We start from the raw sequence: 144179 nt of genomic DNA, 5'->3' as shown, positions 1-144179 counted from the left end.
TGGCCCCCCTCTCTTTCATCCTTTCATTCTTTGTTCCTACCTCCGTCGTCGTCATCATCATCCTTCCTATCTCCATCATCATCATCATCATCATCATCTTTCACACCTCCATCATCATCATCATCATCATCATCATCTCTCCTGTCTCCATGATCATCTTTCCTACCTACATCATCATCATACTCCTCCCATCATCTTCCACATACCCTTTTAGCATCCCCTCATTCTTCTTTCTCTTCATCATATCCTCTCTTCTCTCTTTTCCCTACTCCCCCCTCCTCCTCCTCTTCTCTCCATCATCCTCGCCTCACGCCTCTCCAGTACGCGTCTTCCACACCCACCTCCCTGGGCAGACTGATGGCAAACTCGTGTGTGTAATTTACTGGTGGGTGTGCAGGCTGTGAACGCTAAACGGGGAGATTGAAGCCTTTTGTTGACTTGATCAAGTGGTGTGGTCTCTCCTCTCTCTCTCTCTCTCTCTCTCTCTCTCTCTCTCTCTCTCTCTCTCTCTCTCTCTCGATGCATAGGCCAGAATGATGGGATATTCGTGTGTGTAATTTTCCGCTGTGTGTGTAGTCCGGGAACAATTTTAAGACGGAAATTGAGGACTGTTCACTTTTCCTTTTTTTTCTGCGTTTTCATTTTATTGTTTCCCAGTATCTTTATTTTTTCACTTTTCCCCCTTGTACCTGTTCTACGTTTTGTTCATGTTTTTCCCATTGCATTTTTCCATTTTGTTATGGTTTCCCTTTTTGCATTTTTCTGTATATTTCTTTTTCCCCTTCTGATTTTTCGCTTCCCTGTATACTCTCTTCTTCGTTCTTTTTTGTTTTGTATTTTTTTGTGTACTTTGTTCGTATTCTCATCGCTTGCCTCGAAGGTCAGTGATGGTTAACTCGTGTGTGTAATATACCAAAGAAATATACCTGTGAGTGTGCAGTCCTTGATCTCATTTGCACACCTGGCTCGAGTTGAAGCCTCGTTATTGGCATGGATCACCTGGGATATATCTTTTTCCCTGCCTCCGCCTACCCTCTTTCTGTCCCCGGGGCTTCTTTATATTTTGCGTTTGATCATTTGGGGTCTAGCTCTGTTTTTCTGTGTCTCCTCTTGCACTTTCATTGTCTCCAGATTCTTTGTACTGGTTAGGTTTGATTATCTGGTGTCTATGTCGTTTTCTCTTTATCCTACTGCCCCTTTGTCTCGTTCTTCGTTCTGTTTGGGTTTCATTATTTGAGGTCTGTGTCTTTTTCTGTGCCTTCTCCTCCCCCTTTTCTTTGTCTCTGAATCGTTGTACTCTCTGACCTATTCTGTGTTTGCTGCTCTGCTCTGTGTCATTATATTTCTTGCTTGTATCTGCCATCTTCCTGTGAATAACCTTTCTACATCTATCTGTCTCTATCTGTTTGTCTATAGCCCGACACCTTAATCCCGCAAAGGATGGCCGCAGACAAATCGCCTCCAAGTCGCTCTGTCACGCACCCTTTGACTGCCCTCCCTCAACTCACTCCCCCCCCCTCCCTCATATACATCTGCCTTATATATTTTTGCTTTTAATGTCCTTTCCTTGTTTTCTTGGTAATACTTATTTGTTTGATTGTTTTCCTTTTTTTTTTTTTTTTTTTTTCTCCTGCTGTCTTAGAGTCTCTGCTTCCTGCTTAATTTCCATCTTATTCTCTAGTTCCTCTTCCCTGCCTCTCTAAATTTTCTACATCCTGTCTTCCCTCATTCCCCGTTTCCTGTTCTTTTTACTTCATATTTGTCACCTGTCACAGTCACCCCCTCCGTCCATTGGCAGTTTCTTCACCTCAGTTCTCTCCTCTCCAGTGTTCTCCTCTCCTCTCCTCTCCTTTCCTCTCCTCTCCTTTCCTCTCCTCTCCTCTCGCATAAAGTCTCCTGTTCTCTTCCTTCATATTTTCTTCCTTCTCTCCCTTCATTTTTTTCTCCTCGTCCTCTCTCTCTATACACACACACACACACACACACACACACACACACACACACACACACACACACACACACACACACACACAATCTCCAAGTTTCTCTCTCTCTCTCTCTCTCTCCATCCTTCACTTACCATGCTTGAACTCGCCTCTCTTTTCTCTCCCTCTTTCTTTCTTTCTTTTTTTTTTTTTTTTATTATCCTATCCTTCCCACAGAAAAAAATCTACATATTTCTCTTCTTTTTTCTCCTCTCCCCTCATCTTCTCTCCTTCCCCCAGTAAGCTTTCTCATCTCTCTCCGCCTTTCTCTTCTCCTCTCCTCCCTCCCCTCCCCTCCCCCTCCAGACCACCCCAGCACTCCTATCACACACAAACAAACAAGCCTGGAGATTGAGGGGAGGGGGAGGTGTCGAGGCTCATTCACTCACCCCCACTTGAGAGAGAAGAGGTAAGGGGTCTCTCTCTCTCTCTCTCTCTCTCTCTCTCTCTCTCTCTCTCACACACACACACACACACACACACACACACACACACACACACACACACACACACACACGCTCTCTCTCTCTCTCACACACACACACACACACACACACACACACACACACACACACACACACACACACACACACACACACACACACACACACACACACACCGTCTGTACGTCCAAAACTGTTATATCATCCCTGTCTTCCGTCCACCACGTTGACGGAATTTCAACCACAAGTTCTCTTCCATCCTCTTCCCTGATACATAAGACCGCCATGAGAGAGAGAGAGAGAGAGAAGGGGAGGGATAAGTAGCATTGACGGCATGAAAATCTGAGTGTCTGTTAGTTTAAGTAGGAGGTATGCTGACAAAGAAACATACCTGGAGAGGGTGCATGTCGGGCCAGAACTGTTATATCGTTTTAATCAGTTGCATCTCCACAAGGGGCGACATGGAGGCGATTTATTTGTGGCACCCCCTTACGGGATTAAGGCGTTTGGCAATAGATAGATAGATCTTCACAAGTGTCATTCTTCCAGTTAAGATTTAGCGGTGGAATGTTGCAGGGAAAATGAAAAGGAAAAATAGGGAAATATATAAAGTAGACAGGTAAAGATAAAGGTAATAACTCACCAAGAGGATATTAAATAGACCCAAAGATTAATCCAGACAGACGGGGAGGTATGAGTGGGAGGGTATGTAATGTAGAGGTAATGGCTTGGAGACTGGAGCTCACCCCTTCAGCCTGAGAACGTATTTTTATATTCTTGCTTCCACCATACAAATTTATTAAGCTTAGAAAAATCCCCCATAAGTGGAGAATTTAATGGAGGCTATATATAACCCTCCTTGAACGAGAATTGAATCCAACACTAAAAAAAAAAAAAATTATAAGAAACATGTTATCGTGTGGGAGGGAGTTGAAAGGTGTAAATAATGTTGGGTGTAATTGAGGGTGGAGGTGTTGGGTGTACCTGGAGGGGTGATTTATGAGAGTGAGGTGTGGTCGTGATTTACTGCCCAGGTGTGGGGGTGTGAAGATGGAGGTGAGGAGTGAGTGTGAAGCTGGGGGGGTGATGGGGAGGCGAGGTGGGAGGAGAGACTGGGAGGTGTATGGAATATGAGATTTATTTTTATTATTGCAACTTACCATCTTCTCTTCTCTCATACCATTCAAATACCACCATACTCAGCTTAACATACAAACTGATATTAACCAGCCGTATCCAGAGATAAATCGCTAAGGGAGAGGTGCTAGGGAGCTTCCTTAGTCGGCAAAATACGGACCTTTATCAATTTGAGGTGTTAAAAGTGATAGATAATTGTGTGGTTGTAGCAAGAGAGGTGATAAATTAGCCTGGAAGTGGAGCTGTGATAATTGTTAAATGGGTGCTATGTAACGTGTGTGTAAATATGAGGAGGGGCAGCTAGCGAAGTAATATATAACGTAGCGGGGTAATAAATGGCTGAGAGAGAGAGAGAGAGAGAGAGTTGAAACGGCATTATCTGACAGCAAGCAGCATGACGCCCCTAGATATGATACACTTCCCCCCCCCCCACACACACACACAATGTATAGTCAGTTTTTCTGTCTATCTGTCTGTCTGTATCTGTCTTTATTAATATCTTTGTGTCTTTGTCAGTCTCTGTACATCTTTCTTTCTCTTATTCCATTCTCCATCATCTCTCTCTGCCCCTCCATCTTTCATCTCGTCATCCATTCCTCTACCTTCTCCATTCCTCCTCCCCATTCTCTCCCCTTCTCTCTCTCTCTTCTCCACTCTCCCTGCTCACCTTTCCTCTCCCTCTCCTCAATTACAGTCTCTTTTGTTCGCTTTATTTTTTTGGCCTATGTCTGTTTCTCGTGTATTCTCGTTACCTCACGCCCCCCTTCCCTTCTCTTTTATTTTCGTCCTCTCTCTCTCTCCAAAAAAAAAAAAAAAAAAATGTAAGCTATATTTTTGTCAGTCTCGATGATTTTAGCCTTGTATTTGTCAGCATCTGTCTGTCTATCTATCAATCAATCAATCTATCTATCTATCTATCTATATCTACGTCTATCTAGTTATCTATCTTTTACCCATTCTGTCTATCCCTCTTCACTCCACCTCCCCTCCCTCTCCTACTCCACTGAGACATCCACTTTGTGTGTGTGTGTGTGTGTGTGTGTGTGTGTGTGTGTGTGTGTGTGTGTGTGTGTGTGTGTGTGACCCCCTTGTGTTTATCTTCCTTTGACAGGGAGAAGGACGGAAAAAAACTGGCCGCGTATATTTTCTCAGTCTCCTTTTTCCATTTTTTTTATATCCCATCTTTTTTTCTCCCTCCTTTATGGGGTTGGGTCGTTTGATTTTTTCTTTTCTTTTTCTTTTTCTTTTTCCGGGAGTTTTTTGTGGGTGGTTGCCGTTTATATTTCTCACGTACAAACATATACTGGTTCACACACACACACACAATCTCTCTCTCTCTCTCTCAATAACACTAAAAACACTGCATTTTTACCTGTCGCCCCGTCCATTTAATCCAGCCACATATTCCATTAATAATCACGCCAGCAGGTTGCACGGTAATGAAATCTACGGAACGCACACTCCCATTTTCATTTAACATTTATACTACTGTACACTTTTTTCATGATTGAGTTTTTAATGTGTGTGAGGGGTGGTGTGTGTGTGTATTTGCTCCAGTATGTATGTGTGCTTCTGTGTGCATCCTCTTGTGTACGTGTGTGATCAGTGTACAGCAAGCCCCTCCCCCACCCCACCCCCGTCTTTCAAAGCCAGGCAAGCCACCAAGCCTGCCAGCCTCAGCACACACACCATTGACCCCCACTTCACCCTGTTGACGCTGATATAACTCCACACTCCACCTCCAGGGCCACGGGGGAGGGAGGGAGGGGGGGGGCACTGGAGAGGGACGTGACCTTATGGGTTGAGGAGGGAGAGGGGAATGGTGGGGAGGGGAAAGTGGGATGGGTAGGGGTAGGGAGGAAGAGAGAGTCTATGTTGGAGATTTAGAAAAAAAAAAAAAGTCCTCATTAATCAATAGGGATGATGATGATGATAAAACATAAAATAAGGTGTGTGTGTGTGTGTGTGTGTGTGTGTGTGTGTGTGTGTGTGTGTGTGTGTGTGTGCTTGTGGGATGACTGTTAATTTATGTATATGTATTAATTTTTGAGGGACAGGAAGGTATGGTTCTTAGACTGACTGACTATGGTATCCGATTTATGAGATAAAAGTGGGGGGGGGGAAACTGACGTGACAATCTGAAAGGTAATTAGAGTAATGGAGGGGATGTGATCATTTGAGAGGGGCGAGAGTGGGAACAGATTAGCAGTAATGGAAGTGTGTGTGTGTGTGTGTGTGTGTGTGTGAGAGAGAGAGAGAGAGAGAGAGAGAGAGAGAGGCATTAACTGGAGACTGACTTAAATTCGTAGGTAATTCAGTTTTAAATGTACAATCAGATTCCTAACGCTGGACACTTATCGTCAGCTAGAAGATTGGACCGTTTGTACGTGAGGGCCACTAACTACAGGCCTAATTGGTGTCATGCACGAGAGGCCTGGTATGCGTGTACGTGAGAAGAATGTTATGCACGTGAGAAGAGTTTGTTGTGCTTTATACGTGCACTTGAGAGCTGTAATATGTTTTGCGTGCACGTGAGAAGGTTGTGTTATGTTCACGTGAATAAGCAGTACTGTGTGCACGTGAGAAGGATGTATTATGTGCCCGTGAAGACTGTATTGCGTGCACGAGAAGACTGTATTGCGTGCACGTGAGGAGGCTGTGTTGGTTGCGCTTGAGAAGACTAGTGTGCACGTGAGGAGGCTGTGTTGGGTGCACGTGCCCCTGGATAGTCCGTCATAATTGCAAAGGGGCGTGCAGGGTTTAGAGCCGTGCCATTGACAGTTATACCGACTGTGATGGATTTAACGACCAGGTGTAAATTGCTCCCTTACCTGCCTGGATGGGAGCTGACTGAAGAGAGGGAAGGAGGGAGGGAGGAAGGTAGAGAAGAGAGAGAAAAAAAAATGGGGTAGGAGGGACAGGTATAGAGGGGTGGATTGAGAGAGGAAATAAGGGAGGAGAAATAGATGGAGGTAGAGGTAGAAAAGAGGGAGAAAAAAGTGGGATCATAGGGGAATATTTAGGTTTGTGGACAGAATGATGGAGAGAGAGGAAGGAAGGATGGGTGGATAGACTGATGAATGGATGGAAGTAGAGGCAAGGAAGAGGAGGAAAAATGAAGGGAGCACAGGAGGGAGATTAGAGGAAGAGGGGGGTAGACAAGAAGGAAGGCGGGGAAAGAGAGAGGAGGGAGAGATGGATGGAGGAGAGGGAAGGATGGATTTTAAGAGGAGGTGTGAATTGGTCCCTGAGGTTGTTGCTTCGGCCCTTCCCCTCTCTCACCCTTGCTCTCACGGGACATGTGTAAATAGAGGGAGGGAGAGAGGCGGAGGAAGATGAAGGGAGAGAGTGGAGAGTGAGAGAGGCGGAGGGAGATGGAAGAGAGACATGGAGGGAGGGAAAAAGAAGGGGGAAAGTGAGAGAGGCGGACGGAGGTAGGGAGGGAGTTAGGGCATATGGAGTATGGAAGGGAGGGCAGTGAGGGAGAGCTAGAGGTGAAGGAGGGAGAGAGATAGAAAGGGAGAAAGGCGGAGACTGAAGAGAATGAATGAGGAAAGGGCTGATGAATATATTGAGATAATGTAGAGATACGAGATCACTGAGAAGAAGGAAGACGTGAAATGAGACGGGGGGGAGGGGGAGTCTAACCTAAGCCCATCTAATCTAATGAAATCTAACCTAACTGAGGCTAACATAGAGAAGGATTTGAAAAGAAGGACGATCAGGTATGAGTGAAAGGCGAAGAAAAAAAAAAGAGAAATGTGGAGGGATTTCGAGAAAGATAGGGGGTTAAAGGAAAGAATGAATACGAGAATGAGGGGGGCGAGAAGCTGAGAGAGAGAGAGAGATTGAATGGGAGAGGCAGACGAAGGGAAAGATTCACAATACGAGGGAAGGGTATGAGAGAGAGATTTATGAAGGCAGGAGGGATGTGGGGATTGTGTGTGTGTGAGAGAGAGAGAGAGAGAAAGAGAGAGAGAGGACATACTTCGTGTAATGTAGCACTCCCCAGAGGCTGAAGGGGTAACTCATATAAAAGAGGCTCCCCCGTGTAGTTATTTGATCAGTTCTATAGGGTCTCGTGTGGCCCCAACCAGATGGCCATTAACATACACTGACTTGCTGACGAAATGCCGATAGGAAATACTCAGCGTCGGAAATAGTGTTAAGAAATAGTCGGGCAGGTTGTCAGAAGGATATTGTAATCGGAATGTTTGATTGTACATGAAGTGGATAGTGTCATGTGTCTGAATCTTGCCCACCGTGTTTGTTATAGTGGGGGACAGCTTGACGACAATAATTATGATGATGATAATGATTTATGAAGAAAGATTACAGGAAGGAAGTTAAAATCGGTGAGTTTAGGAGGAAGAAGTTTATATGTGAAGTTTTAGACATGGAATAAACGCAGGTGTGTAATTAGGAAACAGATTTCTATAAGAGGAAGCCAGAGTGTGTATCCATTTCAGCGAGAGGTCTGGGAGATGGCGGTGTGATGAAATGTACCGTATGTGTTATGGAGCCCCTGGGTAGTATTGCGTGTTCAGAAAGAGGCCATTATAAGGATAGGGTGTAGGGTGTAAGAGGACATAATACCCGGACAGCCCATGGTCACGACCCTCATTGTTAGGTGATGGACTGTTAACCCTTCGAGAGAGAGAGAGAGAGAGAGAGAGAGAATGGGTGAAATAATATCTTGTGTCAGTGGAGAGAGTGTAATGTAAAAATATTGTAGTCCTGCTAAAAAGACTGAGAAGATTCGTTGAGTATTTGGTGGTGTGAGAGAGAGAGAGAGAGAGAGAGAGAGAGAGAGAGAGAGACGTGTGTATCAGTGAGTGATTGAATGCACCCTGTGAGTTCAGGTGTGTGTGGGTGTGTGTGTGTGTGTGTTTTACCCCAGTCTTGTCGTAGCTTGGCTGAAGGACGGCTCGTTTTTTGTGGTACCAGGGTTCTTTATGTGTTACTCTAGCGCACACACACACACACACACACACACACACACACACCGACATGAAAACTACTGAAATTACGGGCAAACTCTCGTAAATTTTGGCCAATGGTAGTGATTCGTATACGCTTCTACACTGGGGATTGAGTGTGTGTGTGTGTGTGTGTGTGTGTGTGTGTGTGTGAAGCCCAGTAGCCAGGGAGGTCGACGATAAAAAGTGCAGGGGTCCCAACACACACACACACGTACATACTGCTGCCCCCTCCCTGTGTGTGTGTGTGTGTGTGTAGTTGACCGTGTGAGTAATGGCCCTGGTCCTCGTTTTTTGTGGGTAATTGTTTTTTTTTTTTTTTTTTTTTTTTTTTTTTTTTTTTTTAAAGCTTCTGGGACCCTGTCAGTGAGCCATCTGAAAATGTCCCTTATGTACGAGGCCCACCTTTATTTATTTATTTATTCATTTTTTGTTGGTACGTCTGCTGTCTAATTTTCACTTTATTTTTTGCTACTTCTCCATTACATTTTTTTTATTTTTTATTCTGTTCAGGGAAGCCTTTTCGTATAGATTTTCTTTTATAATTCCATTTTACAGTTTCTTTAAAGTCTGTTTGTGCTTCAGACTTCTTTTTATGCTCATGAGGTCCTGTTGTAATGTGCTGTTTTATTATCTTCATTAGCCCTTATCTATATTATTAAATCTTGTTATTACTGTGTGTGTGTGTGTGTCCAAACGATATCATTCTGCTCTGTAAAACCCTCTCGTAATGAAAGGGTTAAGCCCATGAGCGTCTTGAGTTGCAACAGCAGACTCGAGAGATGCAATTGACTCATTCCGCAGCTTGTGTGTTGAGTGGAGTGGCGGTGGGTTGTTAAAATGATGATCCCCTATCTTGGTCTGGGTTTTTGTTGCACCCCCTGATTGTGTGTGCTGTTTTACGGGCCTGGGTTTATGAGAGAGAGAGAGAGAGAGAGAGAGAGAGAGAGCACTGTACGTCAAGGTTCTGAGTCAGCACTATTCTTCAGCGTTTCGAGTCCCATAGTTAGGTTAAGTGTGTGTGTGTGTGATTGTCGGCCATTCGTCGTGTTTAATTTGAAGAGGGTGGTGGTGGGGTTGGATGGGGTGGAGTGAGATAGGGTGGAAATAAAAGGGGCCATCAGTCAGTCAGTCAAAGGGGGTGGGGTGGGACAGGATGGGGTGGGACTGGGCGGGACGGGGTAGGATGGTTGTCGGATCCTGCAACGTGATATATGCAACCCGTGGGGACATCTGCCGTCCACATGTCCAGCCCGCCCACACACACGCACACGTACACATGGTTACGCATACACATGGTAACATCTGGATGCTTGATGTGCACTGTTATACCCTACACACGCATACACTCAGCTACACACACGCAGTCATTTACATACTTGCTGTACTCTCTGTATGCCTACACATACACACAGCCGGTCCCACATCCACGCGCACACGTTATACATACAGCACGTTTACACACACACACACACACACACACACACACACAGGACGTTCCGCAGTGGATTTATTGCCGTTTTTCATTTGCCTCACCGACTGACAGGGCCGGGGAGGAGGTGATTACTACCGAGAGAGAGAGAGAGAGAGACTGCCTCCTTATCATCTGTAAATTCTCTCCTTACTTTCTCTCCTCCAAAATAGAGTCTTAGTCTCTCCATCTTTGTCGCTCTGTCTTCCCTCTATCACACCTTCTTAACCTCCCCCTTCCACTCTCTTCTCTCCCTCCCTCCTTTCTTCTGTGGTATATTTCCCTCCCTTCTCTACAATCTCTTCCTCCATCTCTCACCCCTTTCCTTCCCTCCACCTCCCAATCCACCCTTTCGTTCCAGCCTTCTCAGTCCCAAATAGCAGCGTCGTAAGAGTGATGATTTCCACACTGTAATGATCCTTTTCGTATGTTGCGTTTTAGTTCGGTTCATCTGAGGTTGTAATTTTGTACATGTGAGTAATTAGTGTGCTCTCATCTAGGTGCTCATTTAGTGTTCCATTTCATATATTTTAATTTTTTTTTTTCCTGTCTACCCCTTTTCGTTTTTTATTTTTTTTTACTTCGTCTGTTTTCATTATTATCAGTTTTCGTTTTGTGGTTGTCTTTTCGTAGATTTTTTCTGTAACCTTTTTTTTTTTTCCTTTCATTTCTTTACATTAAAATTTCACTCTTTTCCTTCTGTTCTTGTGTCTGGTATTCTTCGTTCTTATTTCCTTTCTTTTTAACCTTTCTTTCACCCTTTCTTGTCTAACTTCTTTCACGTTTCCTGTTTTCATGTCTGGCTTTCTTCGTTGTGTTTTGGTTCCTTTTATAATTCTTCGTGTTTTTTCTTTCCCTGATTTTTCCCCGTCCTTGCCAGGTCACTTTTGTCCTCATTCCCCTCGTCTTTTCTAAATTCTGGGTTAGGAATATAAGGACCGTATGACTAAAAGATTTATGTATTCGTGTATGTGTGTGTGTGTGAATAAACCAATCATGTATACAAACGTATGTATGTATTTAGGTGTGTGTGAAGAAAACAGTACAGTATAGTTTCATCTTTCTTGTTGAGTGTATATATTTTCCACCATGTACACAGTTATGTATGTGTATGTATCCTTGTATGTGTGTGTGTGTGTGTGTGTGTGTGTGTGTGTGTATACATGTGCGTGCCGGTGTGCGTTAACCATCAGTACCCCGGGGCCTCACTCCGGCTAATGGTAGGGTAGCGGTGGCCTGGTGGTGGGGTGGGGGCTCTGGCATGACCCCTAATTGTAGGTTGTAATTCTGTTAATTTGTCAGTGGGCCGTTTTTATCCTGGAGTTACAATGCTGATGGTATCACGCCTTCCTCTCCCCTCCACTCCCTCCCCCTCGCCCTCCCCTTCCCTTCTCTCCCTCCCCCTCTCCTCCTTCCATTACCTTGCTACTCTTGCCCTCACCCTCCTCTGTCCTTCCATTCTCTTCTTCTCCTCTTGCCCATGCCTTCCCCTCTTCGTGTTCTCATCCTGCCCTTACCCTAACCTCTCTCTTGCCTTCATCTTTCCCTCTCCTTCATCCTTACATTGCCCCTACCTTCCCCCGTTTCTCTTCTCCTCTTCCCCTGCCCTTTGCGTCTCTTCTCTCCCCAAAACTTGCTTCTTGTCTTCTTTTAATTTTGCTTTTTCGTTGTCCCTCTTGCCCTCACTTCTTTTCTTTATTCTGCTCCTCTCTCCTGCCCTGTCATTGCCTACCTCTCTTGCCTTGTTCTCACCTGCTCCCACCTGCCATCACCCTCTTGCCCTTACCTCCCCATTCCCTGACCCTTTCCGTGATGCTTCCTACTGCCGCCACACCATGCATATCACCACCACCCCACCACACATACCCTCATCATGGGCACAATAATCCCACCTCCATCATTGCCCCCACTCTTGTGTTTTTCTCAGCAGCACCTCCAACCTCGCCATCTGTTCCTCTTATTTTTACCACCTCGACTCCAACATCTTTATTACCATCTTAACCACCACCATTGTACCCTCACTTATTCTTACGCCGCCATTCTTAACCCCGGGAACCTCAGCGCGAAATTTTGTGTTATATTTTCTTGCTGCGCCTTGGACCTGGAGAGGGACGCCTTCATGCAGTGGCACCGATATAACCAGGCGGCTCCACTGCTTGGGTATACAAACGTCCCTCAGCTCCCTCCCCTTTGGGAGGATGGTGGACTGCAGGAGGAGGGCAACTTCAGCCTGCAGTCCACCGGGTTCACGTTTCATCCTACTACTACGTACTGCCTTTTGTTGTTATTATTACCTCCGCCAACGAAGTGCGAGAGGCTGTGTATTCACATATGTTTGTCTGTTTGTCCAGACGATGTCTTCAAAAGTTCTCAATGAATTTCAATGAAATTTTGTGGAAGGATGGGCCAAGAAAGAATTGATTAAATTTGGGGGTGGATCCGGATCTTTTTTAATGGCATTGGCAGAGGTTGCACTCTGTTTTGTAATTATTATTATTATTATCCATGTCTGCAAAACTCCTAGAAGGGATGATGATAAAGGATGTACGAGTACTGTAACTTTGACCTTCAGAACTTAAATTCTGCCTTAAGCTGAATAAAATCGTCTGGTGGCAGCGAGAATAATTATGCTGGTGGCAGTGACGTCTTTGAAGGGGTTAACCAGCACAATTTTTGTCCACAACTATTGCACCCTTTCCCTTTCTTCCACCATTATCCTCTCTTTCACCACTGTTGCACCGCTGCTTTATCTTTCACCACTTCATTCTTCTGCGCCACTGCTGTCTTTCACCACAGGGCTCTCTCTCTCACTGCTCTCTTTTACCACTGCTATCTTTCACCACTGCTCCCTTTAAGCACTGTCATCCACCACTGCTCTCCTTTCCATTTTCTCTCAGTTCACGTGTTAACCTTCTCACGGTCAGAAAAACTCTAGTATTCCATTCCACTTCAGACGATTTTATTCAGAGGAAAGGGAGTCAAAGGAGTTAACGGGAATTCCACTGTACCACCATCAGCACTACACCTCTTCTACTGATCTGGCGCCATCATCATCATCATCATCATCATCATCATCATCACCTCCGCACATTCTTAGCCACCTTCACCATCCCATCACCCGTACGTGCACCACCATCTCCATCATCATCATCATCATCATCTTCCTCACCATCCCATCACCACCACCGCTAATACTACAATGTCCACCACCACCACCACCATCATCATCTACCCTTACCATCCCATCACCACTACCATTTCAACTACCACCATCGCCACTACCTCCACCACGTCTCACCATCCCAAGCCTACTCCTTCAACTCCCCCCCCCCCTTTTTTTTTTTCCCCGGTTCTCTTCATACGGGTAATGATTTTTTTTTTTTTTTTTTTTCACTCAGTAGTTCATGGATTTTTTTGTACATTTTTCCTTAACTTTTTTTTTTTTTTTTTTTTTTCTGTGGTTGGGCTTTTTTTTTTTTTTTTTTTTTAAAGTTATTTTCCATTTTTTGTTAGTCTATTTATATTTATTTTTAAAGTTAGTCTGCTTTTTTTAAAACTCCCTTTTCGCAGTCAGAGATCTTTTTCTAACCTTTATAATTTCGTGTGGAAGTAGAAAGACCATCATGAAAAGGGAGGCAGGTAGGTAGGAAGAGGACAGGTAACCCGTCCTTCCCTTTTTCTGTCTCACGTTTTGCCCTTTGGACCTGTATCTAGGGTGTCACATTCTCTCTCTCTCTCTCTCTCTCTCTCTCTCTCTCTCTCTCTCTCTCTCGTGTCTTTCCCCGTCTTTCATCCTTCTTTCTATTTTTCCTTTTTTTTTTTTTTTCCCCCGCCACCCCCAAGGCAGGCTGGCGTCCGTATATCCCTTTCTCCCCCTGCCATTTTTTACGAGGGCGCACTTAGGTCATTTGTATGATAATGGTGTGGGGAGCGGACGGCCGTGCTGTTTAGTGTGGGGGGAGGGGAGGAGGCAAGTTGAGGGGTGGGGAGGGGAAGGGGAACTTGGTAGGGAAGATGAGGGGATGTGGGGACGGGAAGGGAAGCTAATGGGGGAAGAGGAAGGGAGGAGAGGAGGTGGGGAGGGGTGAGGAAGGGGAACTGGGGAGAGAGATTGAGGAGAGAGGATGTGGATAGGTGGGGAGGGGAACGGGAACAAGGGAGAGAAGTTGAGGGGAGGGGAGAGAAAGGGAAGGGTGGGGAAGGTGAAGGAATAGAGGAAGGGAGAGGGCTTGAAACTACAGGATAGAGAGGGGGTTGGATGGGAGTGGGGAGAGGAGTTGAGGGAAGGAGAGGAGACAGAGGGGAAAGGTGAAAAGGAGAGGGCATGGAGGGATGGGGAGGGGACTATAAGCAACCGGATGGGGACATTTTGGGGAGACATAGATGGGGATTAAGTTGCCTTCCCTCCCTTGAGTTTTCTTACTTCCCCTTCCCCTCCCTAAATCGCCTTTCTTCCCTTCCTCCTCCCCTCTCGAATCGTCCTCTTTCCCTCCTTGAATAGCCCTTTTACCCTCTCCTTTCCCCTCTTTAATCTTCTTTTCCCCTCATCCTCGTCTAGAATATTTCCTTAATTTGCGTTTTCTCTCCTTCGGTCTTCCTCTTTCCCATCTTTTCCCCTCCTTGAATCTTCCTCCTCCTTCTCCTTCTCCTCCTCTTCCTCTTAAATCTTGTCCCTCACCTCACATCAGCCTCTTTCCCTTTTCAGTCTTCTTAATAATGTAATGGGGATTTTGATACTCCTTGCGTCTTCCTCTTCCCTCTTCATTCCTTGAGTCCTCCTCCTCTTCTTGAACTTTCCTTAATATTTCTTCCCGTCTTCAAATCCTCTCTCTTCCTCATCTTCAACCAGAATCTGCCTCTTCGTTTCACATCTTCCTCTTCCGCTCCTTGTATCTCCCTCCCCTTCGTCTTCCTCTTAAATCCTCCTCCTCCTCCCTTTCCCTCTTCCAGTCGATCTCCTTCCGTCTCTCGTCACCTCTCTCCCCTCGTGCATCTCAGGTTTTCTCTGTTCATTTCTCTTTGGGGAGAGCAAATGTTGGCGATCAGCCACAGGTTCTTTCTTTTAGCGAAAAAATACGTTTATCCATTCATCCCTCTTTGCTGTCATCCATCCATCCACTCACCTATTCATCCACTCACCCACCTACCCACTAACCCACCCACCATCCACCCTCTCCTCTCTTAACAAGCCCTCCTCCTCCTCTGTTCATCCACCCACCCACTCATCCATTCACCCCCCCACCCACTCACTCCTCTCCTCACCTCTCCTCTCCTCTCCTCTCAGCCACAAACCCTCCTCCTCCACCGCCACCGCTGCTGCTCCTGGCCCACCCCATTTTAGCTGCACATAATTTTCTTGTAATCGATTTTGACTCGCCGTGTGGCCGGGTTATCGGATATCAGTTTCTCTCGGTTATGCGCTATCGGTTATTTCCCCCTCCCCCCTCCCGATACAGAGTTATGGCCCGCTGCACTCGATCGGGGGGTAATTTTTTTTTTTTTTTTTTTTTTTCTGAGGGATTCTTTTTTACGTTTTTCTTTTCCCCCAGCATTTTCTTTTCCTTCCATCCTTCCTTCTTTCCTTCCTTCGTTGGTGCCTTTCAGTTCCTTGGCCTCAGTACTTTTATTTATGTATATATTGGTGTGTATTTGTTGATTTCTTTCCTTCGTTATTTTCCTGTTTTCTTACGTATTCTTTTTCCCTCGTTCCTTCCTTCCCTCCTTCCCATCTTAGTAACCTACTTTGTTTTTTCCTTATTTCCGTCCTTCTTTCCACCTTTCCCTCAATTTTTAATGTCTAGCTTCTTCATTTCCTTCCATCCTCCCTTCTTTCTCTCCATCCTTCTCGTCTACATAACCATCACTATCTTTTTCGCTGTCTACGCATCATTCCTTCCTTTTCACCCTTCCTTCCTTCCATCCTCCCTTCCTCCCTCCCTTCCTTCCATCCTATCCTTTATACTTTCTTTCCTTCCTTCCCTCCCTCCCCCCCTCCCTCCTCTATCTTCCTCATCTTCCACGCTTCACCATTCTTCTCTTTGCATTATCTCGCCAAAGTTATGTTCCTTTTAGCCGTATTAAACCAAAATTTCTCTTGGTTTTTCTTCTGTTTTCTTAAGTTTCATATTTTTTTCCACTTCTTAGGATTAGTATTGGCATTTTTTGAGAGAGAGAGAGAGAGAGAGAGAGAGAGAGAGAGAGAGAGAGAGAGAGAGAGAGTAAATGTTTTTGTGTGCGTGCATCGTGTGTGTGTGAGGGGGGGAGAGCAAATGTTTGTGTGTGTGTGTGTGAGAGAGAGAGGAAAAAAAAAAGATGTGTGTGTGTGTTTGTGTTGAACCTATAAGTGCTGACCAACCAACATCTTCACTCGTAGATAAAGGCAGTCGAGGTTATCCGCCTTATCATTCCTATCTCATCGCTTATCAACAGGTTACCTCATCTTTAAGGGGAGATAAACAAACTAGATTGCACTTGATAGAATGTAAGTGGGTAAGTTTGGCTCAGCTCGCGGGGAGAGAGAGAGAGAGAGAGAGAGAGAGAGAGAGAGGGGGGGGGACAAACATCACACACAAATCGCAAACACCACACTTCATCCATCCATCAAGTGACTTGCAACTTGAGCTAGTGATAATATTTTTGCATAGTGTTGTCTGAAGAAATTATGACTCTCTCTCTCTCTCTCTCTCTCTCTCTCAAGTCATCTTTCTTTATATCATTTTTTTTTTTTTTTCCGTCTGCATCTTGTCTTTCGCGTCAGTAGTGTTCGTTCATCATGTCAGCAGTTTTCGTCCTTGTCAGCTTTCTTTCCTGCCAACAGTGTTCTTTATTTGCCAACAGTTTTCTTTCCTTTCTAGTTTTCTTTTGTTTCAGTATTCTTTCGTGTCGCTATTCGTGCCAACACTTTTCCTTTTCGTGTCAGTCGTATTATGTCTCGGTGTCAACAGTCTCGTATCTTCGTGTCAACAAAATACCGTCTCGTCACGCTCCTTGGTTCCCTATCACGGTCCCCCTCTCCACGTCGCCTCTTATCTCGCTCACAATCACGCTGCTTCTCGTCTTAATGGCCGTGTTTTTGTGGGTGGGTCTGTGGAGTGGGGGCTATGAGTGGGATGGGGTGATGAGGATGCTTGGGAGATGATGGGAGAGGGGTGAGAGTGTGGGAAGTGAGGGCTGTGGAAAAGACGCGTATATGGATGATTTGAGAGTGTAAGTTTGGGATGAGAGGGGATTGAGTGAGATGTGTGGGAAGTGAGAGGCCTGGGATGATGAGGACGTTGGGAAATGAAGGGAGAGGGGTGAGAGTGGGAAATGAGGGAAGTGGAAAGTATTGGGATGGTTCGCGTCTGTAAGTTTGGGATAAAAAGGGATTGAGTGGGATGTGAAGTGGCTCGGAAATGAATGATTGAGGGGTGAGAGGAAACGCGAGATAAAGGGTGGGTGTGGAAATTGAGAGAGACAGACAGACAGACAGACAGACAGAGCAGAACAACTGAAGGGTGAGATGAGTCATGGTTTAGTGATTTGTGGGAAATGAAGTATGAAAGATGCGAGACTTCAGTGGACGAGTGTGGGAAAGAGGGAAGTGGGACGGTGTGAGATGAGTTGCTTTAGTGAGTGAAGGAGAGATGAAAGTGAGAGGAGAGGAGTGTGAGGGTGAGTGCGGTAAGTGAGGAGTGACTTGCAAGACGGTTGAGTGGGTGGTTGTATGTTGTTAGAAAGGTTGTAAGGCATTGTATTACCAGTTTTTGATGTCTGGGCATGTTGGTGATGTTGGTGACAATTGAATACTGTGACTTGATGATGTTAGTGATGGTGGTGATGACGACAGTATTTTAACGTGATGATGCTGGTGGTGGTTACTGAATATTGTAAAGATGATGATGATAACGTCAATGATAATACCAGTAACAAAACACGGAGGTGACGGTGGTGGTGATAATTGATGATGATGATGAATGGTGGTGGTGAATGATGAACGAAAATAATGATAACTGATGGTTAATGATGGTTCTGAGGAATGAAAATAATAATGATGATGATAACTGATGATGGTTAATGATGACTAATAGCAGTGATGACTAACCCATTCCTTGTCACAGTGTCCTCAGAAATAAGAGTGTGTAATCTCCAAAGACAAGGACTCCACGATATCTTAAGTAGGGCCGAGATTGTGTCACTTCTTGAGTGGTGTGTGAGAATCGGAGTATCTTGAGTTGTTTTGATGAGTAGTTAACCTTTTGACGCTGCTAGTTGACCTTGGGGGGGCTGAGTGACCTGGGGATGAGGGTGGGCTTGTGTGTGCATTTGGGGGTTGGGGTTGTGTGGTACGTTTATGTTGGGAGTGGATTGTGTGTGTTTGTGGAGGAGGTTTGTGTGTGCATGTGTGTGGAGGGGGTTTGTGTGTGCATGTTTGTGGAGGGGGTTTGTGTGTGCATGTGCGTGGAGGGGGTTTGTGTGTGCATGTGTGTGGAGGGGGTTTGTATGTGTGTGTGTGAGAGAGAAAGAGAGAGAGAGAGAGAGAGAGACTGACTAAGAAAAAAATAAGCCTTACCTGTCCCACGCTTACTCCTAAATACACCTTTTCCTACTACTGCCTCTTCACCTCCTATGAATATAAATGTACGAATAGGTTTTTCCAGCTCCTTCCTCTTCCACAATACTACATACAGGCGGCCATCTACCCCTCGCCACAGAAAAAAATATATAAAAAAATGGGGAGTAAAAAAGGGCCCGATTTCCACTTTACATAAATATAAAGAGTTCATATATAACTTTTTTTTCTCTCTCTGTTTTTGTTGGGCATTTCCGTCTGTGGTTTGACTTTTTTTTTTTTTTTTTTAGCACTTCCTTCCACGATGTGACTCTCTCTCTCTCTCTCTCTCTCTCTCTCTCTCTCTCTCTCTCTCTCTCTCTCTCTCATTCCATTCACGATTAGCATTTTTTTTTTTTTACATATTTTTTACTAACCTCTTTTCTCGGTGCAGCATTATCTCTCCTACTCAGTCTCTCCCTGTCTCAGTTTTTTCCTTTGCTCTACTGTTCTTTTTCTTTTTCTTTTCTTTTTTTTTCCCCTAGTCGTATCTTAGGTGGCATAAGTACCCCGATCTTTCCCCTCCCTTTGTAGCCTTTTCTTCCCCTAAAGGTTATCAGATTTAGGAAGATGGGGGATAGGCAACACTTCCCCCGTCCCTCTGCCTTTCACCCCTTTCCCCCTCTCCGTTCCCCCCTCCCCCCTTCTTTCTCCCCTTCCTTTTCACTCCCTCTTCTTCCCTTCCCTTTCTTTTGTTTCCTCTCAGCCCTCCCTCTCCTTTTTCTATGTCGTCACTCACCCTTCCCCTCCCCTCCCCTCCCCTCCCCTCCCCTCCCCTCCCCCAGCTTAGTGGATGTATAGTAGATAAAATTACATCTTCCTTTTACCCACCTCACCCCTCCCTCTCCCTGTCACTCCCCTCCCCTCTTCCTCCTCCTCCCCCCCGTCCCTCGCCATCCCCATCCTCTTGCCCCACCTCCCTATGAACTCGCGTGTTTACCTACGATAAGTCCTGGCGTAAAGGAGGTAGATCAGAGCTTTGATACGCAGTGGTGGAGAGAGAGAGAGAGAGAGAAATTTGAGTGTATCCGTGTTGATAGAGAGAGGGGGGTATTTAGTATGTTAGGGAGAGAACACAACAAAAGACCATATGAGCAAGTAAGACCACAAAAAATCTAACAAAGACCACAGCAGAAGGACAAACAGGAAGACCACAAAATAAAAACTCAAACATCAAGACCACAAAATAAAAACACAGACATCAAGACCACAAATAAAAAACACAGACATCAAGACCACAAAATAAAAACACTAACAAGAAGACCACAAAACAAGAATACTAACACCAAGACCACAAAAGCACAGACCAACAAGACCATATGAACAAGAAAGGACACAGACCAGCGAGACCCCATGAACAGTAACAGCACGAGAACAAATGAACAGCTCAGCCTTGGCCTCCCTCACGTGCCTCTCCCCATATAGCCAACACACCGGCCACAAATGAACGTGTCATCACCCCATTAGCAAGACCTACTGTTTTTTCCACGAGTCACCCCTCATCATTTTCGTTTTCTGTTTTCTCCCTCCCTCACCTTTTTTCTCAATTATTTTTTTTCCTTGTGTGTTTTATTTTTCTTTCCCCTCCCTCTTTTGCTTCCCTCCCCCCATTTACTCTTCTTAACACATTATTATTTTTCTCTTTTTTCTCTTCCTTCCTCCCCCTTTCGCTATCATTCCTTGTCCATTTTTTTTTTCACCTCCCCGCCCCCCTTTTTCTCATTCTTCTCTCCTCCTCCTCCTCTTCCTCCTCCTCTGTGTTCGTATTATTTTTATTTCGTCCCTCAAAGGTCCATACACTCTGCCTCCCTTTTTCCCCTCCTCCCCTCACCTCTCTTTCATCTCACCTATCTCTCTTCCCCTCCTCTTTCTCTCTTCCCCTCCTCTTTCTCTCTTCCCTTTCTCTGTCTCTCTTCCCCTCCTCTTTCTCTCTTCCCTTTCTCTGTCTCTCTTCCCCTCCTCTTTCTCTCTTCTTTTTTTTCTCTTCCTCTTTCTCCCTTTGCCCCGCCTCTTTCTCGTCCCCTCTCTCTCTCCCCCTCCTCTTTCTCTTCCGTCCTCTTCCTCTTTTTCTTTCTCCTTTCTCTTCCTCTTTTTCTCCTTTCTCTTCCTCTTTCTCTCTTCCCTTCCTCTTTCTCTCTTCTCTTCCTCTTTCTCTTCCCTCCTCTTTCTCTTCCCTTCCTCTTTCTCTCTTCCCATCCTCTTTTTCTTCTCTTCCTCTTTCTCTCTTCCTTTCCTCTTCCTCTCTTCCCTTCCCTTCCTCTTTTCCTCTTCCTTTTTTTCTTCCTTCCTCTTCCTTTCTCTTTTCCCTTCCTCTTTCTATTTCCTTCCTCTTCCTCTCTCCCTCTTTTTCTATCCCTCCCTCTGGCCCTGTCTACCATTAGGGAGCCCCCAATACCCTGCTGATCTAATTACCAGGCCGGGACACGCTTGGGTTACCTCACTATCTCACTGTTTTTACTCTCACTCACCTTTTTACTCCCTCTTTTCTCGCTCCCCCCCCCCCTTTTCTCACTCCCAGCTCCTCCCCATTAGCACACTAACTCTTTTTCTTGCCTCCCTCCTCTCCTCTTCATTCTTCGCCCCAGTTCTTCGTCTCTTCATTCTTCCTTCCTCCCTTTCGCTTCATTCCCCTTATCTCTCATCCTTTTTTCTCCCTTCCCTCTCTTTTTCTCTTCCCTTTGTATTTCTTTCCTCTCTCTCTCTCTTTCTCGCTTCCTTTTTTGTCCCCCCCTCCCGCTTTCTCCTCTCTCTCTCTCATCCCTCCCCCTATCTTCTGTACGTGTTTTTTCTCCCCGTCATTTTATTCTTTCCCTCTGGCATTCTTTCCTCTCTCCTTGTCTTTCCCCCTGCTCAGTTTTTCTTTCATTTTCCTGTTCTCCGTCTTTCTCCTTTTCTGTCTTTCTTCTCTCCCTCTTTCTCTTCCCCTCTTTCATTTTCCGCTTTTCCCTCTCCCTCTTGCCTTTTCCACTTCTCTCCCTTCTTTCATTATCCTCTTTACCCTCTTTCTCTCCCCTCCCTCATTCTCTCTTCCCTTCCTTTTCTCTCCCTCCTCTCTTTCATTTTCCTCTTTTCCCACCCGCTCCCCCTCTTTCCCTCTTCCCTCCCTCTTTCCCTCTCCCCCACAACCCTTCTGATATAATTACCGGGTTGGAACACTCTTGAGCTCTACTGCCCTAATGTTTTTTGTCGCGTCCACCTTTTGTGTGTGTGTGTGTGTGTGTGTGTGTGTGCTGTAGTTGTGTATGTGTTCGTCTTATGTGTGTGTACCGGGTAGTGTCGGTGTATCTCCTGTGTGTGTATGTGTGTGTTTGTGTTTCCCTAGAGATTAAACTGACATTCTCCCGTCCACTATTTTACCATCGGCCCTGCTGTTGTACACGTCGTTAGCTCTCGCCCCTCTTTTATTGAGAGAGAGAGAGAGAGAGAGAGCGAGCGAGAGAGAGAGAGAGAGATGTTGGTAGAGTGTTTGAAAAGTGTTTTGTGATGAGAGACTGTATGTGTGTGTGTATGGTTTAGATAAAATGAGAGAGTGAGTTGATTGGTTTAGCGTTTGGAAAGGGTGTTGTGATCAGAGACATACATACAGACAGAGTGTATTCGTGGAGAGAGAGAGAGAGAGAGAGAGAGTTGTAGTGCTTCTCCTGTTGCTATGATCCAGAGTTAATCCTCATTCTTATCACATTCTCTGCTTCGTGTTATTTGTATAGCTGTCATTGCGAGTTACTCTGTAGTACCTGTTTATTGCTCCATGGGTGCAGGAGAGGGGCGCCTTCACGTGGTGGCACCGTTTTAACCGGCTGGCTCCACTGCCCGGTAATACAAACGTCCCTCAGTTCCCTTTCCATCCCCTAAAAAGGAAATTGGTTGATTGCAGGAAGAGGACAGCTTCAGCCTGCAGTCCACCGGGTTCACGTTTCAGATCTTGGTGGCTCCTGCTGCATCGTTCAGTATTCTGCACCACTATCATTCTTAATAATTCATGGGATCAACCAAAATTACTCTTTCGTTTTCGTTCTTAGCCCTTGCAAGATGTTTGGTGTCTGGGATTAGTGTGTCTTTTGTTTTTTATTTTTATTTTTATTTTATTGTATTTTTTTGCTCCTTGTTCTTGGAGAAAACTTTGACAAAATTTCACCACGCCCAACCTACAAAAATATATTAATTATTTTTGCAAGCTTACCTGTTCTGCAATCATATTCTCCAGCTGTGTAAACTTTATATGTTTGTTTACTCTGTGGTTGTTTGTTTTTCTTGCACTTCTGTTTGTTTTCATCATCCTCCGTTTTACCGAATTGAGTTTCCATCCTTCACTCGCTTCATTTTCTCGCGTGTGTGTGTGTGTGTGTGTGTGTGTGTGTGTGTGTGTGTGTGTGTGTGTGTGTACCCCGTTCCACCATCACTCTTAAATCTTCGTGTAAAAAAATCCCTTTATCTTTCATCTCAGTGCCTCACCCTCGCTGCCGTTCCATCTCACTCCCATTTTTCCCTTACACACCATCTCATTAACTCACGCCCCTCTCTCTCGCTCTCTATTTTTTCTCTCCTCCCCCCCCCTCTCTCTCTCTCTCTCTCTCTCTCTCATATCCTTCCACTCCTCCTCCTCCTCCTTGCCCATCATCATTTCCATTTTCCTTCCCAAAATTACACCCAAATTCCTCTCATCTTCTCTCCCTCTCATGGTTTCAGCCGTTCTCTCTCGCCTTTACACTTGCAACACTCACTTTCCCCACTCTCTCACCCACATAGTCTCTCTCTCTCTCTCTCTCTCTCTCTCTCTCTCTCTCTCTTTTTTTTTTTTTTTTTTTACACCCTCACTCTCACTATCATCATGCACCAAACCAGTCTCATATCCTGCTTTCCTCTCTCATTTCTGTGCTCTCACTCTTTACGATCCTTCTCCTCATTCTTGTATCTCTCTCACCCTTACTGCACTGTCTTTTCCTTGCACTCTTCTCCTTTCTTCACTCCCACACTCACCCTCTCTCACTTTTATCACCCTAACTTTCCTTGCCCTTTTACTCTCCTTCTCCTTTTTTCACTTATCGTCTCTCTCATCCTCACTGCCTTTTAACCAACCTTCCTCACTTTCCCCCTCACCCTCATTCACCATCACCTCCCTCCACCGAATCACTGTCATTTCCCCTCACTCACAAACATCACATCGCCCCCTTCCCCCCCCTCTCACTTTCATTTGCTCTCACTATCGTCTGCCTCCACCAAACCCTCTCTCATTCCCAACCACTTTTGACCCCCCACCTCCGCCCATTTCCCCTCTCCCTACACAATCTTCCACCTCTCTCTCTCTCTCTCTCTCTCTCTCTCTCTCTCTCTCTCTCTCTCTCTCTCCCTCCCTCCCCTTCCTTTCCCTTCCTTCTCCCTCCACACTTAACCTCCATCCCTTCTCTTCTCTCTAGCTCTCCCCTCTCCCTTTCCCCTCCCCATCTTTTCCCTTCCTTCGTCCCCCACACTTACCTCCACCCCTTCTCTTCCTCCTACCTCTTCCTTCTCCCTTTCCCCCGCCCATCCCCCTTCCTCTATCCTTCCTTCCCCCCCCCCCCTCCTCTTCTTCCAAGTGTGATGGTCTTCGAATTGAGCGGAATGGCCCCAGCTTTTTATGGGGTGTAAAATCCCTTGAATGGGACGAGATTAAGGAAAATATATGTAGTTTGATCCTGGCGAAATTCTGTTAAGTAGTAGTTTGGTTTTATGGCGAGGAAAATGGAGGGATGTGAGAGGAATTACGCAGGATTTATTGCCTGTGTTGAGGGATGGAGGAAGGAGGGAAAAAAGAGACTGGGAGATGGTGGGATGGATGGAGGGGGGGAGTGAAGAAGGGAAATGGGTAAAGAAGAGAGAGGGGAAGGAAAAACAGTGAACGAGAGGGGGAGGGGGAATAAAGGAGGAAGGGGAGGGGAATGAAAGAGGAAAATCAGAGAGGGGGAAGGGAGGAGAGAAAACAGAAGAGAGACGAGGAAAGGGAGGGGAAGTAAAGAGGTAAAGAGTGGGAGGGGAAGAGAGAGAAGAGAAGAGAGACGAGAAGATACGACACACACAGAATCAAAACAAAGTCGAGTCCAGAGAGAGAGAGAGGAGGGAGGGGGAGAAGAGAAGAGGGGAGAATAAGTGAGGAAGGGGAGGGGAAGTAAAGAGGAAAAGAGTGGGAGGGGAAGAGAGAAAAGAGAAGATACGACACACAATCAAAACAAAGTCGAGTCCAGAGAGAGTGGGGAGGGAGGGGGAGAAGAGAAGAGGGGAGAATAAGTGTTTACCTGCTGGTGTTGTCTTTGGGGAGAGCTTCACAAGTTTGTTTAATTTTCACCCTCATTAGAATTATTTTATTTGCCCCGGGAACTCGTGGACGCATTTTAATTCCGAGTCTGGGAAGAGTGTAGCCCTGTGGAGAAAATCTGGTGTTTGTGTTGTACCGAGTGTGTGTGTGGAGGGGGTGTATTGTTTTAGGAGAGTGTCTTTTGGGGGGGTGTTTGTTTCTATGTAGCGTCTTTGTGTTTATGTGTGTGTGTGTTTATTCTAAGTGCGTGTATGATTCTTTTATTTCATTTTATTTCATTTTTTTTTTTTTTTTTTTTTTTACCATTTCAGTTAAGTAGCGTCTTTTATTTTTATTTATTTTGCTTAGGCACGATACTAATTCACTTAAGAACCATGTAGTAAGATTATTATTATTATTATTATTATTATTATTATTATTATTTGTATCATGCTTTGCAACATCTAGATTATTTTATTCAGCCCCGAAAAGCCCTCGTTAAAGTGAAGGAAATTACGACACACACACACACACACACACACACACACACACACACACACACACACACACACACACACACACACACACAGTACATAAAAATAAACAAAGGGGGGAATGAAAAGAAAAAGAAAAAGTAATCACAGGAGAGAGAGAGAGAGGGAGAGAGAGAGAGAAAGAAAGAGAGAGAGAGAGAGAGAGAGAGAGTTAGCTCATTTGATATTTACAAGCCAATCTCCAGAGAAATTGGCCATCAGTAAAGCAATCTTACTTAGTGTGTTTACATCTTGCATTTACCTCCATTCAGGTGTTCAATTACCCTTTACACAGGTAGGGTTGGAAGTATTCTGTCTAAATAAGGGGTTTCCTGACGTTTTTTCCTTAGCGATTTATTTTACCTGTTGATTTTGTGACTCCTTTTTCTCAGCGATATATTTTTACTGTTTTCGTGACGCCTTCTCCTTAGCGATTTATTTTTACCTGTTGATTTTGTAACACCTTTTCCTCAGCGATATATTTTGCGTGTCGTGCTCAGTGTTAGTAGATTAAGGTATACCAGTGTTCGGAAGACAGCATACTCATAGACGATCGTATGGTGAAATATGGGTGATTTATCGTGAGTGAAGATACGAAGCGAAATCTCATGCTAGTGAGAGTATGATCTATAGCGTTTTTCAAGTCATTATTATTATTATTATTATTATTATTATTGCACTATGTCTGTATGATATCTTGGTACAGGAGGGAGCCCTCATTGTGAAGGCGTTAAATACAATCTTCCCTTAACTCTTTGTCAGTTGTTAAATAAAATCGTCTGTCCAGAATGACATAATTAAATGACCACCTTGTTTACAAAGGATTAATTCATTCACTACGCTATTTATTACTGATACTCTTGCTCCCGTCAGACTGTTTTACTACTACTACTACTACCACTACTGTTACTTGAACTACTACTGCTGCTACTACAATATTATGATTGTTATTGTTACTATTATTTTTATTTTTATTTAATAATAGCCTAACTACCGCTCAAAGATCCATTCAGCATTACCGGAAGTGTTAAAAGCGGGTGGAGAGAGAGAGGGGAGGGGGGGAGGATTTTAGCCGAGGCCACACATGTATTATACAGGAATGCACTCACACACTAAAAGGTTTCTCCCTCTTGACTTTTCGAACTCGCCTGGGATCGACGTTTGGTCTTCTGAAACTGTTATTGCGCTACAGGGTGGGTCAGAAATTCGCACCGTAGTTCGTACAGTTGTGCACGGAAGGTTCGCTTAATATTTCACTTCCTTTACTTCACCTCTTCCACTTGTCACTTCCACAGGGACAGAGAGTTTTATTATTTCTTATATTCTTATGTTTCACCTAGTCTACTTTTCACTGTCCTTTCCTGGCTAGTATTTTGGAGGTGATGGAGGTTTGGTATGGTTCTCTAGTATTTTCCTCTGCTGGCTAATATTCCTAAGGTCAGAGAGCCTCCGTATGTTTCTCTAGTCTTACTCTCCTCTTCTAGTTAATACTCCTAAGCTGAGAGAGGCTTGCTGTGTTTCTCTGCTTATAGATAACTTTGCGGTGCGTCAGGGAGGAAAGTGACGGACATGAACAAAACGTAAAGAACACGCGGTAGATTAGTAGACGATTTTTTGCTTCTGAATCTACTTAGACGGCAATTGTAGCGGTAGCCCTTTCTTGCATCTCAAAAGACGAAATTGAGCGTGTGTCGGACAGCTGAATAGAAGTGTATTGACAATTGCTACACAATTTCCTACCACTCTTGACAAATACAAATCGTTTCCCCGTAATACGATTTGACATAACCCCAACACAAAATACCTCCCTTTCGTCGAACACTGAATACCCGACACCATTTTCTCGTCCTGTTTGTATTCGCGTCAGGTTTTGTAATGTCCCTTCAGCTCGAGGACGCCATCTTTGTATTCTTGTTATTACTAGTCGATTGTATTTACTTTTTAGAGAGACCATTCACGATGTCCTCTAGTGAGAAAAGTTCCCCATGTGCTGTGTAAAATGGCCATATTGTAGTAAAAGTTCAGAAAAAAAATAATGGGTGATTTTCTTGAAGATCGACATCACAACGGTATGATGATGATTGTGTGTGTGTGTGTGTGTGTGTGAGTGATATGCATGACTACACCTGTGCTTGTCGATTACATACACACTGACCTATATCTCTCATTACGAATCACATAAAGTCATAATACACACCTGTGGCTGCACGTGTTCTGACTGCATACAGATAAGTAAATAAAATAAATAAAACATTTAATGATCACGTGCATGCATCACCTACACGTGCAGCAGGTGACTCCACATGCATCACCCACACGTGCAACAACAAACCCTACTTGCAACTTGCTCCACATTGCAGCTTAGTGTACGTGCAACTGGCTATCCTTGCAACAGACTCTGCGTGCATGACCCACACGTGCTATATATAAGCACGTGCATTCATATCAGCTTGCATTCACAGGCCACTTTACGATAATGGAGTGCACGTGCTTGATTGTTTACATGCATTAGTCTCGTGCATGTCCATTTACTGATTGCATGGTGGAAATGTAGTGACCCCCCCCCCCACACAGTCCTGGTAAAATGCATGAATATAGCGTCATGTAGTAATGGAGTGCTGGTCGGTACATGTGCCTGATTTTATGTGCCAGACTCTTTTTACTTGGTCTAAAATTGCCGTCTCTCTTTTTGCTTGGTCTAAAATTGCCGTCTCTTCATCGCGAAAAGTGAGCTGTAACAGTGGATTGTCGCGACTATGATGCTAGTCACGAAGAAGTGCTGTGGAATGGACGTGGAACCATACTACCATTTTCTGCCACTCACATTAAACTCGGAAAGGGACGAAAATAACTGGAATAGGATGCTAGTCACGAAGAAGTGCTAAGGAAAGGACGTTGAACCATAACACTACCTTTTTCCGCTACTGAGTCACATGATAAAAAGCTGCAAATGGACGAAAATCCGGGCCAGGTTAAGGTGAAAAGAGTATCGCTGACTTTAAATTTGTTTTACCTTTAAGTTTATTACAAGTGCTCTATAAATTTTGAAATGCACCACGGTATAAATTTTGGAATACGGCTTCATGCAGATATTAAACATGCACAATATGTCTTTTATGAAGTGCATGATTTTGTGTACGCTGTTGCCATTTTTGTCGCGGGCACATGATATACCGGGTTATGGGGTCATGCAGTAATGAAACAAGGCAATTGCTGGGTATTTGCTAGATTGGTATATGCGTGTGTGTGACTGTATGTTTCTTTTATGGTTTAGTTAAATAAGTGTTTAGGGCGTTCATGCGGAGAAAGACGTGTTTTATAAATGTGTATGAATTTGGGAAGGTAGCTGGAGGGGCAGGGGAAACAGAAGGGAAGGGGGAGGAAGGGGAACACGAGGGGAGGGGAAGAGAAGGTAGGAGACGAGAAGAGAAGGGGGGAGGGGAGAGAAGGGAGGGGGAGATATTAAGGGAGGGGGGGAGAGGTGCTATTGAAAGTGGCATGAAGGTGGGGTGGGGAGGGGGGACTGTCGAGGGATTTGCGAGAGGCGGTGAATATAAAAACGAGTATTAAGAGCAGGGTGTGGAGTGGATAAAAGTGAAGCTGGAGTGGATGGAAGTGGAGTTGGAGTGGACCAGAGTGGGCTGACAGAGGCTTTACCCTTTTTTACCTGCCCTCCTTTTACGTGCACGTGGTTGATGCCTTGCTTAGTTTACGTGCTCCCGTGCTTACGTGCCTTCTCGTGTGCTTTCCAATTGATTTCCGGTTTATATGTAGCGGTGCGGGTTTTGCGTTTTCAGTTTAAGTACGTTAACTGTGTCTCAGTCTGTCTACCCACCTATCCGTCTATGTCTTGTGTCTTTTTGTGTCTGTCTGTAGATGTGTCTGTCTGTCTGCCTGTATTTATCTGTCTTTCTAGCTATCTTCTGTCTGTCTAATTCCACAGTTACATCTAAGTTACGTACCTTTGCCTTTAATGTTGTGCTTCTGGCTTACGTGCCCCCCAGGATTCCGTACGCCCAGTATCGCACGGCCCATCTCTAGCCCCCTCTGTAATCCGGAGGGGGGGGGGTCACACCTGCACTATAAGGGGAACACCTGCACCCTCACCCCCCCTTACCCCTCTCACCTTACACGCTCCCGCCGCTGTCCTGTCTCTCACACACTTCCATAATTTTCTCACAGTCATCGGTACACCACACCTCTCCATTCCTACCCTTCACCCCTCCATCCTTTCCCCTCACCCCTCCATCCCTACACTTCACCCTTCCTTCCTTACTGTTTACCTATCCATTCCTACCCTTCACCCCTCCATCCCTACCCTTCATCTCTCCATCCTTTCCCCTCACCTCTCCATTCCTGCTCTTCACCCATCCATCCCTACTCTTCACCCTTCCATCCCTACTATTCACCCCTCCATCCCTACCCCTCACCCCTCCATCCCTACCCCTCACCCCTCCATCCCTACCCTTCACCCCTCCATCCTTTCCCCACACCCCTCCATCCCTACCGCACACCCCTCTAGTCCTACCCCCCTATCCCTACCGCACACCCCTCTAGTCCTACCCCTCTATCCCTACCCCCTCGATCCCAACCGCTAACCCCTCCATTCCTACCCCATCACCCTTATCTAAATCCCCCTCACTCCCCCCTCCATACAACGCCATAAATACGCCCCACTTGATCCCTCTTCCCCCCTAATACCCCTCTTCTTCAGCCGGCTCATCCCCTCACTTGTCCCCTCTTGCCATACCTCAAGGCTTAATCTCTCTCTCTCCCTGCCTTTTCTCCCCTCTCCACCCTTACGTCTCTTCCCCTCTCTTTATGTTTCTGATTTTTCTCTTCTCCTTTTCTTCTTTTTCCTTTCTGCGTTTCCATTGTCTGTTGTCTTCCATCCCATTTTCCTCTCTCTCTCTCTCAAATCCCCTTTGCCTTCCCCTCGTCTAATCTTCTCACACTCTTCACCTCCCCTCCTTCCTAATTTCACGTTTCCTTCCTCTTGCTAAGATTAATTCTCCCTCCTCCCTCCCTCCCTTCCTCCTTCCTTCCCTCCCTCCCTCCCTCCCTCCCTCTCACACAGCTCATCTCTCTACCGTCATTTCTTTTCCTACTCTCATGTTACTTTTCCTTCGTTTCTTTTCTGTTTCATTTCTACCTCTCATTTCTATTCGCCACTTTTTTTTTCGATTTTTTCCTTTGCATCTCACATCCTCCATCCTCCTCTCTTATCTCATTTTTACTCCATTACTTCTTTCACTTACCTCTCCATACCCTCCCCCCTTCTCCCATTTCTGCTCTATACTCTCCACCCATTTCTCTTCCCGTCCCTGTCTTCTCACTCTTTAATTCACTTCTCTCCCACTTCTCTCATTTCTCTCCTCCATTTTTCTTGTACTTTTTTTTTTCCTTCCCTCATTCTCTCTCTCTCTCTCTGCCATTCATTCACGTTAACATCACATCTCAGTCAAAAGCCACCCCCCCCCACCCCCCCGCCGTTCACTTAGCCGTATTACCAGCTCCCCCCCTCTCCCTCTCTCTCTCTCTCTCTCTCTCTCTCTCTCTCTCTCTCTCTTTTCTCATTTCCTTCCTCTTTTTCCATTTCCCTTTCCCCTCGTCATCCCCTTTCCTTTCTTCTCATTCCTCCCTCTTTTCGCCTCTCTCTTTCGTCCCTCACTTTCCTCCCCTCTCTCGTTCCACCCCTGCGTCTCTCCCCTCCCCCGCAGATGGCTTCCTCCCCTTAATCCCACCCCAGTAATGATTAGGGTCGAGGGTATACTAGGATTGGCACACGGAGGGGAAATGTGATAAGGGGAGGGCTTCTTGCAGTGTTGATTAGTTTATTTGTCTGTCTGTCTGTTTACTGGTCTAGTCTATGTTCGTAAGCTATCTGTCTATATGTTTGTCTCATCCGTATCGATCCAGTTTTTCTGTCTACGTAAGCTGTCTGTCTATCTGTGTCTCATCTGTAGCTTCAGTATATCCGTCTAAAGGTTGTCTGTGTCTGTCTCTGTCTGTCTGCAGGTAGTCTATGTCTGCTTGTCCATGTATCTAAAGGTAGTGTATGTCTGTCTGTCTGTCTGTTTAAAGGTAGTCTGTCTGTATCTCTATCTGTCTAAAGGTAGTCTGTGTCTGTGTATCTAAAGGTAGTCTATGTCTGTCTGTCTGTTTAAAGGTTTGTCTGTCTGTCTATATAAGAGTGAAAGTTACTAACTGTAATGTTATTTTTGCCCACAATGGACTGCTGATTGCGGGTTTGCCTTTTGATGGAAAGTTTGTCTTCAGAGGTTGAGTGTCCAAAATAGATCACGACTAAGACGCATTCTGCCTGGACGCTTCGCTTTATCATCATCATCATCATCATCATCACAACTACCACCATTATCATCATCATCACCACCACCACCACAACAACAACTACAACAGCCACCACCTTTCTCATCATCATCGTTACAGCCACCACAACCATTATCATCATCATCATCATCATCACACTCACCACCACCAACCTGTCCCCCCTAAAAATAATCAGTAAATGCACATAAGCAGGTAAATAAAATGAAAATATCCTAAACAATTTTTATTTTCATTTTCAGGTACGGTTTCCATCTTGCTATCAGTCGTCAGCATCCGTGAGTGTTGCCTGTGATTTATTTATTTATTTGGTTTTATTAATCTCCATCCCCTCATTTTATCCGGAACAAATTCGCGTCATGTCTGTAGGTCATTGCTTCGACACAGTAAAATTTTTAAACCGTGAAATATAAGGCGTTTTTTTTGGTATTTATCATTAGCAACTTTGGTCTGCTTAGCTCAGAATGATGGTGGGTGTGTGTGAGAGAGGGAGAGAGAGAGAGAGAAAGGAGCGGCCTAAGACGGTAAAATGACACCCTATTGTGAGAGAACAGGAGGGTAGATCAAGAGTTAATACCGTGAAGAAGACGGCATCAAGAACCCCCTCTATCGTACACTATCCCCCTTCCGGGCTACGCTTAATTGGGTGTTTGTATGCGGCGGAGTTGTTTAGAAGACGGGAGGGTTGGCATACGGAACGAGATGAGGGGAGGTAAGGTTGGGTGCTGGTCTTGAAGAGGCTAGAGGAAGATGTAAGGATGGAAGAGGGAGTGTCAGGAACGTGGAGGGTTAGAATAGGAACATTGGCAAGAAGGAGGAATGGAAGAAGAGGAATGTTGACAAGAAGGGGGGATGGAAGCATTGGAATGTAGGCGAGATGGAGGGTTGGAAGAAGAAGAGTGATAGGAAGGTGGAGGGTTAGGAAAGGAATGTTTGCAAGGTAGAGGGATGGAAGAAGTGGAATGTAGGCAAGATGGAGGGATGGTGGGGACAAGATTGAGTGGAGGTTGATCTCGTGGAAAGTATCAACCTAGAGCGAGCTGGAGAGATAGAAGAGGAAGAGGAAGGTAGACGGATTCAAGAGGAGGTGTATTGAGAAAGAGGAATGTAGGAAAAACAAGATGATGGAGGACAAGGTTGAGTGGATAATGCTGATCTCAGGTGGAGGGATAAAAGAGGATTATTATTGAAGAAGAGGATTATAGAGAACAAATACGGGATTATGCTAAGAGGATTGTGGACAGAGCAAGATAGAGATTACGAGTATGTTGAGTGGATGTTGGTCTGTAGAGGGATATCGAGCTAAACCAAGATGTGGAGCCAGGAGAGAAGGAATTTAGATGGAGGACAAGATGGGGGAACTAGGGGATGTATCGACCTAGAGCAAGATTGAGGGATACAAGTTGGTGGAATGTAAGAGTTGGAAGTGGGGGGATAGGTAAGATGGTGGATTATTTATTTGTGTTTATTTTTTGAAAGCTAGATCCAGTGGCCAGCTCTCACAGGATGAGGCGTTAGGCAGTAGATGGCTTGATAGAATGGCAGAGAGGGGACGAAAGGATGGAAGGAAGGATGGAGTGTAGGGTAGTAGCAGATAAGACAGACAAGCGTGTATACAGCATCAGAGAAGGGGTGCATAAAAAAAAGAAGGAAAAATGACGCGTTGGGCAAGAGATGGACAAATAGATAGGCATGTTTTTTATAGGATAGGAGAGTATATAAAGGGTTAGTGGAAGACATCTGTATGCAAATCAGTCCCCGCCTCCCGCAGATACGCTGGTGGTGGTGGTGGGGGAGGGTAGCACGGTAGGCCTATAGCGTGGTCTCACCCCCTCCCTCCCCCCTGGGTATAACAATCACCGTAGCCCACACGTGGATAAAGGTGGGCAAATATATCATAACGAATACTCTTTTATACCAGTTTGTTATATCACACAACGTATATTTGGTTATCCGTTTGCAATAATACTCCATGACCAGTTTGCGATATATCTTGCAACGCATATTCAGTGTAAATGGTGTCTCGACTCGATTCATCTTGTTTGGTGTTGGAAAAGAGAAAATTATCACCGCATTGAAAGGGGTTGAGTTTTTTTCTTGCTTTTTTTTCGTGTGTGTGTGTGTGTGTGTGTGTGTGTGACGATGGCATTTAACTCTAGGGGATCTCTGTTGTAACTTATGAAAAATGGAGTAGTTAAGTCTACGTAAATGTAAAGGTAGGTATATCTTACGAAAATTCTTACGTGAAATTTGCCATACCAGTTTCAATGTGCCCAGAAGATTGTAATGTGCTGTATGGAGGGGCAGGGAGAAGGGGACGGAGGGTTGGGCGGCTGGCGCGGGAAAGGGTGGCAGTGTGAGGCCAGACGTGAGAGGGTGAGGGTGTGTGCGTCGCGGCTCTTGGCTCAACCCCGCTTCTTCCTTCAACCCCCTGCTGGATATATAAAACCCCTTCAGAATACCATCCCGGTGTGCCAACCCCTTAGTGTGTCTCTCTACCCTTTCAGTACGTGGAAGTTTTCAAAAATTTAAACAAAACCGTGTGGAAGTAACCGAAAATAACCGCCACTGGAGAGCGGTTAGTTGGTACCCTACTCTTTCACATTCAATACGAGATCTTTCTGAAAATAAATATAATCGCCTGGAGTTAGCAGGAATAAAATAAGAGAAAACCCCCTCTACTTCCTCCTGAACACGTGTGCTCCTCCTCCTTCATCTTTCCTCTCGTACAGCAGGAGTGAAGGAGATAATGTGTTTCCCTTCGTGCAGTGGATCTCCATAATTACTAAGCCTTATCTTGAAACCAGAAGTGGAAAGTGTGATTAAGACGTTTTGGACAAGTGTATCCGTTGGTGAATAGGCTGTTGAGAGGTGAAGTAGTGTGTGTGTGTGTGTGTGTGTGTGTGTGTGTGTGTGTGTGTGTGTGTCCCGTCACGTCCGTCATCCCCAAAATTAAACATGAAATACTGAAAGGCTGCATCGTAAAATAAAGTTGTAACCTAATGACCATCTGTACCGTGGCTGGGGAAACACGTGGGGTGGGATGTGCTTGTGTGTGTGTGTCCCGTTACGTAGTGGTTTCCTTAAATTGAGCATAATAATAATGATGATGATAATAATAATAATGTCATCATATTGTTCACGTGGGCATGGGTATAATAATAATAAAAATAATAATAATGTCATCATATTATTGTTCACATGGACATGGGTTTAATAATAATAATTAATAATAATAATAATAATGCTGTATTGTATATTTGTGGTCACGTGCATAGACTTATAAAGTGTTATGTAAAGTCAGTTTTAATGTGTGAGTGCGTGTGTGCGCGCATGAGCCACGAGAATAAATTAACTGAAGTCTCTTATAACTGACCTTGGTGAATTTATCCAGTGTTGTGCCATGAGGAGTGATCTTCATTTTATTATTATTATTATTATTATTATTATTATCAGTCACTCATCATTAATCTTGAAATAGAGTTGGACAAGAAAAGTACCATCTTACATTCACCTGCCTTGTGCATTGGTATATGTATAATTTTTTAGGCTGTACAAAGTCGCATGGAGGGGAGTATATATATATATTTTTTTTTTCACGTAATTCGGTATATATTAAACTGGATTACAAAAGGAGAAGGTGAAAAAAGTAATAGAAAGATACATATTGGGTGCAGTGTAATTTTTTTTTACGTAATTCGATATATATTAAACTGACTTACAAAAGGAGGTGAAAAAAACAGTTACAATCTCACCTACTCAGCGTGTATCCTCGCGTGTAAAGCCTCAAACCCAAAATTACGCCTCGAATTCAAGAGAGGAAAAAAACAAAAAACATATTAACTAAAATGTGAAAAAGGAAGTCGAAAAGGGAGAAAAAACTCTCATAAAATAGTAACAAAAAAAAAAAAATGCATTTGGAAGAAGTAAAATGAATGAAAAGAAAAACTGACTACCACCCGACATAATGAAGCTGTAAACCCACGTGTGCTGGCGAGAGTCATGCACCCTGATCACACATTGAGGTGAATTAATGTCGGGGTGTGTCACTACTCTTGCCCTTACCTGTTGATTGGATGCCAGGTGTAGCGCGAGGGGGGGGGGAGACAGGGAGGGAGAACAGAGAGGAGGAGGGAGGTGGAGGAGTGTTGGGAAGGGGTGGGGGAGAGAGAGGGGGAGTGCGCCAGGGGGGGTGGATGAGAGGGAGGGAGAAGAGAGAGGGGAGGAGCGAGGTGGAGGAGATAAGGGAAGGGGAGGGGGAGACATTGTTAATAGTGGTGGAAGTTAGGGAGACAAGATATGTGGCGTGTTGAGAATGGTATTATTATTATTATTTATTTATTTTTTTATTTTTTTACTTCCGACAAGCGTTGTATTACAGTGAAAGAAGATTTTCCTGTGCATTTAGAAGTCATGAAGAAAATGCGTGTAATGATGAAAAATGTTTCTTAAATTAACAGTACTGTGAATTGATTAGATGGAAAAATTAGACAAACGTAATGACATGCGAAGTAGTGATTATTGATGAGACTTAAAAAATATATATATACAAACATAAGGAAATAGTGTTGAATTAGTGACTATTGTGATGTAAGTTTGTGTTGATTTGGCTGTTGATGATTTGCAAGATTATTCTGTTTAAAATTGTGCTGTGGAGAGCATTACAATTGTACTCAGGAACACTACAGTACAAATTACAAATGGCTTTGAATACTGGTGGAGCCCGTAAGAATGTGTACACAGATTTACGCGTAGTCAGAGATTCATGTGCACACAGATTTACATGTGTACTCAAAGATTACAAGTGTACTTCCAGATTGACATGTGTACTCAGTTTACATGTGCATTTAGAATATTTACATGTGTACTCAAAGATTTACATGTGTACTCGGAAAGGCAACGTGTACTCAAAGAATTACTTGTGTACTCAAAGATTTACATGTGTTCTCATAAGATTTACATGTGTACTCAAAGATTGACATGTGTACTCAGATTTACATGTGTACGCAAAAGACTTAAATGTGTACTCAAAAGCGTACAGTGCATATTCCGTGTCCAGTGCTCAATGGGAATGATAGTGTAGCCTGTAATCATTTCGTTTTGAGGGAGACTACAGGATTTTTAACTTTACATTTATTTTTGCCTCTGAAAATATTACAGCTGTATCCAGAGAACGTATTTATTCACAAAGCTTTTTATATTTACTTAAAACTTTAAATATTTCGTCAAAGCTTTCTACTGTATATTTATTCAGAGAGCTTCATTTTGTAGCTACTCAGAAATGTGCAGTACAGATTACAGGTGTAGTGTGTAACAGTGTTGTGCTTGTAAGTACTACGCCATCCATTCACTTCCTGTTACTGGGAGTATTACACATTTGCTCTATAAAGGTTACCGAACAGGCCCCACCACCCACCAAGAGAGAGAGAGATGTGAAAAAATAAAATGGCATCTGAAAACCATGTGAGCTGAAAATTTACCAGTGGAATCTGGGGTAGAAACGTGTTGTGATGAGGAATTGATTGATACAGTCCTGCCAATCAAAGGGAGTGGAGAGAGAAGAGAGAGGAGAATACTGAAGTTTATTATCGTATAAAATATAAGGTGTCATAATTATCTCCGTACTCGAAACATAAAAAAGGAAAGTACTAAAATGTGTGACCTTACTGAGAGAGAGAGAGAGAGAGAGAGAGAGAGAGAGAGAGAGAGAGAGAGAGAGAGAGAGAGAGAGAGAAAAATATTAATCGTATCATATAGCGATGTAAATCCTGTAAACTGTAAACCAATAGAGAATATTTATCTTTCAGTATAGCTGTGTAAACCCCGTAAAACGTAAACCAATATATAAAACGGGATACGAATATATGTTGTTCAAAGAAATTGCAAGCGCTGACAGGTGTAAAAAAGGGACATAAATCGTGCTGAGGCAGAATAATGTCTTGGCAAGCGTGTCAAATTCTCGCAGTATTGCAAAGCGTCCCTTGCAACTTGTAAATCTTTGCATAGCTGTTGCAGGAACGGCTTATTGAACGGCGTTGATGGAGTGAGTTTAAGCTTAGAGGGGGAGATGGGAAGGAAAGGAAAGGAAGAGTAATTGAAAGGGGTAGAGAAGGAGAGAGAGAGGGGGGGGGATAGGAAGGAAAGGAGGTAAAAATAAAAAATATTGGAGAGAGGGTGGGAGGATAGGATAGGAAGGAAAGGAAAAATATTGAAAAAAATAGTAAGGAGTGAGACGGGGAAGGGGAGAAAGAAATGGAGGAAGAGAGAGAATAAGAAAAAAAAAATAGGGGAGGGAGAGAAAGAATACAGAAATAAAAAAGGAGGGAGGGAGCCTTCTGTCGTCTCAGTCACACCTAAGAATTTGACGTCATAAAAGTGATCCAGACGTAGAGGCACCAAAATTGCTGCTCAGTATTTCCTAGTATTCAGTATTCTCAGTATTTCCTAGTATTCAGTATTCTCAGTATTCAGTATTTCTCGGTATTCTCCTTCAGCAGGCACCTGGTCTTGGCTTTGATCCCTGACATTTCTCCAACTCTTATGACTCACCCGGATGAAAGAAATCGTCTGGTTTGAATAGAGTACCGAGTTATTTTCATTTATTTATTTTCTTGAGATTTCATGGTGCCACTATTATCCCCAGCGGTGTTAGGACAGTCATTTTTTTTTTTTTTTTTTTTTTTTTTTTTTTTTAAAGGCCATGAGAGTAAAAATTAATATGGTAAGGGTTATGACACTACTAATGGTTGTGGAGGCGAGAGATTGGTGTGTGTGTGTGTGTGTGTGTGTGTGTGTGTGTGTGTGTGTGTGTGTGTGTGTGTGTAAGCTAGCCCGTCCACTGTTGTTGGTGGCGGTGATGATGATGATGATGTGATGGTGGTGGTAGTGATGGTGGTGGTGCTAGTATTGTTAGTGGTGGTGGTGGTGGTGTTAAATATAAAACCAGGCTTAAATACACAATTACATGTAGGTTTTCCTCAGTAGAGCTTATAAGGGTCCCAGTATACTAGGGAAGAAAAAGAAAAAAAAAGTGTAGTTCTTAAAAATGAAAAAAAATAAAATAAAATGGATTAATGCTTTTACCCATGAAAATTTACGAGACCATCATTTCAGCTCACTCATAATTCAAGGAGCTTATTTGGCAGGTGAAATCATGGAAGCCTCAGAATACGTAGCCCTTAAAAGAGAGAGAGAAAAGAGAAAGTAAAAGAAATATAACTTGCCAAAGAGGTTAGCGAGGATTTAACGTAAAGATGCAGTAATAATTTGCCCATATAAATCTGAAGAAAGTAATTTGCCAGAGAAGTTAGTGATGTATATTATTTTCTGTATATAGTCAATAAAAAAATAACTTGGCAAAGAGGTGAGTGAGGATATGGGATGTATTAGTTTCTCATTATTATTATTATTATTGTTGTTATTATTATTATTATTATTATTAGTTCCACTATAATCAGTAAAAAAATAGCGTGGCAAAGAGGTTAGCGAGGATATGCCATGATAAGTGGTATTAATTTTTCATTTATTATTATTATTATTATTACTATGGATTTTTAAAACCTTTGACAATGGGAGGGTAAATATCAGTTTTAACCCCTTCAGCCCGTGGATTTTTTTTTTCTCCAGCGTTTGGGCAGTGTTATTTAGCTGAGGCTTTTTGTATTCGAGAGAGGTTAGATAAAGTCTTCATTAACCTCCTGACGGGAAGTAATCTCCTCTAAACTGAATTAAGTAATCTAGTACTAAGTGAAAAAAAAATATAGTAGTAGTAATAGTAATAACAACAATAATAATAATAATAATAATAGTAGGAGTAGTAGTAGCAGTAGTGGTTGTAATAATAATATTAATAGTAATAATAATAATAATAATAGGAATAGTAATAATAATAATATCAACAATAAAAAAACGGTCTCAGACTGTAGTGAAAAATTAGGGAGGCTTGGCACAAAAATCAGAATATGTAGGCATTACGGTTAATATTTTCTGATTTTATTGGTCCATGTGTAAAACACACACACACACACACACACACACACACACACACACACACACACACGTAAACCTCTCACGTAAAACCGAGACGGGAGTAGTAAGAAGATACATTCACAGATCAGTATTGGGAAATTTGAGGCGTAACATTTGGAAGCTTTGACAGTGATGGTTGAATTTGAGTTGTGGTTTACGGGGGGGGGGGGGAATATGAAAAGCTTTGATTGCAAAAAATATATATATACGTAAGATTACTCCATATACTTTTTATCTTTTTATTTGAGGTGAATGGAATTATTTTCAGTTAGTATGGATGGATAAAATACCAGGATATTGAAGAGATGAATGTACCCAGTTAATCTCTCTCTCTCTCTCTCTCTCTCTCAATTTCCCACACACCCTTTACGACTTTCTCAGAACCAATCAAACTCACATCCCCAAATTGAAAACCCATAAACAGTGGCGAAGTTTTCCGTGTGATAAATTAACTCAGAATCCACAAAAGCACACGCAATCACCCACGCACTCACTCACGCAATCAATCCCCGGCACTCAGGTTCGCACGAAGGCACCGCAGTTCATCAAGCCAGACTGCGGTGCTGTCTCTCTCTCTCTCTCTCTCTCTTACACACACACACACACACACACACACACACACACACACACACACACGCACACACACACACACACACACACACACACGCACACACACACACACAGGCAAACCCAACCTAGACAACCCTGCACTGCATCGGTGCCGCATACGCCACCACCTTTATAACTTTTGCAGTCGTACTCGTGACTGAGAGAGAGAGAGAGAATTGTTGTCACTGCATCTAACTGGGCTCTAGAAATGACCTCTGAACGCGCTTAGAGTTAGACTACTGTAGAGCATACACTGATAATAAATGTGTGAGTGCGTCTTTGGTGTGCGTGGCCATCCTTCAGTATGTGTCAGGTGTGCAACAGGTGTGTGGGTGTAGTGCAGTGACTGAATTTATGGGTCGCCACGCTGCCTACCACGTTTGATGTCTTGGTACAAGGGGAGTGCTGGGCAGACGGGGAGGAGGTGGGGCAGGGATACTCAAATGAAGCCTGTCTGGGGAAGAATAGATAGGTTTTGTACTGTGCCAAACCAAGAACAGTTACAGGAGGATTGTGAATGATCGCAGTAAAATTGATGCATATTGTGGTGGTGGTGATAATGATGGTGGAAAACCTGTAATACAGTTTAGTTATTCCGTGAGTGTGAAGGAAACTGTGGGCGGCAGGTAGAAGGTAAATTAATGCATGTGATGATAGTGATGATGATGAGGAGGATAGCGATGATGATAATGATGATGACAACGCTCCTTCATTTCTTCAGTTTAGGCTTAACTCCTTTATTACGTGCGTTCTCTCTCAAAAATAAATAAATTCGCCTTCCGCCAACAGGGATAAAATAAATGGGGATACCACCTACCTGGCGAGATTACCTGAGGAACATCAAACCCATGTAATTTAAGTTTCCAACCCCTTCCCAATACAGACGATCTCGGGAGGAAATAATTGAGTGGCGGCGGGTGTGAACTAAATAAAAAAGAAAAAACATCTAGTCAAATTCAAGAATCCATTGGAGACAACATACAAAAGTAAAATAATTCGTAAGGAAGAGGTTACTGAAGACAGCTCACAAGACAAACGAAAAAAAAAAAAAAAGTGATAGTTGTGGTGTGAAGGAAAAGAAAGAAGGATTGAAAGAATAAGGTAGTGGAAGTGAGGTGTGAAGGAAAAAATAAGAAGAGAAAAGTGTAGATAGAAAAATAAAAAGCGAAGGTGTGAAGGAAAGAAAAGAGGGAAAGAAAAAAAACGAAAAAGGAGAGATACAAAAAAAAAAAAATGATGCTTGTAAAGTGAGAAAAAGGAAGGAAAGAAAAAGAGAGGTGAAGATATTAAGGTGTGAAATGAATTAGTGATTGGATAGGAAACTTCCAGGACAATCAGGCTGAGCGTCATGAATCAATGGGTGTGAAACAGGTAAGGTACAGGTGTGCTAATTAAGGGGATTTACCTGTATTTAAGATTGTGGATCTGGCCTTTAGATATTGCAGTTTTTCAGGTCATTGATATTTCTCTCTCTCTCTCTCTCTCTCTCTCTCTCTCTCTCTCTCTTAGCCTTAGTGATTTTCCTCATTAGCCTCAGACGATTTTACTCAGCTTAGGTGTATTGGTCTTGAACTGAATATTTTGGAAACATTGCTTCTGGTGTTTTTTTTTTTTTTTTTTTTTTTTTTTCCCCACATTTGAGCTGACGTCCCCTGTTGAAGGAAAATGAACATGAAAATTCTGTGTCTTTTTGGTAGATTTTTTATTTGTGTGTAAATTTTCATCTATGTGTGTGCAGTTTTCATGAATGTTTATTTTCTGCTGTATTGGCTAGAATTTCAGGTAGAGTCAGCTTTGTCTTTGTGTAAACAGGTGCGACGTTTCAAAATCTTAGTTAACTAGTATTTTCCACCTCCCCTCCCCCGCCACAGGTGTTCCGTCTGGTATTCATATCAAGATGTATAGATACACCTGTGTAATTACTAGTCCCACACGTGTCGCAGATGTACGTGTGTGTGTGTGTGTGTGTGTGTGTGTGTGTGTGTGTGTGTGTGTGTGTGTGTGTGTGTGTGTGTGTGTGTGTGTGTGTGTGTGTGTGTGTGTTTACCATTACAGCCATACACTCCCCAAACCGATGTCAAAAACTCTATGTCTCTTTAATATCTCGTGCAAAGCTAATCACCTGTAATCAGTTGGTGTCGGTTTCGCATCACCACCACCCTTGCACCTTTTTGTACCCACGTGAGAGACTGTGGAGATATTAATAGTCAGTCGTAATTGTTAGATGGCTTGGTATGTCTGAGTGTGGAAACGCGTATGTGGAGGGAATTCTTGAGGGGACGACTTTTGTGTGTGTGTGTGAGAGAGAGAGATACATGCGTCAGTGTCCATAAGTGAAATAATTTATAATGTTGCTCTTTCCAGGTAACAAAATTTTTAAAAGCTAGTATGAACAAGATAATAGTGAGAGGTGGATTCTGGTCTCCTTTCCTTGTCCTCCCTACAAAGAAAAAAAAAAATCTTTAACTTACGTGTGTAAAATTGTTCGTAAGCTCACTAATCTTGCGTCCAGGCGTGGGTTTAGATGTGCATGAGTATGTATATATAATCAGAATTCTCCTCTCTATGGATGTCTATAATTAGGCTCTCAGTGTAATAGATGATGGTAGGGAAAGGCAGTGGTGGCGGTGGTAGGAAGGGGAGGTGTGTATTTATTGTATCTTTTTATCTATCCGTCTGTATCTATCTGTTTGTATCTGTCCATTTCTCTAATCATCTCTGCATCGAACTGCCTACCTATATATCTATCTGTCAGCCCCTTGCTAATATTTCAGTCCATCTATTTATCTATCTGTATCTACCTGTCTATCTATCTAGTTTGCAGTGTCGCGAAAATGGTGTCAGAAGTCGGCATTATTGTGAGTTTTTGATAGTGGTGTGGGAAGGAGAGGTGTGTTTTAGTCCGTGTAGCTGTCTGTTTGTATCTGTCTGTGTCGATATTACCACATCACCCTTCTGTTGTCATACTACCGCAGCCAGAATCTCACTACAGCAACACCATCAAAGCAACACCACCACACAACACCACGACTACCAGAAGCACATAACACATCACCACACCACACCACACCATCACCATTATCACAGTCCACAGCATACCACACTACACACCACTACCATAGCCACTACCAGAAGCACATAACACATCACCACACCACACCATCACCATTATCACACTCCAAGGCATACCACACAACACACCACTACCACAACCAAACCAACACGCTGCCTGCACCACTCCACCTCACGAACACCAACACAACCAGCCTATCATACCACACCACTACAACCATCACCATACCTCTACAACCATATAACCCCTACCATAACAGTACGTATGGTGCTATATGAATAACGCCACACCAGACTACACCACCACCACCACATCACACCACACCACACCACACCACACCACACCACACCACACCACACACAGACTATCAGCAGCCCCATCGCAGCCCCCCAGTGGGCCTGTACACGCTCGCATGAACATCCATTAACGTCTACAAACGGGATCCCAAGGTGTGCACATAAAATACAGCCCTACACACACACACACACACACACACACACACACACACACACACACACACACACACACACACACACACACACACACACACACACACACACACACACACACACACACACACACACACACACACACACACACACACACACACACACACACACACACACACACACACACACACACACACACACACACACACACACTACACACACACACACACACACACACACACACACACACACACACACACACACACACACACACACACACACACACACATCACACACACACACACTACACACACATCACACACACACACTACACACACACACACACACACACACACACACACACACACACACACACACACACACACACACACACACACTACACACACACACACACACACACACATCACACACACACACACACACACACACACACACACACACACACACACACACACACACACACACACACACACACACACACACACACACACACACACACACACACACACACACACACACACACACACACACACACACACACACACACACACGTTTCTCCTCGGCAGCTTGTTTTTCTGTTGAGTGATGATTTGAAGGTTATATATACAGGTATTTGCGTTTAGGTTATTGTTATTTTGTGGACGTCATATATTTTTTTTTTCCTGCTTACTATGATTTTAACCTACCTACGAGATCCCTCTGGCAGTAAAGTAATTATCTGAGGCTATTTAATTACTCCGGTTTAAATCCCAAGATAAATAAAACCCACAAATGACGATAATAAAGTGGAAATAATCTCAAGAATAAATGAGGTAAAATGAAGGAAGGAAAGATTATTGTTTCTCATAAAATTCTTGTGTCAGGTTTAAGCAGTGTAAACATTTGCCACGTACCATTACCTTCTGTACCTCACTCCTCCAACTCTCCATCACCCTCTCACCTCTCCAACACCCCCTCCCACACCTCTCCAACACACTGCCCAATTCCAGACTCTCCCTCTGTCCCCCTCATACCGCCCCTGCTCTCACACTGTACCACTTTTCCCTTCTAGCTCGCCATCCCTCCTCCCTTACAGTCTCTAACACTCCCTTCCTTTCTCTTTCACTTTCTCCAGCTCTCCCTTTCTTCACCTTTAAGACTCCTTCGTTTCTCATTCCCTCACTTCCAACACTCCTTCCTTCCTCCCTCTCCTTCTCCAACGTTCCCTTTCTCCACCTTCTGCCTCCCCCGCCTCTCCCCTGGGCCTCGTTGGTATCAGGGTCGCAGTAAATCAACTTGTGGTGTGGCCTGACGGTATCCAGCCTCTTGTAATTGCCCCGCCCCGTCCCACCCTATCCCGCCCCGCCTTACCCCACCTCACATCTGTACATCACATCCCTACCTCACCAGACGATTTTATGTATCCTAGGAGAGGGATTTCTGGTGTTGGAGGGGTTGATTTTGGATGTAGATTAATGCTTAGTTGGATATTTCTCTCTCTCTCTCTCTCTCTCTCTCTCTCTCTCTATCTATCTATCTATCTATCTCTATCTATCTATCTATCTATCTATCTATCTCTCAGAAAATTATTTGGGTAGTAATGGTGGTGATGCGGATTATTTTAGTGATGGTTGTGTTTCTGTTGTAGTTGTGATGCTGGAGGGTTGATTGTGATGTTGTGATGATGATTGTGGTGATGGTGAAGTGGTAAGGGTGATGGTAATGAGGGTAGTGTTAATGATGAGTGTACATGGTGTGTCATGATTGTAGTGGTGATTAAGGGATGATTGCGGTGTTTATGATGATGATAGTGGTGATTGTAATGAGGATGGTGTTAATGAGGTTTGTGGGATGGTGGAGGTAGTGGTGGTTTTTAGGAATGTTTGTGGTGTTGATGGGGGTGATGGTAATGGTGTTGGTGATGGAGATGATGGTGATAATGGTAGTAATGTTATGATGGGGATAATGGTGGTGTTGATGGAGAGGATGGTGTTAATGAGGTTTGTGGGATGGTGGAGGTAGTGGTGGTTTTTAGGAATGTTTGTGGTGTTGATGGGGGTGATGGTAATGGTGTTGGTGATGGAGATGATGGTGATAATGGTAGTAATGTTATGATGGGGATAATGGTGGTGTTGATGGAGATGATGGTGATAGTGGTAGTGTTGATGATGGTGATGGTAATAATGATGGTGTTGGTGGAGGTGATGATGATGATGATGGTACTCGTGGCTCTGGTGGTGCTGATGAGGATGCTGTTAATGATGGCTGTGGATTGCAATAATGGGATGGTTTCGAGGTGATTGCGGTGTTGATTGTTATGATAGCGGTAGTGATTATAGGAATGAAATAGGTGGCTGTCATGACTAATTGGTGGTTATCATGGCGTTAATTGGGGTAAGAGAGACACCCGTACCTCTGATTACCCAAGCAGATTACAGACACTGCATGCCTTGTTTAGCTGCAGTTAATAGCTTTACTGATTGCCGTTAGCTGTGTAATTAGCTGCGTTAATTGCCGGTAGTGTGATGGGGATAGCAGTGTTGTCGTGGCTGTAGTGATGTTGATTATAATTTCTTGATGACTGTTAGTGTTGAGGACGTGGTAATTTATTGTCATTGGCGCCTGTTCTGGTGGTAAAGGAGAGTTGTCATGGTAAATAATTTGGTCAAACGCCAGATAGTTAAATGGTGGCGGTGGTGGTAGTTGGTACTGTTGACGTGGTGATTCATCTCCCTTAGCATGTGTTCCGGTGGTAGCGTTGTTTACAGATTGACATTGAATTGCCGATGATTGAGTGGTGCTAGAAGAATCGTGATTGTTAGTGGATTTAATTGACAGTTGACGGTGGTAGTTGGCTTTAATTGATAGTTGACGGTGGTAGGAAGTCAGGTGATAATTCGTCTCTGCCGTCAGTTATAGTTGTGATTAAAGAGCTGTCCTGATACTAAAGGTTTCAGGTGCACATAATTTTTTGGTTTTAGGTAGTTGTTATAGTGTAAGTAGTGGTATTAAAGAGTGTTGTCCTAGTATTAGTAGTGGTATTCGTTATGTTGATAGTGGTATTAGAGTTATCATGGTATTGGTAGTGGTATTAAAGAGTGCTGTCGTAGTGTTAGTAGTGATATTAAAGAAAGTTGTTTGTGTGTGGTAATTGCAGGTCATATAGTGGCGATGTTGGAGACCTAAATAAGCTCCCTAGTATCTATCCCAGTGGTAATTAGGGGGTGGTATAATTAGCGGTGTTAATTGCCGGTGGATTAGTGGTGGTAGATGTGGTTGGCTGTGGTGATGTGGTAGCTAAACTGGGCGCTATCAGACCCTCAGGTAATTGGAGGTGTGTTTTGGTATTTGCGGTGTTAATAGCGGTGGCAGGTGTGGTTGATGTGGTGATTAAGGCAGGTAACACGTGCAGCGATCATAATGAAGACTCGGTGATCGCACTTCAAACCAGTAATGAGAGATAAATACAGCTTCCATATCTATAAAATATCTCCTTTAATTACACGTCCCTTATCTTTACCATCACTCCCCTGAATACAGTCAGACGGTTCCCTCGTCTTTATCATCGTTCGTTTTAAGTCATACTCTTTCTCTTATCTTTACCATCATTCCTTTTAACATACTCTCTCTTATTTGTACTATCATTCGGTTTAATAATCATACTGTGTCTTATCTTTACCATCATTCCTTTTAACATACTCTCGATTATCTTTCCCATCATTCGGTTTAATAGTCATACTCTCGCTTATCTTTACCATCATTCGTTTTGCTAGTCATACTCTCTTTTATCTTAACCATCACTCGTTTCAATGGCCATAACCATTCTCGTATCGTCATCATCGCTCGTAATTGGTTTATAATGGTATGGATTTGTGTGCATTTACGTAAAAGATGCGACTAATCGCTTCCTACGCCTTTCCCAGTGTAGGGCTCCAAGGTTAGGCTGTGTGTGTGTGTGTGTGTGTGTGTGTGAGAGAGAGAGAGAGAGAGGATATATATACCTTAAAGGGGGAACTGACTTAACTTACGCAGAATATAAGGATAAGAGAGTGACCAGTGAACCTGATAGCATTAAGTAATGGAAAAATAGCCAGTCACCGAAGAGCTTTCAATCTACTTGCTTCTCAGACTGTCACTCTCATTGGTGTCTTCTAACCACTATGCCCCGTACCATCTAGGAAAATGAGTTCTTAATAATGGGAACAGAGATGATGGTGGTGATGGTGATTTACAAGAACATGATTAGGGATATGATGATGGTGATAAAGATTTACAGGAATATAAAGGATGTTAATGATGGTGATTGAGGAAAATGATTTACAAGAGCGTAATAAAGGATGATGATTTACAACGTCACAGTGTGGGTAGGAATATGGTTACAGTGATGATGATGACTTACAGGAACATAATGGTTTGGAAAGGAATATGGTTACGATGATGATGATGATTGACAGAAATGTAACGGTGTGGATGGTAATAAGGTTATGCTTCTGCTGTTGTTGATGATGCTGATGATGATTTAGATGGTTGGGATTGGGAATAAGGTGATGACGAAGATGTTTCAAGTAGAGGTGGATGTGGATATGTTACTCTGTCGTGTGGGTGTGATATGAATGGCTGGCGAATCGTTAAGGAGTAAGGGAGAAAGAAGTATACCTTACATATTTCGGTTTGGGGGCGGGGGGGTGTTCGTGTGCGTGTCTGTACAAGTGTTTTTGCTTTCTTGTGCGTGTTCCCCTGTGCGTTTTTTACATCTTCGTGTGTACCGTAATTAGATGTATGATTTTTTTTTTTGCATGTGTGTGTGGGAGGTATGTTTTCATGAAAGTATAAATGAGTTAAGCTGCGTGTGTACGAGGTTCTGTTCATGTACCAATGTGTGTGTGTCGTTTCCCTCACACACACACACACACACACACACACACACCTGAGTCAGGTGTGTATAGGTTCGTGTTAGCACAGGTGGACTAACACTTGCTCTGTATCCTTCACGTGCCCCATATATGTATACCAGTATATACTGTATATTTATAAACAAACGACCTCATCCCTCTCGGATTCTCTTACCTTGTCAATTCGTCGTGTTCTTGTTTCACCTTATTTTGTACCACCCACTCGTCCTCTGTCTCTCTCTCTCTCTCTCTCTCTCTCTCTCTCTCTCTCTCTCTCTCTCTCTCTCTCTCTCTCTCTCTCTCTCTCTCTCTCACACACACACACACACACACACACACACACACACACACACACACCAAAATTGGGCTAATGATGCTCTCAGTCTCTCATCATCCATCATTAAGCCAAGCACCTGTTAGCCTGTCTTCCAAAGGGGAGGTGAGAATGATGGTGGTTACGATAATAATGGTTTTGAGGCTGGGTGGCTTGCAAAGATCAACGGTGCAATATGATGCTAAGGAAAATAAATTATCCTGTACATCATCTTGCAACCTTGGCGCCTGCAATCTACCGAGCATATAATAAATTGTGATGACGACCCTCTTTTTATTATTATTATTATTTTTTTTAAACATGTAGCCACCTGTTGCATATCTTCAACATTTTGCAACTTATGGTCTTTGCTATCCACCCAACAGTTTTATCAGTATCAACAAACACAAACCGCTGCCTCTGTTTGCACGCTGTTGGCCTAATGCTGCAGTGTTGGCAGTAAACTCAGCTCCACGAGAAACTTGCCTGATTCCGTCTGTTAGTCTCTTCGATCTGTAAAATTCTTAATCTTCCTCCACCTCCTTATCATCATCATCACTTAGTCTTTTCGATCAGTAATATTTGTAATCTTCCTCCTCCTCTTCATCTTCATCGTCCCTATATATTCACATCGATTAATGATATACTTAGTCTTCCTTATCACCCTCTTTTGCAAACAACGTAGCATCTTAACCATCATCCGCTGCATATTTATCCGTTGTCTCTGTCGTTACATTTTTGGGTATGTAAGATAATCGTCAACATCATCTTTACTTCCTCTTCCTCCTCCTGAATATACTCCCTCCCCCACCCTCTTTCTCTCCTCCTCCTCCTCCGTTGCTCATTCATCATTCACAAGCCCGTATTTAACTTATCCCTTTTCCCTTCCCTCCTCGTCACGTCATTCATCACTCACAAGCTTCCTGTCGCCTGCCTTCCTCCCACCCCCACCCACCCTCCCACCCACCTCTACTCTCTCCCCCTCCCTCCAGCTCCCTCTTTCCCTACTGCCCTCGCTCACCCAGCCCCCCCACCTCTCTCTCTCTCTCTCTCCCCCCCCAACAATCCGCACATGGCCACCCCACCCCCCTCCCTCTCCCTCACCCTCGACCTCTCTCTTCTCACCACAACATGACACCCTTTCTTTTTTCACCCTCCATTAACTTCTCCCTCTCTCCCTTCTTCCCCTCCCTTTCCCTCTCAGCCAGTAGGATTTTTTTTTTTTTTTTTTTTTTTCAGTCATGTTCTTCCTCTCCTCCTCCAACATCTTACTCCTTTTGCGATTTTTTCTCTTCTTTATCCAATTTTTCCTTGTGTGTGTTTTTTTTTCTTCCCTTCAGCCATGTTGTTGTATCTTTCCTCTTCCCAAATTAGCTTCTCTTCCTCCTCCCAGCTCATATAAAGTTTTCTCTTGCTGTAGTCTTTATCTCTTCTCTTTCCCCTTGCTCCCCTGTCCTCTCGCCTTTCCCCACTCCCCACCCCATTCCCACTTCGTAAATACTTTCTTCCTTCCCCATCCGTAAAGCATCGTCTCCCTTTTTATTCAGTTTTTTTCTCCCCATTCTTCATTCCTCTCCCCTTCTCTGAGCAGCTCGTCTTTTTGTGTGCTTTTTTTTTTTTTCCCCCCTCCCCCTCTGTCGTGTCATCTTTCCCCAGCTTCCCTCAGTATTCATGTCCCGAGCTGTTTCACCGCCATTATTGCTCGCTCTCCATCTCTCTCCCTTCTCCAGCCCCTCCTCTTCCTGTTCCTCCTTCACATTCCTCAGACTTCTTCATCTTCTCTTCCTCCTTCAAGGTCTTCCTCCTCCTTTTCTTCTTCGGCGTCATCATTTTCATTTCCCAACTTCTTCCTTTTCCTCCTCCTCCTCCTCCTCCAACTCCGGGTCTGGATGAGATTAAACAAACGAGCCTCCATTAGCTACATTGCCCGATGAAGTGAAATTTGTTCCTCCAAGTTAATCTCGTTAAGTCTCCCCTCCTCTCTCTCTCTCTCTCTCTCTCTCTCTCTCTCTCTCTCTCAGATGGTAAGGGGAACAGTGGCAATAAGTGCAGTTAGATGAGTAGAAAAAGCCTTAATAACCAAATGTGTGTGTGTGTGTGAGAGAGAGAGAGAGAGAGAGAGATTTTCCCAGTAAGGACAGATGACAGGGTGACTTGTAACAAAAGAGGGTTGGAGAGAGAGAGAGAATGTTTCCTTACGTCTGGAGATTCCTATTCACAAACAGTCTTAAGTTGTATCTGAAATTGCGTGCTGATATCCGCGTAGGAATTCTTAAAGTCAACATAGACAGTGAAATTTACGAGGGAGCAAAGTGACTTCCCGTAATAAATTCATCTTTATGGAGATAAGTTCATGGTAAATACTTGTCGTGAATCTTTGTTAATACTTCCCCTGAGCAGACTTGGGGTGAGGGGTTGAGCGAGGGAAAAGTGGTGTTTTTATGGGCGTGTGTAATACAGAGGGGGAAAATTAATAGGGTGACTGTGTGTGTTTATTATGCTGCTGCTGTGTTTGTGTGTGTGTGTTTGTTCAGAGAAATGAGTAATGTGAGCGACTATGCTTCTTTTTATGTTGGCCTGCTAATGTGATTGTGTTGGGGAAATAAGTGTGTGTGTGTGTGTGTGAGAGAGAGAGAGAGAGAGAGAGAGAGAGAATGTATTTTATGCTTCTTTTGCGCCTGCTAATGTGATTATTCTGTTAAAATAAATTGTGTGTGTATGAGAGAGTTTATGGTACCATTTTTATTGTGTCCCGTTGGTTAAGAAAAAAAAAAAAAAAAACGCAAATTTTGACAAACCAGCGAAGAAAACTAAAAAGGTTTGTTAGTGTGGAAAGATGTGATTTGCGGGTGTTTGATGTGGTGAGGGTGTGAATGAGATGTACATTAACCGAGGATGGTGTGTGCACGATAAGGAGGTATTAGAAGGGAGGGGCTAAGTGGCTGGATAAACGTGTGTGTGTGTGTGTGTGTGTGTGTGTGTGTGTGTGTGTGTGTGTGTGTGTGTGTGTGTGTGTGTTTACTGAGTGTGTTAGCATGGTGTCCTGTTACGGTATAGGGTGAGGAACACAGACTGTCATTTTTTCACACACACACACACACACACACACACACACACACACACACACACACACACACACACACACACACACAGCACCTTGCATGTATGAAGAGCTTACCTTTATTTTTACCGTTTTCTTTACCTGCCTTTATTAACATATACATAAATATTTATATTAAACTCTGCATCACAGAACTGAAGATCATTTGCACCATCAGTTCAGCCTCTTATAATCGGTTTGCTTTCATCTGAGGGGACTGAGTCACTGTCGCTTCTTGCATACAAAGTCGAGATTGGGTGATTTTTGATGAGCCTTCTTCATTAGGTAGGAATGGCTCTCCTTGATTACTAGTCAAAAGCATCCATCAGTCTGACTACACCTGGCCATCAACTAGGCTAAAAAGTTTATATATATTTTTGTCGAGAGAGAGAGAGAGAGTCACCTGGCACTGCTTACATAGATTTTCCAGCCTTACACCCATTCGTTCCTGTCACGCCAACGATACCTGACCTTGTGTGTATAAAAACTGCCTTGCGCTTTACTGGGCTTGTTGGCGCTAATTGGTGGTTGTGTGACAGAGGAGGGTAGCAGTCTGAAATGGGAATTGAGGTTTGTGTAAGTTGAGATGGGCGGGGAGGTTGATGTGGAGAGTATGTGCAAGGTATTCTCTCTCTCTCTCTCTCTCTCTCACACACACACACACACACACACACACACACACACACACACACACACACACACCTTTCTCCAGCCATTCTCCCTCATAAAAACGTATATGAAAAGGTAGACATAAAAAGAGAGAATGATAAGCACTCAATAGTCACTGATAATATACTCTGCTCCTACAAATAATAGTGATGGCCCCTGAATGGATGTCGTGTCGTTTGTTTTCGTTCTGCTACGGCATAATTCATACATTATTGGTCATTTCTTAGAAGCAGTATTAAGTCGCGTGTGTGTGTGAGGGCATATGTATGTAGCTTTCTCTCTCTCTCCATCGTGTGTGTGTGTGTATCTTTTATATGCGTGTTTACAGCTTTTTATGTGTTCTGTGTACGTGTTTGTTCATGTATATATGTGTAGTAATGTGTGTATATGTGCTCATGTGTATTTCATATGTGCGTGCATGTGTGTGTACGTCCCCTCCCTTCTCTCTCCAGGTAATATAAATTCTAAAAGCATTGATCTAAACCTATTTATCCTCTTATTTATTATTATTTTTTACTATCTATAATCCTTTTACGTGTTAGCCATCCACCTTGGAAAGCTTACAGTCATAATATTAATGCTTTGATCGTCCACACCACAATGCAAGTCGCCAGTAAAGGTTTCCAGCAAGCGTCCACAACAAAGCGCGTTGATGTGGTGTTTTATTGAGTGTTTGGTGTTTTATTGCGTGTGGAATTATATTAATTTTGAATATATTGCCATTAAATTTTTCCACAATGAAGCAACCCTGTGTGGTGTTTTATTTATTTTTTTTTCCAATATACTGCCTTTATTCATCCACAATAAAGGAAGTATGCGGGGTGTTTTTTTATGTGGTGTTTTATTGTTCCTGAATATACAGCTGTTAAACCCTTACTTATTTATAGAACATGTTCAAGACCACTATATAAATCTGGGAATGTGGAGAGTAAGAGATTGACGGTGTTTGAGATTGGGATGGTTAGGAGGAGGAGTTGAGCCGTTAGTGTGTGCCATAGAAGGCTTCGTTACAACTCTCCCGTAGCGATTTATTTTGCACCTTACACCTGAAGATTCTCGTATACAATCTTTATATCAGTAGAGCCGTTTTCTGAGTAGCATTGGAGGCCACTTATTATCATTCCTTTAGCGATTTATTTGTTGTTAGTAGTTACGTATTAAATGAATTACCTGTTAGTGCTTACCTGTTAATTAAATGACCACTAATTTGCCTTTCTTCTTGGCAGGTGAGTGACGGGACGGAGGAGAGTGACGGTGCTCAGGTATCGTGTGTACCATCCACGTTTTTTTTATACGTGTGTGTGTGTGTGTGTGTGTGTGTGTGTGTGTGTGTGTGTGTGTGTGCTTTTTTTTAAGGGGAGGACTTTAGAGGATTTCTGTTTTATTTTCCTGTGAAGGGTACTTGTGTTTTATTTGGTTATTAATTTATATTGCTTTTTCGTGTCTTTTTTTGGGTGTTTGTGCTTCATGCATCTCTCTCTCTCTCTCTCTCTCTCTCACACACACACACACACACACACACACACACACACACACACACACACACACACACACACACACACACACACACACACACATCGCCAGTCGGGTCACGTGTGGGGCGAGTGGGCAAATTGAGGAGAGGTGCTTAGTATTCTCGTGGGCACCCTGGCCTAAGATTGAGTGTGGGACGTCTAAATAAATCCATGGCGTACACACACACACACACACACACACACACACACACACACACACACACACACACACACACACACACACACACACACACACACACACACACACACACACACACACTTATTCTTTTCTGAATCTCCTCATTGTGTATTTTTGTCTTATCTTCCTTCCTTTGCATCTTCATAATTTTTTCTTTATTGTTCTCCTCTCACTTTCTTGTCCTTGTCTTACTTTCCTTCTTGTCCTACTGTTACTTTGTCTTGTTTTATCTTCCTCCTTGTGTACGTGTTTCTGCTTTTATTCTTCCCTCCATCATTTGCATCCTATTAATCTTTTTCCGTTTTTCTCGTGAATGCTTCATCCCCCCCCCCCCACCTCTCATTCTCTTTCCCCCCCCCCAACCTCTTATTCTCTTCCTCTTCTTGCTTTTCTGATCTTGCATTAAAGAGTAAATATGTCATACTTACCTCACTTAACGGGCAGCCTAAAAAGAGCCAGTGTTTCTCATCCTATTTTCTTTGTCCTTATCGTCATCATACTACTTCAAGAACTATGCTACTACTACTACTACTACTACTTGGAGTCTAACTCAACCTGTGAACCTCAGGCTTTCTCTTCTCATCCTGTCACCTTCTGGGGGCGTGTGAGTTATGTTGAGTGTTTTAAAGTAACCCAACCCAACCCAGCCTAACCTAACCTAACCTAATCTAAACCAAACCCAGCCTAACCTAACCTAATCTAATCCAACCCATCCTAACCTAACCTAACCTAATCCAACCCAACCCAACCCAACCCAACCCAGCCTAATCTAACCTAACCTAACTACACCCATGGACCTCGGGCTTCCTCTCCTCCGCCTCACCTTTTTGGGCGTGTGCGTGATGTGGTGTGTTTTCTCAGCTGGACGTGCTTGTTGCTACAGCGCCGTCCGCACTGCCTCCCGCCGGGCCAAGCTACACTCAGGGACCTCCTCATTCTCTCTCTCTCTCTCTCTCTCTCTCTCTCGTCCTTCGTGTGCGTGTTTGCGTGCAGGAGGAACAGATGGCGTGTAAGGGATGTCCACGCCATTGCCAAACATACCTTTACACAAACACGAACTAAAACACTGAGACACCTGATTGCATGGCCGGTGAAATGATAGAGTTGACTGTTGCAATCCACGGGGTGTGTGTTTTATTGCAGGGTGGAATTGAATAAGGAAAGAATAGAACTGAATGTTGATGTGTTTTATTGGAGGAAAATCAGTAGGTGTTGCACTCCAAGGTATGTTTTTGTTGCAAAATTGAATTGAGTGCAAGAAACAATACACTAATGTTTATCTTTGTGTTTTTATTGCAAAGTTGAATAAGGAAAGAAGAGGGCTGAGTTGATATTTGTTATTGGATGAAGAGTTGTCTGTTGCAGTCTATGGTGTGAGTTTATTGCAAGATTGAGTAACGAAAGAATAGAGCTGAATGTTGGTGTATATTATCGGATGGAAATTGTTATGTTGCGAGAATAATGTAATCTGTTTAATTGGAAGGCTGAAACTGAATGTGGGGGTGATGAAGGTTAATGATGGAGTAAAAATAAGTGAACGTGAGGTATCCCAGACCATTAGGAGTAATTAACCGGTAATGATGATGAGGCAGAACAAGAAAACGAACACTTAAAAACATTGAGAGGTGGTTTGGGAGAAATATAATGTTTTCCTCTCTTTACTTGAATTGCCGTCTATCCATCTTGAATACTGAGTTTTACAAAAGATTGACACTAGAATATGATACTAGTCACGAGGAAGTGCTGTGGAGAGGATGTTGACTTGAATGTGATGTTAGTCACAATGAAGTTATATGGAAAGGATGTATAGTCGATTTTGATGCTAGTCACGAAGAAGCGCCAAGGAGAGGATATAGAGCTGTAGTATCGTCAAATTCCGTCACTGAACTGGGTGAAATAAGCTGCAAAGGATGAAAACCTGATTCTGTAGTTCTTTCACCATAACTTGGCCCAGATTTTCGTCTTTTTGTAGCTTAATTTACGTAGCTCAGTGGCAGAAAAAGTGTTGCAGCTGTACCTCCATTCCATAGCACTTCTTTGTGACTGGCATCGTATTCAGTCAATATTGTTAGAATTTAATATTCAGGATAGAGATGATCATTTTTAGGCCACGTTCAATTACACTTCTTTGTGACAGGTATCATATTCGTCTTACTCTGTTACAGCCGAGTGTTCAAGAAGGAGAGATGGCAATTTTAGGCCAAGTTCTGTAGCACTTCTTCGTGACTAGCATCATATTCTAGTGTTATTGCTACAGGGAGTATGCATGATAAAGATAAGGCAATTTTAGGCCAGGTTCTATAGCCTTTCTTGTGACTAGCATCATATTCTAGTGTTATTTTCATCTTAAACTCAAAATTCAAAGTGGAGAGATGGCAACTTCAGGCCAACTTAGAGGAAGAAGGACTTAGTTTAATACGCCAAGAAAATCCACCTATAATGACGCTTATCAAGAACATGATTTTTAAAGACGTAACAGCCGGAATATTGACCTTTAACGACGCTGTTAAAGGTAGTTAATGATGAGGAATACAAGGCTGTTAGACGTGCACTTAAACTACACCCTCACCATTAACTGCTAATGACGTACACGCAAGGACAAGGCGTAGGCGATGACGTAACAGCAATAACACTAATGACAATGGTAATAACACTGGCCTTTAATGGGGTAATTAGAGGAAGCCTTGACCGCTAATGGTGCAAGTAAAGACGGTGGTTATAGACGTTGGTTCTTCCTCCTTGGCTTATATTCTGGGCTGTTAAGGAAGCTCCCAAACACCTCTCCCTAAGTGATTTATTTTGCTTATTTTACCTTAGCGTTCTCTTCTGTGTGGGTTGAGTTATTCTGATATGGCCATACTCTGAATATATAACGTACAAAATTATATTAAGTGGTTGATTTTGCTTATTTCACCTCGTCTTCTGTGTGTCAAATTATTCTAACATGGGCGTACTCTGCAGAAATAACGTACAAACTAATAGCCAGCCGCATCCAAAAATAAATTGATAAGGAAGAGGTGTTGAGCTTCCTAAACCAGTGAGAGTGAACCCTGGCCACGTGGTGCAAGAAAAGCTGGATTCACGGTTAGCTGCTGGAGTTTTCTTTATTAGTTTTATTTAACTTACCTCGTGCTCTAATGCAAAGTTTTATTCACAGTTAAAAGCAGGTGAAAAATTGTTTATAATATAGTGTTAGTTAATTTTAGTATTCATCGCAGTGATATAACCTCGAAGTAAACTGAATCCCGCTGCCTTGATCATCTGGCTCGCAAAAATGAAAAACATGTTAGCCATTTGCTGCTAAATTTGACACCAGCTTAAGACGGTGGTTATACACACGCTCTTCCGCCTCCTCGTCCAGTGGTGCAAATAAAAGAGTGGTTATTGAAACGCCTCTCTGCCTCTTAGTCCAGTGGTGCAAATAAAAGAGTGGTTATTGAAACGCCTCTCTGCCTCTTAGTCCAGTGGTGCAAATAAAACGGTGGTTATAGACACGCCTCTGCCTCCTCGCCCAGTGGTGCAAATAAAAGAGTGGTTATAGAAACGCCTCTCTGCCTCTTAGTCCAGTGGTGCAAATAAAACGGTGGTTATAGACACGCCTCTGCCTCCTCGCCCAGTGGTGCAAATAAAAGAGTGGTTATAGACACGCCGCCTTGCCTCGTAGCCCATCAACACGTCACGAGTGGATGTGCATCGGTGCGTGAGGGGGGGAACCGGTAAGATTATGATTGGCTGTTAGTATTCCATTTTACGTTCCCATTTAACAGTTAAGTGGACCATTTGCTTCTCGTGGGTCATCTTTAACGCCTTAAGAATTAAACTGCTTTGTTTTATTGTGGTTAATTAATGACAGACAATTTGGTTCATGTTAACATACCCCTTGGAGCTGTTTGAAGGGAGGTTTGGGGGACGATTTTGCCTTGCGAATCCACACAGTCATAATATACACACAGACCCACGTAACACGTTCATACACACCACACGCATACACATACACGACCGACACAACACATATTTATACACTGCCTTTTCATACATAACAAGCAACCCACATCACATACATACACACACGTCACACGCAAAACCCCCGACATTCACACACACACACACACATCCTTGCAGCAACAGCCCAACATCGCCCCCACAGGAAACGAAGTAGTGTGGTTTTAGGCAGTGACTCAAGAAACTGTAATTTTGTGGCGGGTGTGCATGTGAGGGAGGGGGGGGGGGAGTGGAAGTGGTTTTTCGTCCTGGCTGTACTGGGCGAGATATATACAGCTGTGAGCAAAAGTTTGTCGCCGCTTCTCTGTACGATGTAGCAATGGAAGGCTTTCGTGATTCTGTGTGTGTGTGTGTGTGTGTGTGTGTGTGTGCTTGTCTATGAGAGAGATAGAGAGAGAGAAGGATACTCCATGTCTTGGGAGGGACTGGGAAATATTGGAAGGCAGGATGGTGCTAGGAGAGACCTGTGTTAACTCTCCCCCCCCCCCCCTTCATGGCTGTACGGCTGGTGTCAAAATTTGGTCTACTATTCCACTTCGCATGCTTCACACGTAAGGCATATCCGTCACTTTCCCCCTTTCGTAACTTCTCCAGTCCAGTGGCGTGCCCTCTCCTCTGTAATTTACCAGACGATTTTATTCAACGGAGACATGTAGCGAAGGGGTTAATGGAAGTTGTGTCTAACCCCTCGAGGTTCTCTTACCCCCCTGCTTAATGAACTCGTATGGGGTTTGCGTGAAGGAAATACGTCATCAGATTGAAGGGGTTGAAAGGTTGGGATGCTGATGGGGAGTGGTGTATGAGTGACTCGGGTTTTGGGTCTTTGAGAACTTGGTAAGAGTTGCAAGGGAGTCCAAAATAGACGGGAGAGAGAGGGAGAACCAACTTGCTCCTCCTGCTGCGACCAACACTGGGGGGACGACCATGATCACTGTCGTTTGGCGAGTCATTTTCTCCTCCTTTCTGGGCCGGTTATTTGGCCAACCAATGGGGGTGTGAGGCGCGTGAAATATGTAGCTAATGACCGCACTTAGAGGTAATTAGGTGTGATAAGCCCTGGGCGGTTGCGGCGGGCGGCAGGTGTTGATGGGGAGGTGGGTGTGAGAAAATGGAGATGTGGCGCCGCTTTATGGAGGCTAATTTGTCCTGGTTTACGAGGCAGGCCGCTGCTTCCGTCGGTCACCTGGTGGGCGGATGATGGGGGAGGGGAAGGGAAGGAAGGGGAGTGGAGGAGGACGAGCGGATGATGGGGAAGGGGAAGGGAAAGAAGGGGAGTGGACGAGGACGAGAAAGAAGGGGCATCTCCGAGAAGAGGAAGGGAACGGAGGAGCACCACAAGAGAGGAGAGGAAAGGGATTAGCATCAGGGAAGGGATAGGGAACAGTGAAGGGAGGGAGGAAGGGGGAAGAGTACAGTGAAGGGAGGAAGAGCAAGATGTAGAGGAACAAGGAAAGGCGAGAAGGAGAGAGAGAGAGAGAGAGTAGTGGAGGGAGGGAGGGGCGAGAGGAGCCATCACCAAGTTGATAGCTACATAAAAGTGACTTCTCAACCATTAACTCCAAAATTCATCCTCACAACTGCACCCCAAGCCAGTAAATTGAAGGAGGGTTACGTGGAGGCGATGCTGACGTAACCTGTACTCAGCACGATGGAGCGCTCTTGACGTGGGGTGTGCCAGAGAGGGGTGGCTTCTTTGTCGTGGGTGTTGGTACGTTTTCCTTGACGTGGGTGATGCGACTGGGGCTTTTGCTTTGATGTAGGTGCTAAACGGAGAAGGTTATTATTTTGACGTGGGTGTTGCAGGGAGGGGTTATATCTTTGACGGGGGTGTTGGTACCTATTTCTTTCACGTGTGTGTTGTGATTGGGATTAGTGTTTTGACGGAGGTGCGAAGAGCGTAGGATTATTATTTTGACGTGGGCGTGGTGGACATTGAAATTGGGTTCTGGAAGATTGTCAGTAATACGCCAGCCTGTGTTCCCTCGCTGTTGAGTGTTATTGATGAGAGACAGAATCACGGTAATCTGGAACCATTAATTCCTTCCATAACCAGTCGTGTCGAAGCGGCGGAAGGTGTAAGGCTGTGTGAATCACGTCCCATAAACTACCACTGGAACAATATACTCCTTTATTGGGTCGTATTTAAATGGTGCAGGAAGGAGGACGGCTTGGATTAGTGTACTCTTTTTACTCTAACTTGGCCTAAAATTGCCATCTCTCCATCATGAATGCAGAGTCGTAAAAATGACACTAGCACTAGAGTATGATGCTAGTAGGGAAGAAGTGCTGGGGTAAGGATGTAAAGCCGTAGTATTGTGCCACCGAGCAGTGTGAAATGAGCTACAAATGGACGAAAATCTGGGCCAAGTTCAGGTGAAAAGAGTACCGGTATAGTCCTGTCGGAGTGAAGGAAAGAAAGGAAATATGAATCACGCCACTATAAGATTTACTCTCACACAGGAAGTCGCCTAATAATATCAAGGTGTATTTAAAGGTGCATGAGGTAGGACGTCTTGGATTACGAGTCATGTTGGAGTGACGGGAGGAAAGAGTATGTGAATCACGACTCCCTAATGTCTTACTCTCACGCAAGAAGCCACTTTAAATAATATCCATCTTATTTATGGCTGCTTGAAGGTGTTACTTAGAGCAGCATAAGGCGTGGGTTATGCTTGAGGTAATCTTGCTGGAGTGGAGGAGAGGGTGTGTGAATCTCCAAAACTTTATAACACAGGAAGCTGCTTAAACGAGAGGTTAGAGGATGAGAGGGGTTGGGCTAGTGAGAGGGGCTGAAGGAGAGAGGAGCAGGACTGGCAGTTGGAGTGAGGGGGGGGGGTGAGTGGAGGAAGATAGAGGGGGGGAGGAGGGATTGAGAGAGGCGGGACTGGGGGAAGGGAGAGGGGGAGGAATGCAGGGATGTGGGGACGGGGGAGTGAGAGGGAAGGGACTGGGTGGAGGGAGGGGGGGCAGGGCTGGGGGGAGGGGGTGTGGTAATGAGGGTTGGTACGGTGCTAAACAAGGTGTCCGGGATGTGGCCCATTATGGAGATGGTGTGGTGCAGCCAGGAGGCGGGGGAACGGCAGAGTGGGGAGGTACTTTAGCCACTACACGACCGCTAATACCATGACAACCTCTATACCATGCCACTCCACTCATACCACCACTACTATTACAGCACTACTACACTACCACTGATACCACGACCAAAACACTCTACTACCACTACCTCTGCTGCCACTTTACCATCACAACCACTACATTTTCTGCCATCCCACCATTATACACCCTGCGCCACCACCACTCTCCACTACCACCACCACCACCCGTCTCACACAATCATCCCGAACAGTTCTTTTCCTGTGTACTTTTCTTGCCAGCCAGACTCGGCCCACCCAGACAGCACGAGGCCACTACACAGAATAAGGATGTAGTGTTCTATTCCACGGTCACTGAACTTTGTGAAAAATATACCCCATCATCACCACAATCATCATCATCATCACCACAGTACCTTTGTTTTCTTGTCACGAATATTTTAATGCATTCACCAATTATCATCATCATCATACTTTGCTTCCTTCACGGGTGCTGTTGTACTTTTCCCTTATCATCATCACAGTATATATCTTTTGTTTTCTTCCCACGAATATCTTAATACTTTCACCCATCATCATCATCATCATCATCCTAACACCACTTCCCATTGCTTCAAGGGTGGGGGTGGGGGTAGGATTCAGAAATACACATGAAGGGAGTAATTGTGTGTGTGTGTTAAGGGCAGCGGTATGAGGCGTGTGTATGAACTAACAAGGCGGTGTAAGGGGGACAATCTCTCGTAAAGGGAGGCGGGGTGGGATGCTGCGTGGTCGTAAACGCGGGTGTATGAGAGGCAGAGATGCGACGCAGAGCACGAGAGAGAGAGAGAGAGGAGGGGGGGAGTGTGTGTGTGTGTGCTAGTATGGTGTTGTGTGTGTTCTTACGTACGAGTGGTGTATACACAGTTAAATATACGATGTGGAGAGAGGGAATTTTTGTGTTAGTATGGTGATTGTGTGTGTGTGTGTGTGTGTGTGTGTTTATCCTTCCCTGTACGCGTGTGTGCGCGCAGTGGAACATATGGTGTGTCGGAATTTACAGCGCGGTGCAACACACAACCCGGAGTTAGGGCGGGGGAAGTAGGAGTGTCCTCTTGAATTGTGGCCGCAAATTAACCGTGTGATGTCCAGCCCGCAGAGCTAAGTGGCGTGGTCAGGCGCATGCGTTGGGGTGTTATATTCCCACCGCTTGATGCTAACATTATATTACGCTTCTCGTAGTGTATGCATGGAGAATTTCAACCCATTTATACGTTCAGCAAGTCTCCATAGTTTTGCCGTGCGTAGTAGTGGTGGTGGTGGTGGTGGTTGTGGTGGTAGCAGTAGAGTGATTTTGATGGTGGTAGTAGTGGTGGTGATAGAGGTGATTGTTTTGATGGTGGTGGTGATAGCGGCAGGGGACTGATTTCTCGCGTGGGTAAGGCTCCAGAAATAGTAACCCAGAAATGTTTTATGGCGGTCGGTTGAGGCGTCTTTCCTGCTGTCTTGTCTTTGTTCGCTCCGTTTTGCGCGTTTTCTTCCTTCTGTTTCTCTCCCTGTGCAGTGGCATTCTCTCCATCTATCTGTCAGTCCATCCACCCATCCATCTGTATCTATCTACCTGTCTACGAGTATATCTAACGTATCTATCCATCCATCCCACTATATCAATCTACTTCTCTTTATCTGTCAGTGTAACTATCTCATTCCCTTTGCACCTCACGTTCTTCCTCCCTGGTGATATTTCCCATTCCGTTTGTCGATAACCGTATTCCCCGCCGCCCTCTCTGCCTTTCATTTATTATGCACTTCCCCTCAAGGTATTCTTCAGCTATAATGGGATTTCTTAACCTGATTTGAGTATTGCCGAGGCTTGATTGCAGAGTAAATGGAAGTGTGGGGCGCTTCATTGAGTAGTCTGCTGAGTACGCATTGGTTCTTGGTTGTAATGATTTTGTGGGTGGCTGTTTTGTGTGGTGACTCATACTGAACGTGAGAAGATTGGATGAGGCGATGATGGTGGTGGTGGTGGTGCTGCTGCTGACGGTGATGGTAATAGTGGTGGTGGTGATGGAGAGTACATGAAATTACAGCACATTTCAGTAAGTATTGATATTCTCTTGATACATCTTTATACCCTGCTTATTCCTAGATTATGTCACTTGTTTGTTTCTGTAATCTAGTAAATCCATGTAGAAACGGGAATAAGGATAGACATGGTAGTGGTGGTGGTGATAATGATAAGGATGATGTTGAAAGTCTTGCTCAGCTCATAAACGTTTTCCCAGGAATTTGTGATTAGTTTTTGAATAGTCCATGAGTTCTGAAAAAGGCAGCATTGTGTATTCCTTGTAATCAGTCTCCTTTAATCTCTTGCACTGCACAGTCAGACGTAGTTCATTGTGTGTATTGGAGCTGAAACGATTTGCTTCATCATGTAATCAGAGAGAGAGAGAGAGAGAGAAACTGTATAGCTTTTTAAGTGTGTATGTGTTCCTCTTATTTCATCGGCTTTGGTCTCATTTTCATCTCTTCATCTCAGCTCAGCTCCTTTTCTCACTTCCGGTCTTCGAAATTACGTTTCCTAGTATGGTTAGCCTTCGGGGGGTGGGGAGGCGTGAGCGATGGAACCTGAGCGTGAAGCCAGGGAAATTGTGTGTGTGTGTGTTTGAGAGAGAGAGAGAGAGATGGTTTGTATCTTTAACCCGCCCCGTCCCGGCCACTTTTCGACCACTGGTACCCCCCAATCCCGGGCAATTTTCGACCTTTTTTTTTTTTGCTAAAACTTTCGCTTTTGGTGAGAAACATCGAAAATTCATAGAGAAATCGCTCACCTGAGGTTTAAAATACTCATTACAGGTAGGAGAGCCTCGTTACCTTACTGGGTTTTCTATCAGGCTGGCACCAAAGAAAACGAGTTCTATGGGAGGATAACTATTTCACATCACTCATAAACGGTATTTATTTATTTACTGTTACGAATTTATATGTAGTACAAGAGTATATTGGTTTTCAAGCAGTAATATAGGCATTATAAGCATTGTTTCACTCACTAATACCTGACCTTTTTTGCCACATTACCTGATCATCATTTCTAACTGTTTCTTCCTCTAATGCTATGTAAAGTTTGTCCTCCACATTGTCATTGATTGGGGAATCACTCTGGCCCTGAATTTCGTACCGTGGCATGACATGGCTATACTGGCCAGGTCACTGATAACAGGTGAATTGCTGAGAAAAGGGCATGCAGGGGGGGGAGGAGGTCATGCTGGGTAAGGCATTGTCTCTGCCTGGCATCTTGTTGAGGAAGGTGTCCCGTGTATACGTACCAAAAATGACTCGCGAAAATTGAAAATCGTGGAAATTATGAATCTTGCAATTGCAGGACGTTGAAGTACGTCCTCGGGATTAGCTGTGACAAAACGTGAGGACGTGGAAGTACGTCCTCGGGACGGCGCGGGTTAATTTCATGTACATTTCTTGGGTGTATGAGTCTGTCTGTATGTGTGCATTTGTGTTTATGTCCCTATTTACATATACGTTTAAGTAAGCACGGTTTGTATATACTGTGCGTGTTTTTGTACGTCAGTGTAAGTGAGTTTGTGTAGGCTTTCACTTCCAGCAGTTTATTAAACAGTCGTGACTTTATACAGGAAGTATGGCTATTACTCACGCCTCCCTCAAAGTAAGTAAAGGATTTTTGTCTCCTACTAAATTAAGAAATTGGTGTGGCTCTTAGTGTGATGGCATTTTCAAGGTCCCTCATCCGCCTCCATGACCCCATCCCATATCATCTAGTTCAGTGCTATTCAACCTGGGTGGACGGTCCACCTTAGGGTGGACGAAATTCAGTGTGGGGTGGACAGCTTTCTTTGGGTGGACAGAGGGTGGACCAGATCATTACCGTATATGGATAGAAGAAAAAAGAAGAAATTAATAATATAATACAAGTGGAGAATTTACATATGTGTAGTCAAAGATAGCCTGTATGTTGATTTTTCTGTGGCTCACGAGCACTTAATCCAGCTTTATCTCGAAATGCATACACTATACAATGAAATTTATACAAGATTTAACCTCTCTGTCTTTCCCTTCAGATTTATCACAAAGTGTGAACATGAAATATATATTTGTATATTGTTTTTACTTGCCTACGTATTTGTACATTCAAGAATCTAAAAAAGTAAATATATAAGGGTAGGATCATGGGATTATACAGTTAACCGATTGGGGTGGACAGCTTTTAGCAATTCAACACTAGGGGTGGACGACGCCAAAAAAGGTTGAAGAGCACTGATCTAGTTTCCTGTCGCTTTAATGAAATGTGGAGAGTGGATTCCGTAGACTTTTACCACTTTTGCAATTGGCGGCGGTGCGGAGTCGGGCTGTGCAACGAGAGGCGTCATGTCGAGTATCTTATGTTGATGTTGCAGGTGCACTGGAGGACCTGCAGGCTGCGTCTCCTGTTCTTGAGATATTGTTTGTGCGTCTTATATGTGCAGTTGTTTGTATATGTGTGTGTGTGTGTGTGTGTAGTATTAGATGTTTGCTTGCCTGAATGCCCTTTTGTGTGTGCGTGTGCCTCTGTATGTCCCTTTTAAGGGTGCGTATGTTTTTGTGTCTGCCTTTATGGATGTACATCTTAGTGAGAGCTGTGTACGTGCAGCGGCAAATAGTGTGTGTGTGTGTGTGTGTGTGTGTGTGTGTGTGTGTGTGTGTGTGTAAAGCTGATGTAAGTAAGACGGGGTGACGGAAGCCCTATTTAGCCTCCGATGCCCCATGAGACAGTCCTAGGGTGGCGGGGTGTCTTTTATGTCTCCCCCCCCTCCCCATCTCTCTCTCTCTCTCTCACACACACACACACACACACACACACACACACACACACACACACACACACACACACACACACACACCATTTACCTGTCCCATTTCTTAGACAGGTATATTCATGTCTGCCTCTAAAGACGTTCAAGGCAGACTTTCCCTTAGGTTTACTGGTATGGTTTCTAAGGCTTCAGGTTTGTCTGCTTCTGTGTGGCTTCAGACGAGCTTATTTCAGGCTTCAGGTGGAGGTTAATGTTTCAGGAACTGCCGAAGCCTTTCCATCAGAGGCAGATGAAGGGGATGGGAGGGAGCAGAATATGTAATGTGGAGGGGCCGGAATTCCCTTTTATTTTTTGTCGCATTGGAATGTGTTGAGGGTGATGATTAAATAGATGGTGGTGGTGATAATACTAATGATGGTGGTGGTGGTGACAGACTGCAGTGGTGTTGGTGAGAATGCTGACATGGTAGTGGTGGTGATAATACTAATGATGGTGGTGGTGGTGACAGACTGTAGTGGTGTTGGTGAGAATGCTGACATGGTAGTGGTGGTGATAATGATGATGACAAATGGTAGTGGTGGTGCTGATGATGATGATGACAAATGGTGGTGGTGGTGGTGGTGGTGATGATGATGATGATGATGATGATGATGATGATGATGACAAATGGTAGTGGTGGTGATAAAATACCAGTGATGATGACATGTGGTGGTGATGACAAATGGTAGTGGTGGTGGTGGTGATGACTACAGTATGATTACAAGGATTACAGCTAAAGTTCCCTGTAAGCCTCGTATCTGTAATCTTTAGTAAAGCAAGATATAAACAGTGAATACAGACCAACGTTTTTCTCTTTATTGATCTGGGAATCCATTGACCTTCGTGTTATTTAATGCAAGTAAAGCGTGTTAGGGAAAGAGGATTGTTATTATATTATTGTTTTTTATTGAGTGCGCTCTCTCTCTCTCTCTCTCTCTCTCTCTCTGTATCAGTCTTATCTGTCACTGTATCTGTGTGTGTGTGTGTGTGTGTGTCTGTGAGAGAGAGACAGACAGACAGACAGAGAATTTAGAGAGGGAAGAAGTGAGAAAAGCAGTGTGTATACAAATTCAAGAGTAAGTGAGAATGAATTAGTGTGTAAGTGCGAGTCAGTGTGTATGTGTGTGTACTTATGTGCACTAAGGTGTTAATGTAAGTGGAAGTACAGCTTGGAGGGAGTTGCTGTGGAAGGGATAAGTGTGTGTGTGTGTGAGAGAGAGAGAGAGAGGCAGTAGGCTAATCCAGTAAAATCTTCCCACTGTCACCTAAGCCAGCGTTCTGGGGCTTCTCTCTCTCTCTCTCTCTCTCTCTATCTCTCTCACACACACACACACACACACACACACACACAGATCTCCTAAGCTGAGTAAAATCATTCCTCGTTATGCAGAAATGAATAATAAGCTTTCAGGCTGACTACGTGAACCTTCCCTGCTGAATGAATTAGTTTGGGGGTCATTCAGAATTAAGTAAATGAAGAAAACAGCTTCGAGGTTTGGAAGTTAAGTGGTCTTGTTAAGTGGCTAGGTCTTTAGGTCTTGCTAAGTGGCTGCCATCATCCTGTTGCGGGACGGGAAGAGAGAGAGAGAGAGAGTTGTGGACCTCCGGAGCTTGGAAGACTTTAAAAAAAAAAAAAAAAAAAAAAAAAAATCCTCTTTTGTCAGTGGCCAATTACGAGCCGATCCACTATGATCCTGTTAGTGGTGACCAAGCAGTATGGGTGTTAGCGCCCCCCGAGGAAGCCCTAGGAGACGCGTTAGCCCCTGGTGGGTGTGTGGCGGGGGGCGGGGAGGGGGTAGGAGACGAGTGCTGCCCATGCTAGGACGTCTCCTGGCACGGTACACCAAACTTTAGGTATTACTGAGGGGAAAAAAATGTTATCGCCAAAATATTATAAAGCTTTTTGGATTATGGGAATATCTTTGACACCAGTGTACTCCTGGTACTTATATTGGTAGTGTAGTGGTAGAGATCAGGTGGAAGTGTGTGTGTGTGTGTGTGTGTGTGTGTGTGTGTGTGTGAATAAGCCATAGTTTGAATACTAGGTGGCTGGGATGATGTGGAAGTGTTTGGACTTATCCCCACCACCATTCTCTCTCTCTCTCTCTCTCTCTCTCTCTCTCGTGGCGGCAGCAGTTGTAGGTGCTCACTAAGTCGTCTCATCAGGTGGGATGGAGATCAGCTGATTGTGTGGCGTGTGACCCCTGTTAGGCTTCAGTTGGTCCTCTGCGGAAGTGGATAAGGGGTGGATAGATAGTGGAGGTGGAGGTGGTGGTGTTAGGTTAGGTGATGAAGTGGTGGTTAGGTGATGGAGGAGTAAGTGGTGGAGTCAGGTTAGGTGATGGAGGAAGTGAAGGTTAGGGGGTGAAGATGGAGGTGCATAAGCTGTGTTAGGTGTCAGGTTGGTGCTGGTGGAGGTGGTGCTGGTACGTGGATGGTGGACCGTGGAACTGTGGAGGTGGTGATAGTGGAATCAGTTTGCTGTTGGAGGTGTGTAATTGGGTTGAGGTTTGAGGTAATGGTGGAGGTGACGTTGGTGCATGGATGGTGGAATGGTCGAGGTGGTGTGTGTGTTTAAGATTATAAAAGAGAAGCAGGTGGGGTGTGCAGTAAGTATGGGTGTGTTTACCCTCACGAATCCACTCACATGCCAGATAAAACGAGTGCGTAGAGTCCAAAAGGGGAAAAAATGACACAAGTATCGTACCTCAAAGTGACTGGTGTGATGAAAGGGAAGGTGTGTGTGCATATGCTTAAGGTAATGAAAAGAGAAGCAGGTGGAGTGTCGTGGTGTGCTTTTGTCAAAATTTAATGCGTATAGCATAGATAGAAGTCCAGGAAGAAAGAAGACACAGTATCCTATCTTCAAGTGACTGTGGAAGGCGTGTAAGAAAAAAAAGAAGAGATGTATATTATGAAAAGATAAGGAGGTGGAGAGTGCAGTACGTATGGACATGTTTGTGCCAAGAGTAAAACTAAACGGGTAAATCCAATCAAGTAAACATGAATGGTTTGTATGTGTAAGATTAGGAAAAGTTACGCAGGTGAATTAAGCATCGGTGTTCCCTTCCCCTCAGCTCACCAGACCAGGGGGAGTGCCAAGATAAAATGCTCCCCCATACCACATGTGACTCTCGTATATTTTGTTGACGAGCCTCTGCCATCTCCCCCACCAGGCTAGGAAGGGGTTTATGTCTTGGGGGGGGGGGTGATCATCATGCCGCCTCTCTCTTTATTGCCGAGTGAAGGGCTGGTTAAGTCATGCACGGCTTTATGGTTGCATGCAGCTGCGACTTGGCTCCGGCGGACTGCACGGGGTTAGTTTATTGTTACGTTGTCAGCGAGTTTGGCGTGCTAGAAGGGAGGAGGAACGAGTAGAGAGAAGGGAACGAATAAGAGGGAAAGTAGTCATGGGAGGGGGGAATGAGTCAGAGGGGAGAGGAGGACCATTAGGGGGGGGGGACGAGTTAGGGGGAAGAGGAGATTGAGCGAGAATGGATAGGGAAACGATTCAGAGAGGAGAGGAGAATGAGATAGAGGGGGGAGGAGGACCATTCGTAGTGGGATGGGAACGAGTTAGAGGGGCGAGGGAAATGTGTTAGAGGAGAGGGCAGTGCTTCAGAGGGGAGGAGGGGACCGAGTCAGAGGAGAGGGGAATGCGTCGGAAGGGAGGAGGGGAACGAATATGCCATCACTTGCCGGGTCATATACTCAGAGCTTAATTGGGCTATCATCATTTCACACATGTATGCGGTAGTTGACGTTTACTTGACTTAGTTGGGAATATGGAAGGCTTTGTTTGGCGGGTAAGGGCTCCACACACAGTTTATTTGTTTATCTGCTTATTTATTCATTCATTTATTACTGTTATTGCTTATGGATCCTATACCCAACCGATTTATCACAGTGAAAAATTCGAAGATTACACTGTTTATTTTTAGGGCTTCACTGGCCGAGGTTAGTGTCCAGGAGTGTTGTGTAGCCTGGAATTACAGCCGTGTCCATCTCGAGTGTCCCCAGATATGACCTTCCTTGCTTTACGGCACTTCGGAATGCTGTTTACTACCTGTGTCGGCCGGCGTTTGATGATGACATAAAAATTATTAGTGTGGGCCATTCAGCGGGTAGCGTCACTCTCCTGGACCGCCGTAAAATGGGCCAAACGAGCAAAATAATAGAGGCTCCAGATGGGGGTATGGGGTGAGGTGCAGGGGTGAGGTGGACCGGATGTGAAGCTTGAGTGAGATACAGGGGATGAAGCTGGAGGGGTGAGATGAAAAGGGATGTGGCTTGGGCGGTCCAGGTAGAGGTGGGGATGAGATCGATGGGTGAATGTGGAGGGGTGAGATGGAGGGGGTTGAAACTGGGATAGGAGATGAGCCTAGAGGTGAGAAGGAATGGGGGTAGAAGTGAGCTTGGGGGCGAAGTAAAGGAAGAGAGAGGGAAAAAAATACTTTGTGTACTAACTATTGACAGCACGAAAGTCATTAATGCACACAGATAAGTTTCGCTATTTTCCAACCTTTCTTTGAATACAAGACAATTTTTACTGTAGGGTCATTCATGAGTACATATACATACATTCTCTCATTCATACACATTTACATTCACCACACATTCATTCATTCACTCTGACATACATATACAGTATACATTCATTGATATACTTACATTAATTCAGCCTCGAGCTCCATGTCTCCTGAGCTGCGTAAAATCATCTGACATGCTGGAGTAAAAACAGATTTCTTATATACCGGAAAATAAGTTAAAATGCCAGGGATACGACGGGTGTTGCTTGTGACTAACCTTTTGATGTTCTTGACATATGGAGGGAGTGTTTATCTCTGTTTTGTTTATTTTTGTTTGTTGCTTATCTCCTTCGTTTTCTGTCCGTTTGTTTCTTATCTTTGCTCATGTTTATATCTTTGTGCCTTAAACATTTGATTGTGTCACTGATATGAGGAAATGTTAGGTTAAATTATGACTGTCTTCTTTTATCTGCTGTTCTTTGTGTTTGTTTTCTTGTTTCTGACCTTAGTCTTTATTGATGTTAACGATTAAAGACAAGTGTTGGTTTATCTTGGGAGGTCGTCAGCAAGAGAGAGAGAGAAAGGTATGAGGAAAATTATTCGAGATAGCCTAACCCTTAGGCAATTGTGAGGCAGTTTTTATCTTGATGTTCTGTTATTGTGTGTGTGTGTGTGTGTGAGAGAGAGAGAGAGAGAGAGAGAGAGAGAGAGCGTTTATGATGCTCTGTAAGGGTGACTATGAGGCAGTGTGGCGTGGTGTGGTGGGCATAGCACAACCACCACCTCACACCTCCACACAGGTAATAGTGGCTGGTTTATCTCCTTCCACTCGTATCATCGCTTTATCTCGCTCATTCTTTTTCTCTCCTCATCCTTCATCATCTTTATTTTTTCCCCTTGCCATCTTTTATCTTCTTCCTTCCACATTCTTCCTCTCCCTTCCATTCCTTCCTCGTTTTACCTCCTCCTCCTCCCCCCTTTCTTTAAGCTCTTCTTCCTCCTCCTCCTTATCCCCCGTGCTTCCTCTTCCTCCATCGTTTAATTTCCATTTCTTCCCTTTATATCCCCGTCCTCCATGTTTCCTTCTTTCCTCCTCCTCCTTTCTGTTATCTCTCCTTCCTTTTTGTCTCCCACTTCTTCCTCCTCCCTCCCATTTTATCTCCATCCCTCCACTTCCTCCCACGTTTTGTCTCCGTCCTTGGCCATCGTGGAGAGAGAGAGAGAGAGACTGGCTTTATCTGAGGTGAGCTTTGAGCATTTCTGACGGGTTTGCGGTGTCGTAACTTCCTATATACGTATGTAAGGATCTCGCAGCGTTCTTACCGCCTTCACTTTACGGCCGCTAAAAGTATTTCCCTGGGCGACGGTGAGAGAGAGGGAGGGAGGGAGAGACCTTTCTTCCTTCGTCCTCTCCCACCCACTCCCTACTACCACCTTGTCTCTCCCAGTCCCCACCCTCCACCTCCCTATCCCGCCCACTCTTATCACCTTGTCCCACCCACTGCTCACGCCTCAGCACAAATCAGTGTGGAAGGCAAGCGTGTGCAAGGGGTCGGGTCGCCTCGGCATGCCAATAAAGTCCCAAACACGATTTTCTGCCAATTGCATTATGGGGAAGCTACGTCAGGGGGAGGCGGGAGGGATTTGACGGGGAGAGGGAAGGCGGAGAGAGAGGGAGGAAGGAAGGATGGAGAGGGAGAGATTGGAGGAAAGATGGAGAGAGAGTTAGGAGGGTTGGAGAGATTGGAAAAAAAAAAAAACGGAACAGGAGAAGCATGGAGGAAGGCTGAAGAGATTGGAGATGAAGAGAGTGAGGAAACTGGGGAGTGGGTACAGAGGGTTGGGAGTGAGAGTATGTGGAAGAGTGCAGAGAGACGAGGGGGAGGAAGAAGTGGGAAGGGTGAAGTTGGGGAGTGAATCTGGATGGGGAGAGAGAAAGGATCAATTTGGGGGAGATGGACGGCGAGGTAGGGTAGTAGTAGTAGTAGTAGTAGTAGGGTTAGGTTGTGTGGGGGGGGGGCGACTCTGATAAAACGCTCTTGTGCGGTTTTATGCGGCGTTTTATGCGTTTTATTCCCGAGTTTATGTGGCGGTTTATACGTTTTATGCGGCGTATCCAGCGGGAGGGGCAGTTGTCGTGGAGTAATGGCAGACATAAAAGTTTTACAAGACTCCTTTACGGCTACAACGCAGGCCAGTCACATGTGGAGGGGGGAGAGAGGGGGAGGGAGGGATGGAGATTGAAGCTGGAGGGGGAGTGTGAGGGGAGAGAGAGAGTATGGGAGATTAAAGAGGGAAGTGAGTGAAGGTGAATAGATAGATGGATAGAGAAGGGGAGGGGGAGTGAAGAGAGAGGGAGTAGTTTTACACGACTCCTTTACGGCCAGACCAGTCACATGTTGGCCAGGGGAGGGGGGGAGGGTGGAGAGATAGAATGGGGGTTGGAGAGAGAGGGGAGAATGGAGAGCAAGAGGGAAAGGGAGGGGGAGTGGAGACCAAGAGAGAGGGAAGAGTGGTGAGACAGCGAAATAGAGATGGACTGGGAAAATGGTGGAGAGGAGGGACGTTTCAGGAGTAGTGGAGAGAAAGTTGGAGGAGGATTGGAGGGAGGAGAGGGTAACCACAACCTTTCTGAATTCTCTCCCCGGATTCTCAGTTCCGTCAGCATAGTCGCTCGGATTTGATACCAAGTGTAATCCCAGCCTGACAGCCAAATTAGTCTTAGTATAACGTAACCCAGCCCAACCTACCCTTATCAGAATTAAGTCCTCGTAATTATGTAAAATCAAATCATACCTAACACAGCCATGAGTAACGCACCGTAACGAAACCTGACTTTAAACTAGTCGTGTGTGTGTGCGCGCGCGTGCGTACAAGAGCCAGCAGCGTTCCGTTAGAGTTTATGACAAGCAAGGCACTTTGACTTGCGTTCTTGTAGTTAAAGTATATACCGTACAGTAGGAGTATATTGTAAGAGAAGGTGGTAAGCGATGAGGCACTGCTTCTGCATGACGGGGGGAGTGAGCCGGTGCGGAGCCAAGCCGTCATGCACTGATTTATTGCCCTCACCCCCCACACCCCTGCTCATCGCTCAACCTTGCACGCTGCTGTTTTTACTGATGTTTTTTTCCGTGGTGTCTTGGTGCTACTGTCGTGTTCAGTGTGATGTATGTGGTGGAAAAGAGCGGCCCTGTCCGTTTGTCATGCGCTAACAATTTTCAGAGACAAGGTGTTTGATTTTTGTAGACCTTAGCGGAATTTTACTATTTTTAGCGTTGTCTCCCATACGATCCTAAAGCTTTGGCACATAGTCAATACATGTTTTTCCTGTGTAAGCATGTGTTATCATTTATTCGGTTTCTTGTATATATAGAAGCATTTTTCCGTGTATAATTTGTTTTTCATTTCTCTGTTTATCTAAGGAAAAAAAAAAAGTATGAACACGGTGATATTTATATTATGTATAGGGGAACACCGACTTCTGTACGTGTTAAGTAGGATGAGTGTTTGGAATGGGCCTTCTGTGTTATTATCCCTCCCACTCAAGAGCTCACCTAACAGATACCACAGTCGCATCGTACCCTAACCCTGTACTAATGTGTGTTTTCTTCTTGCAGGCGTCTGATGCTGAGTCTGACCTCTTCCGAGCATCAAGTAAAGGTGAGTGCGAGTGATGCTGGGCACAGTTAATCGTGTAGTCACCCCTAAAGTGAAATATATAGAAAACAGGATCATTCTGGTCTGGAGAGAGAGAGAGAGATAGTGGGGGACGGGGGGGGGGTTATTACTTGCAGGAATCCTAAGTCACTCGATCTTTTAAAAGTGGAGAGTCTTCGAATTAGGGGAAGGGAGCTAGTTTGTTGGTGAAGGAATGGTCATGGAAATAGACGGGAGGGAAAGGGAGAGTGATTGTTGGTGGAGGGGTGGAGTGAGAATGTTGATGATGATGGAAGAGAGAGAGTGAGTTGGGGGAGAGGACAGGAGGGGAAGAGAGAGTGGTTGGTAAAGGAGAAGGGAGAGGAGGGAGTGTTCGTGTCGACGGAGGGGAGGGGGATGAGTGTTGGTGGAGGGGGAGGGGAGGGAAGAGAATGTTGGTAGACAGGAGGGGAGAGTGCTGGTGGAGGCTTGAGTGTTGACATGCAAGATGCAGTGCAACACGAGCCCGGCCAGCAGCATGGAGGGCGGGCTAACACGGTGTACACCCGGACGTTGTACATTGTTCACCCTTCACACGACCCACACCGCCACCCTCTGCAATCCCACCAACATATTTTTAGTTTTGTCTGGCCAAAGTCACACGATTTTAGTGGGGAATTACCACAATTTTTCATTATTCATTTACTTATTTTTGCTACCACAATAAATGAGTGTAGATTAATTCAACGCATTCTTTTTCTATTATTATTTTTTGCCACCTTCATTCTTTAGTCAGCCTAGGGTGATCGTCTTCTAGGGAAAGCTTACTTCTGGAATACGGTTACGTCAGTTTGTAGTGACTTCTCGTTTACTTAGGGACGATTTTACGCAACTTAAGGTACTTGTCTTGTAGTGAAGGTAACAGAGGGTGTATCTACCCCTGCTGTTTAAAAAGCCCTAAGTTGAATGAAAATCACACACATACACACAGACTCACACACACAAAAAAAGAAAATGCAGGAATATGACGACAGTGCGTCACCGATGTTGCAGGGGTCATTAGTTCTCCAGCTGAATAAAATCGTCTGTTAAAAAAAAAAAAAAAAAAAAAAAAAGCAGAAACTAATACATCAGCCTTGTTTTAGGAGTGAACGGTTTTCCAGATGCCAGGCTGCAGCACACGGGCAAGCCAAACTGATCCCCTGCCCACGCCGGCCGCCCTTGTCACACCACACCCGCCCTGGCTTAGTTATGAGGGCTGGACGGCGGCGACGGAGAGCCGTGTCAGGGGAGGGGCTTTGAACTGAAGGCTGTGGCAGGGGAGGGATTAACACAGGGCTGTGGCAGGGGAGGGATTAGAACTGAGGGCTGTGGCAGGGGAGGGGCTTTGAACAGAAGGCCGTGGCAGGGGTGGGGCTTTGAACTGAGGGCTGTGGCAGAGAAGGGGGTTTTAATTGAGGACTTTGACAGGGGAGGGATTAGAGCTGAGAGTTGTGACAGGGGAGGGAGGAGAACTTCAGGATTGTGGCAGGGGTGGAATATGAAAGAGCTGGAAGGAGTTAGGACTTGAACCAGGGCTGTGGAAGGAGCTGGATTGTGAAGTGCGGACTGTAGCAGAGGCAGGATCTTGAACTGACGGCTATGGTAGGACTGGAGGTGAGGGTGATATCAGGACTGGGGGCTGGAAAAGGGGAATTTAGAGCAAAGAGAGGAATGGGGAAGGGACTAGGACTACAGGTGAGGACTGTAAAGGGGGAAGGTTGGAACTGGGGACCGTCAGGGTTATTGCATTAGGCGAGGGATGAAGTCAGGGTTTGTTGGGACTGGAAGAAGATAAAAGACTAGAGGCGTGAGGGTTATAAAAAGGGTTAGAGTTGAACCTAATGGGTGTCAGGGCAGAAAGAGGGTAAAGGTGTGAGAGCTGCGACGGGCGTGGACTGAGAGTGCAGAGTTAAAGGGGAGGGCCGTGGAAAGGTTAGGATAGTTGTGGACGGAAGAAAGACTAGTGTGGGTGAGAGCAAGGGGGTGCGGATGGGTTGATGGCTGAAGTAAAAGGTTGTGGTAGAGTTAGTAAAAATATTTGTACCATGCTTAGAGTAAATCGAGGTAGTGGACTGAAGGTAGGGTGTGGCATGGGTTGTAGGTAAAGGCTGCAAGAGGTTCAAGGTGAAGAGTCGTCTAGTGATAAGGTATGGAAATAGTATGGTTGTGAAAATGTTAGGGTGCATCGAGGAACTGTAGGTGGGGTGCTGAAGGAAGGGTGTGGTGTGGATCAGATGAATGCGAAAGGGTTGCAAATATGAGTATATGTAATGCTGTAGTTGAAGGCTGTTAATAGGGTTGACTGGTAAAATATGGAAGGAGAAATAATATTAAAATGGCGTTATTGTAGTGGAAAGATTTAAAAAAAAAAAGTTGATTATTAGAGATGACGAAGAGTACTGCAGTGACATGTAGGAAAGATGGTGGTTTAAATGAAAGGTCTCGGAAAATTAGAGTGAAGGGTTATACCAGGGAAAGTAATTTGGACAGGTGGATCAGTAGGAGAAATAGTAGTTGAAAGTTGGGGGGAGGGGGAAAAATAGTGCCAGGAGATGTAACTTGGGTAAGAAAGGGATGATTGGCATTTTGAGTGATGGATTAGTGAGGAGGAAAATACGAGGTGTGACGGTAGAGGATGGTAGGTGAGGATTGCAGGAAAATGTTGCAGAGAGATGTAGTGTTGAGAAATACGGCCATTTTGAGTGAAGGGTTGGCGACGAGAAAAATACACAGTGTGGCGGTAGAAGCTGGCCGCGAACCCGGAAGTTGCGACCAGGTGAGAAAATTGTTGTTAGTTCAGTTGTGGCGCACCTTTACATACAGCACATTTAGAAGTATTTTTTTTTATATTTACATTTATTTGCCTTTGTATGCATTAAATTTACACCATTATAGAACTTTTTAACTCATTTCTACCAGGTGGAGTGTTTTTCTTATACCTTTATATGCGTTAAATTACAACACTTATGTAAAATATATAACCCTTTCTGTTTAAGGATGTACTTTTATGTGCATTTATTTTCATCATTACGCAAAATTTATTCTTATCTGCCTGACGACGTGTTTTTCATTTTTATTATTATTATTATTATTATTATTACTACTACTATTATTATTCATGCTATTACCAGGACACTCATGCTTGTGGGAGTGCACAGTAGAAGCGAAGGAGTTAATCAAGGCTTATAAACGACCCTAACAGTTTTAAAGAACCCTTACAGTAATAAATGTCTCGTAATCGTAATCTTTAAAAAAAAAAAAAAAAAAAAAAAAAAACGCATCAAGAATAAAATGTTGGCGTCCTCGGTGTGAAAGGGTTAATATCACAGGTTAAGCGGTAATTGCCTTGCCATCTTCAGAGCTGATGTACGATCGTCTGCCTTAACGGGGAAAAAAATGTACGTAAAATCTTAATTGCGTTCGTAAATCTTGCTAATAACCTTGTTCGCACTACACCGTGGAAGTCCCTCTGTCTCTCATATATATATATATATATATATATATATATTTATATGAGAGAGAGAGACAGAGAGAGAGATTTCCACGGTTTAGTGTGCGAACAAGATTATTAGCAAGATTTACGAACGCAATTAAGATTTTACGTACATTTTTTTCGTACACACACACACACACACACACACATATATATATATATATATATATATATATTTATAGATATATATATATATATATATATATATTTTTATATTTATATATATATACACACACACACACACACACACACACACACACATATATACACACACACACACACACACACACACGTACAGGTACAGGTGCACCTTAGCGAGTTTATGTAGCCAGTCACGAAGAAGTGCTCTGGGAACAATGTAGAGATTTTGCATCGTGTTTTCCTTCCACCGAGTTATGTGAAATGAGCCGCAAAAGGACGAAAATCCCAAGTTAAAATGACTGAACTGTACCTCATACTGCCATTCAATAAAATAGTCGAGGAATAAGCCACAAAGACTATGGTGCTAGTCACGAAGAAGTGCTCTGGGAGGAATGTAGAGCCGTACCATTGTCGTAAATAGTGAAGAATTAAAATAGAGAAGGATTCAGCCGAAAAATCTGTAATAACGATGTACTGAAATTAAGCTTAACCTGGGCATAAAGACGCGTGTAGTCAAGTAGTGGTATTAAGGCAGAAATATTACATAAGAAGTCAGTGGCTAAATTATTAATGTGCGTAATTTTTGAATGGGTGGTTCTCGTGATGAAGTATTTAAGGCGCAGAAGGGTTAATGACTAGGGATAGAGATTGAAAAATAAATAATGATAATAATAACATAAAACTTGCGAGATCCGATACCAGAGGATGATTATAGCGTTTTATTTTATTATTATTAGTATTATTTTTTGGTTCAACCAGATCATTTTCATAAACGTCAGAGAGACTTGTAGCGAAGGGATTATGAACACGCTCCTGTTAATTTCAGTCTTATTTTTATTGTTACTGCCAGAGTCTTTTATTCGGGCTGAAAGAGTGAATTTTGTAACTTGAGGTTGGATAGATGGATAAGTAAATAAGGATAGATAAATATATAGTTAGATAAACATTTATTTTGGTTCCTCTTACAGCCACTATTATTCAGCTTTGTAGTGACTTTTATAACTGGAGAATAGACAGACACAGACAGGTATTTTGATATAATTACGTAAATAGATAGGTAGCTGCAACCTTCAATAACCTCTCCTCCACCAGAGTTGTGCCATATCTAAAGCATAATAATCATCTCTTACTTGCAAGAAAATAATGAAAGGACTGAACGTTTAACGACAAGGGTCTGATATATAGAACAAGGAGATTAGGGGTCATTACACGCCTGTTCACTGAGATTTAATGCAAATAGAGTCAGGAGTGTGTGTGTGTGTGTGTGCAACGCATACACACACACACACACACTTCATTACTGCAAAGATTTAATTTCAACTCAACCAAGATTATTTTCTCCTCTGTACAATCTGGCCGTAACCACCTCCAGCTCTGTAATTTTCTGCCTCATCTCTTTGAAGCAAGGGGGCATAAACGCTATATTCATTGCTGTCGCGGCCAAAGGTTTTCATTTTGTTTTACGTGAGACAGCTAACCCCCAAACCTGTTCCTGATTAAAGGCGGGAAAAACTTTGTATGATTTGAACGTGGAGGATAACTTCTGTATCTTTATTACCGATGATTTTAACGCAAGCGGTAACTTCTGTGTTTATCTTTATGAATGTGGATTTTTTTTTTTTTTTTTTTTTTTTTTTTTTAAATGGTGTATGAGTTTGCTGGCCCAAGCAAAGCTAATCCAAGCAATTGTGAACTTGGTGGTTAAAAGGCAATGAATTGTTCGTATTATTAAAACAAACTTTTGTGTTTATTTATGATCGTGTGTGCCTGTGGTTGATTCCGTGTGTGGTTTTATGTGATTCTGTGTGCTTGTCGTTGATTCCTTGGGGGGGGGGGTATGTACAGTTCTTAACGTCGCCTACTTGAACAAAACCCAGACCCGTTATTGCGGGTTTATTGTTTTTGTTGTGTACCAGTATATATCCCTTGTAGCCGAACTTATACAAATTTGATCTCTCTAACCTAACCTTACCCTGGTCTGCCCTTCCTAGCCACCCCTAGGGAAACTCCAGAAATAACCTCTGCTACCTTTTCTAGATCACGTGTGTGATTAAGCAGCAGACGTGATTACACACACGCTAACAAAATGCAATAAGAGAGTTATGGTAGTGTTTTTTGCGAGTTGGTTGGAAGGTTTCTTTAGGCTCTTCCACATGGTGAAATAGCTCTTCCACATGGTAAATGGGCACTTGTGTGGTGATGAAGCTTACTACTCATCAGTTAAGAAACGCGCTGTAAACATTGGTGCTTCAGTTCATCATTTTACACAAACACATACTCCAACATCACAGGTGCCTTACTGATTATGTGGAAGGACTTGTAGTGTAAGTTGATAAGTTGTGTGTTAGTGTGAGTAAGGTGTATTATACGTGCGAGTTGGTTCGAAGGTGTATTAGTGTATGAAGGTGTGAGCGAGTGTCGTGTTGCTGGCAGGTTATGACTACAACATTGGCACACAACAAGGCCACACAACTGCTTTTACTGTCTCACACTCTTGTTATTCTTGGCACCAAGGGTAATGAGTTGTGTGGTTCCTTGCTTTACACTTGAACACATTATTAAATAACTTCATAAATTAATTATGGCTAACAGCAGACGATTTTACCCACCACTGGAAAACTTATCGAGAACCACAGGTGGTTCATCCTAAAAAATCATATTAAAATTTTAAAGCACTTGCAAACTTTTCAGAACTTTTAAAACTTAAATATTTGATTTTCATCACAAAAGCTTGTCATGTAAGACAAGTACAGTCAATAATGTAAAATTCAGGCCAACTTAGTCCCAAGTAAGAGTATTGTACTGGTATTGTATTTATCTACTGCCAGCTTGTGTGCAGCTTCAGAGTCACGCTAATAGTCTGCTGTACTCTTAACTAACGTTTCATCCTTGAGGAGTGCCAAGGTTGGTTTTGTTATACAGACTGTTCTTTCCTAAGTTGTGATATATCATCTGATGGCAGCAATAACAAAAAACAAATGCGTTTGTTATACTAAAGAGATTAACAGATGTATCATGTCACATTCTAATCCTGCCGTAGATGTCTCCCAGGCGTAATAAATCATGTCATTAGCAAGAATTGATGTGAAAGAAACTGTCCCTACACTGTGATGATGTATGATGCTGAAGAGGGCTGCCTTCACACAAGGGCATCATTTTAACCACAAATGCTCCTCAGTTCGTTTCTTAACACCTGAAAGGAGGAGGATGGACTGCAGAAGGATAACTTCAGCCAGTTGAGCCTGGGACAACAATAACGAACATAATGTTGTTGCAGTTTCCCTGCAATATTATTCAGCAGAGAGATACTTCAAACGAGAGTGGGGTTCCCTGCAGTATTATTCAGCAGAGAGATACTTCAAACGAGAGTGGGGAAATAACCCCCATTAACTCCTTCAGTATTTGGGAGCTTTCCAGAGCTGAATGAAATCATTGGGTAGTAGCATTAATAAACAATTATAGTACTTGGACAGGTGTTTCAAGAACACAAGCTTATGTGACTCACATAGCAAAGTATAATCATCTGGTGGTAGGTGGAACGCTATCCTCGAGTTATCCTGACAGTGAGAAGGGTAATGGTACTAGTATTAAGAGTTCAGTGACTTAGCAGAATATAATAATCTGGAAATAGCTATAATGGATGTCTCCAGCCAGATGTGTGAAAGTGAACTGTAAAGTTGTGTGGAGGACAAGTGAATTTTTCCATCCTGATGAATGAGTGACATTTGCTGTTGTGTTTCAGGTTGTGTGGAGGGCCGTCTTGGTGAGAGCACTGCTTCTGTACGCCCTCCACCCCTCAACCTCAACGAACCTCCCAAGCCTGTGGTCCCCACGGTGGTCCCAGCCAAACCAGAGCCTCGCCCACACATCCCATACAGGTAACACATTTGGTTATTGGTGAACAGTAACTACTAATTCCATACTACCCCTTCAAGGTGTAGCAACCCAAGACTACTTGCTTCATAGATAGGGAATTCATGTGTTGCAGAAATGGCTCACTCGGCATTAGGAAAGCATTTACCCGGTATAATTTTCAGGTTCCCATGACCATTTTCTTGCATTTTATATTCATTGATTCCATGTTTGATTAATTTCATGAACGACCAAGATTTCTGCACTCTTCACACCAACAAAATAAGCCGTCCCCACAACAAAGTATGGGACGTACAAAATATGGAGGATCTTGCACATTATCAGAAGTGTGGTATGTGTTGTTCACATGTATATATTGAAAAATAAAGAAGACTGATCGACATGTCTTGTGCTAGACATTTTGTATTAATTTGTCCTGTTTGTTTCAGCAATGGCCCTGTTGATGTGAGCCACTACCCCAGTAACTACCCACCCCCAAGTGCTGGTGCTGTTGCCCCTGCTGCTGCTTCTCCGACTGTCGCCGCTGGGGATCACAAGTCTCCCTATCTGCCACCCCACATACCCCCACCTCTCGCCCAGCACCCCTCTCCATCCCTCACAACCACCCACTCCCCTCTTCCACACCACACACCAGTTGTTACCTCATCCTCTCCCTCAGTTCCCACTCCACACACTCCACATACACCCCACACTCCTCACGCACCCCACACTCCTCACACTGCACACACACCCCACGCTGCACACTCTCCCCTTGCTACACACACGCCTCACGCTGCACACTCTCCCCTCGCTACTCACACACCTCACGCCCCGGTTCCACACGTACCTCACGCCCCACAGCACACTCCTCACACACAACACACTCCCCACGCACCACAACACACTCCCCACACACCACAACACACTTCCCACACACCACAACACACTCCCCACACACCACAACACACTCCCCACACACCACAACACACTCCCCACACACCACAACACACTCCCCACACACCACACGCTTCCCACACCCAGCAACACACTTCCCACACCCAGCAGCACACTTCCCACACTCAGCAACACGCTCCCCACACACCACAACACACTCCCCACACACCACAACACACTCCCCACACCCCACAACACGCTCCCCACGCACCACAACACACTCCCCACACCCCACAACACGCTCCCCACACTCCTCATACACCTGCAATACATACACCTCACACTCCCACACCGACCACACCCACACCTACACCTCCTCAGCCTACACGACAACCATCAGCTCACATACCACACTCACCATCGCCTCAGTACCTCTCACAGCCTGTAGCTTCCTCCACCACAACTACCACCACCACAACAACTACTACTACTACAACAACAACAACTACTACAACAACCACAAGCACCACAACCTCAAGCAGCGTTGCTCACAACCATGTGGGCAGCAACAGTCGGGTGAGCAATGGACTGGTGGGTGGAGGAGGAGGGGCAGGCCCAGGGGTGGGTGCAGCCAGCAAGTACAGTGTGAGTGCCCTGGTATCCTCTGCACCCCAGCACAACCACGCACTCTACAACAGTGTCAAACCCAGTCCGGTTGCATCACCACGCAACCACGTACGGTCGCCGCATCCTTCCCCACTCGGTCCAGCCACACCTACTGCTGCATCAGCCAAGCCTCCAACCCCAGGTGCCCCGCTAGGGCCGGCAGCTGCTCCCCCGCCGCCTCCCACCACAGCTCCATCTAGAGCCACACCCCCAGCCACCCAGCCTTATGGGGTGAAGGTCGAGCCAGGTGAGGCAGCACGACCCAGCCCCAGGAGCAAGCCAGTTGTTCCTGCGGCCCCATCAGTGCCAGCTACAGCCTCAGTCAAAGTTGAACCTGGATATCCCCGCTCCACCCCACCCTCCACAGCCAAAGTTGCTGCCCCGCAGATACACTCAGGAGCACCCGCCCCACCACGCCACTCTCCAAGGACTCAGGATCATCACATCACACCATTTAGGTAGCTACTGGCATTTTCATCATCATCATCATCCCAACTCTATTTTCCGATAATACATAGGTTGTTACTGTATTATTTTATGATTTGGGGGGGAAAAATAAGGATTATTGCTTGATTAGGGTTCATACTAAGCCAGTTCTCCAGTACAGTAATACATTGGGCATTATCATTTTAGGGTTAAAAAAATAGGGTTTATATCATTAGGCCAGTGTTCATCCTGAGACCAGGCTCCAATACAGTAATGTTGTACGTAGAGTGATACCAGGGATGCAGTTCTGCAGGTTTCTTGTAAAATATTTAAAATTTACTACAGCTTAAGTAGAACTGAATTTTAACTATGCTTAGTTTTTCTAAATAACTGTTCTGTTGTAATATTAACTGTTACAATATTAATAGCCTTGGCCTTACATGATTAAAAATATAGCAGTGATATGTGAAATTTTAAGGTGATTCACTTCCAAGTAGTTAATTTTTTAAGGCATCTTCCACCCCTCGTATTAATTTCATTGCTTTATTTTCAGTACGGCAACAGCTGTCTCCAGCTGTCATTCACTATCATCACTATCGCGACCCTGGCCTAGGTGAGTTCCCATAAAGTGATACTTGAATGCCATAGAGAGTAGAGTAAGTGTGCTAAGGATTGTAGTTAGCATACGAGATTTTATGGAAAGTGGGCAGTGTTAGAGTTGCAGTGGAGAGTAGTGATATTGTTTTGGAGACTGAGCTTAGAGGTGCTATATAGAGTTTCAGCTGATTTCACAAGAAGTAATACTAGGAACATTTCGAATGTAAGGGGTTAAACCCATGTGAGTAATGTATGATCCAAGCACAAATTTCATATACAGTAATACTTAGGTGCAACAGTAGCAGTAAAATAGTAAGAGACAGTTTCAGAGATTTTTGGAAGATTAAGATTGACAGTTTGATAAATCATGAAGTGTGTGCCAGTGTTAGCAGATATTATTTTTAAGAGGCTTTATCTGGTTATCAGCACAGTTTGTCCTTTAGGCAACTTCAGTCTCATTTTTCTCATTTCAAACTACCTTTGCTCTGTAGATTATACCTCACACTAACTTCAACAATTGTGTTTAGTTTCAGATATTATGACCAATTTTAAATTATAAACATCAGATTATATATATATATATATATATATATATATATATATAAAATATTACACCTGGTAATAAAAACATTTGCACCTCCCCCCCCCCCAACCACCACTACCTCAGATCTCTATTATCAGTACAGATATATTCTTTTTCAGACCCATTAAATCACAACTTTTTAGGGTGGAGTGTGGCAGAAAGGTAGTGTTGTGACATAATTCCACAGTAACTGGTTTTATTTTATATATATATGTGTGTGTGTGTGTGTGTGTGTGTGTGTTTTTGGGGGGGGGGGGGAGTTTATTGGTAAACACATCCAACCTGCAACTGGAAGAACCCAAGTTCAGATCTCGAGTTTTCACCGCATCTATAGTCAGGGGAAAAAAGTCAGAATGATGATGAAGTAATCCTCAACATTTTCGTTTTCCAGCCCAGTGTCATCCCTTCCTTCGAGCAGCTCAGCCCGCCTCCCATCCCTGAGTCGCCCACCTCCATTGCCGTTACCCTCCTTCCCTTTGGGTCCTCCTCCTGTCTCTGCTCCGCTGCCGCCTACGGGCATGTTCGCACCACCTGTCCCTCATTCACAGCAGCTTACCTCCTCCTCCCTCATCCCCCCAACACACCTGGCTCCTGACCCCCTTGGTGAGTACTGTGGCATCTTAGTTATAATCTGTTTTTAACTAGGTCAGTGATTAAAAGTTGGGGATACATTCCAAACAACACACCATAACTGGCTCCTTATCCTGCTGGTGAGTACTGTTGGATCTACACGATCATTCAGCCGTATTCGGCTTTTTCTTTTTTTAAGGCAAAGATTTAGTTGACAGGTTGATGATTGGCTGAATGCAACATGCCTGAATAACATTTCTATCTACCTACCTATTGCCAGACGCCTCAATCCCGTATGGGGTGGCCACAAACAAATCGCCTCCACGTTGCCCTGTCCCCTGCCATTTCACTGCCCTGCTCCCAACTCGCACTCCCCTCTCTCATATACCTCTCCACTCCATCCCTCCATTTCATCCTTGGCCTCCCCCTTCCTCTCCCCCCCTCCACCTCACTCACATACACTCCTCATCAGTCTCTCACCCTCCATCCTCTCTGCATGGCCAAACCACTTCAGTGTGTTCCTCCTAACACTTCCTATCACATCCACATCTACACCTCAACACTCCTTTATATTTTCATTTGTCAGCCTGTCTCTCCATGTGACTCCACAGGCTCCTCTTAAATAACTCAAATTCCACTGCTCTCACTCGTGACTTGTGTCCTTCCAACATTTACTAACCCAAATTTCCCCCTCAGTTATATGTTGTCAGTTAATAATACTGAGTAAAGAGATTGTGAAATAATGTTGCATTCAGCCAATTACCACCAACCTGTCAAATGCATCTTTGCCTTGATTAAAAAATAAAATAAAATCTGAGTTTAGCCACAGAAGTCAGGGATGTAATATTCTAAAACTTCACAACTTTCAAACTGGGTCTATAAATTGGGGTAATTGGTAAATCAGCTTTTAAGGTAGTAGAACTTTAAAATGCCACTTTTCTTCAGCTTAATAGCAAAAAAGAATATCAAACTCGATCATTCACTTAGTGCCATTCAGGGATGAGTGAGGCTGGTCACTCTCATCTTAAATGTCAGGACCAACTTGCCTAGCCCTGGGCTCCCATGCTCCTCTTGGGGCAACACTGGATTATATGATGAATGAATGAATGACTTAATGACCAATCATGAACAGATAGTTTTGTTGTGGAGAATACGTTCACATAGCTGCCGTATAGTAAAAGTTCTTTACCTCACCATTATCCATTGTCATGGTCTAACAGAGCTTTTCTCTTTCAGGTCAAGATCTTCTGCGTAGAGAGCTAGATTCTCGATTTCTGGCCCAACAAGAAAGATCATTGGGAATTGGTCCTGGGGGACTTGGAAGCATTGCTGCCCCACCTGCCTTCCTGCGAGCAGAGATGCACCATCACCAACATCAGCATACACATGTACACCAACATCTGCTGCCTCCTCACATGCCACCCCCACCTCCACTCCCACCTCCAGCTGCCAACAGCATCTTTTCTGCTCACTCTGCATCACCATCCATGGTAAGACCAAATTCTTTAGTTCTAACCTTTTATATTTATTATCCTTAAAATATCTCAGGAGAATTTGCTTGTATTTAGTAGTCCATAAAACTTCATATGTTTGTAGAGTTTGCAGTTTAATATGGTTTTTGCAGATTAAGCAGTTTAAATTTGTGGAATGATATAAACTATAATGATAGTTATTCTTCATACAGGTTGATGTCATGTTTGTGGCTTAGTGAGATGCTTATATAATGATGATATCTGAGTCAGTCCCAGATAAGGACAGGAAATATGTTGGGTAATGTATGAAATGGTTCATGCAACAGAATGTGTTGACCAGACCATACTTTCAATACTTCGTTATACAGGATTCAGGCCTGTTGGTGGACTGTTATTGCTACCATGGTTACCTAGCAGCAGAATTTGTCTTTGATCATTCATTTATGGAACAGAGTACTTTCAAAAGAGTAGTTTAGTCCCTCTTGTCTTGTGATTTTTCTTGTTTTACCTCTTCATCCCCAAATTATTAATGAATTTGCATCTTGGAACAGTCTTCTGATGTTTTTTAGAGAGCTCAGTTCGTAAAAATTTTCTGTACACAGTGACCATAACTTCATCTTTTAGTTTCAGAGTACCAAGGATTTTCCATGCATCATGAACATAGCTGTTTACCTCCTGGTTTCAGAGTACTGTAGTTCAGTGTACAGTTCTGATAAGTTGCTGTTTAAAATATGGTTAAAATTCTGACAGAAAATATGAAGTAGGATGGTAAAGAGAAGGAAAGCACAGAGAGTTTTGCAGTAAGCTAGACTGATGACAGGGCAGTTTTACTGTAAAATGTATAACTTTGGCGTGTTGTTGAAACTTTTGAAATGTTGAGTGAGTGGAAGTGGACCAGTCAGCTGGATGCAGGTGAGAAAGGATGCCTCTCTATGCCTGCTAAATTTTGTAGTGGTGATTATAACGGAATGTGGAACGTTCATTGTGGTCGTGATTAGGATGTGATGTTGAACTGTGGTGGTGGTACTAATGAATGATGACAGTCTGTGAGAAATGTGGTTTTATAAGCAGTTCCAATATGATGTAGTTCCAAAACTATAAATTTTCTCATACAAATGCTAACATTAATTAAGGAATATTGGCAAATTGACTCGATAGGTAGCACAAGAACTGTGAGCAGTTCTGTGGAGCTTACTGTGAACTTTATGGTGGGGGGGGGGGGAGACCTAAAAAGAGGACTTACAGTACTGTTTATGTCATAATAGCCATATAACATTACCCAATGTTTCAGTTCAAGGAGGTGAGCAAGGTAGGACTGGACCCCAGCTTGTACCCAGGCACAGGCAGTCTGGGCAGCACTTACCCACCTGGGATCACACCCTTGGTCCACCCTCCTACCTCAACCTTCGCTCCACCATCCCACCTCTCATCTGTACCGCCTAAGGTGAGCCGTTGTTGCTGGTCTTGTTTTGCCATGTTGTTGGCTAATAGTGGACAGAAGCTTTGCAGACTGGTGTAGAGTGGTGGATGTTTGCGAGCATTGTCCTAAAATGACTTCATGAAACTTGGTGCAGTGTGCTAGTGAGTGGAATGAGATGAATTGATGGGGAAATTTATGTATCCTGGTGCAGTAATAGAAGAGATGAAGTAAATGTGCAAAGGAAGACGAAAGCAGAGTGGCAGGGAAGGGAGGTGGCTAGTGCTGTAAAGGCCTTCATAATATATGTACGTGTGTGAGATCTGCAAGAGGATTGCACAGCAGTAGCTGTAGTACATGTAGTTGTGACACTTATGGCATATGAGTGAAAAGTTAGGAGAAAAAACAGTGGAAATTTAATTATTGAGGAATAATGTAATTTATGAAAGACACGGATTAAGGAAGCCTGTTGACAGTAGGGCAGAAGGGCCATGAATTAATCTCAGCAGACATGGTGTATGAGTGTGAAGGTTGGGGGGTGTTGTATGTGGATATATGTGATGAGTATGAAACTGAGATAGGGAAGTTGAAACTGGGGATTGAGATGGTTGGATTGTATGAGGGAGCACAAGGAGTTTGGTGACCATTTTTATGTTGATAGCAAATTTGTCTAGATCGGGTCCATTATGTGAAACATTAAAGGGGGGGAGGGGGGGCATTTAGGCCTGTGAGGAGTCAGGACTTCCGGCACATGAACAGTGTGTGAATTAATGTCTGGCCCATTTCACAAGGCATGCTGTCAATTCTTCCTCTACTGTGCCCTCTTTCCTTTTCAAAACTTTTGCTCCATCCTTAGGTGGAAAAAGGAGGTATCATTAGGATGATGAGATGGAACCAAGCCATTCTAGCAGGTAGTCTGTGTTTTATTATCACTGAAACTTTTGTAAATTTTGTGTACAAATTAGTGGCAAGCTGTAGTTTGTGTGCATAGCCATACTTCAGAATTTTTGATATCCTTCCCCTGTCCCAGTATAGCCCCAAGTTGGGAAGCCCTGATTTAGTGTTAACATGTTCTCATTACTGTTAATACCTCTCCAGGCAAACACACAGTATTTTATAATCAACAACATGCCCCATGAAAATGGACCACACACACTCAACATTCGAGCCCCTGAATTCCTTCTCCATCTCAGGCATGACCATATCCACATTGTTGTTATTATCATCCCCCTCCCCCCCCCACCATAAATGTGCCTCATACAAACATTTTTGTTCCAGATTGGTGGAGAACCAAGTCAGCGCAAACCAGTGGTATGTTTAGACCTTAAGTAGAGGGTAAACATTGTTTTGTTGCTGTTCCAGGCCCAGCTGAACATTGAACCCGGCAGACTGCAGGCTGAAGTTGCCCTTTTCGTGCAGTCCACCCTCCATTCAGGGGATAGGGTGGGAGTTTGAGGGACATTTGTATAACTGGGCAGTGGAACTACCCAGTTATATTAGTTCTGTCACAGTGTGTCCCTCTCTAGCATGCATTTTGTGATATACAGTACTGTACTATAATAGTTTCTGATAAGATGTCATAACTATTACTTATTTTGTTTTTAGCATATATATAAAGTATTAATGCCAGATTTTACCTGTATGTTTTTATTCATGTGATACTTGTATATGGTTAGTTCTTTGTTTGATTGTATATGTAGTGTAATATTTCCAAACTCCTGTAAGATTTGTGAACTCTTCTAACATTTGTTTATGGATTTTTAGAAAACGGGTCGTTGGAATGCCATGCATGTGCGTATTGCCTGGGAGATCTATTACCACCAGCAGAAACAGACGCCAGAGAAGCCTAATGCCAAGCTGGGTGGGCCAGACCTTCTACGACCACCTTCTGGTGCTAGTCTAGGGGCTGGTGCTCCTGGTGCACCGATATTCCCTACTTTACCTCGACCTCCAGACCTTGGTCCCTCTATATTGAGTGGGGCAGGCCCCTCCCACCGTTATGACTCTCCCCTCCTGAGCCACCCTCACCTCACACCCTCAGTTCCTGGCCTAAGTAGCACTAGGTACCCAGGGGGAGGAGCTCCAGGCCCACCCTCTGCAGCAGCAGCAGTGGCAGCAGCAGCCTACCATCACAGTGGTATCACTCCAACTTCAATACCAGGACCCCCACCAGGCTCCATGTTCTCCCGAGAGACTCTACCACCGGGCCTTACTGTGCCTCAGCCCACCCCACATGATGCATGGAGGTACACATTATTGCCATTCAGTAATCTTTACTGCTTGAACAGTAGGTAATCCACCATGACATATTGAAATGTTGGATGGGAAACAGAGAGGTTACAGGTTGGATTTATTTTCTCCAGTGTTTCACAATTACACAGAACCCATCTTCAGAGTTTGAGCAAGAAGTGCTAGAGCTGAGACATTAATACCCATGGAAATTCTCTCCCCTTACTCATGTCACAGCCTGGTTGGCTACCTCTACGAAAATTCTGTTGACCTACCCCACCCCTGATTGACGTAAGTGCTACCCTTGCTGTATACCTACAGAGGTTGATAATTTGACCCTATGGTTCATTACATTTATTACACAAATGTCAGCTGCTTAAAACATTTTTCTTGTATGATTATTCAGATCTTTCTCAATGATTGCAGCTTCTTCCCACTTGGGCAAATGATTGTTCTGATCTATGTGTATAACATAAGGGAATTAGATATTCTGTGACACCATATATATGGTTTGTGTTTTGCTATCCTTGTATCCATTCCTCCTCCTGTTTCCCCTGTGTACGATTTAGAGCATCTGCTGCGTAGCATGCTGTACACTGTTGTCATTTTTACATACTTTATCTTTTGTTTTGACTTTCTCCTATTTTACATCCTTAGGATGCTGCAATTCTAAGGCCTGCTTTCTGTAAGTGCTTGTTGATACCCGAAGCTTTGACAGGGACAGATACACATCTTTTACTGTCATCGTTTGATTGAATATTGGCATTATCTCTTTTCTTTTGAATGACATCGATTGCTTGTATTTTTAGTTTCAACAGTATACCTAACAGATAGCACACCTTCTCAGAGGCTTCTAATGTGTATCAAATGTCATCCTCCATGAACTCATTAGTGCAAGTTCTGGATGCCCCTAGAAAAAATCCTATACAGTACCAACTCCAGACTTGGTCCTTTCATTTTGTGCAGATAGTGGATAAAATAATTTTTGTTGGTTGGTTTACAGTACACAGAGTGAATAGCTCCATTGTGTTATCCATATTATAGTATCTAAGAATGAGAGTTTTTTATCCTCTGGTGTAAACTTTGTCATCGTTCTTGTTTAATATTCTCAGTTTATATAAAATATTAAAGTCTTAGGCACAAAGACATCGTCCACATATCTGTACTAAGTTGCACTCCCCACCTATGATTTTCTTAGTCAGCAAGTCATGATGGCAGGAGGCGAGCCCATGGCTTAGACCCTTGTGTTGCCTTTATTCTTCTCCACTGAAAGTAAATTATCTGAATTTAACACACATTGATATTAGTTTGATGTAGTCAGATCTTGGTAATGTTAGCTCCTCATATTTGATGTCATCCACTGCACTTTGTACTGTCTGCATACCTCCCTCTATCAGTACGTTGGTGAAGAGTGACTATACCTCAAAGTTTGCCCATGTCCTTAAAGCTTCTTGTTCAAATCCACTGAATTTCTTAGATGCGCACCACTTATGGTACCCAGGTAAAGTGTTAGGCTTAGCTAGCCTTATAGTAAAAGATGTGTATCTGTCCCCAACTCAGTCAAAGCTTTGGCCATCAACAAGTACTTAAAGAAAGCAGGTCTTAAAATCACAGCATCTTCAGGATGTAAAATAGGAGAAAGTCAAAACAAGATTAATGAAGTTAAAATGAGAATAGTGTAGTATACAGCATACCATGCAGTGGATGCTCTAAATTGTACACAGGGGAAACAGGAGGAATGGACAAGGTATATATATTGTGTCACAGAATATCTAATTCCCTCATGTTACACAAAGATCAGCACAATCATATGCCCAAGTGGGAATATGCTGCAATCATTGAGAAAGATCTGAATAAACATGTGTGAAAAATGCTGTAAGCAGCTCACATATGTGTAATAAATGTAATGAATCATAGGGTTGAATTTTCAGCCTGTGTAGATGTACAGCAAAGAAAGCACTAATGGGTGGTGTAGGACGACAGAATTTTGCTAGAGATAGCCATCAGGCTGCAACAAGCTGGGAATGGTGTGTGTGTGTGTGTGTGGGGGGGGGGGGGAATTTCCATGGATAGTCTCAGCTCAATCTTTTTTGTTCAAACTCCAAGTAGGGTTCTGTGTATGCCAAAACATTACAGAAAATAAAGAAATCAAGCTCTAGAGTCTGTCTCTCTCCCACCCAACATTTCCATTTGCTGTATTTTCTGTGTAATTACATAGTATGTAGTATATAATTAGTTCAGGAGAGGAATCTTGTTCCATTTTGATTTATAAATTGTCAGCTTTTAGTTGGTTGTACGTATATTTTCATATTGTTGGGATATTTTTTGTATATCTATCTATCTATCTATATATATATATATATATATATGTGTGTGTGTGCATATATATCTAACAATATGAAAATGTACATGTGCATATAGATATACACCATCCACTTAGTGTAGTGCTGCTCTTCGGTGGCTGCCCTTCCCTCCCTTCCTCTTATGTCCTTTCCATTCTTTCTTTCCTTTTCCTTCTGTCTAGTGTCTATGGGTGACTCTACACTGAGTGACAAGCCAAATGGTTTCCAGTACAGCAGGAAATCATTTACTACGCTGGGTGGTAACCATATAACCAAACTATGGCGCCGGGTGGTTTAGTGTGTAATTATGGGATTCCATCCAGATTAAGGCTGTGTTGGTCTATATCCAAGGGATGGTTAGGGCTTATTGCTCACATAATGCCATTCAGGGATGAATGAGGCTGGTCACTCTCATCTTAAATGTCAGGACCAGCTTGCCTAGCCCCAGGCTTTTATGCTCCTCATGGGGCAACACAGGATTAGATGGTTATTCATATGTGTGTGTATATATATATATATATATATATATATATATATATATATCCCTCCATCCATCATCCAATCCTACCTTGCCCCATGAGGAGTGTAGAAGCCGGGGGCTAGGCATGTTGGTTCTGACATTTAAGATGAGCGTGACCAGCCTCACTCATCCCTGAATGGTATTATGTGAGCAATAACCCCAACCATCTCTTGGATATAAACCTGCACCGGCTCAATCTGATTGGAGCGCCACAATAACCCACTAAACCACCAGGTGCCATAATTTGGTTATATGGTTACCACCCAGCATTGTAAATGGTTTCCTGGTGTACAGGACACCATTTGGCTTGTCACTCAGTGTACAGTCACCCATAAGTAAAGAGGAAAGAATGAAGACAAAAGAGGGAGTGTAAAGTCACTCGCAGGCAGAAAATCTCCTTTGGACAATTTTAGATGTTTTGCCCATATGGGGCAAATGAATGCTTGCCACAGGTCCTTTTCTAAACTGAGATATCAACCCTTAGGTTGCGAGCCCCAACACCCTATGGACATGGACCAGCTGCTGGACCCTGGCCTGTGAAGCCTGATACGACACTGTATGAGAGAGAACGACGTGAAGAAGAGAGACAAAGTAGAGAACGTGAAGAGAGAGAGCGACGAGAACGAGAAGAAAGGGAGAGGGAAAAGAGAGAGCGAGAAGAAAGGGAACGGAGGGAACGTGAAGAAAGAAGAGAACGAGAGGAAAGAGAAAGAGAACGCGAGCGACGCGCCGAACTTGACAAGGACCGGGCAGCTCGTGCCTTGGAAGCTAGTCATGACCGCACGGTGCCACGCCGGGACACTTCGCGGTCTCCACTTCGCCCTGATCACAAAGACCCGCCACCTCCTCATCCATCATTATCATCATCATTACAGTCTGCCAACCAGCTACCATCAAGTGCACTACCGTCATCTAGCACAAAAGCTGAGGGACGCCCAGACTCTCAACCAGGATCAAGACCAGGCTCCCGAACATTAGATTCACGAGTTAAAATGGAGGGCAGTAAAGACGAAGTTATGATTGTTGGTGGCAAGGAGGCCCCAAGGCACTTAGCACATGGTGTTCCTCCACCTGTTTTGCCACCACCTCCAGCCTCGGTTGGGATGTTGTCCTCACATTCATTACCAGTAACCATGGCCACCACTACAGCAGCTAGTTCAGCATTGGATCGTGCCCGACTTCTGGGCTCATATCCTAGTGGAGGGCCCCCACATTTAGGACCTTGGCCAGATCCCTTCCGTGATCCATATCGTTCAGCACAAGAACAGATGTCTGTAGCTCGAGCCCACGATCTAGCAGCTAGGGAAGCTTTGTTGAGAGACCCATTACGTGACCCAAGGATGAGCTTAGCCAGAGATGACCCATTATCTTCACTAATTCTAAGTGAGCGCTACAGAGACCACCAGCACCAACAGCAGCAGGCTGCTGCACAGAGAGAGTTGTTTGAGCGCAGTCATTTGGCTGCTGCAGCAGGACTTCCAACTGGCCTTTATCCTCCTTCATCGGCATTACTTCCTCCTCATCCTGCGGTCTCCCACATGGCATCTTCTTTACTGAAAGGAGGTCCCACCCTGGGACCTGGTCCTCCTGCACCCCCTGGCTTACACCCACCTGGCCTGGGCTCCCTCCATGGCCCCTCCCACCCAGGGGCAGCAGGTCACCCTCAGCCACCACCGCCGCCGCTGGGCCCTGGCCTACCCCCACCCCTCATCCCTTCCATACGCGGGTCCTCACCAGCTCACCCACGGCCCCCAGACAAGAAGGATGACCCACGCTGACTCTAGTCATGCCTGAGTCATGTGAAACCTCAGGTGGGGTTGGCAGGTGCTGGTGCCAGGTGCCCATGCACCATGCTGTTGCCGAGGCACCTGCAGGGAGGCAGGGGACAGGAAGGGGGTGCAGGGCGGCGGCCCACAAGACTGCAGCTGAGCCCCAAGGGTTAGCTGCTGTCAACGTGTCTTTCATAATGATCAGGCTGTGGATTGTAACACAAGTTTTGTACTATACCTGTACAGTATGGTGGTCCTGGGCCACAACTCCATTGTCCTTTTATTTAACATTTTGTAGATATTCATTGTTTTTCCTAAAGTATTTTGTAGAGAAAATTAATATGGACTCGACTGAAGTGATCTGATGCAGACTGACACTGACATTTGTTAAACTGTTTCTAAATACATGAGTTTGTTATTATTTGAGTGTGGTATTCATCCACTGATTTAACATTAAGTTTGAATAAGAAAGGATGGGAGGGTAAAAAGAACTTGAGTTCTTGATTTCTTGTATTGTCTAAAGGTTAGTCACATCATGCGTATGGCCAAAGACTTTTAATTGAACTTTTGTGATATAGTATAGGATATAGTTATTATAATGTGAGAAATCCGTATCAGTACTTTTCTGGGTAGTAATTGCTTTTAACTGTATCAGCTACTTGGTTGATTCTCTGTGGGTTTAGTTGCTTTGATGAATTTAGTACCTGTACATTGATGGTCATGGACTGTTTACAATTTTTGTTAAAAGATAATACATTTCAAGCTGTGAAGAGATCTGGTTCTGGTTCCCTTGGTTCAGCAGCAGTGATGGTATAACACTTGAGTAGCTACATTTTGACTGTGGAGAAATGGATACATGGAGAGATGGGAGAATGAGTGATTGTCTGGGTGTACATTCAGTGAGTGGATGGAGAGGAGTGTGAATAAGGACGATTTGAGTTGGAGGAAGGGCAGCCTGATGGAGGAGGACAGGGTGACATGATGGCGATATGTTTGTGGCCACCACCACTGGGATTAAGGTATCTGGCTTCAGGTACAGGTATAGATTACTGGTGTCACTCCTTTGGTTGGCATAACCATGAGGGTACATTAAACCGAATATTATCTTTCTTGAGTAAATGACTTGCCATACCCATTAAAAGAAGTCTGCAGGATTGGCATGTGAGCACTTCCTGAAAGTAATGTTGAAAAGCTAACTCATGCCATTTACTCAACAACTTACTCTGTACATGTAACTACAGGACTTTTATTGTTGTTTACCAGTTGAAGACCTAGTTATTTGACCACATTTATGCACTATCAGTGGGGATGGTATACAACATAATCCCTGTGAGTATATTACCAGATGAGTTCTTACAGTGGGGCTGGTGGTTCTAACAAGGGAAAAGTGTAACCCTTCATATAGGCTTCCCTTGCTTTTGTTGCACTAGAGTACTTTGATCCTTAGCAAACGGATAGCTCAAGCTATAGCATCATATCCCTGGGTTAAGGCATTGCAGTAAAAGCCAGTCCCATATTGTACTACCCCCACTGAGGTGTGGGGACCTGAGGCTAGGCCTGCATAGTCTTTTAGCTATGTTTTACAGTAGATAACCAGTCTCTTAGGGATCAGATTTTTGCAAGGCTGTCACTTCAACTAAAATGTTCAAACCACTAGACCGCCAGGCACACAAAACACATGTATGTACATTATATTTCACTCTCTTGTCAGTTACTGGAGGTAACTTGCAGGTAATCACTGGATTCCTTCCACTCCTTTCCAGTGTGTACCTACTCTAGCTATTGTTCATGAATGGAAGAATTTATCATCTTGGCATAACTTGGTTACCTGTGTTTTGTTCAGCAGTTTTGCATAAATGCCTTCACTTTGATACATAAAACATAATATGTCATCAGAATGAAGACATAAAACTGCTGAACAAGATTCAGAGAACCAAGATGGTAAAATAACTTCTTCCATTCTTGAACAAAAGCTAGAGGAGGTACACACTGGAAAGGAGTGGAAGGAATCCAGTGATTACCTGCAAGTTACCTCCAGTAACTGACAAGAGTGAAATATAACGTACATACATGTGTTTTGTGTGCCTGGCGGTCTAGTGGTTTGAACATTTCAGTTGAAGTGACAGCCTTGCAAAGATTTGATCCCTAAGTGGTTATCTACTGTAAAACATAGCTAATAGACTACATAGGCCTAGCCTCAGGTCCCCACACCTCAGTGGGGGTAGTACAATATGTGACTGGCTTTTACTGCAATGCCTTAACCCAGGGATATGATGCTATAGCTTGAGCTATCCGTTTGCTAAGGATCAAAGTACTCTAGTGCAACAAAAGCAAGGGAAGCCTATATGAAGGGTTACACTTTTCCCTTGTTAGAACCACCAGCCCCACTGTAAGAACTCATCTGGTAAAATACTCACAGGGATATGCTGTATACCATCCCCACTGACAGTGCATAAATGTGGTCAAATAACTAGGTCTTCAACTGGTAAACAACAATAAAAGTCCTGTAGTTACATGTACAGAGTAAGTTGTTGAGTAAATGGCATGAGTTAGCTTTTCAACATTACTTTCAGGAAGTGCTCACAAGCCAATCCTGCAGACTTCTTTTAATGGGTATGGCAAGTCATTTACTCAAGAAAGATAATATTTGGTTTAATGTACCCTCATGGTTATGCCAACCAAAGGAGTGACACCAGTAATCTATACCTGTACCTGAAGCCAGATACCTTAATCCCAGTGGTGGTGGCCACAAACATATCACCATCATGTCACCCTGTCCTCCTCCATCAGGCTGCCCTCCCTCCAACTCACATCATCCTTATTCACACTCCTCTCCATCCACTCACTCAATATACACCCAGACAATCACTCATTCTCCAATCTCTCCATTTGTCCATTTCTCCACAATCAACATGTAGCTACTCAAGTGTTAGTTCTACCATCACTGTTGCAGAACCAAGGGAACCAGAACCTGATCTCTTCACAGCTTGAAGTGTATTATCTTTTAACAAAAATTGTAAATAGTCCATGACCATCAATGTACATGTATTAAATTCATCAAAGCAACAAAACCCACAGCAAATCAAGTAAGCAGCTGATATGGGTCAACAGCGGTTACTACCCAGACAACTACTTGTACAAATTTCTCACACAGTAACAAGTATATACTAAATCACGGTTTATTTTCTGTGGCTACTAATATTTCTTGAGTCTAACCCTAAGGTAATACGTTGATGAGGGAGGTTACTATACACCAATATAGAAGTCAACACAAAACTCCATGTGTTAATTCTTCACAACAACTAAACTTTTGGAGGCAGGGTACATAAAGGTACGTGATGGAGCAGCAGACACCCTAGCCGAGTTAAGGGAACGGTATTGGCTTCCTATGGGAAGGCAACTGGTATAACTGGAATGTGTGTACCTTAACTTTCTTGCAGTAACAGGAACTTCATGCTGCAGTGAATTTCTCTTCAAAATAATAAAAATAAATAAATAACAAGGATGAACTAAAATGGCGACTGCTGGCTGAAATAAAAATGCTAAACAATAGACCCCTAACTAGAAGACATCAATCATCCAACACCCTTAAGACTGTCTCACTTGCTCTGCAAGGAGAGTGAAGTCCCTGCCACTAGAAACCGTATGTAACAGTGATGACTTCGGAACTAAGGATGAGGAGAAAAAAGGGAGTTAAAAGGAGACAAGGGAGGCAGAAGAGAAAGGAGGTAGACACGAGGAAGGTGGAACAGGAAGGTTGATAAGGAAGAGGAAAAGAGAAGAGGGCAGTAGAAAAGATGGAAGCAGAAGAGAAGGGAGGTACAGAAGAGTGATGGATGGTAGAAGAGATGAGGACAGTAAAAGAGGGAAAAGGAAGAAATGAGACGAGAGAGGGAGACAGAAGAAGAGAAGAGGCAGGTACAAGTATAAAGGGAGGCAAAAGACATGAGAAGTGGGAAAGAAAAGAGACGATGGTGAAGGGGGGCTAGAAGAGAAGAGGGAGTAAAACAGAAAAGATGAAGATATGAGAAAGAAGAAATGAGGAAAGCAGAAGAGGCAAAACAAATACCGAGGGAAGAAAGAATGCAAAAGTCAAAAAAGAAGGGCTATGACTACCAGTAAATCTGCAACCCAAACTTCCCACAAATTCACTTTTCCATCAGTGATGCTATCGTGCAATAACTATCATTTAACACACTGGGAAATAAATGCGCCTAAATAAATGATTATCTGAATGGAAGAGGTGATGTCCGTGCTTTTTGCAATGCTTTTTTTTTTTTACTGTGAAGCAGAACAGAAGTGTCTCCTTTCCCAATACAATTTTTTAGTACCTATATATAACAAAACTAACAAAATACACCCTAAAAAGTATTTCCCCTTTGATAACAGGCCTAGGCTACCTGGCCTATGCCTTAATCTGGCCCTGCAAGGACAAATACATTAAATACACTTCCTCCAATATCCACAGGAAGAGAACTTTCAAGTATGGTAATTAAAACTTAAAAATCACTTGAAATTATATACAGCTCCTTCCTGTCCATAAACTAGACACAGCTTGGAGAAAACCTTAAGCCCCCCCACCCCACACACAACTACATAGATAACATAGTACAGAGGGAAGCAAACAGCAACAGACCTAATGGTCCTCTCAAAATTGTTACAGAAGACAATCACTATGATATCTAATTCTATGAGGAGAATATATATAAGCATAACTAAGTAGGAAGGCTGGGAGGTTTAGTGCAGACCACACTCAGAAGAATGTTATGGGTGGATTCCACTCCATCAAGCACTAGACCTTGTTCTTGCACATGGCATGGGAGTGACCGAACAGATGACAACTGTAGCATCACAACACAAAAAAGGTGTTGGGAAAGACTGGACAAATCACATGTTCAGTGGTGACCATGTGGGGAAAGGGCCTGCAAAGCAGATATATTAACCCCAAAGTCATTAAATTTTCTGCCAGTCATCCACAGAACACTTGCAGAATGATGATAAGCCTCCAAAGCACTGGCAAAATCCCTACCCAGGGAATGAAGGCAGGCCCACAATTCCTCCACAGCCAAATCCAAAAGTGACATGGCCAATTCATCTGTAAGAGATGGGCAGTCCATGTCTAGGAATGGTTCTCCTACAGGTGACTATCCACTGTCCCCAGATGGTCAACTCTTCCATAGGCATGGTAACTCTTGCACTAGTGAGAGTTCTCAGGTTGTTAAAAGCAGGCATCCCATCTACATAACTGACAATGAATGCCACCACATCATCGTCCTGAGCAGTTGGCAATTGGAAGCTGACTCCAGTTCTCACTCGTATGTTGGCCAGTTCATGGCTACTATTTTCCTCCACACAGACAGTAATGATCCTCTTGACTCCAGACCACAGTAAAGGTAGGGGACCAGAAGCAGGGGCTAAAGGGGAGCAGGTCCATGCTCAGAATGGCCCTCTATGAATCATCACTCCATCACCACAACAGACAACCACAAACAGTGAGAGCCAATGAGCAAATCTCCAGCTTAGGTATGTTAAAATGTTAAAGTTGGGTAAGGTTTTGGATGGCTCTTTTCTAGACTGTACTGGCAAACACTTAACCTAACCAGTCCTACACCCTAATCCACAGGCGCATCATTTGTTTTGGACAATTACCTGTATTAAGGCAAACCTTATGTGGTATGGAAGAGAGAGCAGACCAATGAGAAAGAAGGAAGAGGAGAAGAAGAGTGAGGCAGTATACTAGTGAGAGAGGCCTTCATTTGTACACTCACTGTTTCAGAAGTGTTGATTAGTAACAGATATAAGTTGTACAAGGTTTCTGAGATGCCATATACCCCAATGGTCCAATAACTTAAAATTGCCAAAACTGGAGGAATACAGCATGAGGGGTTAAATTAATGCACAATTAAACATACTGTATATATTTTAAATGATAATCATAATCGTAAATGCAAATGACATATGTACAACTAAAAAATATAAGTACACTCTGAAATATGCTAAAGTTGGGTCTAAAGAATGCCAGAGTCAAGTTAAAAGAATGTCCAAGGTAGGTTCAAAGGATGTGAAGGTTGGGTAATTAAGTCTGGTTTGTTTGTCTATCTACATTATACACCTAATGTGTTAATCCTGTAGGGGGGGGGGGCAGAATCATCTCCATGTACTCCTCCTCCTCTGCCATCAGGTTGCCCTTCCTCCAAGTCATAGCACCTCATTCACATACAGCACCTATCCATCTCATTTCCATCCCATCCCCAGTCTCCCCCCTCCCCACCTGTACACTCTTAGTCAAACTCTCATCCATTCTCTCCCCTTGGTAAAAACATCTCAGGGTAGCTACTTCTCTTTCCAGCACATCCACAGCAAAACTGCAGTGCTCCTTAAATCCACATGCTCCTCTCTACTCCTCTCACTCTTCATTTGTCCTTCCAACAGATCCCAAGCTTCATTTCCATAATGCTACAGCAGGGATCACAATACTGTCAAGCAGGGATCACAATACTGTCATGCAAAGACATTCTTTTTACTTACAAACTAACTTCCCATTCCTTACCACTGCCCTCAATGTGCCCACAAACTTCCCTCCCTGCTGTATTGTTTCAAGTAATTCACTTTCTAAACCTCCATCCTTGCATATCCCACAGCCTAAATATATACTGTAGCTGAAGGTACTCACATTCTCCATTTCCCAACCATTCAACCTCACTCTGCACTCTATGATGTAGGCTATTTCTCTTAAAAACTGTAACGTTACTCTTAAACATTAACTTTCTCTCTCTCTCTCTCACACACACACACACACACAACCTTCGAAACTTTTTCACCAACCCTTGCAACTCCCATGCATCTTCACTTAGCAGAAGAGTATCATCAGTAAACAACAGTACAGGCAAATTTTAAACTCTAACCTTTTTCACTAAAATCACTCCAGGATCCTCTGCCTGACCTCTAACTACTTTTATAACAACACCCTAATACCCTATAGCTACAGTGAACACAACAGCTGTGGTGTCATGACACACCCTTGTTTCAGTCCAACATTAATATCAAGGAACTAAGCTCCTTTTCCTCAAACACTTCTGACTCTGCATCTTTGTTCATACTCTTTACTTCAGCTAACAATATCTCATCTACTCCATACCTTTCTGTCTACAGTGCTCCACATTTTTGGTTTGTTTAATACCCCAAAATAATCAGTCAAATTTTACATACCGTAGGTTAGGACTGTTTCAGCCTAAGGTAGCCTGGAGGCATTTCTGTCACGGTCATCCCCTGTTCGGAAATCCCCAGAAGGAAGCAAGGCATTGCAGATGAGGAGGAGGACTGTAAGGATGCAAAAGTTTGGTAAGAAGGACGCTGAGGTTTGGTTCAAAGACTGTATCTTTTTGGGTTAAGTTAGCTTTCATAATTTTCTTCATTTTTTGTTTCATTTACATACAACAAAAATTTAATTTTGTTACATATCTTACACAATTCTGAAGCCTGGAAAGTTGGTTCACATTTTTTTTTTTTTTTTTCGGGTAGTTTCTTACACCTCCAAGTTTTCAAACTTGTCTCAAGATTTTCCATTTTCTATGTTTTGGATTTTTAAATGTCATTAATTACATTTTGCAATGTTTTAACCCAAAATCTTTACTGACCATCAAAGCCTTCCCCATTTCTGGTGGGGTTGAAGACTGCTGGACTATTTAAGCATGTGATATCCTCCACTCTTTAAACAGCAATATCAACATAAATCAACAACAACAAACTTTGGTAAAAATATGGTTGGCAGTACTGAAAAACATAGTCACACCAGGAAATTAAGTCCTCTTCACTTGACGGAAGCTCCACATGCTAAATGATCTCTGAAAGCCTCTCTCTTCAATCCCTTAATTAAGAGGTCATTTTATAGGATCCAATCCCGTCTTCTTTGGTCTACCTCTTTGTGCCCTACCTCCCACATTCACACTCCAAGATCCTTTCACATGCACATATTCATACCACCTCATCTTCCCTTACACCACACATCATTAATGGCTTTAGTTCCCAACCTATCTCTCTGCTGATGATTCACTGTTTTTGTCTTTTGCAGCTCTAACATTTAGGAATGCATTACACAAATAATGGTGATCCTCATCTATGTACTCTCAAACCTAGGCACTTCCTTCGCCTTTACTCCAAATTTCCTCTAACAGTATAAAAAATTAGCACACTTTTCGTGTTCCATACAGTTTTCCTTATGTGAAAGTACCTTCCATATACCGTACTGTAAAGAGAGGTAAGTTCCCTAAACTTCTTCCATCCACTCCTAACCCTAGATAATGAATCAAATCACCCCGATAACAGAACTTCTCCTACCAGTTTAAACCTGCTGTCATGTCTATCTTGACATCTCTCTGTATGTTCACCCCTAAACACACAGCACACTCAAAGTCTACTAGCTACATCCTGCAGTTGACCACAGAACACTGTGCCTTCAATGTGCTGATGCCTATTTGTTCCAAACATTACGTAAGACTGAATTTCTTCTGATATCCATCTGATGCAATGCATATGGCCACAAACTTCTGGCTACCACACTGCCATCATACATTCACATAATTATCGTTTTAATTTTATCCACGTTCACTCCATCCCTCTGACTCAATTCCATCTCTCCATTTCAGAAACCTCACATGCAGATAATGTTACCATAACAACCACACACCACATCACAGACAGCCTGCTAACTGTAGCAAGATTATACACATCAGGCAAGAGTTGAGGACAACAGGCTGATGACTGAAGCCAGTTCTATCACACTCATCGCCACCAATGGTTACAAACATACAGCCTACACTTCCAACATCACACTTAATGGTGCACCTGTGCCACATTCCCGTTCCACAATGATCCTTGGTGTGGCATAGGACACTGGACACAACTTCAATTGCTAGGTTACATAAAAAATACAAAGAGGAGATGCAACCCCCAATAAATACAATTAAGAGACTTAATAGGACTGACTTAGGTAAAAAAAAGATGATCTCCCTACTCTACAAATAGAACTGTACATTAGGTCAGTAATGTCCTGTATTTCCCTTTTAGAGAATACCTTGAAACTAGCAGCCTGTGCTAATACACATCTGTCACCTGAGCCACACAACATAACTATGGACACATAAAACAATAATCATACAAACATTACCAGATCCTCTTCAACATCCTTTTAAAAAAACATATTTTATGTGCAGGACATTACAACTTTCCATCAGAATACTATACTACAAGACCCCCCTCCTGATGTCCACCCATCAGAGGTATCCTTAAATTGAGATCATATTCACTTAGCAAGGCTTAAGATCACATCACCACCCAGCCCTCCCAGGGAATCAGCTTAGATTTGGGTTGGGTGGAATCACAAATGAGAGATACCCTGCTTGTAGAACAGGCCCACACAACACAACACACAATGAAGCAGTACAGAACACATGCTACACTATGGCACAGACATCAATAGTGTAGGGAATCTATGGGACACCCCACAGGGTCGGTCACTTATCTGCAGTTGACAGGGTTGTTTCGTCAGGCTGACCGGAGTTAAGAAACAACTACTTCCAACAACTCTCTATAGTCTCCCTATCATTCACTGAATCAACAGTCACTGGAACTTAAACATTCACTGAAAGTTCATGACTCAGGCCACCATTCACTCTTATCTGAGTACTTATGTCAATGTACACTGCCATCAATGACAATCCACTCAACACCCACCTTCCTCAATACCTACTGCTCTTAGGTACCCAACTGAGAGCTTTCTCCTGATCAATAAAGTGCTGTACAGCTCACTTTCCTTATCCAAGAAGTTCTCCTGAAGGTGTCAAACAATGAATATTGCATCATTGGTTCCTCTGCTACGCATGAATTCAAGCTGCATCTCATTAATATGCACTCTCCTCATCATACACTTCAACACTCTCTCTCCATGATTTTCATAACCTAACTGATCTAATAGCTTCAGGTCCCTATACATGTACAGTATTTACCTTGGTGAAGAACGTGCAGTACTGGGTGCTTACTCATATATATGTTCACAATCACCCTCTCCATTTACTTTAGTAATAGAGCACCCACTGATAACAGCATTTACCTAATCAATTACTAATCTTGTAGCACTGCCTACTTCTTCCTTCACCTTTATCGCTCTTTTTGTGTACCTGCCCTCTCTCTCTTCCTATTTCTACCATCATTCCAGTCACTTTTATTACTCTTCTTTCCTTTCCACATGGCTTTACATTGAGTGACAAGCCAAATGGTTCCTGTAAGCCAGGAAGTCATTTACACTGCTGGGTGGTAACCATATAACTAACCCATACGTGTTCCCTATGTGTCGGCAAGTGAGTTGGCGGAGGTTAGTGCCCTGCCCCATAAAACAACTAACTCAAAGACAAACGACCACCCCTTAAGTGATTATGGTGTCTGGCTGTAGACAGATAGATAGAATTACTGATCTTATTCCTACATCCTCAGATGCATTCAACATTCTGGCTACCACACCAGACATCCCCAGATTTACCTTTTTTATCTTATCAATTACCTAAATCTTTCGGTGGCTGGTGACCTAACCCTGGCTCAGCAATCCTAAGATTACCCACGCTGCAGACAGATTCTACATTCAGCAGACAACTGTCATCTTCTCTCCATGAATCCTTAATCTCTTGGACAGTGATTAATTATTAACCTATCAGCAATCATTCTTACACACTGATTATCAACAATACCTCTTAATTCCTCCCATCATCTGCTTAACTATTCTCAATGTAACACTTCATTCCTGCTATCAACACCTTTTTGTATGGAGTCCTGACCCTATGTCTCTGTTCTGTACACTGATCTTATAAAAGTACATTTAGCTGCAAAATGCTCCTCATTATCCCCACCTTTTTTCATTCTCTACAAATGTCTTTCTTATTTCTTATCACTGCATCAACCTCCTCATTCTACCACCAATTTACTTTATGCCTTGGTGGGCCTCTTGTCTAGCCACAGGATAGATAATTAATTTCAGATCCTCTTCCACATCATGAAACTGCTCATTTACAACCCTAGTCATGGTCTTTTGTCTCTCCACCCCTCCACACCTCAGCACAGAAAGCTTTCTTTACTGCCTGGTTGTCCAGCTTCCATACTCTTCTCCTAGGTAAATAAATGTAAGCCATTTTCTTCCCCTAAGGTTTTACCAGCAACACAGTAAACTGAGATTGAGATGATTTGTGCATGTGGAGAGGATGGGGGATGACATTTGGGTGTAGAAAGTGAGATGTGTGAATGTTTGGCGCAGGGTTGTGAGAGTCAGACCGAAAAAGACCTGGGACAAGGTCCTAGAGAGTGACCTCAGGGATAAGGGATTGAATAGGGAGGCTGTCGGAGATTGAGTAGCATGGAAAGCCACCATTTAGTGACCTAGGCTGACACACGCAAGCATGTTGGAGTCTTTATAAAATGAAATTAAATGAAATACAGCAGTTAACACAAACATCTGTGCTGCTATACATACTTCTCATCTACAATGACTTTTGAACCCCTAACCAATTTGTACCTATTAAAAAAAAAAAAAAAAAAAAAATCACCAGATACATGTTACTAACCTACTCTCTTTTCTTAAATGAAATACAAACTACCATACCCCAAGCCTTCCCAAACTCAGATAAACCTCTCATTCCCCCTCTACAGTACATTCCTCATTTCACAGCCCCTCCATGTATCCCCTCATCCCTCAAGCCTTTTCCTCCACATATCTGTTCAAATCACCATCCAGGACCTTAGTTCATACCCTATGAACATGCAGCAGTCACCTTTTGAAAGGCAAATGGTACTTAACCTCACCTTATAATTCAACCTCTGCAACAAGGTGGTATGTGGTGGTGACCATCAACCACCCACTTGATGTAGTGCTGTCAACATCTTCCGTCACCTTTATCATTCTTCTACATATTCTCTCCTCTCTTCCTGTTCAACCTCTGCAACAAGGTGGTATGTGGTGGCGACCATCATCCACTCTCTTGATGTATTGCTGCCTACATCTTCCGTCATCTTCATCATTCTTTTGCATATTCTCTCCTCTCCTCCTATTTCACCCATCCTTGCCACAATGGCAGTGTGAAGGGTATCAGAACACCCTTCCAGGGCCAGCCATACACACCTAATAAGGGTACCGAATTGAATCCTGGGGAAAAAAAAAAAATGTACTTCAATTATTTCCCTGTTTATTTCAGATACTGTGCATTGTTGTGTATACAAAGGGAACTATGTTCACCACTTCCCTAACCTAAACTGACTCTCCAGGCATGATATTAATACTGTACAGTAATGTTTTAAATAATATTCTTCTATTAGCATGATCACATCATTTCAACTGATTATTCCTTCTCAGTTAGTGTCTTACAGTAAACATTAGGTTCCTCTGTATAGGTATAGTCTGCCCTCAATATCTGCAAGAGATACATTACAAACCCTGCTGTAATTGTCCAAAATCCACAAACAATTAGCATCCCCTTCCCGACAGTCCCTGCAGTTGCAATTTAGTATAACTACATACTGGTAGTTTTTTTTTTTTTTTTTTATCCCTTGTGGTTCCCTAAAATACTGTCAGGTGATGTAATATACTTACTCTCAACAGACAAAAGAAGATGACATTAAATAATGGTAACAATCTGACATTATACAGCTAATCTATTTACCTGAACTTTATTTTAAATGAAAAAGAAGTAAATTAGCTCTTTATCACTTAGGATTGCTGTTGATGTGTCTGAGGGGTGGGGATCCTAAGCAAAACTAAATTTTGGCAAATAATCATTTCTGTGCAGTACAGTGTATGTATTTGGTGCTTTTGTCTCTCAATGAGCTTGGTCTCATGAATTCACTCAATAATATTCTTGGCTAAATTCAACAGGATGAATATATACAGTACTGTATTTTCAGTGTAACTTGCCTTCTTAAATTAATATTTGCACTTCAAAAGAAAATATATGGTATGTGCGGCAGGTTTTCTGCTGTGAATGTTAGAGGCTGAAGGGTGATTGGCTCAGAGCAGAGACAAACTTGACACCTTGAAACACCAAATATAAACTACTTACAGTATAACAGGCTTTAGGTAATGACCCATACAGATCTAGTTGCAAATAGGTACTCCTATCATAAAGGAGGGCCACATTTACCAAAAACTGCAATGGCCTGAATTCACTGGGCTGAACTCACTACAGGGTGAATCATTGTAAACATATGTTGGTGTTGCTACCTTCACCAAGCTCCGATATTTGATGGTGATGGTGGTGGTGGCAGTGGGGATGCAAACCCAGCCCTGACAACAATGGTACGGTACTTCATGGAAAAGGGTGCTTGATTCTTTACTGTCTTAGCCTTAGCACACACAGCACTGGAACAATCTGGAAGGCTGCCTAGCATCATGAATAGCTGAATCAGGTACCAGTACTGTACTCATGGGAATTGCTGTGGATAACCAACTCCTAAATGCTGAGGACTGACTGTACCTAACTTTCATTTGGTTGCCTTCAGACTTGCTCCACTCCTTATCATTTAAATTTTGCTCATGTAAAACTTTTGGATGTCTCCAGTTTTCTTTTTGCTGACAGTTTTCTTTAGAGCAACTGCTTCAGTGTGATCTCACCTTATCCTTATGATCTCATATGTTCTGTTTTGGGGACCTTCCTTTGCATTATCTGAAAGTTTGCTTTTACTGTTTTAAGGATTCCTACCTCCTACTTTATGAGCTGCTTTAATTATTCTTGGGACATTTTCATGTTTGTTCTGTATGAACAGCTTCTTCATATATCAACTGCATGTATTTCTCAATACATCGTAACAAACTACTGTAAGTTACATTGTCTTTGGTCTCGGACCTACAAGGTTTGGCCATTTCCTTTGCATTCTCTCTCTCTCTTTTGCTTCAAAGATCCAGTACTACCTGGGGCTAATGACCTTAAAGAAACAATGCAGCTTCTTCAACGCATTTTGTTCTCAATCTGTGGAAGGATCTCAATGATAAAGAAGGCATGGAGGCCAAGGAGGGATTCACAGCCAGCATGGGTTGGTTTGAGTGGTTTAAGGCCCGTGCTGGCCTTAAACATATGACCATGTATTGCAAGGCTGATCGTGCAAACCATGTGGCAACTGAAGCCTTCTTGCATAGCTGAAGGCAATTATATGGGAAGGGGGATACTCTCCAATGCAGGTCTTGAAGTTTGACAAAGCAGGCCTGTTTTGGAAGTGGATATCAAGGAAGAAATATCAGCCGGGAAGAACTACATGCTTGCATTCCTCCACCTCTACGACGGGCGTGTAGCACCCGTCTGGCAGCAAACTCTCATCCCTTTTCTGTCCAACTCTCTAATGCAAGAGTTAACTGTTACTCCCAGTCTTTCATTTATGCAACAGGTCAGCTCTGGAACTGTCTCCCTGTCTGTATTTCCTGCTGCCTATGATCTCCAGTCTTTCAAACGCAGTGTGTCCAAGCATCTCAAAATGATCGGATCTTGAATTTGGCTCTCTATTGTATTTTGTTTTTCTCTTGGAAGGAACTGTTACTGCAGGCTCATGGCCTTTGGTTCCTTCTTCCTCGCATAAAAAAAAAAAAAAAAAAAAAAAGGTAGCCAGGGATTGCCTCACCCTCCTCCTTGGTGCCAAAGCAAAGGAGGACCTGAAGCTCATGCTGCTCCTAGTGTACCATTGAAAGAACCCACAAGCACTGGCAGGGTTTATAAAGGAGAACTTTGGGTTATTTGGAAGAGTAACCCTAGGGCCTGGCTGATCTCTGCACTCTGCTGGTCATACATGGCAGGATACCTGTCACTGCCAGCATTATTATGCCAGCAGAAGCAACCTTGCCAACCATCTCTTCCTGCTCGTTGACAACACTCCAAGCCACCCTGAGGGCATGGAGGATTGGGTGGGTAACATCGGAGTGGTGCACCTGCCCCCCAACACATCACTGCTCCAGCCAGTGGATCAGGGTGTCACTGCAACCTCTAAGGCATATTACCTCCACCATACTACGAAGCAGATGGTGAGAGCAAATGACTGGGGAGAGAGATGCGGTGTGGTGCTTCTGGAGGACGTTCAACATCAAGCATGCCATGGACAATATAACGGCAATGTGAAATGAGGTGCCGCCATGCACTCTCAGTGCCTTCTGATGCAAAGTGTGGCTAGAGTATGAACACCCTTTCACAGGGTTCCCGGCAGTCAAGAACATCCATCGAGATATCCTTGACCTCTCACACAAGGCAGGATTTGAGGAGGTCAACGACGAAGATGTGCAAGAGGTCCTGGGTTGCCACACTGAGCAGCTGTCCACAGAGAGGCTTACTGAGCTCAGGGAATGGACGGCAGAGGCACAGGACAGTGGCAAGGATGGGTACCTTCATGTTCTCAGCATTAAAACCTTGAAGGAATTCCTTACTGTAATGAACAAAGACATTGCATTCATTTATGACAAGGACCCAAACCCTGTGTCGAGTGACACGATCAATGTGTGGAGTAGACTGTAGCACCAGTCGAGCAGGGCAGTACTCCCGAGGTGGATGGAAAGCTGATGACAGGGAGTGCTGGAGCTCCCGTTTCATCAGCCCTCAGGACTAGCTCCTGACCATCCCCCTTTGCTGAACTTTTTCAGTGTCTCAGTTACACAGAGAGTAGGCCAGCATGCTCTCCAGTACAAATTTCTCTAACTATCTTCACCAAACTACATGCACAGTACACACTACACTTCCTATTCAAAATTCACCAAAAATGGCGTCAATTCACCCAGCCTCGGAGTCCCCAGGGGGGGGGGACCATAAATGCCCCCGCCATCTGCCCCTCTCCCGGTGACGACTCGAGGTGCCTGGAACCACTATCTGACTCTCTTCTTCTTCATTTCTGCAACATTCGCGGCCTTTCCTCTAACTTTCGCTCTGTTGAGCACCACCTCTCCTCCTCTAAACCTCACCTTCTTTTTCTAACGGAGACTCAGCTGTCTGAGGCAACTGACAGCAAACCCTTTTCTGTATCCTCCTACTTTCTCTATACTCATTTCAAAGCCAAAGGTGGCTGTTGTGTATACATACGCAACGACTTATCTTGCTCTCGTGTTCCTGAACTTGATTCTTCTGAATTCTCCACACTCTGGCTTCGGCTTTCCTGTCATTCTCTGACTAAATATATCTGTGCTGTTTACTTATCCCCTAATTCTACTGACTATCAAAAATTCTTCGACTATCTTACTTCTACGATGGAACACATTCTGTCCATTTCTCCTTTCTCTGAAATCTCCATTCTTGGAGATTTCAATGTTCACCACCACCTTTGGCTCTCCTCTCCTTTCACGGATCCACCTGGTGAACAAGCCTACATCTTTTCTATCCTTAATGACCTAGAGCAGCTTGTACAGCACCCTACCCGTATCCCTGACCGCCTTGGAGAGAGCTCCAACATACTTGACCTCTTCCTCACAACTAATCCTTCTGCTTACTCTGTTAATCTTTTCTCTCCGTTGGGCTCCTCCGATCACAACCTTATTACCTTAACCTGTCCTATCACTCCGGTACGGCCTGTGGACCCTCCAGGGAAACGTCGTCTGTGGCATTTTGGAGCCGCAGACTGGGAGGCCCTCAGGCAGTACTTCTTTGATTTTCCCTGGAATGATTATTGCTTCCATGGCCGTGAGCCATCTGAGTGTGCCTTGCGCATTACGGAGGTTATTCTCTCGGGCATGGAAGCATACATTCCTTTCTCATATCCTTTGACTAACGCAAGAAAGCCTTGGTTTAATCACGCTTGTTCTAATGCTGTCCACAACAAGGAGAAGGCCTACAAAAGGTACCGGAGCCAACCCACCCCTGAATCACATAATCTTTACGTTTCTGCCTGGAATCGTGCTAAGTCTGTTCTTCGCTCTACTAAAAATAATTTCATCCATACTAAATGCTCTCAACTCTCCAACTCGAATTCTTCCCGCTCCTTCTGGCACCTTGCCAAAAATCTTTCTAACAACTTTACCTCATCATCCTTCCCTCCTCTTTTCTACTCTGATGGTTCTGTAGCTATTTCTTCTACTGATAAAGCAGATCTCTTCGTACAGACTTTCTCCTCCAATTCCACCTTAGACGATTCCGGAGCTGTTCCTCCATCACTTCCCCCCTCTGACTTCCTCATGGCTGACATTAAAATTTCTTCAGTTGATGTATTTTCTGCCATCACTGGCCTTAATACTAACAAGGCATATGGGCCTGATGGGGTCCCTCCTGTTGTTCTCAAGAACTGTGCTTCTGTGCTTACACCCTGCCTAGGCAAACTATTTCGCCTTTGTCTGTCAACTTGTACCTTTCCTTCTTGCTGGAAGTTTGCTCTCATTCAGCCAGTCCCAAAGAAGGGTGACCACTCCCAACCCTCTAACTATCGTCCAATTGCTTTAACGTCCTGTATTTCAAAAGTTTTCGAGTCAATTCTTAATAGAAAAATTTTAAGGCATCTTTCCTATCACAACCTTCTTTCCGATCGTCAGTATGGGTTCCGTCAGGGACGCTCCACTGGCGATCTTCTCCTACCTTTCAGACTCCTGGTCATCCTCCTTTCGGGACTTTGGCGAAAGCTTTGCCATTGCACTTGACATCTCAAAGGCTTTCGATCGAGTCTGGCATAAATCTTTAATTTCCAAACTGCCCTCCTACGGTTTCTATCCTTCTATCCGTGCCTTCATCGCTAGCTTCCTTTCTGGTCGTTCTATAGCCGCTGTTGTAGACGGCCATTGTTCTTCTCCTAGATCTATCAACAGTGGTGTTCCTCAGGGCTCTGTCCTATCACCAACTCTCTTCCTTTTATTCATCAATGATCTTCTAAGCTGTACATCTAACCCTATCCACTCATACGCTGATGACTCCACCCTTCACCTTTCCATTCGGTTCCCGCAACGCCCATCTCAACAGTTACTTCAAGAAACAAGGGATGAGGCTATGGCACACCTAATGTCTGACTTGGCTCATATCTCTGACTGGGGTAAAAATAATATGGTTGTCTTTAATGCATCTAAGACTCAGTTCTTACACCTATCAACCCGACAAAATCTTCCACAGGTATACCCACTAATGTTTAATAATATTCAGCTTAATCCTGCATCATCCTTGAACATGCTTGGGGTTTCATTTACTCGGGACTTATCTTGGAAAATTCATATTACATCTCTTGTAAAATCTGCTTCCAAGAGATTGGGTGTGCTAAGCCGACTCCGCTCTTTCTTTACCCCTGCACAATTGTTGACTCTATACAGGGGTTTTATCCGCCCCAGTGTGGAGTACAACTCTCATGTGTGGGGAGGCTCCCCACATACAGCTCTTCTCAATAGGGTGGAGTCAAAGGCTTTTCGTCTCATTAACTCTCCTCCTCTTCCTGACTCCCTTCAACCTCTGTCTCTTCGCCGCACTGTTGCATCTTTATCTCTTTTCTATCGCTACTTTAATGGTCACTGCTCCTCTGAACTGTCTGCTTGCATTCCTCCACCTCTACGACGGGCGCGTAGCACCCGTCTGGCAGCAAACTCTCATCCCTTTTCTGTCCAACTCTCTAATGCAAGAGTTAACCGTTACTCCCAGTCTTTCATTTATGCAACAGGTCAGCTCTGGAACTGTCTCCCTCTGTCTATATTTCCTGCTGCCTATGATCTCCAGTCTTTCAAACGTAGTGTGTCCAGGCATCTCAAAATGATCGGATCTTGAATTTGGCTCTCTATTGTATTTTGTTTTTCTCTTGGAGGGAACTGTTACTGCGGGCTCATGGCCTTTGGTTCCTTCTTCCTCGCATAAAAAAAAAAAAAAAAAAAAAAATCTAACAACACCTATAAGTGTACAGGGACCTCCTGGCACATAAGAAAAAGGCAGCACAGCAGACCACCATCACCTTCTCCCCAGTCAACAGTATCGAGGAAGAGTCAACGCCATCAACATGTTCGCAAATGCAACGTCCTGCATCACTTTCCTCCATCATGTTTGCCATGTCTTGATCACCACCTGGCACACTGGTACCTACACTGCCAAGCTCTCCCTCGCCCTCTGCACATCACTCCTTGGCCTCGTTGCTCCCCATGTCTCTTCACATCCTCCTGAGGACCTATAGTGATCATCGAGGCCCTCCAGCTGTCCCCTCACCTTGTGGAGGGGGACACTGTGATAAATCGGACCGACCTGGTGCAAACTGCAGGTGGGTGGCAGAGTTTTTTTGGGGGGAATTTTAGGTTTCACGGTCAAGGGAACCCTCCCTAGCTCCACTGAACCCATGTTATATCAACCTCACTATACGATAAATCGTTATGCACTGTAATAAGTTTTCACTTGACGCAACCCTATCATATAGCAAGACCTGATCGTATTTACCGTATCGGTCAGTGGGTACCGTAATACTGTACTTTACTAGTCACGAAGTGCTGTCAAGGAAGTGAAATAAGCTGCAAAAGAGTGAAATATGCTTAAGTTAGTTTAAAATGGGTGTAGTTTACATTTAAGTTAAATAAGCTGCAAAAGGGTGAAATACGCCCGTTAGTTTAAAACGGGTGTAGTTTACAGTTTTAGTACAAGACTAGCCTATGCAGTTGTACCTGATTCATTTTCAAACATGTGCTTGAAATCCTCTCTTCCCAAGGTTATACCGCATTATCGGCTATGATGGACCTGGCTTTCAGCCCATCACAGCGAGGGTGTGTACTGTATTCTGTTTTCTGGGCAATAAGTTAAAGCTCAAGTTCCAGAGTAAAGTGAACCTAAACAATTTTGATCCACCTTGACACAAACTTGACTGCTGAGTTTCAGGCCAAGTAAGGATGAACTGACTGATTTTGGAAGCAAAAGATTAAGGTCTGGCCTCGAGGTCCTTCCACACGATCAGCAGCCATCACTTATGTCCCAGCACGTTGTTCAACAGTTTCAAAGCAGGGCAAAATACCATGTTATAAACATTAGATCAGAGATGGGGATGGGGTTTCATTTACTCACGTCTACACAATGTTTTCCAATCGACGTCCCGCTACCGTACCAAAAGTTCCGTCAAAACCACAGTAGCCACTGAGAGTGTTGACGGGCCTTTAGGTCGTGTATGGGGCGCTGGTGTATACGCTGCTTCTTGTTCTGGCACTGAGCAATAAAGAATAACCGGCAATAAAGAATAACCGGCAAAAAAAAAAAAAAAATCTCCGGGTTAAGGTGAACCACGGATGTCGGTGTTGAAGATTGGCAAACCAGTGACCGCACCATTATACTGTAGCTAAACACACAGCAGTCCCTTTTCACTTCATATAAAAGTAATATTATCATTCAGTCGCTATGAAGAATTGCCAGGCATAAATAGGGAATAATGTCACAATATCAAAGCACATATGTACCGCAGGGCGATGAGGGCAAATTGTCAATCTGCCTAGTTCCAAAACCTCCCGGGTACAGGACCACTCAACATACAGCACTATTGATACACTCATAACCAGCTAGAACACAGTGCCGTTAATCCTCACAATTGAATTTTATATCAAAATTTCGGCAAATATTTGAAATCTTGGACTTACCTCGCTCAGTGGACCGTCCGGCACAGCATCCCAATCTGTTTTGGATGGCCATTGCAGGACTCGACAGTTTTATCCACATTTTTCTTTATTATCGCTCTATCCACGGTGGTTTTCTGACGCTCTGCTGATGCTTGAGGCCTTTTTCTATCACTGTAATAATCTGGTAATCTTGGATATACCGTTATTTCACTCCAAAGTCGAAATATTTTCGGAACCTCACGAACTATACAACAAGCAGTTCACCACGATAGGGTAAGTCAGTGTCCACGTGGCAGCTATACTGAGTTGCAGTTATAGTTACAACATATATTGTAAAGGTTAACTAAATTTATACAAATCATAAACTACAACAGAGAGCAATGAATATTCAGTAGTCCGAGGAATGGAGAATTGCATAGTGGACACCAAGCTAAAAAGGTATGACCAACATTATCAATATTTTGTACTTTAATTAACCTTAAATATTTATTTAACTTAAATGTAAACTACACCCATTTTAAACTAACTTGGGGATGTTTCACTCTTTTGCAGCTTATTTCACTTCCTTGACAGCACTCCGTGACTAGTAAAGTACAGTATTACGGTACCCCATGGGTACCCACTGACAGATATAAAAGTCCGTATGTTGAGTAGTGACTTTTTTATGATTATGAGTTAAGATTTATACGTAATCCCCTTGGATCATATAAACCGTAAACAAAATTTAAAGCCAACGAATTTCAATATACACCCTGTCGAAGGCCATTTCCTTGAACAACCAACTTTTAAAAGCAAGTTCGAGACTGCAGAATCGAACCTGGAAGCAGACAAATGGGCCACTCCCACGATTGAATACTATGTCGTGTTTCATAGAATTTGCAGAGCTGTGAGTATGGGTACTCCTCAGGCTAACCATTCACCCTAAATACAAATGGACATCAACTGAGCTGAGAGGGGTTAGAGATCTTTGTCAGGTTAGAGCAGATGGACTATAGGAAATAATCTGCATTTTATTTTCAGTCAGTAGCTATATCAGGAATCAACGGTATGAGAGAGAGAGAGAGAGAGAGAGAGAGAGAGAGAGAGAGAGAGAGAGGGGCAACATTCAACAGTTTTACTCTTTTTACTCCAACTTGGCTCAGATTTCATCCTTTGTTTATTTCACATGGCCCAGTGGCAGAAGAAAAATACTACCACTCTCCATCCTTTTCATAGCACTTCATGCCTACCATCATATTTTAGTGTTAATCTTTTGTTACAGCTCAGCATTCAAGATGGAAATTTTAGGCCAAGTTCGAGTAAAGGGAGTATAATCTATTTCTCTGTTTCCTGAACGGGTGTTGCAAGATCCTTCACCTTCTTTTGTTGTACAAGTATAATAAGTACTTGTGCAAAACTAGACATTTCAGCCAGTCAGATCAGTCATTAAAGTAAATCTCCTCCTCCGCCCACAGATGATATGGAAGGCGAGGAGGGGTGATTCAGCTACGTTGGTTAAGGACAGGGTGGCTTCTCTTTAGCAGCAGTGTCATCAGCCAGCCCTCACACGCCCTGGGTAATTCTGCTAGACTGATGTGGGACGAGGTGGCATCTCTTAAGCTGTAATGTTTCACCAATCAGCTGTCACACACCATCCGAGGCTGGCTGTGGAGAGGATGGCATCGTCATCACCATCACTCTCACCATCATCACCGTCACCATCTCCAATATCATCATCACCGTCACCAACACTATTAGTATTAACACTGTCATCATCAGCACTGTCACCGTATCCAGTATCACCATCACTACCACCAGCAACACTATCACCATCTCCACCACCATTACTGTTACCATCTCCATCATCATCCCCAGCATTATCACCAACACAATCATCACAGTCACCATCCCCAATATTGCCACCACTACCACCACCATCACTGTCACCATCTCCAACCTCACCGTCCCTACCACCATCACTATCATCACTGTCATCATCATCAGTCACCACTGTCACCACTACCATCATCTTCATTACCATCATCATCGTCACTACCGTGACCAGCATCACCATCACCATCACCATCAGCAGCATTATCAACATCATTGCCAATACCACCATCATCATCACTGCAATCACCAGCATCATAATCATCATCATCACGATGTTACCATTATCATCATCCTGACCTTTTTCCCACCTAAAGATGGCGTGAGGTAGGAGCCAGAAACAAGGAAGGAGAAAATAATGTGGGAGACGATAAACAGAATGCCCATTGAAATGGCCTATACATTCACTCACACACCATTTAAGCCCACGGAATCCTGGCTCAGCCTCACAATCCCAATATGGGAGAGAGAAAGAGATTCGTAGTCAACCATAATATTGTCTTCAAATAAAATGTCTTGATTTATATATCAAAATTTACCTCTTCATTTACCCACTGTGGTGATAAAGTGACCCACCCTGGTGATGGCCATGCTCTTTCAAGTGACCTGCCCTGATGATGGTCATGCTCTTTCAAGTGACTTGCCCTGCTGATGGCCATGTTCACTTTGAAGCAATCCACCCTGGTGATGGCAGTCCTCCCTCTGACCCGCCATGTCCTCCCTCTGAAGTGACCCAACCTGGTGATGGCCTTCCTTCCTCTGAAGTGACCCACCCTGGTGATGGCTGTCCTTCCTCTGAAGTGACCCACCCTGGTGATGGCTGTCCTCCCTCTAAAGTGACCCACCCTGGTGATGGGTCTTTATCAAGACTGTCCCCTATTCATTGCACTGAACCATGCTGTTTTGTATTTTTTCAACTTTGTATTAATACAGAATAAAAGCTTTAATTTTCTTGCCATGTTTAAATGTCAAAGTTCTTCTTTCCAGAACTATTACACATCTGAAAAAAAAAATTCAGGTTAAAGTATTTTTATATTGAAGTGTTGCATGTATGACTACTTGGGATGCATCTGATACACTGTAATTTAATGACATATCAGAACTTTCGCAACTTTATTCGAAAATACACGCAAAAAAAAGCAACATTAGTTTCAAAACCTGAAAAAAAAAAATGGAAATACAAAAAAATGAAACTGAAAATAATATCAAACTGCAAAAAAATATATAAATAAATTTAAAAATACATGGAAACTATTTTTTGCAAGTTTGTGCAAAAAATGTACAACAATGGATTTTTTGGCATCAAAAAATATATACTAAGTCAATTGCGGTTTAATGTGACCAGGTTCACCAACAAGATTTTTGTCAAGCTGGTAATATGAAGACTGTCCAGAGACACCTGAAAAGAGAAAGGTGTTAAAAATGCACAGTACACATAAATAAAATTCCTCCACCCCCATTTTTCCCTCCCTCCCTCCCTCAACCACAAAAAATTGTAGAGGGGGAAGAAAATGGGGGGGGGGACTTCCACAGTTAATTACTGGAAATGGGCATCCATGAGGATTAAATCTGCTACTAATGATGTAACAACTGACAGATTTTCAATCCAGGAAGTGGACTGCTTTTGCCACGATTGAAAAAGTCTGGTGTTACGGACTGACAACTAGAAAGCACTAAGAGAACGCATACCTCCACGAATGCCTTTGCTATCAAAAAAGATCTGCATCCGTGGTGATAGGATCCGAATCCGGATCTGTCCCAAAATTAATAATTTCTTTCTTGGCCCATGGCTCACCCTTCCACAAAATTTCATTGAAATTCATTCAAAACTTTTGGAGACACTGTGCTCATAGTACTATATCTTCTATTTTAAAACCTTAGCATTCAAAATGGAGAAGAGTATAACTTACCTCCCACCTGTCTCCAGTGTTGTATCTAGGTTCGTATAACATTTCATACAGAGGAGGCCAGACTATCCCTGATGCAGAGTGCTTTACGAGGCAGAAGCTTATGTGAAGGTGTGTGGGTGGATGATGAAAAGGGTGTCTTGATGCAGGCCTCACAAAGGTCCACACTGGCAGCATCAGGACATTCTTCACAATGCCACCGTGTCCCACTGATAGGCTCCATCCCACATCCGTCACACTGCCAAAACAATTCAACATCATCATCATCATAATTGATGGGATAGGCATAATTCAGAAATAAAAGCAGCAAAGTGTTTACTGTTGTCAGTTCAATTTCACCAGACAGAACTGGGCCACTCCCATAATTTGAATACTATGTCATGGGTGTATGGAATTTACTGGGTTTCAGTTATTAGATGGCAATGACTCTCCTCAGTTAGTAATCACACTAACCCTCAAATATGACTACAACAGGCCATCATTCAAGCTGAATGGGGTTAGGGATTTTTGTCATGTTAAAACAAACAGGCTACTGTAATACTGACTTTAGTGATTTGGTATATCTTATATAAACAGTGCCACCATTTTCCAACACTTACTAAAAATTTCCACCGCTACATGCATATATACAACCCCTTCAGGTCAACAAACTGTTTCCTAAGCTGTATGAATTTATCTGGCACTAACTTCTATAAAATAAATAAGTCATGCACAAGCATTATCAAATATCCTACAGAAAAATAAAAACAGAAAACACATAGCTGCTGAATTTGGAAGATGAAATTTTCTGGGACACTGATGTTGGTGTTTGGGATTTTCTACAGTACAACAATTATGAAATATTACTGTGCAGATGTGAAATTTACTCTGATCAATCATATTCCTATAGTTCCAGTTATTAGTGCTTCAAGGCTACTGGTGCATTCCTGACTGATATTCTGTATTCCAATTGTTCATATAGCCATATTATAGGTGACACACAAGACATACCACCTCTTTCCAGGCAATTAATCTACTTTTTATACTGTATTTCTTATCCTCTTGCATGTAGGCAAATACCGGTATACAAACAACCTAAAAGAGAACGTCAAGGTGTAATACTGTATACATTTATATGTTCAACTCATGGGCTGGTCAGTCTCTGGGACAAAGTCTGTATCTCTTGTCCCTGTTCACACAGCAGTACAACTGGTGACTCAGATGCAACACTGACTACTGCAAGTCCTACTCTATCTATCTATCTATTGCCAGACGCCTCAATCCCGTTTGGGGTGGCCACAAACAAATCGCCTCCAAGTCGCCCTGTCCCCCGCCATTTCACTCCCCTGCCCCCAACTCACACCCCCCTCTCTCATATACCTCTCCACCCCATCTCTCCATCTCATCCTCGGCCTCCCCCTCCCTCTTTCCCCCTCCACCTCACTCACATACACTCTCTTCGTCAGTCTTTGACCCTCCATCCTCTCCACATGGCCAAACCACCTCAGTGTGTTCCTCATAACACTTCCTATCACATCCACATCAACACCACAACGCTCCTTTATATCCTCATTCGTCAGCCTGTCTCTCCATGTGACTCCACAGGCTCCTCTTAAATAACTCATTTCCACGGCTCTCACTCTTGACTTGTGTCCTTCCAACAACGTCCAAGCTTCACTTCCGTAAGTTAGAGTTGGTATCACAATACTGTCATGTAGTAACTTTTTCACTTCCATGCTCACTTCCCTGTTTCTTATCACTGCTTTCAAAGAACCAGCAACCTTTCTTCTCTGCTGTACCCTTTCAAGCACTTCACCCTCCAAACCTCCATCCTTACTCATCACACTACCCAAGTACTTAAACGTACTCACATTTTCCAATTCCTCACCATCCAACCTCGCTGTACATTCACTGACTTCACCTCTCTCAAAGACCATCACTTTACTCTTCCCTACATTCACCTTTAAATTCCGTTTCTTACACACTCTCTCAAACTCATCCACCAAGCCTTGCAGCTCCCCTTCGTCTTCACTCAACAACACGGTATCATCTGCAAACAACAGTACAGGGAGTTTCCAAACACTATCCTCTCTCACCAGGGCCACTCCAACATCCACTACCCTACCTTGTACCTCTTTTATTACCCCATCCATGTACAGATTGAACAACCATGGAGACATGACACATCCCTGTTTCCTACTCAAGAGGACTATAACTATGCAAAAACTGACTGTCTACTATAACCCCTTCAGTCCAATTATGTATCTCATTTCATTTTTGCTATCTCCAAATTATTTTACTTGGCTTAGAAACACCCTCTAATGGCAAAGTGGTTAATGATGTCTATGTCTAACTTCTTCAGTTTCAAAATTTTCTTCCAGACTGAATCAAACCATCTTGTGGTAGCAGGTACAGTAAACCTCCTTTAAACTGAACTTGCACATATGTACTGAATTTCAGCTTTAACATACTTGATCTCGGGTAGGTGGAGGCGCTCACCATCCACTCACTCGAAGTAGTGCTGCTCTCAGGTGTCTGCCCTCTCCACCATCCTTCTTTCCTTCCATCCTCTTCTATCTTTCTTTTCTTCATTCTTTCCTCTTCCTTCTGCCTACGGGTGACTTTACGCTCCTTCTTCTGTCTTTCTTTCCTTCATTCTTTCCTCCTCCTTCTGCCTGTGGGTGACTCTACACTGAGTGACAAGCCTAATGGTTTACCGTACACCAGGAAACCATTTAATACGCTGGGTGGTAACCATATATCATTCTCATCTTATATGTCAGGATGAACTTGCCTAGCCCTGGGCTCCTATGCCTAGCCCTGGGCTCCTATGCTCCTCATGGGGAAATGTAGGATTGGATGATGGATGGATGGCTGGTAACCATATAACCAAATTTGGTGCCTGGTGGTTTAGTGGGTAATTACGGCACTCCAATTGTACTGAGCCAGTGAAGGTCTATATCCAAGGGGTGGTTGGGGTTGACTGCTCACATAATGCCACTCAGGGATGATTGAGGCTGCCCACTCTCATCTTAAATGTCAGGACCAACTTGTCTAGCCCCGGGTTCCTATGCTCCTCATGAGGCAATGTAGGACTGGGTGATAGATAGACAGATAGACACTCTTGATAAGCCAATCAATCTTCTCACATACTGATTAAAGTTTGGCATATATATATGGCAGGAGCAGATGATCCACTGACACATAGTTTAGTTTGCTACATCCACTGTAACTCAACCACTTACCTTGTTATTTTTATTGTCTTACTATACTGAACTGTAATTTACAACTGATTTAAAATTTTCAGGGGATTACAGTACTGTATATATGAATGTAAACAATATTCAGTTGTACAGTACCATCTCATCTCATCAGCCATTTGAGTGTCCACTGCAGGACAGGCCTATCCCTACTGAAGTGGGGACGATACAGCCAATGTATCTCTACCAAGTGACTTAGGCTGTCTAGCAGAGATTGTATGTAGGGTGAGAAGTACTTGTAAGGGTAACTGTTGTGTTGGAGTGGCTTTGGATGTGTGCGTAGTCTGTGAACCAAGTGTAATCGGCCCGTGCAAGCTGACTGGGCACAAGCATACTTTATTGTATGTGACACTGGTTCAACCACAGCACCCCTTGTGTCCGCCAATGCAGTACGTGGCCAGAAGAATGCTCCCAAAGTTTTTTTACCCTGGCGGGGCGCAAGCCCTCGTTCTTCAGTGTACAAAAATGCACACTTTGCCACTGTACCACAAAGGCCCCTAAATGTATCTAAAAAATTATGAAACCCGCACCCTCATGGCCATCTTCATCTCTGTATGCATAAACCTAGGTATGCCATCTTTTTTAACCCCCTAAGTTTCACTAAAACAAACTGACAGAAAATTACCGAGTATCCATAATGAACTACAATGCCTGTCTCCATCTCCTGTACTTTCATGGACCTAATGTGCTTCATCTTCAGCAATTCTTGATACTCCTCTGTCTGCCTCAGTTCATCCACAATGTCCTCTTCTTCCTGTTAAAAAGGGCAATGAAAATAACTACAGAGAAACATCTGTGGCCAGTATTAAAAGCAACAGCAATAAAAGGTGAAATTGCAGAGTATGTGAGAGGATTATTAAAAGAAACCATATTCTCAGGAAAACTTGGGAGGCTACACTACAGAACTCCTTACAACATAAAGTGAAACTACATAATATACAGTAAAGTTCTGGGAGTCCCCGCTATAAAAATGAGATGTGTTTGGGAAAACCCATCGCTGAGCTGGGGTATTGGTTACCGGGGACAATAAAACAGAAAGTACTGTATACTGTACAGTAGGGATGCGTTTGGGAGCCTTGGGATCCCTCTCCTCAACCAAGTCCAAAACCCACCCAAATGAATCCAAAAACAAGTTTCTAGCTCACCTGAACCCCCAGACAGCTTTAAAACAAGCTAACTAAGCCTAAAAGCAGTTTATAAACTCATCTAAACAAAAAAAAACAAACAAAAAAAAAAAAAAACTGAAAATCATCAAAAATTACAGTAGACTAGAAAAAATCAAACAGTAAACTGAACCCAAAAATGACAGTGTTCAACCCAACTATGACTAAAACACATGAATCCAAGTCTAAAAACAGTTTATAAATCACCCTAAAAACAAAAATTAAAAATATCATCGAAGTTGGTAAAAAAACACACACACACACACACACACACACATCAGATAAAAACCCATCAGATAACCGGGGACTGGCCATCAATTGGCAGGAAAGAGTGTTAACTCTTTTACATCGCAATGGCAGGGTATCACATTGACACAGAGGGAGATTGTATAGTGGGGTATTACTGTGTGTGCCTTCTCTCTGCATAAACAATGAAATACTGTAAAGTACTAATACAACAAAAGATCTAAAATCTGTCCATGACATAAATAATTAATTCTGTTACTGTCCCTATAATCAATGGTTATTAGACATGAACCTTAGCCTTACTGAATAAAATGACAGCAATGAAATGTGAATCATTGCAAAATACTGGCTGAATTGAACTGTAATGTCTTAAAAATACTATATATCAATTGGTAAATAAATACATAAATAAATAATGCAGTATACTAAAATGAAGAGTGGATCAAAACTGCCATTGGGCCATATTCAACCCATGGGTCCTTTTGGAGGTACATGTATTCCTAGTTTAGAGAGTCAAAGAACATGTGCATGAAATGAGGATGAAGTCTATATATTCTTACCAAGACCATAAATCATGAAGTACAGTTAGGAACAAAATGCAATTCATATATAACATCCTCTACAAGCACAGTACTTCTTGCTCTTCTCTGCTGGCTAATATTTCTAAGCCGTGAGAGAGTTGGTATGTTTCTCTGGCCACTGACGATACTCTTTGTTGTGATGTCATGGAGGAAAGATACTGTCATGACCTATGTGAGAAGTATATGCAGTGGAAAAATAGGTGAACTTTGGTCCCTTGTTTCATCTCCACTATCACTACCATTAATTTTACTAAATCACTCCATCACTATCACCCACTGAATCACTTCATTACTATCATTAATCACTACCAATCACTGAATCACTCTGCTTGATCTGCTTCACTGCTACTATCACTCACTAGATCACTCCATCACTATCACTGCCACTCAATAAATCACTCTATCACTATCACTACCACTCAGTGAATGACTTCATCACTATCAACTAACACACACTGAATCACTCCATCACTGTCACTCACTGAATCATTCCATTTGTTCCAGTTTCACATTACCTTTACCTTTTACATTTTGTCATTGGATGTATCCACATCTCTTAAACACTTGACTTAAAAGCCACTAAGAAAACCAGAGATTAACATGGAATGTGTATGTGACTGAGGTGGAAGGGGAAACTGAGGGTGAGGTGGCAGAACAGGGCTGAGAGGCACATGAGGCTCCCACTTTAAGAACGGGTTCTGTTCCTGAAAAATCGTTCGCTAAGCGATATATCATTGTGCGAACCCATTACAACATGGGTTAAATGAAGTTTGGTTCCACAACCCTGATTTCTCCCCCATCCACCCGCATTAACCCCATTTGTGCTCAATCTGAATCAATATTTGTGTATTTTATGGCTCCACTGCAGGGTCACGAGCTCTGGTGGTCCTTTTAGCCTATAGAGACGATGTATTTTCATCTGCCTTCTTCATGGCCTCTGCCGATTCAAATATTGTACAGACCATCGATTGGGCCAGGCCATGGTGTCAAGCTATGTTGTTTGTCTTCTCACCATTCTCGTGCCTCCTTATTATGTCTAATTTCATCTTAAGAGTAAGGTTCTTCCCAGTGGACTTGGCGACCTGTTTGCTGGGGTTTGTAGCAGGGAGTTTGGGTGGCATGATAACAAAATAAATGCTGCACATGTGGCGGCAAGGTACTGTACTGTTTTGGATGGTAGGGCGGGAATAAAGAGTGTGCGTTTTCTCTGTTAGTGGCTCTGTGGTGGTATCACCTGACCGAAAGCACACTCAATTTAAAATTGCTCAGGGAAAAAAAAATTGTTAAAGTGAATTTTGGCATTCATTAGGCAAGCAAAGGGTAGTAAAACGCAATCTTTGTTAATGCAAATTTTCATTGCATGATCGTTTGTAAAGTGGGGGTCGCCTGTACATGAATAAGGGTCTTGTGAACAGAAACTGGGGCAGCCGGATGACAGAGGACAAGGTGACATGAAGACAACTTCTCTGTGGCCATTCCCACTGGGGTTAAGGTGTCTGGCTAGAGACAGACAGACATACAGTACTGACAGATAGACAGATACAGTATAGTGGTTACATAGACAGACTGACTGATACAGAGACAGACAGATGGAAAGAACTTACTGATAAATACGGAGACACACTGTGAGTTTCATCCGGCATGTTGTTAACGTTAGGCTTGCGGTCTTCTTCCTCATACATTTGGAAAGCTTTCATGAACCTGGAAGAGAGGCTATAACGCTTGGACATGATGGCGTGATGGGAGGTGAGCCGCCTCTTTCCACCCTGTGCGGAAGCAAGAGCATACAAACAGGAAATGACAAACAAACAAAATAAGTAAAACATGATCTTATTGAAGGGGTACTTTTATTATGGGTCTAAGTATCTGATGAATTAAAGCCTAGCTGTTCTTCATTTACATCAGTTATATTCTGGGTGGCTATAGAGATTACATGAGACTTCACTCTTAGCAGGTTATTCCATAATTCTGATCTCAAAATCCTCTTGTATATTACTGATACAAACAGCATCAATACTGAAACAATATAAAAAGAATACAAGGGAATGTGAAAGTTTAGCATGTACAATAAACTGCTAATGAAGAGTTACTATGATGCCTCCTATCATCCTATACTACCACAAATACAGCACATTCTAAGCCTCCAATACCACCACATATAATACTCATAATAAAGAGAGCTGATGAGTGAGAAAACATTATTAAAAACTCTTGGTTCTTATTCAAAGCAGCTTCATCTAAAGTTGTTGATGAATTAACACCTAGTCCTAAGCTAAAGTTGCTTATAATTAATTATAAAGTTGATCTGAAAGCAGAAAAATGAGCGTTCTTTGTGATTTTAAATCTCAGCATTTTCCACATAAAACTGTTTCACTTTAAGTACCATTCTACCTGCACACATTCTACATTTCGGAGAATTGAACAACAAAAACTAGTCTGTACAATTTAACTTGGTCTTAAACTGCCTCCTCTCCATCCTGAATGCTGAGCTGTAACATGGGATCATCAGAACTTGGTGCTGGTCACAAAAGTGTTACGGAAAGTGTAGAGCCATAGTATAGTCTTACTCCATCACTAAGCTGCAAGAAGTAAGATGCAAAATGACAAGTCTCTGCCAAGATAACTCCTTCATATGGTGATGTCAGTTATATGATGCCCATAATAGCTTCAAAATTATTTTATTCAGCTTAGGAGAGAATGTTCTACTGGGAGATGTTGTTTATAGCCTTAATCAATCCCTTCACCACTAGACCTATGCAAAATCACAAGGTGGTTGTATGATTAAAGAGAAGAGATCCCTTCAATTCAATGATGGAGTTTATATTTCAGCACTGCTACATACAGACAATTGTATTCAGCTTTAAGAGAAACCAGTCAGGCATTAGATACATAGTAGTGTTCATTAATCCTTTACAGATGTATTTCCTGTGCTGAATAAACTAACCAGAGGTGGCAGTAACAAAATATGATGGTATATCATCTAGCTTAAGTGGGTAAGACGCTGACTCTGATGACATATTTCTTTCATTATTCTTGCTAACACTAAATGAATTTATTCAGGTTAGAGGAGACAAGCTGCAGTGATGGAGTTTATGAAGGCTATATATAAAATTTGTCCAGTATAAGAAGTCTAACCTAAGATGGGTAAATCTGTCTACATGTGGGAAAAACAAAATACAAAAATACGTCATCAGGCTGAAGAGGTTATAGTTACTTACCCATCTCCTAACTACTGTTTCTTTGGGGGTCCTGCCGGGGACTGGGAGGCCGTCACGCTTCAAGGCAATGAAGAACTTCTGCACACGGCTTTGGACTTGCAGTGGAGTCCTGGTGCCTGGAAACAGAGACCATCATCATCATCATCATCATCACCATCACCATCTCTTTCATCATCATCACCATCACCACCACTTTCATCATCACCATCACCACCACCACATTTTTATCATCACTGTCATCATCCAAACCTTTTTTCCCACCTAAGGATAGGGTGAGGCAGGATCCAGAAAACTGGTAAACATTAAGAATAAAGGTGGGAGAACTATCAGCAGCATGCCCAGTGAAATAGGCCATGCTCCTTCACACATCATCCAGGTGTCTAAAATCCTGGCTCCAACCTCATAGCCTTATCTGCATATATTTTGGGGAGTACTTCTCTTTACAGATGCTCTTCATATACACCTGTCAAATAGTCAGTTCACTGGCATCAAATTAAAAATGGAATAAGGTATTGCTGTATATCATTTCCATGTCAGTACTTCATAATTAATCTTTTCTAAATGTTAGTGCCACTGCATGATAGGGCAATGATCTCAGACTTTAATCAAAGACAAAAAGGCAATATCCTGGAGCTCTAATAACATGTGTTCTTATCACTGGAGGATATAAGTAAAGTCAGTTGTTGGCAAATAGCTATCACTATCACTGTAGCTAACAGATGCAACAATGAAAATGTAAAAAGTCAAGTTTCCTCTCTAATTTCATGTGAATATAAATATTCTGGACACATGGGATACTTCCTTTCTCAAAGTACTGTATGGCATATTCACTTGTACAGAACAGGAGGGTAGTCTTGGTAGGTAATGATATCTCGGTTTCTAGCATTGGCTTTCTTCTTCTTTTTTTTTTTTTTTTTTTTTTTTTTTTTTTTGGCTAAAAAGGTTAAATAAAAACTTTTTGACTATTAGGTGAATAGTAAGAAAATAGAATACAGTATATGCACTGCAAATTCACACAGTTCTCAGCTAACATGGACAACATGTGGATTAAAGGGGTTATTCCACTTACCCAGTTCTTTGGATATCTTGACCCAGCGGCGTGAGGCAATCTGTTCATCAGGATACTTAATTAACAGCTCCTCAAGTCTGTAAGACAAATAAGTATATTCATTATTATCATCCCAACCTCTTTTCTCATCTAAGGATTGCTTAAGGTATCGTCCAGAGAGCAAGGGACAACCTAAGAGAGGGAGAACTATCAGAAGTCTGCCCTCTTAAATAGACCACACTCTCCTTCACTCATCACTCAAGTCCTCCAACTCTTGAGTCCACCTCATATGCATAAACATCCACACTTATGCACTTCACATTACCTATCAGCTAGAGCCATACCTACACAAGTAAACTGTTATATTAAAAAATACAAGTGCAAAGTTGGCCTTTTTATCATCCTTTTTATTATTAAGGTCTTTTTATCATCCTTTTTAGTATTAAATTCACAGCAGAATAAAGAGATATTCGTTTTCGTTTTCGTTTTTAAAGGCTCCAACATGCTTGCACGTGTCGGCCTTGGTCACCCAATGGCGGCTCTCCATGCTGCACGATCCATTGCAGCCTCCCTGTTCAGTCCCTTAACCCTAAGGTCACACTTAATGACCTCGTCCCATGTCTTTCTCGGTCTACCCCTCATAACCCCACCCCCATTATTAACACTTCTCACCTTCCTCACCCAACTATCATCCCCCATCCTCTCCACATGTCCAAACCACCTCAATCTACCTCTCCTCATCACAACACCAATACACTCCAGTCCCATCCTACCTCTCAACTCTTCCATTGTAAACCCAGCCCCTCCAGGCCTTGGACGCAGGGACGCACTGCACATCCACCTAATCATTGTCATTTCTGTACGTCTGAGCCGGCGAATGTCTTCCTCCTTCACTGCCCAGGTCTCACTGCCATACAGCATTACACTCCTAACACACGCTGCATACAAAGACCCCTTAGCACGTAGGGAGAGCCCCCTCAATGTCAGGAGAGGCAAGAGCTCCCTGAACTTCTTCCAACCACTTCTCACCCTAGCCACAGAGCTAGCTCCAGCCCCACCTCCAGCACACAACATGTCTCCTAAATAACAAAACTCTTCCACACACTCAAGAGATTCACCAGCAAGTTCAATTCTTTCACGTCTGACGATCTCCACCTGCTCACCCCGGCACGCCGTACACATAAAATCAGCATTATCTCGCAGTCTACCTCTGATACCACTACATCTCTTATGCACCCATTTATCACACACACCGCACAAGATGGAATTACTTCCCACGCCCTTGTGGCAAACTGCACATGGCCACTCTCCCTCGTCTTTGACAGTACCGCCACCAACCCTAGATATCATCACTTTTGTTTTATCTGCATTTACCCTTAAACCCTTTTGCCCCATACCATCTCTCCACTTCCTAAACCTTTCCTCCGCCTCCCTTTCATTCTCTGCAATCAACACCAAATCATCAGCATACAACAACTCCCACGGGAGTCCGTTTCTAAAGTCACGTGAAAGGGCTTCAAGTACCATGATAAACAACATGGGACTCAAGACTGACCCCTGATGCACACCAACATTCACGGAAAACTCATCACTCAAATCTCCATTCACTCTCACCTGGGTGTGAGCACCCACATACATGGCCATAACCACCCTAACCAGCCACTCCTCCAAGCCAAGCTTTCTCATTGCCCACTTCACCACCTCTCTAGGGACTCTGTCAAAGGCCTTTTCCAAATCAACAAAAACAAAATAAAGATCCCTTCTCCTACCAATATATTTTTCCTGAAGCTGTCGAACAATGAATATGGCATCAGTGGTCCCCCTACCTGGCATAAACCCAAACTGCATCTCATCAATATTCACTCTTTCTCTAATCATACCTTCTAAAACTCTCTCCATTACCTTCATTATCTGATCTAAAAGCTTTATACCTCTATAATTCCCTCTTTCCAGGGCATCACCCTTCCCTTTATACACATTTACAATTACACTCTTCAGCCAATCATCTGGGACAACACACTCATAAATAATCCTATTTATCAGGTCAGTGACTGAACTCACCCCTATATCGCCTGAGGCCTTCAACATTTCGGCAGTCAACCCAGACACACCTGCTGCCTTCCCCACCCTCATCCTGCCTATTGCCTCACTCACAGTAGCAGTATCAATCAAAGGCCAAGGGCCAGACACTGGATCTGCTGGCTCCAAACCTTCCCTGTCCCAGTCAAACTCCTCATTCAACAACCGGTTATAATGCTCTCTCCATGCATCTTTAATATCCTCACTGTTCACCACTACCCTTCCTTCATCATTCTTCACACACTGCTCACCTATGATATCCCGATTATCCCTCTTCACCTGACCTGCCACCCTAAATATATTTTTCCTTTCCCCATGATTTAGGTTATCAAGTAATTGTCTCTGTGACTCAGACTTTGCCCTGTATACCTCTCTCCTAGCCCTACGCTTGGCAGCCAAATATTCCTCTTTGCTACCACCCTTCTTCCATTCCCGGAAAAGCCTTCTTTTCTCCTTAATTGCAGCTTCTACACCCTCATCCCACCATGAAGTTACTTTATGTCTTGGTGGTCCTCTTGTCCAGCCGCATGTTACATCAGTAACTCTCAAGAAATTGTTCTTGAGGGCTCTGTACTGTTCATTAACGCCTCTGTCTACAGCTCCCTGTTCAGCCACCACTCTCCTCAACTCGCTATAGAAGGCATCCCTTACTACTTGGTTTTTCAGCTTCCATATTTTCCTCTTAGGTACATAAGTCCTCTTTTTCATCATTTGTTCTTTAAGCACCATATCACAAATCAGTAGTTTGTGCTGCTGCACACACTCCTCACTTCCTATAACTTTAACATCCCTCACTAACCTCCTATCGGCCCTCCTAACCAGAAAATAATCTATCTGACTGCTATTTCCCCCAGACTCATACGTAATTAACCTACTGTCTCTTTTCCTAAAATATGTGTTGCACACAATCATGTCCGTTGCCTCCCCAAACTCGAGTATCCTTTCCCCTTCTGCATTCCTTAGACCATATGCACAGCCCCCATGCACTCCTTCATAACCTTGGGCTGCTTCACCTACATGACCATTTAAGTCCCCTCCCAAAATCACTATCTCATCATCCCGCATACCACCCACTACACGTATTAAATCATCCCAAAATCTATCTTTCTCTGATTCATCCAATCCTGCCTGTGGAGCATATGCCGATATAATCACAGCTATCTTTCTTCCCAACAGAATTTTCACAACTAATATCCTATCGCTTACTCTCAAAACATTCATAACATATTCCACCCATTTCTCCGCAACCATCACACCAACACCTCCATATCCATCTGTCCTCCCCTGCCAAAACAACTTATAGCAACAGTCCTTCCCAACAATCTTTCTGGCTGATCCACCCCTGTACCGGACTTCCTGCAAACACGCCACGTCCACCCACCTCCTACTGAATGCCTCAACGACTTCCCCTGCTCTTCCCCTCAAACTTCCCACATTCCATGAACCCACCCTCATCCCCATGGGTGATTTACTGTCCTCAGGCTTGCTTTGAAACCTTTTTTGTTTTGTCATCTTCAGTATTAATTAAAAATTCCTTGCCACTTATTAAAATTCCTTGCCACTTATAAAGCTGAATTGTCAGTTTCACCCAGTTCAGAATATTAGCTGTAGGGATGAACTTGTGATACTTTGAAACACAATTCTTACTGATAATAAAGATTGCCTCCACTCTGTAAGCATCATAAAAGTTGTGAGAGAAATCTGTATCTGTCCACTTTAACTTAGCCTATAAAATAATCTGGAGGTATGAGGAATAAAACTTAGAATATGTCACTGGAATGATGTCCTATTATAAAAAAGAAATAAGGTAACTGAATTACAGTACAATGTATCCATCTATCTATTGCCAGATGCCTCAATCTCGTCAGGGGTGGCCACAAACAAATTGCCTCCACATTGCCCTGTCCAACGCCACTTCACTGCCTTGCTCCCAGCTCACACACCCCTCTCTTATATACCTCTCCACTTCATTTGTAAGTGAATTACATATGTCCTAAATGCAGTAACCATCATCAAAAGAGCAGTTAACTTTACGTAAACAATAGCTAGCATCTACTAGTACTCCCACTAAAATCTCTAAAACAGATAAAAAACTATTGAGACAGAAAGGTTCAACCAACACACTACATGGTACAGATGCAATGACAAGGAAGTAAAAATGATGCAGTACTAGTACAATAAATGTAACTCCAAGTTCATCTGTAAACTAAAAATCCAAGGCATGGTTGGGGTTTATCGCTCACATAATGTTATTCTGGGGTAAGAGACTTGCATTTTGCCATAAATGTCTGGAATGAGTTGGCAAACCCCTAGTTACTACATTCCTGATGGGGCAATGCATATGTGGAAAAAAATAATAATTTAAAAAAATAAATAATACTAATAATAAAATAAAATAAACTTACTTGCGCTGCTCTTCATCAGTCCAAGCTTGGTTGAATGTCTGTGGCTTACTGCTATCATAGACTCGACCTCGTACCATGATTTTTTCATCATTGCTGTTGTCCTGGAAAAAATGAGGTTGATAGATCATATTTTTTGTCCAATATAGACAAAAGCATGAGGAATTAACTCTCATGAAGTACAGTATGGGTATTAGGCATCACTAAACAGAATGCTAACACTACTGTAATATATATCACTCTTGCTGCTCCTAGGCAACGAAGTTAATTTTCATTTTCGTCATTTTTTGTTTTCGTTTTCCAAGGTTCCAACATGGTTGCATGTGTTGGCCTTGGTCACCTAATGGTGGCTCTCCATGCTGCTCGATCTCTGGGAGCTTCCCCATTTAGTCCCTTATCCCTGAGGTCACACTCAATGACCTCGTCCCAGGTCTTTTTTGGTCTACCTCTTGCTGCCCAACCTCCAACTTTAACACTTCTCACTTTCTGCACCCAATTATCATCCTCCATCCTCTCCACATGTCCAAACCATCTCAATCTACTTCTCCCCATCACAACACCATTACACTCCAGGCCCATCCTACCTCTCAACTCTTTCATCATAAACCCAGGCCTCGCACTCAGGGACGCATTGCACATCCACCTAATTACTGCCACTACTGTACGTTTACAGTAAGCCTGCGAATATCCTCTTCCTTTACTACCCAGGTCTCGCTACCATACAGCATTACACTCCTACAACATATCGCATACAAAGATCCCTTAGCATAAAGGGAGAGCCCTCTCAATGTCAGGAGAGGCAACAGCTCCCTCACCTTCTTCCAATCACTCCTCACTCTAGTCACAGAGATAGCTCCACCCTCACCTCCAGCACATAACATGTCTCCCAAATAACAAAACTCTTCAACACACTCAAGAGACTCACCAACAAGTTTAATCCTTTCACGCCTGGCAATCTCCACTTGCTCTCCTCGACACACCACACATATGTAATCAGCATTATCTCGCGGTCTACCTCTAATACCACTACATCTCTTATGCACCCACTTATAAGAAACACTGCACAAGATGGAATTACTTCCCATGCCCTTGTGGCAAATTGCACATGGCCACTCCCCCTCTATATTGTACCGACCCCAGCCCTAGATACCATCACTTTTGTTTTATCTGCATTTACTCTTAAGTTTTTGTGCCACATACCATCTCTTCATTTCCTAAGTCTTTCCTCTGCCTCCTTTTCATTTTCAGAAATCAACACCAAATGATTTGCATACATCCCCCACGGGAATCCATTTTTTAAGTCACGTGAGAGGGCTTCAAGTACCATAAAAAACAAGGGGCTCAAGACTAACTCCTGATGCACACCAACACATGGAAAATTCCTCACTCAAATCTCCATTCACCCTTACTTGGGTGCGAGCACCTACATACATGGCCATAACCACCCTCACCAGCCACTCCTCAATCCCAAGCTTTCTCACTGCCCACTTCACCACCTCACTAGCAACTCTGTCAAAGGCCTTCTCCAAATCAATAAAAACAAAGTACAGTTCCTTTTTTTTTTTCCTATATATTTTTCCTGAAGCTGTCAAACAATGAATATGGCACCTGTGCTCCCTTTGCTTGGCATAAACCCAAACTGCATCTCATCAATATTCACTCTCCCCCTGATCATACCTTCTAGAACTCTCTCCATTACCTTTATTACCTGGTCCAAAAGCTTTATGCCTCTATAATTTCCCCTTTCCAGAGCATCACCCTTCCCACTGAAGACATTCACAGTTACACTCTTCAGCCAATCATCTGTAGACAACACACTCATATAAATGTATTTATCAAATCAGTGACTAACCCCACTCCTTTATCTCCTGAGGCTTCAAACATTTCAGCAGTCAACCCAGACACACCTGCCGCCTTCACCACCTTATCCTGCCTAAGGCCCTGCTCACAGTAGCAGTAGCAGCGTCAGTCAAAGGCCAAGGGCCAAACACTGGATTTGCTGGCTCCAAACCTTCCTTGTCTCAGTCAAATTCCTCATTCAGCAACTGGTTGCAGTGTTCTCTCCAGATGTCACCACTACCTTTCCTTCATCATTCTTCATACACTGCTGAGCTATGACATCCTTATTCTCCCTCATTGGCTCAGTGGGTTAGAGCGCTCCGCTCTGACCGTAGGGTCGGAGGATCGAATCCACCCAAGGGTCATTGGTAGACATCAGGAAGGGCATCCGGTCATAAAATGCTACATGCTCCAAACCAAAGTCCTCTATCCAGGGGCAACGCCTTAGCCCTTATCCAAAAAAAAGGGGTACCTGGCGTAAAACTCACTTTTTTTTTTTTTCTTTTTTTTTATCGTCTGATTTGCCACCTTAAATATCACATGCTCCCTTTCCCCATTACAGTATTTAGGTTATCAAGTAAAAGTCTCTGAGATTCAGACTTTGCCCTGCAAAACTCTCTTCTAGCCCAGTGCTGGGCAGCCAAGTATTCCTCTCTACTACCACCTTTTCTCCACTCCCAGAAAAGCCTTCTTTCCTCCTTAACTGCAGCTTCAACACCCTCATTCCACCACCAAGTTACTTTATTTCTTGACAGACCCCTTGTCCATCCACACACTGAATCAGTAACTCTCAAGACTGTACTGTTCATTAACACTTCTATCAACATCTCCTTGTTCAGCCACCACTCTATTCATGTTGCTGAAGAAGTTCAGTTGCACTACCATTCAACCATTCTCACTTTCTCAGTTTTCTTGTTGCTACATCACTAAGTACAGTATTATATGGTACTGAAGAAATTCAGTTGCACTAACATTCAATCATTCTCCCCTTCTCAGTTTTCTGGTAGCTACATCACTAAGTACAGTATTATATGGTATTGCAGATGATGATTACCATGAAGACAAATATAAAGATGATGATTCCTGAGAAACTACCTGCGTCAACTGCTGTACACTTGTAGTCTCCTGAAGGATGCGCTTTCTGGTTTTGGGTCGAAGAGCCTGAGTAAGTGAGTCAATGTTGTACTTTTCCCAGTCAATGTTGGGGATCTGTAAGAATAAGAAACATCAGAAAGAGAGCACTGGAAAGATACAAAATTTACAGAGTGCTACTGCAAGATGAACAATACAGAAGGCAAAACACACACACTAAAGAGAAAATCTAAAGGCTTTGCCTTGCCCAAAGCCAATTTTTATTCCCTAAGACAGTTACCAAAAGCATCAAAAAATAGGAAAGTCATACACCTAACTTGCTTGTTAAAGACAGCACGGTGTAAGATTCTCTCAGTCATGATTAACGGTACTTTTCTGCATCCATCATGCATGTATTTAAAGGTTCAATGGTTACCACCCAATGCAGTACAGTCAATTTGCACTACATGTCACCTTTTTTTACATTCCTTTGTTTTTGCTAATATTTCCAACGCAACTTATTCAAACAGTTTCACTGCTACCCATAAAGCTGACTTCCTACATTCCCCAACTTTAAGGTACCGACTGTATAAATAAAATTGTGATACAGTACACCCTCGATATAATGAACTAATTGGTACCAGACCCTTGATATTAAAGCCAAACAAAACATTGTACAGTAATTTTCCAGACGTTGTAGCTTTTACCGAACAAAGATTGTTAAAAACAGAGCATCATTCAGCCATACACTTGTACATATTAACATACCGTACAGCTAAGTCAAAAAGGCTCTTTTTCTCAAACAATGCTCTATTTATGGCTCAACTCATGATGCTGATCACCCGGAGACTGATGTGGTGATGCCAAGGAGCACATGCTCACGTGTGTGTGTGTGTGTGTGTGTGTGTGTGTGCACGCGCGCGCGTGTGTAACAAAACCACACTGGTCGGTGTTTCCTGTGCGTCCATTCTTTTATTGAATAAAAATTTATTGAATGAACATAATATTCAGCCAGCTCAAGGTACCGTGGTTGTTAGAAGCTAAATTCGTTAAAAGAGGGTTCTGTATATTAAGGGTTTACCGTATTTTGGAACGCAACCACAACTTATGCGAACAGCCAATAAATGGTCTGTAAACAGTTACAGCCAATCCCATTTGACCAACCTACTTCCCTTACTGTCATTACATGACTGAAAAACCTCATCACCACTTCAGGACTGAACCTACCCAAGGGTGTCATTCCAAATGGGGCATTCTAACCACTGACCCACCAAGCACTTAATAAGATATTACTGTAAATGGTTTGGATGAGTTCATTAGAGCACTACATCACCTTGGCAATCTCCTGTGGTGCTGGCAGGTTCAAGTTTACTCCATTCTGAAGGGCTGTAACAAAGCCCATGGGATCTTGAAGTGCTTCTTCCTTCACCTCCTGCAGACGCTCTATGTCCTGTTCAGAAACAGTACAACTAAAAGGTTAGTTCATGTCTGACTTGAGTTTTTACTTTGCTGAAAGAAATCTCACTGTACAGCATGCATAAGCAGTCAAGTGTATGCTCTAATCAGTGTCTCATAGATGGGTTACCCTCATCTGACAGAAAACTGGTGCCTCTCCATAATGAATGCTGAGGTGTTATGGGTGGTAAAATATGTTATAAACTATGAAGAAATGTTATGAAAATGATGCATGGACGCAGTACTATTGTATCTTGTTCCGCAATTATATAACAGGTTACAGTACTAGCTAAAAGAGGATACAAATCTCTGCCAAGTTCAATCAAAATTACTATTGTACTCATCAAATTCCCACTCCTGAAGCCAGTGAGAACTTAAGATGATCACAGTACTGAGTGCCACAATGACTTCACTGAATATTACAAACATTTCTGTGTATCTTCCACTTTTAGTTTATCCCTTGTTCTACGTGGGCTAAATCTCCACAGAAGGAAACATATCAGATGTCAAAAGTCATCAACAATCTAACATAAAAATAAAATAAAAGTCACCATAAGTGGAATTAATCTGTTTCCTCACCCTGACAGCTTTTGCGCGCTGAGCCTGGAGTCTGACCAGTGCCCTTAGCATCAGCTGGTAGTCGGGGTTCTCCCGTAGTGCCAGCGGATCTGATTCAAAGAAGTACTCCCCCACCTCCTCTTCATCGTAATTCGCCACAGGAGCCAGGTATTCATCCGCCCCACTGCTACTGCTTGTTCCCTCATTCGCCATTGATGAGTTAGAAGAATTATGAAGAGTCAAGTTAATCCCTTCGGTATGGTGACTCCCACGTGTCCTACTCACAAGGATTCACCACAGGAGGCAAGTACAGTATGTCTTCATCCAACTCACTGCTGTTTGTTCCCTCACTGACCTTCACTGCATCTGAGGAATAATGGGGAGAGGAGTTAACCACTTTAATCTTGTGACTTATTTTTAGTTTATCTCTGCTGTTTATTTCCTAACTGGCCATCACTGTATCTGAGAAGTACTGTAATAATGTGAAGTTTCATTTTCTTCAGTCTGGTGATACCATATTTTTTACTTTATTGCTGCTAATACAAGGAAATGATATTCAGCTTAGGAGGGCCAATAACAGTGAAGGGGTTAACAAAGTCTACAATTATCAAACCATTCTCACTGAGCATCACCGGGTCTGAAGAACAGCAAAGAAAGGAGATACCCCTTGCAATTTTGTGACTCATTATATTTTTACTTTATCTATCATTCTGTATCTACCTTACGATGAAGGTATTACCAAAGGCTATATCCAACCCATTCTCACTGGCCATCATTGGGTCTTAGGTGATGTACAGTATGTGTATTCATTATTCTGTTCTTGCTATCTCCAGATGATTTTACTCTTTAGTTCAGGCCCCTTGTAGTGAAGGAGTCAGTGAAAGCTACACCTAACTCCTCCAACTCAAAGTCTCTCTATATCTGAAAAATAATCACTGGTTATAGCAATAACAAAAAATAAATGAAGTGAAGCACAGAAGCTAACCCATTCAATGTGGCAATGTACTTTCTTCAAATATGTGAATTCAGTTCAACATTGACTCAAGTAAAGAACAGATTTAATGACAACTACATCCAACCCATCCAGCTCACAAATGTCTGTCGAGCTACATAACATTCTCTAGAGATGCGAGAATAAAATATATAATCAGACTGAAAGGGTTAGTATCTTTATCACAAAATATAAAGATGGAAAAGTTTTGGGTAATCTTTGAAGGGGCCTTTTTCTGGTGGGACTAGGGGCTTTCTCACACCCCTTCCATTTTGTGTATTTGCTTACACCTCTTCCCCAGTGATTTATTTAGCATATTAAAAAAAAAAAAAAAAAAAAAAAATCTTGCGTTCTGGCAGAGATTTGTATCCTCTTTTAGAGCAGTCGTTCACACTGTAAAAGCCCAAAAGGCTAGGTATTATCAAAATAAATTTGATTCATGTGGGGTGATAAAAAAAAACTGTCTGCAGTTGTGAACAATTTGGTTGGTTGGAGGAATGTAATTGTTAAACCAACTTCTGTATCTGATGCCCAATTGGCTTCTGATTTTGCTTCATTTTTTACAAGTAAGATATCTCGCATAAGAAGTGATTTAGACAGCAGTTCTCCTAGTGAAGCGTACTCAGTTGACTTCCAGCCACGGTGCACCGGGGATCATTTGCTTTCAACATTTCATCCGCTGGATGTAAACAAAGTCAAATGTTACATCAGAGAACTTAATAAAACATTTTGCTCACTCGATCCGTGTAACATGTCACAACTGCCTGATGTGTATGAGCATGCTGCAGACTTTATCTGCAGCATAATAAATAGATGCTTCTTAGAAAGTAATTTTGTGCAGTCTGAGAAACGTGCTTTGCTTAGGCCCCTAATTAAGAAACCTGGCCTAGATGTCGAGAGCATGACAAATTATCGTCCCGTCTCTAACCTGTCTTTTTTTATCCAAGATTATTGAGCGGGCCATACTCGATCAACTCTTACCACTACTGGAACACAACAGAGATGTTCCTGTTGTTCAATCAGCATACAGAAAATACCATTCAACTGAAACTGCACTAACAAGGATTCAGAGTGACTTGGTGGCAAACACTTGTAGTGGGATGTCCTCTCTCCTAGTTCTGTTGGATCTGTCTGCAGCTTTTGATACAGTAGATCATAAACTAGTGTTGGATGATCTGTATTTTTATGGCGTTCGTGATAGTGCCCTTTTGCTCCGTATCTGTCGGACAGATCTCAGAGAGTGGTTGTTGATTACGCTAGCTCTGATTCTGCTCCTCTTCTATTTGGAGTCCCTCAAGGATCAGTTTTGGGTCCAATTCTATTTACTATCTACACAAGTAGTTTTTCGTCTCTACTTGATGCTCATGATGTGTCCTATCATTTTTATGCTGATGACACCCAGCTCTATGTTAAGATGTCAGATATCAACGATACTAAGACAAAGTTTGAATCACTAATGTCTGATATTAAGATTTGGATGACTAAGAGGAAACTTAAGCTGAATGATGGTAAAACTGAGATCATCATCATCAGAGGAAACAGAAGGGGTGATGACACTGACAATGCCCTGGCTTTGAACATTGGCGTCTCACAGCTGCATCCAGTCAGTTCTGTTCGAAATCTGGGTGTTTATTTTAATTCTAAGATAAATTACAAAGAACATATTAATCAGGTTGCAAGAGGGTGTAACTTGCATATCAGAAATCTGTACTCTGTGAGAAAATTCCTGAATAGACGGTGCCTCTTAACATTGGTCCATGCAGTGGTCTTGTCTCGTGTTGATTATTGTAATTCACTGTGGGTTGGTCTTTCAAATAATATACTAACAAAAATTCAGTCTGTGTTGAACAGGGCGGCACGGCTTAACTTTGGTCTCCCCCCGAGAACCTCAACTACCCAGTTTCTGATTGAGTTGCATTGGTTACCAGTAAAGGCTAGAAATGAATTTAAACTGTGTCTTATTACATTCAAGGTTCTTAAGTTTGGTGAACCGAAGTATCTTGCTGAATTGTTAAAACTCCCATCGACACGCCCGGGTGTAATGTTACTCAGTGAAGATGATTCCTTGCGTCTTTATGAGCCAGGAGCCATTCACCAGTCATCTATCTCTGATCGTTCTTTTGCATATAGAGCCCCTAGATTATATAACAGATTGCCATTGTCCATAAGACAACTCTCTACTGCTGAATCCTTTAAGAGACAGCTGAAAGCCTTTCTTTTTTCAAAATGCTATGACCTGGAGAGAGGTACTATGACGGATGATTATAGGGTTTAATTATTGCCACTTTCATGTATATATGATGTAGCTTGTATTATATACAAGAAATGTCACAATTCTTGTAATTGTAAAAATAATGTATGTCTGTCGAGCGCTAGTGAATTCCCAAAAGGAAGAACTGGCGCTTTTGAGAAACAAAAGGCCAGATTATTATTATTATATAAGGTACCATATATTTTTATTACTATACTGACACAGATTGCAAAAAATATAAAACACAAGAATATTAAAGTACCACATGCAGAAACAGCTAAACTGGTCAGGTGAGAATACCAGGAAGAGGTGTTAGCCTCTACAGTCTCCTAAACTCATGAAAACATGACCCAAGGACCTCTTTATACATTATTTTGGGGACTGGGAAAGAACACTTCTTAGCATAATCCACCTAAGATGAACTGTGCTTCTTATGGAAATATTAATTTGAAACCCTCTCCAGAATACTTCCTTACAACCCCAGCCCAACCTTTTCATACAAAAAATAAACTCATATACTAGGTATTTATTATTTTTTTGGTAATTCTTTACCAAATGGGTGCGACGATTCCACCTATATTATAACAAATTCACGATCTCATGGTATGTAATTTTGGTACATAAGCAACTTAGATAGTTAACTGTTCCATTGTGACAGCGAGAAGTGATTGGAAAAAGACAAAATATATCTATACTGGGGTATTTAAGGAAGCAACCAGGTCGCTCACGGCAACGTTTTCCGATGATCTCACTGACTGGCCGCATTGTTTACCAACCACTGCTCAGACTGGATGCGTCAGTGTATCCTGTGTCAAAGCAATGAGAAACTTAATGCCAAACCAAACCTAATCCAACCTAACTTCATTTGCATTTGATACCCAGCTTTCAAATAAAAAAACTGCTTGTTAGGAATGCTAAATATGGCTGGGTACTGGAAGATGTCGGCGGAATATTTCTATCTATCTATCTATTGCCAGATGCCATAATCCCGTAAGAGGTGGCCATTTGACTTAGAATTATTTGTTTTACAGGGAGGGACACTAACCCTCCACCAACCCACTTGTTGACACATAGGGAGAACGTATGGTTTGGTTACATGGTTACCACCCAGTGTTGTAAGTGGTTTCTTGGCTTACAGAAAACCATTTGGCTTGTCACTCAATGTAAAGCCACCTGTAAAGGAAAGAAAAACAATAAGAAGTGACAGGAAAGATGGGAGAAACAGGAAGAGAGGAGGGCAGGCACAGAAAAAGAATGATAAAGGCTAAGGAAGTAGGCAGCACTACATCAAGTGAGTGGATGATGGTCGCCACCACCTATCACTACGCATTCTAAATCCTTATTTATAGCGTTCAGAGGTAAGTTTATATAAATCCCTAGTAGCAGTGACAATCCAGGTATAAGTAATCAGTGAAAGACTCATTTCAACTGAAAATATGGAAAGGCCACGCCCGTTTGATATAGAATATATACAGTATTCTACTACTGAAGCGTGACAGAAACACCATTCAGTATAAATTAAGAGTAATAAGCTGTACATTCTTTTTTACAATCATTTCAAGATTTCCCGATATATTACTTTTGAAGAGTTACGAGCTTTTGCTCATGAATTGGTATAATATACTGTATACCTTGCGTATTAATTGCTGGACATGCTACACCTACCTCATCAATTATCAGCCTCCTGTTTTGTCATACTTCAGCAATGAATTGAGTCGACCAGCGGGGTGTCTGGCTGAAAAATATTAGGGTTACAGTTGCCCAAAAGGTTAAGCACACACCGCCACATTTGTTGACATTTTCACTAGGAGATACGTCCCAGAACATATTTGATAAAAGCTAAAAGCACATTAAAACTTATGAATAACAGAGATCACAGGGTATAAAAAAATGTTAAAAAGCACACTTCAAGTTTATTTACTTGACTGGTAATATGGGATTCCCCCTATGGTAGCAAAATCGCAGTATCCCCTTCGAGTGGTTTTCCCCCGCAGACGTTTTCAA

At 43.2% G+C, this 144179-nt stretch overlaps 2 protein-coding genes across 2 annotated transcripts; one reads left to right on the top strand and one right to left on the bottom strand.

Moving 5' to 3' along the window:
* Positions 1-34117: 34117 nt before the first annotated feature.
* Positions 34118-96145, top strand: LOC145414568 (uncharacterized). Its single transcript, XM_080284086.1, has 12 exons — positions 34118-34130; positions 41181-41762; positions 74691-74733; positions 82128-82263; positions 82687-84255; positions 84777-84836; positions 85795-86006; positions 87210-87463; positions 88737-88889; positions 90141-90173; positions 90627-91108; positions 94438-96145. The coding sequence occupies exons 2-12, from the start codon at positions 41748-41750 to the stop codon at positions 95729-95731; spliced, it is 4251 nt and encodes a 1416-aa protein (XP_080140212.1). The 5' UTR covers positions 34118-34130; positions 41181-41747; the 3' UTR covers positions 95732-96145.
* A 23095-nt stretch (positions 96146-119240) lies between these two features.
* Atac1 (Ada2a-containing complex component 1) lies at positions 119241-143952 on the bottom strand. The gene is made up of 11 exons (XM_080284044.1): positions 143841-143952; positions 138955-139299; positions 138254-138370; positions 136945-137058; positions 134014-134114; positions 129551-129627; positions 128482-128597; positions 126868-127029; positions 123899-124027; positions 120038-120272; positions 119241-119526 (listed from the first exon to the last, which is right to left on the bottom strand). Exons 2-10 carry the CDS (start codon positions 139144-139146, stop codon positions 120081-120083), a joined length of 1200 nt encoding a protein of 399 aa, XP_080140170.1. The 5' UTR covers positions 139147-139299; positions 143841-143952; the 3' UTR covers positions 119241-119526; positions 120038-120080.
* Between the last annotated feature and the right edge of the window lie 227 nt (positions 143953-144179).

The sequence above is a fragment of the Coenobita brevimanus genome, chromosome 100 (genome assembly GCF_032717465.1).
Source record: "Coenobita brevimanus isolate Jiangsu-jjx chromosome 100, ASM3271746v2, whole genome shotgun sequence".
Classification (NCBI taxonomy): Eukaryota; Metazoa; Arthropoda; class Malacostraca; order Decapoda; family Coenobitidae; genus Coenobita; species Coenobita brevimanus.
Note: the sequence above shows the minus strand (reverse complement) of the source record. Positions and strands in the feature narration are given on the sequence as shown.

Coding starts and splice junctions, on each gene's coding strand:
- LOC145414568 (XM_080284086.1), top strand. Junction 82,264..82,686: donor CGCCCACACATCCCATACAG/GTAACACATTTG, acceptor TGTTTGTTTCAG/CAATGGCCCTGTTGATGTGA. Junction 86,007..87,209: donor CCTGGCTCCTGACCCCCTTG/GTGAGTACTGTG, acceptor TTTCTCTTTCAG/GTCAAGATCTTCTGCGTAGA.
- Atac1 (XM_080284044.1), bottom strand. CDS start 139,146: ATGGCGAATGAGGGAACAAGCAGTAGCAGTGGGGCGGATGAATACCTG. Junction 137,059..138,253: donor CACCACAGGAGATTGCCAAG/GTGATGTAGTGC, acceptor TTATTCTTACAG/ATCCCCAACATTGACTGGGA. Junction 124,028..126,867: donor GTGTGTCTCCGTATTTATCA/GTAAGTTCTTTC, acceptor CCTTTTTAACAG/GAAGAAGAGGACATTGTGGA.